Source organism: Columba livia, chromosome 6 (genome assembly GCF_036013475.1).
Source record: "Columba livia isolate bColLiv1 breed racing homer chromosome 6, bColLiv1.pat.W.v2, whole genome shotgun sequence".
NCBI lineage: Eukaryota > Metazoa > Chordata > Aves > Columbiformes > Columbidae > Columba > Columba livia.
Window position 1 is genome coordinate 4,270,968 of NC_088607.1, and position 137,645 is coordinate 4,408,612.

Here is a 137,645-nt window from a genome sequence, read left to right on the forward strand (position 1 = left end):
TTTTTCTCTTTAATTCTTGAACTGAAAGTTCTTCCATTTGAAGCCAGCAGTTTTCCAAAGTCTTGAAAGGCACCTGCAGGACCAGCAGGGAAAGGCCCCGCTGTTTTTGGGAGCACTTGGAAGCCGATGACATTAAAACCCCCACAATTATTAACCTCCTGCACATACAAGCTGTTGCTGTGCTGAGGCTCACACACCAGTTCCAAAGGCACTTACTTTTTTTTTAAGTTTTCTTATAGCTGCTCTTAAAATAGGAAAAATGGTTTTGTTTTGGTTTTTAATTTCAGATAAAACCCTTCTGTAACCTGCCCAGTGAGAGACAGGCAGCATCTGGCTCTCTTCAACACCACAGACTTTTCTGAAGGGGAATTGTGCTTGGCAAAGCGGGCCTGCAGGGTGCTAAAGCAAGCAGATTTTGCTCTGAGCACGCAAAGGAATAAGATGTGTTGAGTATAGAAAAATACAATCCCTTTTTATGTTTGCTTTTCTGGACATAATTATAATTACTGTACTAATTAGTGTTCACAGATGCAGAAGTACTGTGACTTCTTTTATTCTTTTTTTTTTTTTTTTTTAATAGTTTGGCTTGTCATTCAGCAGCTGCACAAGGAGATGGTTTATCAGCTGTGTTGGTCCAGGTTCTTTTTATCACTCTGGCACACATGGCGTGAGTATAGCCATGCCAGGATCTTTGCATAAATCCCAGGAAAAGTCCTGATCGTGGTCTGTCTCCTCTTGGTGATGCCAAGTGTAAGTGTTTAGAGAGTGGGTTCCCTCTGCCATGGGGACACTTATCTGCTAGGAGAGGGTGGGCATGATAAAACCACTGTACTTGGGCCATTAGAGCCAGTTGACAGAGTCTGGGGGAGGCTACAAAGATGATGAGGAGTCTGGAGCATCTTTCTTATGAGGAGAGACTGAGAGAGCTGGGGCTGTTCAGCTGGAGAAGCTGAGAGGGGATCTTATCAATGCTGATAAATATCTCCAGGGTGGTGTCAAGAGAATGGACGAAACTCTTTTCAGTGGTGCTCGGTGATGGGGGACAATGAGAACAGAGAACAGCACAGGAGGTTCCATCTGAGTACGAGGAGAAACTTCTTTCCTGTGAGGTGCCGGAGCCTGGCCCAGGCTGCCCAGAGAGGCTGTGGAGTCTCCTTCTCTGAGACATTCAAACCCACCTGGACAGACCCTGTGTGATCTGCTCTGGTGACCCTGCGTGAGCAGGTGGGTTGGACTGGATGATCTCCAGAGGTCACTTCAACCCCAACCAGTCTGGGATTCTGTTATCAGTCACTAACACAATGATCATTTTCTCTCTAACTGCAAAAGTGGAAAGGAATGGACAAGCTGGTAAATGAGAAGGGCAGTGATTTGTTTCATTGAGTTCTGCTTGCCCTCCATAGCCTGGAAATGTCCCCTCCCTGGCAAGTATGAGACACCCCAGTGTTGTGTAAGGACACCAACATGTCACACCAGATTTATCTGCAGCTGGGCTGAAAGGTGAGAAAATACTCGCCTTTCTCAGGTGAAGGCAGGATAGGTCCCACCTGGGCACTCCCATCCCCACCCCATGCCAGTCCCAGCACCCGTGGGACCCTGCGGCACCGCTGGGAAACACCTGCACCACCACAAATTCAAACAAAGGCACAGCATTGGCATAGCTGAGCTCAAAATGATGAACAATTGCAGTAACAACCAGCTTGAACAGTCAGCCCACGCTCAAGTTTCTTGTGCAACAAGGCACAAGTTAAAGCCTGAAGTCCTAATGTGAGTTAATCTCTTAAGTGTTGCTGTAATGTCTGCTGTACACATCTGTTTATGACAAACAGTTCTAGGCAACTAGACAAGCGAAATAACTTGTCAGCTCTGTTTTCCTCTGAGACAGTCTTTATTTAAGAGACATCATTTTTCCATAATTAAAGTTTTACAAAGAGTTTGAGAGTTGCATGCTCCAAGCTTGCCAGAATAGCAAAAAGTATGATGCTGCTCAGGATCACACAGGGCTTCCATTGATGTTCTGGCAGCAGGGGTGCTGCAGCCAACCATAGAAGGTAGCATGGAAGGAGTGCACAAGGCTGTGGAGGCTGATGGAGAACATTTATACGCCTGGAGATACCGAGAACCCATCAAGGAAGAAAAAGACAAACACCAGTGGTGCCTGTGTAATGTTTAGTTCACCAGAACAGGGACATCAACGCAGCTTTCTCCATCTGTTGCACCATATGAAAGTGCATTGTTGTGTTTGAGGCTGGTCACCTATGAGGAGGGGCAGCTAGATAGTCCGTGGTAAGATACCTGGCTTGACTGGTGCTGGGGCTGCTTCTCCAGCAACACCAGAGAGCCAGCGGTGATTTCACATTGTTGCTGGCTTTGGAAGTGGCTCCTCTTCCACAGCAAATGGAATGGATTAATCCTCCGGGGCCACAGGGACAGTATCTTAAAACCAACATATATAACTAAGGCTGCTATAAATAGCAGCATAACCAAAATGAGGGTTTCAGCTTGCAATGACATTATTTTTTTGCTAACCATGTCTGGGTGGGGAATCCCAGTCCTTGCTCTGAGCTCTCTTGATCTTTTCCCTCTTTCTCGTGCTCCATTTCAGCAGGTCCCATCTCCAAACCTACCCTACATGTACCTATGTCTGTGCTGGGCTTGGCTACCTGCTCCCGCAGCCACCAGAACCGGCTGGTGCTGCTATGGTTTGTACGCGGCTTTCCCCCATTTTTCTGGGCTGCAGAAGGGTAAAAACAAGAAGGCTGGAATGACTCGCAGAGAAAAGGATTGTGCATGGTCTTCACGCTCACTTTGTGTGACAGTCACTCACGTCTTCCAGCTGCCCCAAAGCAAACAGCCCAGAAAGAGGTGGGAGTCTCTGCAAGCCAGATGAGCCAACAGCGCGTTGTCTTGCAAAATAACAAGGAACCATGATTTATGTCATTTTTTTAATAGAAAGAAATATTCTAAGCTTGACATAAAATCTGTTCTTTTTAAAGACAGCATGCAATAACCTTTCAACATTTAAATTTTGTCTAAACCATAGAGAAGCTACAGTGTGACTTATATCTAAGTCTCCCAACTGATAAATTAGAGGTATTAAAATCAGGCAGAATAGAAAGGTTTCCAGCTTTACTTTACTGAAATGGATTTATCTGAAGAGGAAGGTTTTTCACCTCAGTTGAAAAATGAGATTATAGAAAAATCCACCACCAGAATGTGGAAGGTATCACAAAGTTAGCTTTCCGTCTTGAAATCGGTGTAGGCACCTTTTAAGCAGAGGAAGAAGCTCCTCGATCACCGACTCCTCACCCACACAGAGGCCCATCCAAATCTACTGCTTAAGGCAGTCCCAACTACATAAATAATCAGCAGCTCCTGCTTTGATCCTTTAAGTTATGATATCAAGTGCTGAAGTACTGGTGGTGAAGCTGCATCAACAATGGGGATGCTGCCCCTTTCACAAATGAATTATGAGAGTTGTTAATTCTGCAATCAGTCTTCCCCAAATAATAACAACCCACAAGCAGCTTTCTGGTGCCTTAAACCAAAATATCACAAGCTTTTGGGATTTCGTTTGCAAAGATACCCAGCAGCTTGCATCTCTGAGTATCAGCTCCCCACCCTGTGTATTGGGTACTAATTCCAGCAAAAAAGACACTGATAGAAATTAATGTCAGCAGAAAATCTGTAGCTCTGCAATATAAAACTTTGAAAAAAAAATACATTTGATACAGTGGGGGAAAGAGAGGAATCTGTCTGAATTTGAGCAAAACTCCAGACCTCAGCCAGAGGTTTTCAACCATTTTCTGCTGCTTCAAAGTGTCGTGGTCAGGAAGGTGCCTGATATTTAGTGTATATCCACAGGCAAATGCAGCCCACCGTGCTCTGCTTTGTGCACCTAGACAGATCTCCTTAAACCCAACAGAAGTAAAACTTCCAGGCTGTCTCAAACCACCGAAAGGTTGTACTTTAAATACCAGGGTATCCAAGGCTTCTGTTGATTTGACTGAGTAGGTTGGGTGTTTGCTGCCTGTATAAGAGTGGATGTGAGGACATTCACTGCTTGTCTGTATGGCTTGCTCACCCATAGGAAAATAATTCTGATCAAAAAGACAGGTTCATCGCTTGCTAATTTTCAGTCAAATTACCTACAGATTTGTTTGTTTGGAAACAAAGCTCAGCTGATTTCAAAACCAACAGAAATGTGTTGATGTTTTAGCAAAAATGCTTGTTGGGTTTTGTTCTGAAACAATTTTCTTTAAAAAAAAAAGGCTGCATTGTTATTGGAAATAAACAAGACAAATGTTTACAAATGGTTGAAGTCCATATGCAGTTTAGGTTTGGACAGAACATTTTCATTCCATCCAACAAACAGCTGCAGAATCCATTATTCTTCTACCCCTTCTTTTAATGATGGTAGAATCAAGTCTGCAGAATCTAGCCTGGTAACTATAAATTAACACACAGCATAAAATTACATCATCATGTACATAGACATAACAATACTCAACTCCATCAGCATCTTGGAGTGAATATGGTGATAGTGTTCACTGATGTATGAGGGCAAGCTTTTACACACTGCAGCAGTAGAGAAACATTTCAAATGCAGTTCACATATTTTATTTAACTCACAAGAACAATGTATTTAGAGAAGCAAGGTCAACAGCCCCATTGCTGCCAGCCCTGTTCATTGCAAACTGGGCATTTATGGCTGTTTTCTCAATGAGAAAAGCTCACTTCTGGTAAAGTGATGGCAGGGCAATTGCATAGCGATCACCCACAGCATTGCAGTGTTATCCTGCGCATCTGAGTGTGCTCGTGGAGTTAGTCCAAGCTGAGCAACAGAGTCGTGCTTTTCAAAAGGGGCCAGCAGAACCAAAGTAGAAATTAATGTCAGGTTTCCGAATGAGTTCACGGGTTCACAGCTCCAACCACAGCCCAAATTTTGCCCTTCTGATCTCCACCTCCACCGTTGGGTGTACACCATGTTTTGGGGTTGACTTGCTTTCCCTGGATGATGCACATTCATCTGCTGTTGGGTTTCTTAGATGGCACACATTCATCTGTGGTGGGACCTATGTGACCCTTTAAAACTCATCCTTTGCAATAGGTTAGCAGTTCCTGGAGCTGAGGAAGAAACCAGAGAGCGGTGATGAGAATGGTAACTCTTCCATCTCTACCCTTTGGCTGAACAGTGCAATGGGAGGCTCTGTTACCTTTTACATCTTTCCAATATTCCACTGCAGGCTAAGATACATTTATTTTTATGTCTAAGTTAAACATAGTGGAAGAAAAAAGATAAATGTTGCCAATGTTTGTTTAGCCTTACTGACTGATACCCTGAAACTATCGTACAGGGATTTGCCTTATGTGCCAAAACTTGATGAAAATGATATTTCAGGATCAACTCAGAGTGTGGGTGGATTCTGCCCCAAAATGTATTTTTTTTTTACTTGAACTAAAATGTGATTACTGGAGAGTCTAATTCCACTGCTTGTAAATTTTGTGCACTAATGACAAGGTTATGAGGACTAGAGGCATGTCTAGGCAATCAGTTTAGTGACAGTGACATTTCTGGGGCAACTTTGGACTAGATCACATCAGAACAGTAATTAGCCCCCTATTATTTATGATAAAGTCAAGTATGTGATGTGAGTGAAAGGCGTAGGAGAGTTGTGACTGACAGCCTTCCATTATCACAAGCTGCAGAAGCATTTTTAAAATTGTCAAGCATGAGATACCCAGCAGGTTGGATTTGTCATGCAGATGTTACCAGACACTACTAGTGTCTGTTCAGATAGCCAGGACTGTGTGACTTACAACTTAGGAGGATTTTCACCGTGCAGAAGCACTGGCAGCTCTTCTTCAGCCTTGAAGATGAGCTGTCACAAAGAGTGGTTCTTGGCTCCATGCCTGGATGGACCACAGCAGCTTGATGGCCTGGTGAGCTCTGGTCAGCAGCTGATCCCAAACAGAGGATGGAGTGGTGCAGGTAGGAGCTGAACTTTCTCCTTGAAAGGATCAGGGCTTTGCAAAATGAAACTCACTTTAAAATAATGATTCATGCTATGAATGTCCCAGTGACATTTTAATTAACTTGAGGGTGTCATAGAGTTGTAGAAAAGTGTGTGTTGGAAGGGACCTTCCAAGCTGATCCAGTGCCACCCCTGCCATGAGCAGGGACATCTTCACCAGCTCAGGTTGCTCAGAGCCCCGTCCAGCCTGGCCTGGGATGTCTCCAGGGATGGTTCATCCACCACCTCTCTGGCCAACCTGGGACAGGCTCTCACCACCCTCAGTGTAAAAAATTTCCTCCTCATGTCTGGCTTGAAATTATCCAGAGAGAAGAAAATAGTTTGCAAAACTCCCATCCTCCTGTCACATCTGTGATGAGTTTATTTCATGTGGTATATGTATCATACATTCTCTCACTGTTTAACCCACCATAGAGCGGCTTGCTTTTGGAGCTCATTTGAATCACCTCAAATATTTGCTGAGGAGCTGCCGTAACCCTGCTGTGTGGGTGAGCTCTGCATCTGCTCAACAATGTAAAGGGAGCACCTACAGCACGGGGAACCCCCAGCTCTCAGTCATCCTACTCTGCCTCTTCTAGGGTCAGTAAAAAGCCTCACATGACTTTCTTTTGGGGTAGAAAATAGACAGTTATTGCCCTAAGCATCCTTCTATTTTTTTTTCTGCACTTGACATGTATGGAGAAGAGCGATGGGAAAGTCGGAACCTTGATACACTATTGTTCAAGCATGACCGTAAATGATTGCTTTAAAAGCTGTTCACAATTAGTCTTTCCTTCTCAGGTAGTTCCCATGAGGTTATCTAGTGCAATATTTTTTGTTAATCTTGTGTCAGGGAGGAAGTTTGGAAGAAATAGTCACCAGTGACCTCAAACTCGTGTTTTCTTAAATAAGTTGGAGCAAATATATTTAAAATAAAATGTACTTCTTTTTCCATTCTCTTTAGAGCAACTCTGTTTCCCCAAGTTGGAAAGTAACATTTGAAAACTGCTAATGGAGATAAGAAATCTTGGAAATAGTTAGTTACAGATATCACATGGAAACTGAAAAAAACCCTTTAGGATATGTATGCTAAAGCATTTACATGGGAGGAGTACATAAACTGAACAAAGTGATGTTTTCCATGATGCCAGGACTGATAAATAAGCAAAGCCCAGTGCAGCACAATGCAGTATCTCCCTACTAGCATATGAGAAAAGCAGGCTAAAAATAAATGGTACGCAGATAAATACAGAGATGCCAAGTATAGGAGGCTGCTACTGGGACTTTCTAGCCGCTGGTTGGAACAGTAAAAGTCACAACACAGAGGGGATGTTTTAGCACCATGCTGTTTCAGCCCAAGTACTGGAATTATCAAGTATTTTTAGAAGGTATTTTGCACCACGAATAACCCATTAGAAATCAGGCATTTGAAATACGCCAGGAATGGCAGTTAAAAGAAACAGATTTAAGCCTGTTCTTAGAGGCACAAGTTATCAGGTTTGCATCCAAGGCTTCACCTGGATTTTGGGAATGGAAAGGGTGGACATGACTACCCTGGGTGAATTTTGGGGCATGCGGACACTGTGGCACTGGAGAGCTGCAGAGCTGTGGGTGTGTTAATGCAGCCCTAGACAAAGGCTAAAGGTAAAACCTTTATCACAGCCCACAGCTCTGTGCATCCCATTTTCCAAACAGGTTGTAGTGGTTTTAAAGGCCTAAAAATGTTGATGGAAAATGCTTTCTGTCATCTTTCTGGAGTTATATGCACTGTTTACCACAAAGCTCTTTGCAAGGAGCTCAGGAGAACATATAAAAGATATAGAAAAGACCTTCAAAGATTTTCTGTGTGTCAGAATTAACATGTTGTTGGCTTCTTTGTGGTCTACAGCTTCCTCACAAGGGGGGCAGGAGGCTGAGCTCTTCTCTTTAGTGACCAATGTCAGAACCCCAGGGAACAGCAGAACATGTGCCAGGGAGGTTCAGGTTGGACATGAGGAAAAGGTTCTTCACCCAGAGGTGCTGGACACTGAACAGGCTCCCCAGGGAGGTGTCGCGGCCCCAATCTGACAGTGTTCAAGAAGAGACTGGACACTGTCCTCAGACACACGGTGTGACCTGTGGGGTGTCCTGTGCAGGGGCAGAAGTTGGACTCGATGATCCTTGTGGGTCCCTTCCAGCTCAGGGTGTTCTATGATTCATAGTATTGGACTCAAACAGAAATGGATCTTTTGGGGCAGCCAGTATATCTGGGGAACAGGGAAAGGGACTGTGCATGTAGTAAAAGAGATTTGTTAGCTCCATGTATCTGGGGAGTGTGTGTGCATGAATCTGTATTAAACCTCTGTTGAAATGTCTCCCCAAAGTGCCTCTCTTGACCTGTAATCCTGTCCAATCTTAATACACAGAGTGGGAAGCTCTTCTGGTTCAGGCCTGGGTGAGGATGGATGTGGATGGGTGAGAGGTGAAGCACCTTCCCTGGCACGAGCATCGCTGCTCCCCCTTTACCCCCCACTTTTCTGGCCTCATCCTCTCCTTGTTTACAGCCTTTCTCGTTATTTAAAGGCTGATATCCAAATTCACCACCTTTTTGTAACAAATAATTCATGTAATTATGCAGAGACCACTGTAAAAATAGGACTGTGGGATAACAGTTTTTAAATTTCAATGCAATTAGACAAAATCTATCAGCTTGCTAAGATCTGCTGTAAACAGCAGGGGTGGGGCCCTCTTTACATGATGTGTTTTGGATTAAAATCAAAAAATCTCTAGAAAATATTCCATAAGAAACAGTACCTTGGTTACTACAGAGGCAAGGAAAACCCCATTACTTCTACCATTTCACAAAGATTTTCTGTTTGTTGCCAAAGAATTTTTAACCAGCCTGCCATGTTTACAGTCACAACTCCAAATAATGAAGACACATAATTATTCTCAGTTTTTGTCTGACAGCCCCAATTCTTCCAGTACCCAGAAGGTTATGGAGAGAGACCCAGAGCACTTTAAGCATTGAGAAAGCCATGGGGGAATATTGGAAATATTTGTTTTCCTCCATTGGTAACTGATGCCCTCAGAATTACCATTAAATAAAGCAATTTCAGACTTGAGGGTTTTGAATAGCACCTGGAACTGTAACAGTAGGTAATGTTATTTAATTGCAGAGCCGTAACAGTACCCAATATTTCAGCAGGCTTAAAACGTTAAGCCTTAGTTCAGTAACCTTTAAGATTTGTTATTCTTTGCTTTATCATCGAGTTGTAACATCGTCTAGGTGGTTATCTCTATGAGGTTTAAATTTGCAATCTATTAAAGTAATTTTAGCAATCTATTATTTCTAGGCCATTGAGGAAAGGTTAAAATGAAAATTATACTGGAGGGAATAAGTTCTGCTCCAAGTACAGGTTGAAAACATCTCAGTAGTAGAAAGCAGTAAGGTTTCAGGGGAAGAAGCACTTATCAAGGGGAAAGAAATGACAGACTATTGATTAAAGCAGCTTGAGCAAGGTTACGTGAAAGGATTTTTTTCCCTCACCAGTGTAAAGGAGAATTTGCAGTGCATGATTTAGACAGCTTCTACCTCCGAACTGCTTTTGTAAGACCGAGTTAGACTTTTAGCACTATATTACAGGAATGGAAAATTTCATTTTCAGGAGTAGACAAGAAGATCAGCATCCATCTTCACACAGCCATTCACCCCATTTAAATAGATCTACGTGGCGCAGGAGAAGCAGTGAATACAGGTATTTGAGAAGAGCAATTAACCCAGCTAAAGAGAGATTCTTTGACATAAAGACCTCATGGATCCCAGCTGGACAAATCACAACTAAAATCCACATAGATGTGATGTACAGAAGTGGCAATGCTGCACATTAGCCAAGATTAGCATAATTAGAAATTGTTGCCCCTGAGTGTGTTGAAACCCTGTCCCAGGTTTCCCAGAGAGGTGGTGGATGAACCATCCCTGGAGACATCCCAGGCCAGGCTGGACGGGGCTCTGAGCAACCTGAGCTGGTGAAGATGTCCCTGCTCATGGCAGGGGTGGCACTGGGGGGACTGGGAAGGTCCCTTCAATGCAAACTGTTCTGTGATTCTGTGATTCTATGAGTGATCAACACACATCTATTGTGGCACTGAGGTTTTGGTCATTCTTATGGCTTCGGTGTCTCCTCCTGCCCCACACCCCATGGCCATCCTTGCTGTTGGTCTTTGGAGGGAGCCAAGTACATCTGGGTTGTAGCCCCGTTTCTGTGACTGACAGTGATCCCAGGGAACAAAACCCATTTGTACCTGTTGGTACAGAAAAAACAGCAGCAACAAAACCTTGCAAAAAAATCCCAGCCCTTAATGCTAAGTCTGTTTATTTTTCAGTACAATAGCAGCAGTTGATTTTATTAAATTTTACAGCGCTATTGGGAAATTAAATAGTCCTATAAAAGCCAGTTTAAACCTCTCTAATTGTCTTATCTCTTCGAATAAATGCATACTCTGGGAATTTTAAAAATGGAGGCTATCAACTGGATAGACCCATTACTATGAATAATTTCCCTCTTACACAAATAGAGAGTCTTGACACAATAGACAATAGCCTCTCTGTTTTTTTCAGAGGTGAATATGCCCAGGCTCACTAAAAGGGGTGTTTTGTTCACTGACCCCCATCTGCTCAGGGCTCCTTCAGAGCTGCCACGTGTGCAGAGCACATTGCAGGGCACCGGGGGTTCTTGTCAAATGAGCAATTGCACAGCAACTTGTTTGAAAACAAATAATTCAGTCATTTAATGTATTTTCACGTAGTAAAACTGTTTAGCTGCTGGTTGGGATGAATGGCACGTTCAGTGAAAGGAACAACTAGTTTGGGGCCACTGGAGGTGAGTCTCGAGGAGGTGGAGGTGCGGTAAGTTTTATAGCAGGGCACAAGGTTTTAAAGCTGAGAGTCCCGTTTTGAGCAGAAGGAAGAGGAAAATGGATAATTCACGGCAGTGCAGGGCTGAGCAGTCTGCACCTCTGTGTACCCTGAGAAATTTCACTGTATGTTCTTACAAAGACCTGATACACTGTGATTTGAAAAAAAAATAGTATGTCACATGTGCACAGTATATTTATATTTATGATATCTCTAAATTAGGTGAGCGTGCCTCATTTCCAACATGACATACACAATGTATATACCCTAATTCAGGGTTGTTCTTTTTTTTCTAATTTTATTTAGCCCCAGAGCTATACTATAGAGATAACCACCACACAAAAATTACTGCCAGCTCTGTTTTGCTGCACTGCTATTTTTATGATGCTCTAATTGTTTCAAAAGACAGCCAGACCCTTCTGTCTTGCACCTTCCCATTGCTCTCAGCAGCCGGCGTGGCCCAGCTTCATCCCAGCATGGAGTCCCTGTATCCAGCTGGCCCCACCAGCCCATCACCCTGGCCTTGGGGCTTGCTGCCACCACAGGTACCCAACCTCCTGCAAATAGGGTTGGCCTTAAATCTCCTTCGGAAGTGTTTTTCTCGTAGGTCGCACTCCCATTAAATTATTCTTGCTTCTGCTAATTCTTTTCACAGCTGCAGTTTGGTTTTTTTTTGAGGCAAATGAAACTTTTGAGGCAGTGACTGTAATGAGGAGGTTTTGCCTTTGGGGATCATCTCTACTACTGGCAGAAGCTGTAAGATGGATACGTTTTGTGTTCTCCTGCATAAGGAAGAGAGAAAAAAAGAACCAGAGGAACAGATCTCGAATGATGTTGCCGTCTTTTGTCACGAGATCAAACAGCTCCTCACGCAACAAAGATGGTGAAGGGAGTGGAGCATCTCCCGTGTGAGGAAAGGCTGAGGGAGCTGGGGCTCTGGAGCTGGAGAAAAGGAGACTGAGGGGTGACCTCATTAATGTTTACAGATATATAAAGGGTGAGTGTCAGGAGGATGGAGCCAGGCTCTTCTCGGTGACAACCAATGATAGGACAAGGGGTAATGGGTTCAAACTGGAACACAAGAGGTTCCACTTAAATTTGAGAAGAAACTTCTTCTCAGTGAGGGTGGCAGAGCCTGGCCCAGGCTGCCCAGGGGGGTTGTGGAGTTTCCTACTATGGAGACATTCAAAACCCGCCTGGACACCTTCCTGTGTAACCTCATCTGGTTGTTCCTGCTCCATGGGGGGATTGCACTGGATGAGCTTTTGAGATCCCTTCCAATCCCTGACATTCTATGAATCTGTGATTCTCATGAAGTTCTGGTGCCAGGGCTGCTGTGCTGTGGGCTGGAGCTGGGAGGATGTGCAAGGACATGGGGCAGATAGATGACAAACCATATTTTGAAAGAGGACAACCCAGGCTCACTCTGTATCCTCCAAATGTTCTTCTGAAGCTCTTGCAAAACATCATCTCCGCATAGACCCCAAACCTAGACTGGATGGAATGGGTTGGTTTAGACCCAATTCTGAGAATAATGAGGGTGCTGTTCTTACTTCACCTTCCCCTTCCTCTGCATGTTGAGCATCCAACAGGCAGATATAAACTGCATTTTTATTTTATTTTATTTTAATTTAATTTTATTTTATTTTATTCTATTTTATTTTATTTATTTTTCAGAATGAAAGGTGCCATCTGTGGCATATCCTCCTGTTTATGTCTGTTGTGTGTGTCAATGCAGAGTCTCTCCAGTTGATGAACTTCTTTTTGTTTATTTTTTTACAGACATGACTCACATAATAGTGCAGAGAGAAAGTTATTTCCAATCGCAGGGCTATTTCTGAAAGTGTGCTTGGCACCCACCTTGAAATCTTGTCTAAAAGAGAAAGTGGTAGGTGGCGGTGGCATCCGCAATACCCAAAGGCAGATGTCCTGATTAATTCCTTGACAGAGAAGGCTGGGTAGTAATTCATCCAACAGCTTGAGGAGGACTCTGCACCTCTCTTCCAGATAATTGAACTTTAATTTATTTAAATTTAATGGAAAACCATATGGAGAGGAACAGAAAGCTAATTTAAAGCAGTGCTCAAAGCAATCAATATGTTAACAGATTCCTTCAACTTTTCACACTTGGTTGCTGAAAAATGTTTAAAGATGTATGCTTTTTTTTAACTGCTATTATGAAAACACAGGGCTTCTGGCATGTTGTGTTCAAAACTCAAGAGCCAAAATAAACCTCTGTTGTGAAAATGAAAATGTACTTTGAAAGCACAAATCCTTTTATTAGAAGCGAAAATGACAGCTATCTTATCAGCCATTGCGCATCTCTGAAGTCTTCTAGGAACACACATATAAATCCTAAAGGGTTCAGGTCACTGGCCTTCATATGGTCCAGAAAAAAGCAATAAAGTATTTATATGAATTGCATTAGCAGATTGAAATTGGCAGTAAGAGTACAAGAAGGAACCCTTGAATGTAAATGAAGTAAATACGGATTAAAGCAGGAGAATGCAAAATTACCAATTATGCACATACAAGATGAGAGACAAACTTTTATCAATTTTCATGTTTTCCTTAACCCTTTTGTGCACCTCAAGGTCAATTCTTTCCGTACTGAGTTTTGAAAACAGACTTTCAACAGATTTTCAATGGCAGGTATATAGTATAATGTTCCTACTCTTAAATGTTCATCTTCCAACACTGACCTTCTTCTGTCCCACTTTCAAATGCTTTCACTGTTTCGCTTGCAGCAAAGCACAATTTAACTTAGTTATATGTTAAACAAATAAACTGTAGGCAATTTAAGATCCTAGAAAATAATAAATGTTCTAATTATATTTTATCTTATTAAAATATACTAGTTAAGTGATGTCAGCGAGTTGTGGGCTTTATATATGCAGTTTGTAATTGACATTATGGTTTCATCTTTGTCAGGCTTGAAGAGTGCAAACTCTAAAAATAAGTAAAAGCCTGTTCTTTTCAAAAGTGTAATGACTTGAGATTGTGAAAAGGGCTGGGAGCTGAAAGGAGCAGTTACTCCCCGCAATGAACTTTGAGCAACCTGTACAGAGTCTTATGGAAATTCCGTAAATAGTCTTCAGTGTAACCTCACTGAGGGCAGGTCTGACTTCTCTGGAGCTTTTTGAAAAACAAATTATTCTGAGCAACTTTTTCTTTTATTTCCCTTAAGCAAATGATCCTGCAGCCTTTTTTCATTAGCTGAGGCCTGGAATTCATTTCAGATTTGCCAAGTCCTCTCCCAGAAACTTATTAACATGGTGGTACCGTTCTGCAGAATAAAATAATAATGGCTAAAGTATCTTCTCTCTCTTTTTTTTTTCTTTTTTTTTGGGGTAATGTAATGGTTCTTCTCTTTCTTTGTATCTTTTCCCTCTGGATTTGTTCTGTCTTGGGATAGTCTTGACTATAGAGCAGAAGATACTTAAAATTCTGAGGTCCTGCAAACAATGCTTATTTCTTGCAAGATCAATGTAATAGTAAAATCTGTGGAAGCCAAATGAAAATGAAGGACCCCTTTAAATAAAAGCCATCATAAAATTGATGTAATTAAAACACTTGTCTTTCAGTGGCCAGTCTGCTGCAAGTAATTTCACCTGCAGGAAAGAGCTGGAAGTTTCACTTTCTATGAGTGTTTTAAGGCCCTATGAAAGAAATCATTATGATTAGTACAAAACCAAAATTAAAGCCACTAGAATTCAAACATAGCAAAGGCCAATAGGAATGTCCCAGGATGCCTGCAATAACTGAGAAGTTGTGGTGTGAGATGTCCATTTCCTATTTGATGGCTTTGACCATCTGATTTGGAAGAAGGTGAGTAAACCCTCTCCAAGTCAAAAAGTCCTTGTGGTCTTTCTAGTAACCAGTGGTTAGAAGAACAGAATTAATTAATAGCCTAACTACAGTTCAATCAAAATCCAACCACCCTCCTTTCAGCTCCTTGTAGGGAAAACCATTTTTCAAAGCCTTTAATTTCTAACTTGAGGATTTCTTCTGTTCCATTACCAAATCCTACCCAGAAAGCTGCCAAGATCCATCTTAAAACAGTTTAGGTTCCTTCTTCCACCACTGTGTTTGATGGAGGGTTTCTGAAATTCAGCTCAGTGATTAGAGACTTTCTAATTCCACACTTAAATGTATTCAAGACCTACATATATATATATCTATATGTATTTATATATATCTCTCTATATATTTATCTTCATTTGATCTTGTACTACCCTTCCATTCAGATAATTCTATTTATACCCAGATGATTTTTACAGAAAATACTCATATCCTTCTTGGTCTTTAATCTCCTGGATTTCTTTGTGATACCTGAGAAGCCAAGTTTGTTAAGCCACTGACTTTGGCTGCAAGACATGAGCTCTTCTGCTAATTTTCCTTTGCACTCCTCCTGCAGTTCTGATAGACCAGTGTCCACTTGCACTACCCTCCTCAACTAACTGGGATCAGTGCTAAGGCATAATCAGTGAGAGGGCATTGCTTCATTTGTTAGGCAGAAAACCTATGACAATAATGACGATGACTTTATGAAATCAGTATTATAAGTGGTTGAAATTATGGAAGGCACAGGCAATAAGAGGATCTTAATTAATTCACATAGAATTTCAAGGGCTTACTCAAGGGCTAAATTGGCATTTGTATTTTTATATGGCGAGTAGTGAATTGTTTCTTTTATTGATTTGAGGCCTTCTGTTAGAGGACTATACCCAAATATTGAGCTGTCCTGTAACCCACCTCTGAAAATTGTTTTACAGCAGGAACCTCATTAAACATAATTTGGGATTGACACTGAAGTGTCCATTATTCTCAAGCCTCCTCTCGGCTTGGCTGTATGAACATGCACAGCAGAGTGCTGATGGCCATGGATGGTGTTTGGCATGGAGGAGGCACCATGGGAAAGTAAATGCAGAGCCAGCATAGAGTCCTGATAGCTAAACTCACCTGTGGAGCAGCAGCTGCTGGGGGACAGATGTGACTTGGCCAGAGATGGGCCCCTTGCTGCATCTCTGGTCTTCCTACCTCTTCTTGGAGCTCATGAATCCCTGCAGCTGGGCATTCAGTTTTCCTCATCCTTGTCTTCATTGTCATCCTCATCCTCTGCAGATGTGGTTTGCTCGCCATCATTCAGTTACCTTGTAGCTGAATTTTGTGAGGGGAGAGGTGGTCAGAGCCTGAAATTTGTGGAGAGAACACCATCAATATTGAACAGTGTAGGAAGTCAGAATACAATGATAGTCTGTTGCACAAGTCACCACTGACCTACTTATTGCAGGAGAGCTGGACTAGATGACCTTTGAAGGTCCCTTCCAACTCAAACTATCCTATGATTCTATGATTCCATGATTCTGATTCTATGATTCTGTGAGTAATGATCCAAATCCCCTATCATTTGCTGTGCCTTGAGACCTGTTGAACACAGCCTCTGTTTTAAAATTTGATTTATTAACTTGTCTTTAAAGATGACCCAAAAGTTCATTGAAAGGAAAAAAGAAAATCCCAACCTTCTTGCCCTAAGGATCATGGGTCAAATGAAAATGCCAAACATAGCGATGTGAAGTCACAAAGAAGAAAGATGGGATCTCCTCTTCCCAAAATCCTAACTAGAGCTGTGGTTAGCTCTTACAGGCAGGACTAGCTTGAGAACCGTGGATGTTGTACGTGTGATCATAAAGCTGTGATGTAAGCCCAAGGGAAGCATATTCGGGCCTGAAATGCCATGCTATACAAACAAGAGGATGCATACAGGGGTTGGAGGAGTGTGTTGGGGAGGGGAAGGGATAAAGGAGCTTTGAGTCCTTCTCACAGGTCGTGTGAGCAGCACCTGGGAGCTGTGCATCTTGACACATGGAGCTGTGGCGGTGCAACCTGACCTTGCCTTGGTGAATCCAGAGGGGCCCCAAAAATACTCTGAGTTTAGTAAAAACATTAAAGTCTCTCCTGAGTCACTCAGAAGGTATGTGTGACATCACATAACGCCGCTAGTGACTGCCTTAAACTGCACATGGGATTTTAAAAAGTTTATGCTTATGTGCTCCAGTGTCACCTATCAACACTAGAGCACATATGCAAATTCCATGCGCAAACTGCAGGCAGCACAATGTGTGATATGCTGGGTCCCACCAGGGCCATTTCCTTTTGTTATGCTTATGTCTGCATTCCTATAAAGTGCTTCTGACTCATCCTTTTTAATATCTTAAAGAGTGAAGATAAACGTTAGTAAAATAATGAAGATATAATAGTTTCTATCATAAGCCTGCATCTATGCTGTGGTGTCTGAGTGCATTTACGTAATTAAAACAAAGAATTCAGCATAAGAAGTAGTGCTAATGGACGTCTCCCCTCACCCTTTACAACCAAGTGCCATCTGTCATTTACAAAGAAAGCTGGCTTTTCAACTACCTTCATTTTTATTAGAATTTATTATTTTTTATTTCCATGGCAGAAAGCCTTTTCTGGTTCCCAGGCTACAATTTGGGTTATATAAATCAAGTAGCGCAGAAAAATGTCAGGTGTTTGTTGACTAGAATAATGAGTGTTGCTAGTATGTGCCTCTGCATGAGAAATACACTTATCACTGGAAAACCTCACTGAACTTGGGCAACCACTGCCCTGACTGACCCTTTACCTACCACATTATTTGGATTGTCCGCAGGGAGCAAATCGTTTCCTCCTTCAGGATTTCCTTCCCATCTTCTGAACCTTCACTCTCACCTGCTCCTCACCTTTATGTCTGCACTCCTGTTTGAAAACAGGAATAGCAGCAGTCTCTGCCTGGTCTTTTCCAAGATGTATGGAGCGATCAGTTGGTTCACTGTGATTCATTGTTGTTGTTTTCCTTTTTTCCTTCCTCGGCGTGGGTGCATGTGTTAGACACCACCTGGCAGAGAGAAAGGTGAGGGAAGGAGAAGAGGTTGGGGTGTGGGTCTGAAGCTGGAGCCGAGGGGACTTTCTGTACGTGATAAATGAACAGATTCTGTTCCTGGGTCTTGTCCTTCAGCACTTCTGCACCTTTTGGGGAAAAAGGGAGGAAAAAAACCATAAATCCTGGTCTCTCCAAAGCTGACACATTTTCAATCCATTCTCTTTGAGTTTTCTGGGGGCAATGCTGCCAAGCCGATCATCCGTCCTCAGAACAGACAGCCAAGGTGAGGCAGTGCTTTCCTGACAAAGATTATAGGAGTGATGGTATCATGAGCAGATGAAGCTGGAGACCACATTGTCCTCCCCCTAGTTTAATAACGAAATTTGTTTCTATGTCCTTTTGTGCTTCACCTTCTATCCATAGTTCTAACTGTGCTACCTCAGTGTCACAGGATCTTAATGTACTTGTCACGTAGCTCCTTGCCCTCATTTTATGGGCAGGGAGTGAATCATAGACAGGTCTTTCTTGTGGGATCTGTGGCCACTGCTTTACAGATCTGGACTTGAGTGACATAAATAAAGACAGTGAGAAGGGAATCAGGTCTGGGCTTCCCCAGCCCCCCTGACCACCACAGATGCAGCTGATCAGAAATACTCCATCCAGCACAGGACAGACCTTTGCAATAGAAACACTCAGCTCCTTTTTCTGCAGCACCAGGAGGTTCACATTCCTGGGTTCAATAGAATAATATGATCATAGAATAGTTTGCATTGGAAGGGACCTTCCAAGCTCATCCATTCCCACCCCTGTCATGAGCAGGGACATCTTCACCAGCTCAGGTTGCTCAGAGCCCCGTCCAGCCTGGCCTGGGATGTCTCCAGGGATGGTTCATCCACCACCTCTCTGGCCAACCTGGGCCAGGCTCTCACCACCCTCAGGGGCAACAATTTCTTCCTCATTTCTAGCCTATCCCTTGTCTGTGTGAATGGGCTCGATGGCAGAGTCTCCTCACAAACGCAGCTTTTCCGTCGCTGTTTGCAATACCCGACTGCTCCGTGGTCCCTGGTTTCTGCACAAAGCGGCCGGTTCTTGTAAAACACAGCAAGAAATTCCTGTGGTGATGTTTCAAAGTGCCAGCACATGTGGCCTGCTCTCTGGGTACATATTTTTACTGTTTCCATTTCAGCATGATTTAAGGCTGTGGGGAAAATAGTTACAAAGGGGGAGAAAAAAATATCCCAAACCCCAAACTCTCCAAGACTGCTGAGGTTGGGCAGTTTAATTTCATACTTAGCAATCACAATCTGCACTGAGATAATTAGACTCAAAAGTCACAAGAAAAGCGCCAGATGTTTCCAGACCTGTTCAGCAGAGATTCTGCCTTTGATTGTGACAGTTTAGCATATGAAATAAAACTGTCTATAGTTGGAACCGGAGTTTAATTTCTGAGGTGAAAAAAACATCTGCCTCATAAGAGGAAGCTGTCTCAGAAAGGAACAAATAGCTTGTGAAAACTAGCAAGATAAAAGGCACAGTTAAGTAAAAATTAATGAGTTTTGCCTTCTGTAGGGTTAAAGTCCTGGCTACAACTGAAAGGCCATTGGGGTATATGAGAAACTATTACTGCACACAAAGATAAAAATAAAAAACCCCTCTCCTTTTTTGTCTGTTACAGTAATAGCAATAATTCTGAGAAACAAAAGAGGCGTACGGATCATCCTTGCCCACCAAAGAATTTGAAAGAAAGACATATAGATAAATCATGGTACTTGCAGGTTTTCAGCTGGATTTTCAGAATTTTTCTATTTATTTCAGCACTGGACCAGAATGAAGTCAGCAATGACACCATGAATTATGCCTCATCTCCAGTTCTCAGGAACCAGCTGAAGAGGCTGTAGGATGACTGAGGAAGGAAAAAAAAAGCAATTATGAGAGAAGAAGCTAATTAAGTTTCTAGACTATTGGAAAATCCCAGTGCCACAGAATATGAAAGGTCAGGTAACTAAGAAACAGTCAAATTTAATTTACTTTCCCCTTTAGCTTTCCAAGAAAACCTCTGCAGCCAGAGAATATTTCAGACCCAAAGGAAAATTGCATGGAAATATTAGGTGCACTTTAGAGAAAGGGCTTATTTAAACGCTTTCTCAACAGCACTAGAATATCATTCTAAACTACGCAGTTATCTTTGAACTGCCAGAATATAAATCAGGAGAAAACCAGCAATTATCCTGGTTATCCATCCTTATGTGGACACACAAAACCAGAGTCCACTCTGGCTGAGTTTTCGTGCTGCAGGGCTGGAATCCAATAAATTCCAATAGTCGCTGTGAAACGCGTGGTCACGAATAAAATCTCTCCGGACTGGTGAGGAAAAGATACCACTGTGACTCTGCCAAAAGGAAAGAGTTGAGCATGTTCAGAAATCTTTATTATGTTATCTGAATGGTTGCTGGGAGAGCTGGTCACATTCTGCCCAGTGGCAGCTGGTATCAGAGCTCATCTCTAGGTCTGGGAGCTGCATTTATCACTTCCCAGCAGGAATCATTGACTGGGGTAACATAGTCCAATGGTTCACTGCAATATCACATCACAGAATCACAGACTGGTTGGTGTTGAAGGGACCTCTGGAGATCATCCAGACCAACCCACCTGCTCACGCAGGGTCACCAGAGCAGATCACACAGGTTGGTCCAGGTGGGTTTGAATGTCTCAGAGAAGGAGACTCCACAGCCTCTCTGGGCAGCCTGGGCCAGGCTCTGGCACCTCACAGAAGGAACCTTCTTCTCATATTCAGCTGGAACCTCCTGTGTTTCAGTCTGTGCCCGTTGCCCCTCATCCTATTGCTGGGCACCACTGAACAGAGTCTGCTCCATCTTCTTGTCACCCACCCTGGAGATATCAATCAGCTTTGATCAGATCCCTCTCAGCTTTTCTTCTCCAGGTTGAACAGCCCCAGCTCTCTCAGCCTTTCCTCATAAGAAAGATGCTCCAGACCCCTCATCATCTTCGTAGCCTGCTGCTGGACTTCCTTATCCTTCTTAAGGATAATCATATCATATTGTGATATGTTTTCCTTTCTAATAACATTTGTAATTCAGACACAATTCATACAGTTTTGTTTTTTTCTGATAAAATATCCTCCTGAGCAGTTTCCATATATGGTCAAAGTTACCTAGAAAGATTTTTGTAATCCCTACCTGTGTAATCAACTGCTGCACAATAACATAAAAACCTCTTGCAGCTACAATTAGCCTGGACGGATCCGAGTCCTCAAGTAATTTTTCCCACATTGTTCTTGTTCTCCAGCTTCCCTTTCATAAGACATGCATGACTGACTAGATTTTACAAACACACCAACAAAGTCCAACTGAAGTTCAAGTTGTTCTCTGAGCAAAACTGACCCAAATCTAAATTTAGCTGCTCCTGCATATGCAATAGTGTTATTTGACATTCTACATATGTTTGCAGCATCAAGCCATCTAGTCCCTCTTCCTCTCATCCTTTTCTTCTCTTCACCTTTGCCCATGGCTTCCTGCCACCCTCTCTCATGACTCTTCACTGCACCCAGGGTCTTCTTTTCAGTGCGTTGCTCAATCTTGTCATAGTTGATGCCTCTTCTCCATAGCAGTCCATCAGACACCTTTGCTCTAACGTCCACCAGTTTCTTCCCCTTAACAAGTGAGAAACATTTCTTCTTTCAAGTTTCTTTCCAGTGTGCTGGTGCTGCTGCAGTTCGGCTGGTCACTGTGCAACCATCATGTCACTCAGCCCAAAGGGTCAGTGTTTCATTAGGTGACACCAATGAGGATGGGTGAGGGGGCAATAGCCTTAGCCTTAAATACATTTAAAGTAATTTGCTAATATTATGTTGTCTAATGATAAAAACCCCAGATCCCTAGAAAAACTGAGCATCACTCCTACTACAGCAGAATATAAGCAGCACATCCCCTTGATCGCCATGGCTCCCAGATCAAAGATGGCCAAGAAAGACTGATGGATGCTCATTTTCTCTTCATGTATAGCTGAATGCAACCACGCAAGTAAAACCAAGTTGCTTTTCAATGCTAGGGAATAAGCCTTTAAAAATGTGACTAATGGAACAAAAAAACATCTGCAAAGGATGTTCTCTTTAGATCCCTGGAAAAAAGTCAATAGTGAAACTACATTGTGTACTGATGTGGATGCATTTCTCTGCTTTTGCAAATAGAAGTTTCCCTTCTGCATTTCTTGGAGACTGAGATCAATACTGAATTTTTCCAGAGTCTGAAGAAGGGAACTTGTTCTTTTATTGGTATTTCTCTGTTGTTCTTCATACTGATATCTACTCACCCTGCTTTGTTAAGGCTCATAACCTCCCTATGAGCTGGGGGAGAATTATTTTCATTTTTCAAGGAGGACACCTGAATTTCAGGAACTGACTTTTCTAAGGTCACACGGTGCAACAGAAGAAGGTACAGAAGCAGATACAGACCACCTGAAGTGCAGACCTGTGCTGAAACTATTAAACGTGTTTTCTGGGAGCAGGAGTTGGACTCATAGCTGAAGAATATCCTATTTTATTATGGACCAATCAGCACAGAAAAATCTTTTCAGGGAAAATTGATGTTTAATGAAATAGCAAAAAGAAAAACTGTTTTTAATATAGCTTCTGCCTCCAATTATAGAAGGAGAAGCTCTGTTTTCTTGTAGTTTGAACCACAACAGGATTCAGATCCTTCAGGAATACAGCAAGATATTAGGCATGTGTTATATATGTTATATTCTTTAAAGATACTTGATAAGACTTGTCTTCATAACCATCTGCTTCCAAACAGAATTCACATAGAATGCATCTACAGTTATTTGGACAAATGTATGTGCTTTCTAGCTTTCACTGGTCTTACAGACAAGAAAATAATGGAATGCCTCCCAATTTGATTAGTATGAAAATATAATCTATTTATATTCTGTTATTCAGAAGAACACACTGAAATATGTCTCACTGTCAGACACAGACGAGTGTCATTTCTGCTAGTCCAAGTCTTTTGGTGAAATAGAAATTTTTACATTTGTTTTTTGTAAGGATGTGTAGAAATCTTGTCAGTATGACTACTAGGATGCAATTCTGATATTCAAAACTCCAGGGAAGAAATTAATCTCTAATATAGATATTCTGAGGCTTTGGTGCATGGGGACAAAGCAAACACAATGGGTCACAGTCAGAGCACATCCTGTGAGAGCAACACATATCTTAGTTAACTTCAGGCATTTATGTATTTATCTGTATTTAAGCTCACTCTCTAAGCTCTCTATAGAGTCCAAAGAAAGAAACGTCCCTGCAGCCATTTTTGACATCCTTTTTTTCCCCATTGACTCTCAAAAAAAGCCTAAACCTAAAATCTTGGGTGGATGCTCGTCACCTGACATTGGATAGATCATCCCCCTTGCCGGGGCAAGAGATGAAAGTGCTGTGGCAGCTCCTTTCTCCTGAGCATCCAGAGAGATTGGACAGCTGGCACCAGGACCATCTGTCCTATTTTTCACTCTCCCAACCTTTGATGTCATGGGATAGTGACTGTGCTGTAGCAAGTGGCCTGGCTGTGATCATAAGGATTCACTAAGGATAAAATCTGGCCCATTGGGGCATGATGTATATTGCAAACCAGAAGAGCATCAGTGCTGACAGCCTTGTGGTCCCTTGTGCCTTCCTCTGTGGGGTCTGTGCAGACGCAGAGGTTGTAGGGATGCAGGGGGGTTGGACTAGGTGACCTTTGAAGGTCTCTTCCAACCCAAACTATTCTGTGAATCTATGATTCTGTGTCTTTGGGAGGTTTCCCACATCCCACCTTGAGCATGTCTTCACTTGATGGAGAAGATCCTGGTGGCTTGGACCACTGATCAGAGACAGGGGAGGAGGTCCATGAGTCTGGGGCAGTGGAAGTTGTGTGATCTGTGGGTTGTCACATTTCACATCTGTGACAGGAATAAACCAGCTGGACATGAACTGCTTTTCCGTTGGCTGGAAGATAGGGGCTGGATTGTGCAACTGGGGTCGGTGATGATGAGAATTGGGCTGTGACACAGGAAGGCACACGCAAGAGAGGACTCACCCCAGGAAGCTGTTGCGGTCACATGTGGGATCATCTGTCACTGAATGTTGTTATCAGGAGAGACAAAAAAAATCCACAAATCCAAACCAAAGCTGCTGTGCTGCCTGAGCAGAGGGAGCTGCTGGGGACTGCGATGGGCTCATCTGGTTGGAAAGCAGCAGGACCAACACTTTGTTCCTCTGGCACTCGCCACCCGGCAGGCAAACAGGAGATAAGGAGCCTCGCAAAATGTCAGCAGCCTTGTCCATCTGTGTCCTCTTCTTCTAACCTCGCAGGGTGTTTCCATTTTGCTGTTTGCAAGCACTGATGTCTTGATTTCCATGTCTCCATTCTCAATCATATCAACATTCAGTATCTCTGATTTTTCTCTCTGTATCTTATTCCCCAACCTAGGTTTGACAAGACAACAGTTTGTTCATAGAACATGTTCTTCCTAAGCCAGCTCCTTATTTGGGCAGCTGCCTTTCTCTTTTTTTGTCTGTTTCCCATGCTAAAAATAATGTCATAGACTTTGCGTGATGGCAGAAACCTTCACAGTTCTGCTTTGTACTTTCCAGTCTAGCAGTGCCTTCTCCAGCAGAAAGAGAAACTCCAGAGCCTCCCATCCCTGTGGGATCACCCAGTTTATCCAACCAATCTTTTCAGTCTTTTTATTTGGGGTAAAAATTGGACTCCTGTCCAGAGAAACATTGGTTCCTCTGCCTCAAAAATTGTACCCAAGTGGGTCCTCAGCTTTGGATCCTACATTGTAAAAGGCACCTCAGATCAGTGCTATGGAGCTATGATTTCATCATCAGGAGTTTGCAAGCAACACAACTGAGATGGGGTGACACTTCAGACAAGCAGGAAAGAGAAAAAAACCCAAACAGTTAAAAATAAAAAGTCAGTGGAAAACAGCTGAGATTTTTAAACATCCTGAATTTGATTCCTTAATCTCTTTTTCCAGCCTGAAAAATCCCCCAAGTGAGAACAAATGTATCTCAGACATTAAATACTTCCCCACAACTTGGAGAAAGCCAAACTCTGCAGAAACTGGAGCTTAGTGGGCCAGAAATTACATTTGGTCTCCTTCTGAATACCCTTTGCCACACTACAGACACCACAGCCCATGCAGACATTATGTATTTTGGCAAAAACAGTATAAATCCTCCAAAACAGATACTAGATATTCTTCTCAGCTAACAAAAGAGTGCTAACAGCACGTGTCAAAGCAATGAGGAGGGAAGACATAAGGAAATGGCACTGAGCTCCATGGCATTCTTCATGGTTAATTGGATAGACAGAGCCCAGGCTTGGGGCTGTATCTTTAACTTTTAAAGTGTTGCATGGAGAATTAAGCATTAAGAGGAATGGGAGTCATGATGAAACAAAACAGAAAGCCTGGTGTACCGCTATGAAAACGTACATTTAAGGACAGTGACTGCCAAGAGAGAGATAATTAGGTGAACTTCTGGCCTTATCTGTGAACTCTGCTGTACACCGTGTTGTTAAAAGCAATCTCCTGGTGAAAAAGAATGTCTGCCTCATGCTAAGCTGTTTAAACGGTGTACTGTAATTATGCGTACAGATGTTTTAAGAATACATATGTAGGAAAGCACAGGTCTTTAATTATAGGTAGGGCTGCATTCAGTGCACTTTGCTCCATTGCAAATGAGCCTGTGCTGACCCAGGAGCGACTTTCCAAGGTCTGTTTGGGGAAGGCACAAGCTGCTTTCTTTCTACCATCTGAAAGCAGTTGCAGTGGCAATGACCCTCTTTAAAAGCACTTCTTCAGTCCAGTGCAATAAGAAACTGCTGGCTTTCCGCACAAGAACTGATCTCCTCCTGGGAATGTCGCTCTGGTGGGATGGTGGCACATTTGGCTCTTGGTGCTTCTCACGGCACAGCCAAGCACTCACTCAATGGGCCTGACAACCCCTCACTCCAGACTGATCCCCAGGGAGAAGTAAAAAAATAAGGCTGAATTTTCCCATCCCAGTTTAGCCCCACAGCTCTCTGAAGATGCTGCCCCATATTTTTGCCATCTTGTTGGACATAGGTTAGGTAGAAGGTTTTTACACTGAGGGCAGCGAGACCCTGGCCCAGGTTGGCCAGAGAGGTGGTGGATGAACCATCTCTGGAGACATCCCTGGCCAGGCTGGACGGGGCTCTGAGCAACCTGAGCTGGTGAAGATGTCCCTGCTCATGGCAGGGGTGGCACTAGATGAGCTTTGAAGGTCCCTTGCAACCCAAACCATTCTATGATTCTAGGTGATGAGCGGCTGGCTGAGAAGATGTGCAGTTGGCAGACCATCTATGGCTCTTTCCTTCCCCACTTCTCTTTTCTACCTGCTGAACAAATCCAGCCCGCAGAGACAACAGTCACAAAGCAGGAACAGTGGTATGTGGCATTATTATTGTTTACTTGATTCTAAAAGGAAACCATGCGCCCGCTCCCATGCTCAGCTTGGCTTCTTGCGCCCTTTCCCAGTGAACAGTTCATCAGGGCAATGTCCCTGACTATGCATAAGCATGCAAAAACTTCAAGAGTGGAATTAAAATGCATTAACAGGACCAACAACATCCGCATGCTTAAAAAGTTGGTTAAGTAAGAGCAGGGGTAAAAGCGATGGCATCTTTCTTAAAAGTGATCTGCCTCTTGTGCATCCAGTTATGGCTCAGCACTCAAATATGGTGCTTTTGTTTCTGTTAGCCTTCCAAAGCACACTTACCCTATAAAGAAAATCAAGATTTATTCCATTTTCTGCCTTGTTTCCTGTGCTCAGACCAGTTACCAACTCAGATGGGGATGGAGATGGGAGAGAGCTGTGGTACCCAGTCACCAGGAGTGCAAGAAAGGACAAGACCAATTTGACTCCCCATTTTCTTCCAGTTTTCAAATTGTAAACCAAAGGACTCAGCATGTAATGAGTTCATTAAGGGGATTAAGCACTTTTTAAAAATTAAAAATTAATTATTTGGAGACAGCACATACCATACAAGTGTCAAGAAGATATTGTTCATATAAATATTTCTCTTTTTTTCACTTGGAAAGCACTCTGCAATGATATCTGAACAGGTTCAAGAAGGTGTTGGCTGGATGCACAGAGATGCGCAGCTGAAGTAACAGCATGGCAGCCATGGATTTGAGTTTTTTTTCATTTTTATTTTTATTAAAAGAAAGTAAACTAATAAACAGGAAGGAGGCGCCTGTGGAGAGACCACAGTAGATGGAAGGAGAAGGGAGAAAAGGTTAGAGGATGGTTAACAAACTTAAATGTGAGTGTTTCCAGACTCTCTTGGAACTGGATGAAAGGCGCTGATCTCCTCCAGGCTATTCTCAGTGTTTTTGGTTCAGCATTATTTAAAATATGCTTTCCTGCAACAGTTTCACCATTTCCTGGCCTTAAAAATCAGAATAATGGAACTATTTCAATGGATTGGCCATGGTGATGTCTACTGATAACTTGAAGCGATGGCCTTGTCCATGCTTAAAGTTTGTCAGCCTAGCTTTGCCCCTGAAATTATACTAGATTTTCCTAGCAAAGGCTTTCAATGGCAAAGAGATATGTAGAACATATAGCAGTACAGTGAAACATTTGGGTGAAGTATTATCTCAGGGTTTGGGGTTTTGCAGCAGAAGGTAGACTCATAAAGGACATTCCTCTCTACTGGCAAACTGTCCATGTCTCTGTTCCTCATACACTCAGAAAAACAAACAAACAAACAAACATCTGTCTAAGTATCTGTGGTTCAGGCCATATTTCTTCTTTTTTTTTTTTTTTTTGTGTTCATGTTGCCAATAATTTCAATCATTTTTTTATTTTTAAATACTTTGCTGTCTTGGATTATCCAGCCAGTAGCAATGACTCGAGAGAAAGAAGTCACTACTGCTAGGGTGGCTAAATCTTGGGATTACAAATTACAAATCATTTGCAACCCAAATGGAGTTTTGAAAAGGACCCTAAAAATAATACATAATCAGAGAAGCCATGTCTTTCATTAGATCGAGTTGTCTCCGGTGCCAGAATCCACTTCTCAATGAAACTTCTGCATTTTGTGTCACTTCTATCCATAGCGAGTGTTCGTCTTAACTGGTCAGTGATGGAGGAGATGTCCACAGCAGACAGTGAGGGGCAAATCTAAATAATGAAGCCACTGATGGGACACAGAAATGTTTAGATAGACAGAAAAATTGGATCTCACAATGGTGTTTTTATATTTGTATTAATATATATGCTGCATTTGTCCTAGTCTATTGTACATGGAGATGAACTTTTTAATTAGTAGGAAGACATTCTCTACACTTTGCTTTAACCTGAGAAAAGTTAACTTATTTAAATTGACAATTTTAGTTCTTTCATTTCCCTGAACTACAGCTGATGTGAAAAAGTTATACAAGTGAACCATGGAAGTGATTGAGAGATGGAGACCTGCATTTGCTCTCCTGCTTCTGCAGAAAATGACAGCTACTATGGAAAACCAGCCAAAGGACAACAGCGATGAAATCTTCTGTCTTCTTGGCAGGTGGGAAGTTATTCTTTGGAGTGTCACAGCACTCACAAGTGACATCAGGTTACATACAGAAACAAAGAAGTAATTGGGCATTTTAACTACTGTACCTTGTCTTTTAAAATAAGATTTTCTCTTTTAAGTTCAGATTTCACATGAATTTCCATCATAAATAGATCTCCCTCTCTCTTTCTCTGCCTGTTTTAGTTCTGACTACCAGAATTTGTAAATAACTACATTTTACATGCAACGTTACAATGAGCCATAACTAGATTTTTTCCTGTACCTGGACAATAATAGAGATTTGGAAAATACCCCTACGTCATGATATGCCCACAGTTTTTTCTATGTATGAAGATGCTGTAATGCCATCTCTGCTCATTAAAATGTGTATTGACTTATTTTACAGATATACTAAAAGCACTGGCTATGGCAGAGCAACTCAAAATTCTCTGGCAGACAGTGCTCCCCAGAATTTACCTTCCCTGGCACCAGAAGGCATGTTCAGAAACTTTCTCTGTTCTGTGTTCAAAGTTTTATGGCCACAAAATCATCTGCAGATATTTGTAAGAGTAATGAACCACTGGCATGCATCTGCTATGCAAAAATATCTTCTTTAAAGCAGTGGTGAGCTGGAGAATGGTCCAAGTCGTGGACTCAGGGGCAGAATTTAGAAGATTTTTATGCTTTATTGGAGGTTTCTCTTTAGCCTGCTTATGCATAAGAGGTGATTCTTCCATTCAGGAAATACTCAGTAGTTGTTCAGTAGTTAACCCTACGTGTGGCTTTCTGAATCTTAGGTTGGAATGTAAGCACTATCTTGGAATAAAAAGTCTAGTCTAGACACTTCATGAAAAATCAAGGATCATGTCCTTTGGAGTTTTTAAATTCAGTTCTGTCTGTAATTTTATCTCCAAATCTGCAAGCTCACAGGTTACGCAATGGCAGAATCATTAAACGCCCGCGGCTTTTCAAGCTTCAGCCTGTGTCTCTCTAAAAACATCCAATTTCTGTTTATTCTCACATCACTTTTTGTGCAGATTAATTGAACCCTCACTTGAAAAGTTTCCAAAGGTGCTGGGAAAAGCCTCATACCTAGGAGGGTTTGCTATCAAATGAGATACAGGAGTCAGAGATTCAACAGAAACTTTAGAGCTGAGGCTCATGCTACAGGTGACATCTGCGACTGGATTTGCCTGGAGTTTCTCTCCATTCCCCACTTGACCGCAGGCTGCAAACAACTTGAGAAGCTGAAATGGGGAATTATGCAATATTACATTTTTGTATAAAGTTATCCTTCTTTAGTTAAACAGATTCCCTTCTTGTCTCCGTCATCATCTTTGTATTTTAGCCATGATGGTCTAGGGTTTAAGTGAGGCGATGGCTTTTTGGGGGAGAGAGTTTATCTTTTATTGGATTCCTGTAAGAGAACAGATAAGCACTCAAGCATGCAAGTCCAAATGTTCAGAAGGGAATTGCTTATTTTAAAGCTTGCCCTTTGTCTCCATTTTTTCATCTTGCCTAATAAAAGTAATTTTTCCTTGCAAAACTTGCCATGGCCAGCCCCGAGATGCTACACAGAATTCTGTCAGGGAACAGCAGGCTGGATTCCAAGTAGGAAGGTGCTCATAGACAATTTTTGAAGAGCTGGAATGCCAGCCACAAACATGAATTACACGTCGGTCTCATGGAATCAGGTGGGAGCAGGTCTGGGGGTTTTGGCTGCAGACGCTCAAGCCCATTCCTTGGCAGTGTTACAGGAGTAATATTTGTACAAGGATAAAGCACAACTTTGTCAAAGCATTTGCACAAATTAAAAACTTTGTTTTCCTTTGCTATTATTTATAATAGCAGTCTGAAAATGAAATAAAATGAAACAAAACCAACCCAAAGTTGGTTTGCCTATGAAAGAATTTTAATTGGTGCTCATGGCAGGACCGAGTGGCACTGTGGGTCATTTCTCATGGACATGGGCCCTGGGTTTCCTCCTCAGGCACAAGGAAAGTGGCTTGTTATATGTCTTACCAGAGGAAAAGCATCACTGAAGAGTGGTCACTTCTGAGACCTGGCATATTTTACTCTCATTCTCTAACTAGTTAAACAATATCCTTGTCATCTCCAGGTTAGTGCAGTCTCTCACACATTTATTCAGACCCAGGACTGAAGATATTCCTTGGATACACAATAACCTGCTTGGCATCACCCTTCCAAGTAGGTGCATCAACATCCTGAAGATCTCATACAGAGAATTTGCCCCAGTATCCCAGTATAATTACGTAGAGTGGTTTCAGTCCAGCCCTTTTCACTACTATAGGAGCCTGCTGCTGTATCTATCCACTTAAGCTTTACTTTTCGAATATTGAAACACAAATGCTTTTAAATGCATAGGCTACAGCTCGTGTGAACTGTGAGAACGAGGAGGAAAAGTAAAGTGTTTTCTTCTTATTGGGAATTCTTTATTTGTAGCGAGAAATGGGCTTTAATACAACAGATTTACGCTGAGTGATCTGTCTTTGCTGAGCTGGAGAACAAGTCATTTTTGCACCCATAATATGAAGCAAATTTCTGATAATGTAGGTAAAGATTTCTTGAATTTAACTTCAGCTTTAAAAGAAAAAGGAAATGGCTGTATTTAAAACCTGTGGTCACATCGGGACCCTGGAAAGGTCTGCTGATGTTGAACACTTTGCTGGCAGCGGCTCAATACATGGGAGGTACACTCTATGCAGCAAAGAGCAGAAAAATAACAAGTCAACTCTCCTGATTGCTCCAGAAATGAACACAAGAGAAAGACATTACATAGCTTTCTGAAACAAATGATCCCATAAACCTCTCGCTCTGAGAAATAGATTTGTATACCTGCATAGGCTCATAATGGCTGAACACAGGACATTATTTTCAGATGTCTTGGTAGCTGATTAGAGCTATTTAGAAAGTGGCAGTTTCATTTTGTAGGCAAATGCTGGAATTCCTTCTTTTCTTCTCATTTTGCACTGGAATAACATGCAGACAGTTGCTGATAGAATAATCAAGAAACAATACTCTAGTATTATAGTAAAAAAAAAAGCGCTAATATCTTAGAGAAACAAAATCTTGACAGTTTCATTAGGAAACCAGAAAATGTAGTAAAAAATTGATATGTCATGTCAAACACTGCTACAAATCTGCACTTCTCCAGTTCCTGCTCCATGTCTGTCCTAGCAAGGGCTGGGACAGTGAGCATGGTCGTGGCTGCATCCTCCAGATTGCTTTTCTCTTGCACTGAGATATCAGAGAATTTCCCAAGGATGCTGTTGAACGTGCTGGTGCCTGAATCCCTCGTGCCGTGACACCCGGTGCAAGATCAGGCTGTTTGATGCAGCAGATGGTCCTTGTTTCTGTCCCAGCAGCGCCTTGGGGGGATGATACACAGGGAGATTTGTCCTGACAGGTTCTGGGGGTGAAAAAACATATTTTTTTTGGGATCTTTGATGTCTGTCTTTCTCATCCCAGCCTCATTTCCTCTGTTCAAAAGGCATCTTGGTCTGGATTTGATCCTGGCTCTTAAATTCTACCTCACCCTTACAATAAAGCAGTGGTGGAAATGGTGGGAAATGTTAGGGCATGAAGTCTGGTATAGACAAGAGTGAAACAGGTCCGAGAAAGTCCATTTTGCTCCAGAGCTCTTTAAAGCAAAAAGCTTCATACATTTATTCTTGATGACAGGGTTAGAAATGTATGAAGCTGTCAAAAACAAACTCAGATGCAATGCTGTGTCTGTCACCATGTTGGTGGAGTTTAGATACGATTGAGAAAAAGAATTTGTTTCCTTGGTAGCAGAAAATTGCTTATTTTACAAGGTGCCATGGAGAGTGTTATCTACGTGGGATTTATAGGGTAGAGGCTTTAATAATGCATTTCAGCAGGAAAGGAATATTTGTTTTATGACATACTTCCCAGAGTGGTGGTTGGCTTTTAAATGCACCGTGCCTTGAGAAATAATAATGCACATCTCAGAGAGCTGTGATATCACTTGCCCCAAGGGCAGGTTGGATTTGCAAAAGGGTTGGAGCTCAAACTGTTCCCAAGACATGGAGCATCTGGACTGTAGAGGCACCCCGGCTGCCAGGCATCCTGGTGGGACATCATCAGGAACACCCATGTATTAAACGTGCCCCATTATTTTGGACAGCACCTCTTTGTGTGGAAATGCCATTAGCACCAATAGTGGCGTTGAAACCATAAAAAGCTCTTGCTGTAGGATAATATTAATATCAGGATCCGGTCCTGTGAAATGCTGCTTGCTGACATCTGATAGCAACAGTGAGATAACGCGTAGTCTTTGAACTAAATTCAACCAGGATCAAAATGGTGCTGTTGCTTTTATATTAAAGGCAGAAAAGACAATACAAACGCGCAGATATTTGGCAAGTGGCAGCTCTGCCAGCTGAGTGGAACGGACAGAGCGGGCTGAGTGGGGAGCAAGGCACGTTACGTGACAAACAGCTAACGGGAGGACGGCATCAAGGAGGCGCAGAGGGTTATTCGTTGCTTAATGAAGAGCCTCTCCAGGTTGAAAATTTACAGTCCTTTCACAGTTCAATTTTGTCGGGGCACGGAATAAAAATAACCATTGAGAGGGGTGTAGCGGTGTTGCAGCTCACAGAGGAAGCAGCTCAGACCTTTCAGACCTCCAGCACAAAATCATATTGACAAGGGAAGGCAGACTGAGAACACCAGCCAGCAAAGGTCAGCTGGGGCAGAGCATGGGGGTGGTAATTAGGCTACTAATTAAATACTTAAGGGCAAGCTGGGGAAGGAAGAATGCTTTGCAGTAGAGAAAAAAGGAAGAAAAAATTCCCAGCACAGTGTCAGACGGGCATCACCGGTTCCCTTCAGACCCGTCTGCCTCATGATTGCTGAGACGAGCCAAGTCCTGGTTGAGATGAGAAGAGGTCAGAGCAGCTGGCAATGCACATTTTCTTCACCGCAGAAGACTTGAACTTCAGAGAATAACCTGCTGTGAGTGCTTCTCCACCATCCCCAAGGGAAAGCCCTTGGTCAAATAAGTGGGATTGAAGCTGGATTTTGGTGAATGAGGGGTGGGAACAGAGGTGTTCCAGACAAGGGATCATCCTTTGCAAACCAGGATGTGCTGCAGTCTCCACACAGCATGTAGGTAACCAGACTAAAGTAAATTTTAAAAGTTAGAAAATATTCCCTGGGGAAAACCAGGTCCCCAGTGAGTTCAAGAAGTTGAATTTACATCATATAAACAGTACAACTTGATTTTCTGAGGGAGCTGGAGTCCCTGCAGAATCACACACCTCATTGACTTGTGCTTGGCTTCATCCTGACGCCCTCCTCCTGGTCAGATTTAAAAAATCACACTCATTTAATCTTATTTTTCCTGGGCTGAGAGATCAATAGTCCAGTCACACACAAATATAATCCAAATCTTCTTTCTTTACTGTTTTAGTTGCTATCACAAAAAAGGCCTCAGACTGAAAAGAACTTTTACAAAACATTGTTGACTCTGCCAGGACGGATCAAAGCTAAATCTGTAATACGGTGAGAAGAGAGAATTCAAAGAGTGAGGGAAAAGTGAAGCCATTTGAGGCACAAAATAAATGGGTCACTTTAGCTGTGGTTCTTCCACCTCTATGTTTTATCAGGTTCATATTCTTATTATTTGAAGTAACGTCTCTGACGTAAATTAAGCATTTTACCTGCAGTAGGAAAAAGCTGCTCAGAACCTTAAGAGTAAAGTCAAGATTTTTTTTTTTTAGAAAATGTTTAGTGGAGCGGTTTTTTTCAAGGTACATATGAAAATGGTTTTGATGGAGGTGCTGGAACTGATGGAAACTATTATTTAAAGGGCAGAGTATCTCCCCTTGGGCTGATCCTGTCTCTGTATCTGACTGGGCCAGGATCTTGTCCCATCTCCAGAGGTTTGGGACATTAGATGCCCTTCTGCGATAAGAGCATTATAAAAGTGACTGAAAAGAAAGATTTACAGGTGTGTGGGATCAGCAGGTACTAAAGCAAATACTTGAACATGGGCCCAGTCTATCCATAAATAAAATCTGAACTGTGCTGGGCCAACCAGACAGGAGGAAAACTGAACGTAATTCACATTACACTCTACTGCAGTGGTATTTCATGTTTCTGTACACCTTGAAAATACAGCTTGGTGTCCATGTACACACTGTACAGCTCACATACATAATGGAAAATCTTACCCCACCGTCGATTATCCTGAACATCCGAGGCTGATGGGGAAAAATGGTTTTACTGATAGCCATTGGAAAGAGCACAATGCCTTCAATCCCACTGAAAAGAACTCCCTACAGAAAAATTACACTCTAAAAGAGAAAAAGACTTGACTGTGGAGCTTCTCCGGTTATATCGTCCCAAGAATTCAGCTACTTTGGTCAGAAATTGCATCCAATTCATTTAATACTGTATGTGTCACTAACACTTGGCCTCACAGTCTGTTTTTTATTTTCTTTTTCACTAGAATTGGGCTGAAAAAGGGAAGACTATGAATAAGGGAGAGGACTTCTGGAGCAGCTAATAACCTGTGCAGTGTGGGTAAGAGGGTGCTGGCCCAGAAAGTTTATCAGAGGTCACCTTTTCATCTCTCCAATAGCAGAAAGCACCAGGAGCCATCGCTCAGCTGGTGACCAGTTTAAAAAAACAAAACAAAACAACATAGATTGTAATTTTTCCTGCAGCAACACTTGCCAGACTCAGCTGTGGGACTCCTCGTTGCCTGAGGAAGTCTCCAGCCGAGCTGCAGGGAACACGGCGTACGGGCGGAAAGAAAGGATGGGTCTTTGTTTTCCTGTAATTTGGGACCGCTCTACGCTGGCCCTGGAGCCTGCGTGAATAGCTGAGCATAAAGCTAACTATTTCTGTTATTTATTTGTGTTATTTATTTCTATTGTTTATTATTTTCATTTAATTGTTTATTTATATTTATTATTTGGGGGGTGTCCTGCACAGGGAGGGGAGTTTGACTCGAGGATCCTTGTGGGTCCCTTCCAACTCAGGACATTCTATGATTCTATTCTATGATTCTGTGAGTTAGAAGGGACACACAAGGCTCATGGAGTCCAGCTCCTGTCCCTGCACAGGACACCCCACAGGTCACACCGTGTGTCTGAGGACGTTGTCCAGTCTCTTCTTGAACACTGTTAGGTTGGGGCTGTGACACCTCCCTGGGGAGCCTGTTCCAGTGCTCCAGTGCTTGTTCCAGTGCTCAGGACATTATATATAAATAAAAAATTCTATGTGAATTAAAAATTCTATAATTAAAAATGCATCTGCTTCTTCTCCTGGAAAACAAGAAAGAAATCAGGAATGAAACCTTGATCACAGAACTGGAAAGAGAAGGGCATGCCAGGAAAGAGAGGAAGAGGAAACTGGGTAAATCGCTGAGCATAAAGCTAACAATTTTCATTATTTATTTAATTATGTAGTTTATTTATTTATTTATTTTTATTATTTGGGGGTTGTCCTGTTCAGGGACAGGAGTTGGACTTGATGATCCTTGCGGGTCCTTTTCAACTCAGGGTGTTCTATATCAATTAAAAATTCTATAGAAATGAAAAGTTCTAAATTAAAAATTCAACTGCTTTTCCTCCTGGGGAAAATAAAAAAAAAAATAAAAAAAAAAAAACAACAAACAAAAAAAAAAACCCAGGAAGAAAACCTTGATTACAGAATTGGAAATAGAAGGACGCATCAGTAAAGAGAGGAAGAGGAGCCTGGTTAAATAGCTGAGCTTAAAGCTAACAATTTTTATTATTGATTTAATTCTCTATTTTAATTATTTATTTATTTTGATTTTTTAGGGCTTGTCCTATGCAGGGACAGGAGCTGGACTTGATGATCCTTGTGGATCCCTTCCAACTCAGGGCATTCTATATAAATGCCAGGGATGCAGAAGAGCCGAGCAGAGCAGGCTCTTCTCTGCACCCCCGGGAGGAAAACCCCACCAGGACAACAGGAAAGGCTCAACAAATACAAAGCATTTGGGACTAAATCAATATTGCAATCTGGGATGGAAATGCTGATGTTTTAATCAGTGTTGCCGCATCAACGGGAGATTATTTTTATTTTCTTGAAGGAAGCGGGGAATGGATGGAAATGGGGAATTTTATCTCGCAACAGACCTCCCACCTTCAATAAATGTGCAGGGAGTGCAAAGGGAGTTCAGAACGCCCTGGTGACTGTCGAATGCCTTCCCAAGTTCACCATTCAATACTTTCATGTTATTTGCAGGTAGTAATTGACAGCGGCAGTTTAATTAAACAGAAACAGCAAGACAGTTTCTTGCTAAAAGGGCAGGCAATAGTAATTTTCTAGAAATGGATCCCTCCAGCTCTCTTTGAGGATAAACACTCAGAGCACTTGCAAATTCTGATAAGCAGCTTCAAACCTGCATTGTTATCTTGCTTTTTTTATACTGTGAACTTGTTGGAAGGAATAAAAAGAGGCAGAAATCTTTATTATTCTTCCTAAGGGATTCATTGCGTTCTACTTTGCAATGCTTCATCATATTACAAATTTTCACTGTACATGCTTTTAATAAATACTTATTGTTATAAAGATAATAGCAGTCTTATCACATTAATGACTTTGCGGTAGTGTAAAGGAAAATAAATATTAATAAAGTTAACAGTAACCTTGGTACAGTAGAACACCGGTAAGTGAGAAATTTTCTCAGTGTTTTATAGTACAAGAAAGCTCTGCCAGCATTGGAAAGAAAAGTATATGAGATAGAAATGTAGATATTTTTGAAAAAAAGCTCAATGATTATTTCCTATTATAGATCACTGCTGTCTGTTTTATTAAGATTATTCTCTCAGCCCCAGTTCTGCCCTGAGGTATTTCTGCTGCCTACCAGCGCTGCAATGAATGAAGGAAGGCACCATCTGGGCACTTGTCTTCCAGTGTGTATATAGGTCTTCTGGGGTTCTGCGTGGATCCCAGCATATGGGTCAGACAGACATTTCTTTTGGATCCAGAATCAAAAAAAAAGAAGCAATGGCGCTACAGCAGTTTTTCTAGGCAGTTCTGCATTTTCTCATCAGAACATTTTCCTTTTCCATAGTTTTTCTCTGCGGTTTGTACACCAGCTGAGCCCATCGGTGCAAGGCAAGAGCAGTTGTCCTGGCATAGCCCAGAACGCTGGACTAGCTGTGAATGATCCATATGTTCGATGTCCATTGCTGTGGGAGACACATCCAGCTTTTCCAGAAGTCTGGCTGCTTCATGGAATCATAGAATGTCCTGAGCTGGAAGGGACCCACAGGGATCCAACTCCTTATATAACTCCATCATACACGTATGTAGCCGCACAGCCTGTTTTCCAGCCCATAATTACATGGGATGTCCTTCTCTGATGGATAAAGCAGGATGCCAACTACTACAATACCAAAAATATTGTTGGAAAAGACACCCTTCTTTTCTGAGCAGAGCTATCCCATCTGGGTTGCATACTCATATATAAACATGCATTGACACCCATCACTAACCTGCCTGAAAGTTGTGCCCCATCATTTTTAGATGTAGCTCTCAACCCATCAGATGAATCAGAAGAGATTAATACATTTTTTGACACTACAAGTCTTGCAAACAAAATCCAAGCGAAATAATAAATAACTTGGTCCCCAAACAAAAGATCCATTCCAAAATATGTTCAAGCAAATCATCACACACGTTTTGCCCTAAATCTCAGACTATCAAGAAAGGCTCAAGTTTACAGAGATTAACTCCAGAAAACTTCAAAGACATTCCAATGTATTTTAATTACATAAAAGAATATGGGCAGAAACTCTGTCCTCAGACTCTTGCTTGCTATGAACCACTGGAAATCCTGGGTGAGTGGACAAAATCCTGAAATTGCAGCCTATCAGAGAAGAACATTTTGTTGAAGTTAATACATTATAGAACTCATTTAATAAACGGTTCAACCACACAGAAGTTTGCTCCCTCTTAAAAAGAAGCGTCATCTCCAAGTAAATAATCAAATACAGGTATTCTTGCATCCCCGTATATTTCCCAAGCATTTTTCATTGTAGGCTGAATTTGAAAATGGGAGCACGTGAAACTGAGCACCAAAGCTTTTTGCATGATTTTACTACAGCATGTGTTTTGCTGGCCTAAAAACTCCTACAGGAGCAATTGAGACTGTTGTTCTGCAACAGAAAGAACAATCTATTCTGAATAAACAGCTCTCAAACATACGGTCCTTTGCTAGTCCAACATGAGAGGTAAGCCAGCTTGCTGAAAGTGCCATCAGAGGGAATAAGGATATTGCAAGACTTGAAATATGAGGCATAGAGATTTAAAATTTAAAAACCAAGGGTTTACATAAGGTTAAGCCTTGAATTTTTTAAGTCTTCAGAGTCTGATAATTTTAAAGTTATTGTCTTTACTACACTGACCCGTGTCACGTTGTTCATTTGCTTTTATAGTTTGTGGACATTTTTACACACTAAGGCATAAATTTAACAGAATAAACAGTGATTTAAAAAACTAGAGATGGCAACTGCAGAGCAGCCAAGCATTGGTTCTGATAGTGAATTTAACTTTAAGGTTTCCTGGTTTAGCAGATGGCAGATCTCAAGCCTGACATTGCATTAAAGTAACTTTCTTGAGTGCAGTTTTTTGGTAGAGCAAAGCATGTGGTCAAATTCACAGAAAAATCTGCATTAGCTGATGCTGTTACATTATCCATAACATTCAGGCATAATAATGTCTTGACAAAAAGGATGTATGTGTGGATATTTTACTCATCTCATCTCATCTCATCTCATCTCATCTCATCTCATCTCATCTCATCTCATCTATCTCATCTCATCTCAGATATTTGGGCTTGGCTTTCCAGTTTGGGGAAGGTAGCTGGGTTTTACAATTGGATGGAATACATTCACCTCTCTGCACTGGCATTGCTAATCTGTCTTTCTCCACCTCTCTGATTTACAACAGTCCTTAAAATGCAGACTAAGACCTCTCGGTAGTGTTTGTGTCACTGTCATGTTTCCATTTTTGTCTGGCTGTTATGCTTTCAAGCAGTCAGGAGCTGGCAGCCGCTGTCTTAAGCATAAAGGGAATTGAATACATCAATAATAGCCAAAGGATATTGTGGCAACCAGAGGTGCGAAGGAAGGTGGCCAGGTTTCCAAACGGCATCATTAAATATGGCAATATCACCTTGGCGAGTTAATACAGCACCAATTGCCCACGACTAACATGGTATTTTTACCACCCAGAAATACTCCAGGGAAATAAACATTTCTCATCATTGCCAGGAAAGCCGAATAATTAATGAACAAAATGATGATAAAATGCAGAAAGTCTTTGTTCTTGAGCAAAGCGTATTAGTTTCTGGGACATGAGGCTCATTTGTAATCGGGATCTAATTAATATAATCAACACAAAGACTAAACACTGAGGAGAAGATTTTTCTGAAATAAAGATTGATTTCTGTGCCAGTCCTTCGATGTGAAACACACTCACAATTGTATTTTTGCATCCAGGAGCAGATATTTAGATGCCTAAATATCCATTTATGCATACCAATGGGCAGTTTGCCTGTAAAACTAGAAGAAAAGCAGCAGAGAGATGGGTTTTCCAAATCCAAACTCCCTGGTGGTGCTTCTTGGCTCTCACTTTGAGGAGAGCTGGCTCGATGTGCTTCTATGTCCTCAGTAGTTCTGGGTAGAATTCACAAGCCATTGATGTGCTCCATGGCACCAGCATGAGTTCTTTGAATAGGGATGAGATTTTTGTCTTGCCTGCTCTATAGTAATGCCCGATGTTAATATTTCAGTTTTCACCAGGAGTTCTCAATGCTCTTTTCAAGCCTAATTAAGGTTCATAGCACACTTAAGAATGAGGCAGATATCCTAATGGCAGGAAAAATGAGGATGAGAGAAGGGATGTGACTTGCTCGATATCACATAGTTGCAGCCCCGAGACTGAAATGCAGAGATCTTGAGTCTCGGTAGCTTGCTCTAACCACTAATGAATAATAATGACCAACCATATTGATAATTAATAGCACTTTCACCAAGCTTAATACATGTAAAGTGCTGCTGAAATACTAATTCATTCTCCCTCACTGATCACCGCGGGTATGCGTGATCTTCATTCTGCAACCCGCTCCTCTTTGCATACTGGAAAACCACTGAGTTAATCAGATATTGCTCCACGGTGGAACGCTGAGCTTGGAAATGGTTTCAGGATGAGGTAGGAAAGAGGATGCTCAGTGTCTGGCTTTGATGTAGGGGTGCTTGAGCTGAGAACTTGGTCTCCCAGCAGCAGAATCAGGCTCCATTAGAAACCCATTCAAATCATCTGAATTAGAAGCTATTTCTCTCTGCTGAGCCTCTGGAGAGCCAAACATCAGAGGTCTCAAGCTAGACATGCGAATATTTTCCCTTAAGTGCTTATTATTATTCCCATTTTGCAGGTGGGTGAACTGGAAAGGACAGGACTATGCTAAATTAAGTGAGCTGCCTGCAATGGTTAGGCTCTGCTCCCCCCATAAAACTCCTGGAAATGTGTATGAGAAAAAGAATGCAAAGCTGAATAAATCTCAAGGGAATACGTTTAGGTTGTAAAAATACAGAGATAGTATCGTAATATCTCAAAGTGCTCTTGGAATATATGGTGAGTCATGAGCGCCGTATATTAAATGGTCAACGCTTATTCAACAAAAGCAATTTTTCATGCGAGACCACAGGAGTCACAGGAATTGGCTTTGCACCAAACTGCCTGATTCAGCAAGATATTCTCAATGTGCAGAAGCTTTGCTGTTATGTTTCAGCTTTTAGGTACTGGGAGAGAGGATGTAACCAGCACGATGAGAAACTAAGGGATTCCTTAGAGGTTCAAGTATGGTGGTGTTCTAACTATGGGAATAGAAAAAAGATACACATTAAGAATAGATAATATATGTATGAAATTCATCCCTCCCTTAACTATTTCTTCAGCGTGTATGATGGAGACTGGTATTCTTCCCAAAGCCAAAAATTCTGTAGTAACTACAATAGTCATTACAAATTATAATATAAAGAAGCATTTATCAGTGTTTATCATTGCAGGTGGACTGGAAGAATCATTGCAAATTCAAATGATTTTGTAACGAAGCCTGAGTGAGCAAAAAAAAAGGCAGAAAAAAAGGAATTTTCATTTTTTCTGAAATTAGCAGAAAGAATAACTCTTGGAGAAAACACTTTACGTCAGCAAAGAGGTATGTGATTTATCTTTGTAATAATGTTTTTCGTAACTTTGAAGGTAAAGACAGTTGATCTATCTTGATATTTTTCATACAACATCCAACAAGTTAAATGACTTTATTTGCATATCTAAACCAAAGGCTAATCTAGCATAAGTGTGCTTGGGAATTCATCTCTTTGCAGCTGTACAGGGTCAGGACCCATCCTCTGGTCCAGAGGGAAAGGAGCATGTCATGGCCATCTCTTATTTTAAAAGCAGGCTGACCTCATGCGTTGACCTCATCAGTGACATCCTACCTATGGGAACAGTCACGGACTGAGCCAAGTATCATCTGAGCCAAAACTGAGCGTGCAAAAGCGTGGCAGAGTGAGACCCCATAGCTGCACTCCAGATTTTGTCCCTCCTACCCCAACAGTGGCCAGGTAGCAACTTCTCATCAGGTTTGAGGGACACTCGTGTCCCCCTTGGGTGCCCTATCATATAGGGTTTGCTCTTTATACATGGATTTCTATTGCAACAAATGACAAGTCCATATGGTAAGCACTTATCCCATGAGCTCAACATTAACAAATCAGCCTTGATACTTGAAATATTTATACATTATAGCTAAAAAAGACAGTTATTTTTTTTGTTCAGCAATATGAGGTGTTTAACCAGAATGTAAATAATTCACAAGGAAAGATTCATATGTGAAGGCACATCCATGCACATATATTATATATATATTTGCTTCATGCCACAATCTGTGGTTTGTTTCAACTCTGAAGCCTCTGCTGAAGTCTGGGGTTTGCAAGGAACTTCAAGGTTAGGCACGAATGAGTAGCAACAGATGGGAAAGAGGAAAGATTAGAGTATGCAGGGGAAAGAGGTTATAAAATACAGTTAATCTGTTTTTTCTTGAGTTCAAAATTAGTTAAGGAAATAAGGCACACACGTAATCCAAGTTCTCATTAAAACACATCCCTGATCAAATTTTAAATGTTTCGTTTTGAATTCAGGAGCTGGAGGAAAGGCAATATATGACATGAAAGTTAAAACTCCGGGCAGTGGAGTGCACACAATATGGCCCACTGACCTACAATTCCCTACCAGTGGCTCAGTGACGATATATATTAACATGCATAATAGATCTGAAGAGTGACAGTTTAAATATGTGGCACAGAGGGGAAAAGGAAAAGATTATTCTACAGCAGAAATGCAATGGCTCCAAGGCTAACGCTCTTCCCTCTTAATTCACGACAGCAATAGGAAACAACGGAATTGTTCATTTGGGAGAGGAGAAGCCGGAAGCAAAGTTCCCATTGGCTTCAGACGCAACGACCCATATTTTTAATCAGGAGCCACATGCAATGGTGACAGAGAAGCCACCTGATCATTTTAGCAGAGACCTGAGAAATCTTAAAGCATCTTTGCCCATTTACTCTGCTTTTTAGCTATCACAAACCCTTTAATCAAAGCTCATGACGTGTTACAGATTTCTAAATACTTTAAAAAAAAAAATAAATAATTAAAGCAAATAATTTATATAAGAGCCTGAACCAACCTAATGTCAAGCTCCTTGGCTGCTGGCTTGCCTAGTTTTACTGTTGCTGTGATGAGCCCTTGGTTGGTGTCATAGAACCATGGAACAGTTTTGGTTGGAAAGGACCTACCAAGCTCATCCATTCCAACCCTTGCCATGAGCAGGGACATCTTCACCAGCTCAGGTTGCTCAGAGCCCCGTCCAGCCTGGCCTGGGATGTCTCCAGGGATGGTTCATCCACCACCTTTCTGGGCAACCTGGGCCAGGCTCTCACCACCCTCAGGGGCAGCAATTTCTTCCTCATGTCTAACCTGAATCTCCCCTCTTTTGGTTTAATACCAGCACCCCTTGTCCTGTCATAACATGCCCTTCTGTCCATCACCATCCTTCTTATAGGCTCCTTTTAAGTACGGAAAGGACACATATCTAAGAGTTACAGGAGGAGCAGCGTGAAACCCTCCAGCCATCGGCACATCTGAGCTATTTCTGGTACCAATTTGAACCCATCTCCATTTACCTTCTCTATCATAACTCCTTATGCATATTATAGAGAATCCCAGCGCTGTGCAGGCAGCAGGTTCAAAAGCTTTCCTTGCCCTTGAAGTCACTCACACGTATTTCCAAAAGCAGCAGGATTCACCCAGCTTCAAGCCTTCTTGTTGCATGTGGTGCCGCAAAAGCATTATGGTAATTCTGAGCGCTGAACCATTTAAAACCTATTTTAATTGATTCGCAGCTACTTCGTGATTCCAGCATATTGTTAAATCAGTGGCAGATAAAAGTAGCAGGAGGTAACTTCTTTTGTATTGCTGCAGGGAGAGCACACCTAAAATAAGGCGTTAAATTCTGGGTACCTCATTGCCAGAGAGATGCAGACAAATTGGAGGAAATTCGTAGAAGAGCAATAAAAATGATTAAGGGTCTGAAGAGACTGAGTTATGAGTGAAGATTAAAGGAACTTAATATGTATCGCTCGGCTAAATGATGACTAAGAGGGAAATTATACCCTTCAACAAGTACTTGGAGGGCATAAATATTACATATAAAAAGGAATTCTTTAGGGTGCTGAAGGACATACAGCTTGGGATAAAAGGATGGCATTAGGCAAAAGGAACCTGTCTCCGGACATATGTCGTTAAAATCTAACAGGCCATTTCTGGGAAACCAAATTGTGATACATTTATCTAATCTTTTCTCAGTAATAATTTTTGCCCATTCTAGGAAAAAAGGCATTGTCTTCAACTAAAGACTGAGCAAGAACTCCTAGATGCAGTCCAGGGATGTGTACACCAAGAAGAATAATTCCCAATCCAAGTTGGGAAAACAGCAAAAAAGAATTCTGAGTATTTGAAGGTTGATATACCCTTTACCGAGAGCCAAAGGATGTATAAGATATGAAATTAGCGATCTGTATTTTAGGACTGTGCCTTGTTGCCAGGATACCATGGGGAAAATAAAAGTAACAATGCATGTCTTTAAAACATAACATTCCATTAATTTCAGTGAGAATTGTACCAATATTTAAATGAGAGGACAGACCACTATGAAGAATAAATCTTTCTGCTGTTTCCTCATAGAACCAACTTACAGCTCAGAACCCAGTTGGAAGAAGAGACAAAATACTCTTCTCCATGGGAGCTGGGGAGCTGTGGCTGCATGTCCCAACCCCAGTTTGTGTTAGGAAGTAACTGAGTGTGCAACAGGTTGGAACGTCTGCGTGAAACTGGGCTTTGCTACACCTCTGCTCAGCAGAGCGGCTCAGCGGCAGAGCCGTGTAAGTCCTAAAACTGTGAAGTACAGCATATATATCACCTTGTGGTTTTTCAGACTTACTGCATGGAAACTCCATGGCTGAATTTAGAGGTCCCCACCCAGTAAATTATTTGCTTCCTGTTCCAGTTACCCCTTTGCTTTTCTGACCAAAGGGGGAATCCTGAAGCTTCTTGCTCAAGCAGCTCTCTTGGAGAACTCAGCACGTCCGTTTGCTCCTCGCAGCTTGTGGCAGAAGGGTGACAGAGACATTTTGGGGAAGTTTTTTGTCTTTTCCTGTCACAACCCACATCCGTTTCTGGGGAGATTACAATTTGACGTAAGGGTATCGTTTTCTGCTGGTGCCCTGTAGCAACATCCCTTGAGCAGAGCTTTGGGAAGCGGCGCCTGGTGATGGGAGGTCATGGGAAAAGGGCTCCCCAAAACCAGCAGGAGCGGGAAGCAAAAGTTTCCCGAGTGCTTGCGGGCAATGAACTTCCCCTGGTTTTTTGATTTGGGAGAGAAGCAGCAAAAAAGCAGAAACATCTGCCTTTCTGACCCCTCTTCATGAGAATAACCAAAAGATGCTGAAGCTGTAGCAGGCACACAGAGGAAGAGCAGGCTGTGACCCCGGATTAGCATCCCATTACAGTGGTGCTCTGAGGACACAATCTGACTTGTTTATCCCAGACTTAAATCTGGCTATAAATGCACAGTTCTGCTGCTGTCAAACCCAGCCACTGAACCTCTTTGTCGGGATTCTGCCCCAAACCACCGTCGGTAGCAATTCCCCTGCGTGAAATAAATCACCTTTAAAATTCACATGCTTGCACTATGAGTTATGTGCCTGCTTTCCAACACTACTAAAGGGCTCTCCCATCTTTTTTACCAGATAAGCAGAGCTAAGAAACGTGCACAAACTTGTTTTAAAAGGAAGATGATCCCCTACATATTGCAGAGTAAGTACGGCAATCAGCAGAAATTGTTTACAGAGGTGAAGGTCAGGAGCTTTCATTTTATGAAAACAAATCTAGTTTGAGACAGTTCTACTATAATTCCTATAATGAAATCCTTCATTTTTTCCCTCTCTGAACATCCTGAGTCATGAGAATTAAAGTCCGGTCTTAATTTTTAGATTTTTTAGATTATTTACTCTGACTGTTCTTTTTCTGACTATCCTTGTTCACGGTAACACAATCAGTTCTTGTGCCATAAAATATTGTATTTCTCTCCCCATCTTACCGGTTTATGTTGAAGATAGCTCCTAAGTGTCCGTGAGATGGGTAGACACAACGTTTATGGAGTGCCTGGAATTTGGTCTACTGTGTGTAGATACCACCAAGATACTCCAGATGATGGTTGGTGAGGAATAGCAAGAACAGAGACTTCCCCAGGGAATGAAGATCTTGTTTTCATGAGAGCTTCATCCATTTTCTTTTTTTTTTTTCAAAAATACATAAAAAGGAAGGGAGTATAATTATGAAGAAATCTGGCTGAACATAATTGCTATTCAGAGCATCCCAGGAGGCCTAAAAAGGCCTTGTAGTGCAGCATGTTTAACCCAGACCAGGAACACTGAATGTGCGTGGATATTTTATAAATCACAGGATTCAGCTAGTCAGGTGTTTTATTCTGTGAGTTTTTCTTAAACAAAGGATTAGGTGAGAAACAGATGTCACCTAAACAGAGGTACATTGTGCTGTAGGAAACTTGCATGTTTTTAAAGTTGGCCTCTTATTTATATAGTCTTACAGGTATATAATCACCCATTTGAAATCCTTAAGCTGTTTGGCTCCCAATCATAGCTGTGTAATCTGGAAGCTTTTGTTTTGCATTTTACTAAGTTACATATGGTTTTGCTTCAAAACAGATTCCCACAAATTTGTGTAAGTTTCAGATGCTTCTGAAAGTTACAACCAAAGGTGGACTTGATCACAAAAGGAAACACTAAAACGCAGTATTCCCTGTTCTTTTATATTTAGCTAATGCTTCATCACCCCAGCTTCTTAGAAATAATGTTGCTAAATATTAAGCATGCAGATTTAAGCCCAACAGTGGGCTCACTTAGTGTAAGGAGGGAAACAGGCTGAGCTTTCCTCCTCCAGCGTGCACACACAAACCTTGGCCAGCTGCAGGCACTCACAGCTGCACAACCACTGCTGATACCATTAGCTTTGCAAGCACTGCATTAAACTTTCATGTGAAACTGTGTGCGCTATGTCACAGGACATATGTGCATATATCACATGGCTGACTTAATAAGCAGACTATATGCTTACAAATACATTATATTTATGTGTACATGGTAGGTTTCTCTTGGTTAAGAATGAACTGATTGAGGCGAAGATTTTGGCTTCTTAGCCAATGTTTGTGCTGCTGCTGTTTCAAAACCGGACCACAGCAGCGTGTCTGCGAGCTACGCAGCACGAAAGTCTGACTGACTCAAGCGACGGAGACCTGGCAGCGTCTGAGCCATGTGTCTCCTCGGAGTGACCTCTGACTGCCCCCGCCACAATTTGGGATACTGGTTTTGGGATGCCGTTTACTTGGCACAGCTCGAATTCCTGCGGGATCGCTTAGGAAAGGCCCATCTCCACCCCAAAGCAACCCCAGCCCGCAGCTGGTGCTGCCGGGACCGGCGACCCGCGGGGGTGATATCCAGCGGGACCCCCGCATCCCTCCCCACCGGAGCCGCGGGGGGGCTCCACGCCCCTTCCCCCGCCGAACCGAGCCGAGCAGCCAAGCGGCTCTGCCAAATCCCCCCCCCCCCCCAAACCCTCCCGGGGGAGCCGCTGGGGACCCCCCGCCCCCGCGGAGCCGGCGGGGCTGAGCCGAACGGCAGCACGCCGCCTCCCGGGCTGCGCAGCGCGGCCGGGGAGCGGCGCGGGGCTGCTCCCTCCCTCTCTCCTCCTTCTTCCTCCTCCTCCTCCGCCCCCCCGCAGGGCAGAGCCGGCGGAGGCGGCGGGCGCGGATGGGCGGACGAGCGGGCGCGGAGCGGAGCGGAGCTGGCGGAGGTCGGTGCGGCGGGAGGGAGGGCGCCGCGGGGTTGGGGTCCCTAGGCTGCTGCTCCCCAAGTTTGTAGGCGGTGGGACTTTGCGGGAAGTTGGGCAGGCAGCCGGCACCAGCGGGCGGTGCGACTCGGCTCGGCACGGCGGAGCGGAGCGGAGCCCTGGGGGGCACGGTGCTCTAAACCCCACCGCCCAGAGCAGCCGGCTCTGGAGGTGCGGGGACACCTCCGGCTGCTCCCCAGCCTGAGTCCATTGTGAAGCCTGACGGTGCCTTCCCAGCAAAAGCGGGGTCGGCAGTGTCCCCTGCACCGCAGCGGGTCCCGGGGGTGCGGGCTGGGGCACCCCCCGGTACAGCATCCCCCGGTGCTTCGCAGCAGAGTGAGCGGGGGGGACACACTTGTTTAGAACGTGCCCCTGAACAGGTTAGTGCTCCGGGGAGGACGGAACGATGACAAAGATAATGCAATTTGCTGTCGTCTCGCCGGGCAGATCCTGCTGCCTGCCGGGGAACCGCTCGGTCCCTAATTTGCGCTGTTTTACGGTGGTTGGGGAGAGAAAACACTTGTGAAGCTGCTTTTTTTTTTTTTTTTTTTTCCCTGAAAGATTAATTTAATTCCGGCAGCGCATCCTACCTCGAATTAAGCCGTGGATGGATGTTGCCATTCACTGATGCATATTTTTAGGTGAAGAGGGGTATTTCTTGAATGCAAGCTGTGGGCTGTTAAAAATAGCTTTACGGCGTGCTTTTGCTGAGAATGCAGTCAAGGTTCAGGGATGGGTTATTATGGTTAGAGTCTGTTAAGCAGCGATTCACCAGCTGAACTTTGGTAGTGTCTTTTTTTCGTGCTGCTTCATTATAATACTACAGCCATACTCTGCAGTGAATTGACTTTCTCAGACACTACTAGATTTGTATGTTAATAGGACAGGATAGTATTGCTAGGATGGTGTATCTAAACACCTACCAAACTTTTAGATATGCACATGTATTTGTATTTTGTTGTATAGTTCTGTGGCCTAAAGGCATCTTCATATTGATTTGCTTGCATATGACATAAGAATGGTTTCACTTCTTGAATTGTTAGCCAGACAAAAAAAATCATTATCACGTCCCATAGAACAAACATGCGCCTTTTGTATTTTGCGTCTAAAAAAAGCAGCTTAGCCAGCTGAGCAGATTACAGCTTAAAATTCAAAAGTTTGCTGGAACTGTTGGTCAAGAGTCAATATTTTTAAGGTTTAACTGAAAATCATATGCGCTCGTTTGCGTAAACAAACACCCAATTGAACAGCACAGCACTTGATACTGACTGGGGACTACTTGATCTTTGGCAAAAAGGGAAATTTCCATCAATAAGAGGTCACAACATGTATATGAAGTATACATATGTTTTTACATCTATGCTATTTGTATACGTTGATATATGTATTTTATATACAGACAGACACTGTATATACACCCCATACTGATGGAGTAGTTGTCTTGAAGCTTTTTTTCTTTGCCAGTGATTAAAGTGTTTTCACACATCTCTTGCCCTGAGAGCTTCTCTGCTGCTGCTGGTGCCATTTCACTCTTGGGCATGGAGTCAAAGGATTCATCTGGCTCATCACATGCCAAAAGAAAGAAAATCAATTTGAATGCAGAAAAGAGGAAACCAGTTGTATGAAGATTTAGTAGTGAAACTACCTTTTTTTTTTTTAAAGAAAAAGGCACTTAGATCCTGAGTCTGTTAAGTGCAGTCATCACGCGGTTCTGAAATCAATAACAAAATAGATTTATGGTTCAGGTTTTGTAATAGGAGGACTAATCACAAATTCAGAGTGTTTTATTTGGTGGTTGGTAACAGGAACATGATGAAACAGTGGAGATTTAAATGACAAAACACTTAATTCCGCTAATGCAATGGAAGACAGTAATGGATTTTATCTTCTTTGCTAAACTAAAAGTAGATATCTGAAAACTGAATAAATGAGAAGGTTGAAGCAGACTTTTGTATGTGGATTATTATTTCATATGATTGAAGTGGAAGGATGAAGTTATATAATCCACTAGCAGCATCAGCAAGGAGGGGATTATGTTGGCATAATCATAGAGATGCAAATAAGATACTGCTTATATTTTAACGTTATTTTAAGCAACTTGTGGCAGGAGCTTTGTGAGAACCAGGCACTTCAGTGGGCAAAGATTGTTTGTAGCCCAGATGATTTCCATGTTAGCACATATGTTTTTAAAGATGGACTGTGTCTCAATACTAAAGTATCTCTCAAAAGTATTTTTTTAGTATTTAAGATCAAGTTATTAGGTGGGTGACAGCAAAATCTTCTGAAGTTCATGATGTATTGCTGACCTTGATACTATGAACTCCCCAATGAGGATTTCTTATCAAATTCCTCTGCTGACTAGAAAGAGAATCCTTTTTATTATTATTAACTCTTTTTCCTATGCTGAGTGCTTCCTCATATGTTCATAGAAGCAAATTTTAAGATGTCGTAACTCAGCGTTGTGTTACTATTATATTCTGTGTTTTTAACGTTGTTCTGATATACTGCTCTCTAGAGATAAGCCAGCAGCAGAGTCCTGATCTTGCCTAAATGATGTATTGATTTAGGAAGTTAGAGCATCCAACTGTGTTTCTCTTTTGGTGCAGATACATCACTTGGGTGAAGAGACCCATGACTTCAACAGGTGCCAGTTCACTCCCTCTCCCTCCTAGGTCTTAATTACACTTACAGTTACTGTATCCTTAAAGGCTGTAAACCCCACAATCTCAGTAAATCCCAGATTCTGAGGAAATGTGTGGTGACATCATTCAGTGCTGCTCTGGATACTCGAGCAATGTGAATCCCCCCATTTCTGACGTCCTCTAGAGTTTGCAGGAGCTGTACCCTGGTTTGAACTGGACGTCTTAATTGCTGTCGTCAGGCTTCAATTCTTCCCTTAACCCACCTATTTTCCTCTGTACCTCACACAGTGAGGGATAACTCTGAATTCCCACCACACTCCTTGGCTGGAGTGAAATTGCTCAGCTGGAAGAATCCAAAGTGCTGTGGAAAAACAAGGTAGATTTCCAATAAGAGAGCTTTTTTAAAATCAGTTTTTAAAATTTTTTTCTGCTTTCCCCCACAAATTAGTACTTCTTATTTATTTATGGTTTTCAGTGAAGTGCACTGTTTTTCTTACCGATGAAGTGCGGTGCCAGATTTGGAGTCTAAATACTGCTATTCACACGACGGGACAGGATCTGTAAGCTCCTACAAGTTCTTATCTAAAAGCAACCTGATTTACACTGAACTCTCCACTTATACTGCAATTTCATTACAATTAACTAAATACATATAGCCCTGTTGACCCATTCCCTTAAAAATATGTAGAGCCATCTATGTATTGAACAGAAAGTGTGTTGTACAGTCACACTGGCTGTTTGTCCCTGTGACCTTTTCATTTGTGTTTCCTGGGCTGAAAGATACAATTACAATTCCGTCCTGGTTGCTCAATTTGATTTTTACATGCGAGGGAGACACGAAAGCTACCGAGGAGCGGCAGGCGCGTTGCAATGGGAGCTCTGTAATCCTCTGATTACACAGCTGTGCCTGACACACCACTAAACAGCACTTTAGGGGCAAGCAGTTAATGCTGCTTTGCCATGGAATATTTATCAATTTATGTTACACCTGGTTTCCAGCAGCTGTTGAACGTGGCTTGTAAGCACTAGTCTTAAGGAGCGTGGCATCCTCTGTAACAGGAGATGACCAGGTGATGCACGTGATACTTTGTGAAGAAGAAAAATGATGTCCACGTGGGTGCCAGCGGCTGTTGGCAATGACAGGGCAGCTGTGGTGGTGATGAGAGACCAGATGTGATGGTGAATGTGAACAGGAATGGTCCATGCCAGGCTCTGTCCCAATGCTGTCCCTCTGTTCTGTTGCAGCAGTCATGGACCCACCAGCCCCAGCCCATCACCCTGCTTCTTCCCATTCCCAGATACAGCTTCTTGAAATTCCCACAATAACCTGAACAGGCTGAAACACGGGTTTTCAAAATCTCTAAAGTGGCAAGCCTGCTGCTTTCCTTATGAACTTGCCAAAAATGAGGTAGGACACATAAGCTAACCCAGCTCTTGAAATATTTTTGGAGCTCCTGATGCAACAAGCCTTCATCCTTTGGATTGCAGAAAGCAGCTGAAGCCCCTGAAGCAATGTGGATGGTGGAGAGCACTTGGCTGCCAAAGCACTTGCCTTCTGTGTAATGGGTTTCCTTTAAAATGAACTTATTCATGTAGAGAAATGTGGTGATGGAAAGGTAGGGAAGTGCCACAGGCCTTGGAAATTCATGCAAAGGTGGAAGTGAAAAGCAAGAAGGATTTCAGATCTGATATGGTGTCCACAGTCTGGAGAAGACAAGACACTAAAATTCCTTGGCAAAAACTCCTGGAAACATCTGGGCAGCCCCAGCCTTGGCTTTCAATATAAACTCTGAAAGCAATCTGAAATACAGGAGTCAGGGTAGATCCTAGGGCTGTAGAGCCCTAAACTGTGCACCTTTGGTATAATTCTGGTTTTTCCTTAAAGAGCAGCAAGTTCATTCAGTGTTCTTGCTTGGCAAGGTTGCAGAATAGGGATCTAATGGTTCACTACTTCCTAAAATTTACAGTTACTGTGTTATAAATATGCTTCTATATACCAAGGGCTACTAAATACATACCTTTTATTCTAAAATGTATTGTGCTGTCATTTGGACTCATGAAATATGCACATTTTAAAAATAAGCTTGGATTTTTTATGCTGACTGTCTAGGTTATTCCTCCCCATGAAGTGCACACCGTACAAGGTGCAAACCTGTACCTAAATAGCAAAATACTCAAACTGACATTTTTAATTTGCTTCATGCCTTACAGTGGGGAAAGAGATGTTTCACAAGGAGATATTTTTCCTGTAAAGAACCTTGATATTCAGTGTGGGTGAATGTACCCTGCTATCTTACCATCAAATTAGAAAAACTGATGAGATTGAAAAAGACTTTTTCACCATTATTTTTTGTTTAATGTATTGGTGCATGGTTTAAATCTGCCAAGTTTAAGTTATACCTAGGAACTCCTCAGAATTATGTGGAATAGAGGGAAGGACATTTCTTTCAAATAACAGCAGTTATTGTGTTACAGGTGAGTTTTAACCAGGAAGAACTCTGAGATCAAACAGAAAGAGTGAAGATAAAACGTGAGGTTCAAAGATGTAGCGAGAAAAGAAGATAAGACTGCTTTGAAAAAAATGCGAACTTCTGTAAGGCACATAGGAAAAATAATAGAGATTTATCTGCAACATGTGTACTTAGGAGATGGAAGAAGCCTGGTAAACGGTGGTGTTGAAAGAGTGCAATGAAAGTGGGCAGCACTTTAGATGTGAGTTTACAATATTGGATGATTTCAGATGACTGAAGATGATGATGTCCTTATATGTTCTTCATGCCTAGTTTAAGTTCAGGTCTTGGAGAACTGTGCGGGGAAAAAAACCCCACTTAATTGAAGTGCTTTAGATCTGGCATCAAATTAGTCGTGAGATACCAACAAATAGGAGAGAACTCAGGAAAAAGCGCAATAGAAATCAGGATTCTGGAAGGTTTTGCACATGGTTTGAAGAAGATTTGAGAACCTGGTGTTAACCTTGCTGTGCCTACACTAAGATATAATGGCCTATGAGTGCCAGAATTTATTAATCCGAAGAAGGAGAAGGATTCTGTTTGACTGGTGCAGACAGGAGGTTTGACTTTAGCTGGAGATTGGAGGAAATGGAGGAGGAAATTTAATAGATTATTAGGAGTGTATATCACCTAATTAGATGGGTTTGCCTGCAGGGCCAACTCTTCACAGGGGAGCTTCATCTACTGAAAAATCTTTAACGGGTCTTAAAAACAACACTTTTTTGGACATCTGTCAAATGCCTTATCTAATATTCCTTTCCAGCCTCTGCAATTTTGGCTACTTGGTAGTTGAGAAATTTGTCTTCCAACTGAGATACATAGATATTAAATAGATAATGTTAAGTAGATATCTTTAATGTTAATTAAGTTAAATGGAAAATTATTTGGAAATTTGTGGATTTTCAAGGAACACTCTGCAAGCTCAGCTTTTCATAGATGTATTTCACCATGTTAGGCTGGTGGTTGCGCTTCTCTTCCGGCTTCAGTCACTGGTCAGTGCATGTGTAGGGCTACTGCTGCACAATTCATAGAATCACAGGATGGTTTGCGTTAAAGGGACCTTCCCAGCTCCCCCATTCCCACCCCTGCCATGAGCAGGGACATCTTCACCAGCTCAGGTTGCTCAGAGCCCCGTCCAGCCTGGCCTGGGATGTCTCCAGGGATGATTCATCCACCACCTCTCTGGGCAACCTGGGCCAGGCTCTCACCACCCTCATGATACAAAATTTCCTCTGATGCTGCTGGCTGTTTCCTTCAAGACAGTGGCCTGAGGAAATTTCCTGGAGCCATTTCTGGAAGGGATTTTGAATGCTGCTTTGTGGAAGTGGGAGAGGAGCAGGCTGCGTGTGTACATTGGGTGTTGAGCCCCTGCAGAGCTGATGCCAGTTCAGGTCCCCGAAGGAACGTGGGTTCACTCTGTGAGGTTGTGCTTCAGGCTCAGGGACTCTTGGCTGCTTTTCTGGCTCCCTGGAGCTCTGACCTGGGGTAACACTGGGATATCTGGGTCATAACTACATCTCTTGCAAGCGCAGAGGTCAGAGAAAAAGGCTGAGTGATAACACTCCTGTTCAATAAAGGTTACCAGTAGCAATTAGAACACAAGATACATGGTTGTCTCTTCATTTAAAGAGACAAAAACACGTTCTTGAGCAATTCAGCATTGAATATTACAGCTTTATGCCCTGAGCAACTCATCGGAGCCATTCATAAACTAAATAATTTAGATGAAAAATTTCATAAATTATAGAGCTATGGAAACAGTTTCTCAGGTTGAGGATTAACTTGCCTGAGGAACAGATAAGGATAAATCAGAACGAAACCACTATCACTCTTGACATTTAGTATTAGAATTACTTTGCAAAGCTATTTATACCAGCTTTAAAACAGTTTCAACAAGAAATGAGATGTGAGAGGTGAACAGAAGGGAAGAGAGGAACCAAAGCTCATCCCTGTCATTATAGGAAGGAGGAAAAATTCATTTGTCTAACATCAGGCTATTTTAAATACTGAAGTGTTCAACTCTTCAGAGAAGATTTTTGAACATTGCCGAGGAGATCCGCAAAATTAAAAATACACAGCATAGTAAAATGAAACACATATTGGTATCCATGGAAATCCCACGTTGATTTCTCTTGCATTAGGGTACATCAAGTGTAATTCAGCTCTTGGTTTCCACTGGTTTAAGTGGGACCAGAATTGAAGACACTGAATATGTTTTGAGTTTGTTTTGGAGAAGTTCAGAGTCCTCTGCTTGATTAATCGTGTGGCTGTAGAGGTGAGGCTGGTAAAACTTAGCAGTGGTCTGCTGGAATGCAGTTCTACCTTAATTCCCCACTACATTTTTATTTATTTACTTATTTATTAAAAAAACCAACTAACCAAATGACCTCAAAAGCAACATGCCCAACTCCCCCAACAAAACCCAAACAAAAAACCCCACAACACTACATATCAGTAACTCCTCTTTGGGTAAAACATCCTTCTCTATACAGCTTCAAATCACCCACTGTTATTTTCTGCATACAGCTTTAAAAATTGAATATTCCTGTTGTTTGATATCAGAGTTACGATGTTGCAATAGCTCATTTTGGTGTAATACATGGGAATGCATAAAAAGCATCTGAGTTTTGACAGCTTTTTCTTTTAATGGTACTCATTAAGTGGGTGTAGTAATCTATCCAGTTTTCCAATTATTTATCTTGCTGTGGTAGTATATTGGACAATATAAAAGTGTACTATGTAATATAAAAGTGTACAATGAAAATACAGCGTGTAACAATGATTTTTGTTGGACTATTACAATTCCTAGAATTTCAGCCTTCTAAGTATTAGAAAGTGAATGGAAATTTGATGACAATATGTATTTGTGCATTAAAAATACTTGTCTGTTACTGAGACAAGAACATCCCAACCCTAATCATTAAAAATGCTACACAGCAGCATTTCGGCAGCTTTCTTTGTGCATTTTTAAAGACAACAACTAATTCTGAAATAGCAAATATAATTAAGTCGCATTTAACAAAAAAATGGAGGGTTTCAAATTAGGTAATATAAATGCTGTGTTCATTCCAAACAACAATTCTCAGGATGAACCTCTGGCTTCATTAAAGTCAGTGAAATGTCTTCCTGCTGACTTCAGCATGCCAGGATTTTAAAAAATAAATTGAAATGGGATCTTAAAAAGTTTTCTTCTTGATGAATTACCGGAGCTAAAGTCATTCAGCTGTACTTCTCTGTGCATATGTTCTTTAGTTCAGCCAGGAAGTCTTAAGGTGAAGATAATGTCTGGTGGGGACACGAGGGTATGCGAGAAGGAAACAATATTTCTCCTTGAAATAATATATCAGTAGTTGTGGTATCCCAGAGGTCCCCTTTTATTGAGATGCTGCAGACATGTGCTAAGGGAAGCTGGCCGTGCAGGTGGACATTCCTCTTGAGGATATTTAGGCCTTAAAAGTAATGAAAAGCTCCAAAGTCTAACTTTATTTAAAGTATTGCGTTACTGCATTGTGCGGATAGGAGTTTGACCAGACTTTTGCATCAAGTGCAGCATTCAGGCATGGGTTTAGCGTCATTTTTAGTTTTGTCCTTTTGGCATCAGGGATTTTTATGCAGCAATTGAATAGGAGGAAGGAATTAATTTGATTTAGCGATGTCAAACTGCAAATGAAGTTCCTCCTAGCACATCCTTCAAAGAATGCTCAATGGCACTGCATTTAGCCTGCCATCCGCTTTATTTTTGCAGGGATATTTTTGAACTTCCTCTGCTGATAAATATTTAGAGTTTGTTTATATTTCATTTGATTTCTGTTAGATAGTGCTTACAGATTTTTTTTTTTCCCCATAAATACTTATTACTGAAGAAATTGGTGTTGCAAGCCTTGAAATTGCAGTGGTAGCAATTTTGTAATTTCAGCTGTAGCTGACTGACAGTATATTTATTAATTGACCAAGAGAGGCTTATAGCTTTCTAAAAGAGAACTTTATTTTGGGCTATAGGAGTTAGAAGGGGAGCTGTAATTGCTTTATGTCTGGAGTGCAGATTTAGGTGCAGGAGGTCTGGATGGATTAGATGTGGCCATCGAGGATCAATAAGGTATGAACAGTGGAAAAGCTGTTTTCTGTTTGTAAAAGGACGCTGCAAAGCTCAGAATGGAAATCGCACCTATTTCTTTTTTTTTGCTTAATTAAAATCTAATGAAAAACAATTCGGAGAAAGATGAGTTGATATTAATTACATTGAGCACTTGAAGTATTTAATTTGCAAAATTCTGTGCAGTCTTTTCTTGCAACCTGGTTCTATATGATTCTAACCGGTGTTGCCCAGCTAAACCTCAGTGCAGTTTTGCTACGCCTTGCTAATTCCTTTTTGGAGTCATGTTTTTCCTGATGTGACTGTGGCAATCCCGCTTTAATTAGATAACAGGAGTTGTCACCATGCATAAGGATCACGATGTCTAGGAGTCTCGGAAGTATCTGTGTCAAAATAAATAAATAAAACATCTAAGAAGCTTTACCAAGAAGCAGAAAACTTAAAAATCGAATTGGTTAGCAGCACTGAAATCACAGAATCACAGAATGTCAGGGATTGGAAGGGACCTGGAAAGCTCATCCAGTGCAATCCCCCCATGGAGCAGGAACACCCAGATGAGGTTACACAGGAAGGTGTCCAGGCGGGTTGGAATGTCTGCAGAGAAGGAGACTCCACAACCTCCCTGGGCAGCCTGGGCCAGGCTCTGCCACCCTCACTGGGAAGAAGATTCTTCTCAAATGTAAGTGGAACCTTTTGTGTTCCAGTTTGTACCCATTACCCCTTGTCCTGTCATTGGTTGTCACCAAGAAGAGCCTGGCTCCATCCTCCTGACACTCACCCTTTTACATATTTATAACCATGAATGAGGTCACCCCTCAGTCTCCTCTTGTCCAGCTCCAGAGCCCCAGCTCCCTCAGCCTTTCCTCACACGGGAGATGCTCCACTCCCTTCAGCATCTTGGTGGCTGCGCTGGACTCTCTCCAGCAGTTCCCTGTCCTGCTGGAACTGAGGGGCCACAACTGGACACAATATTCCAGGTGTGGTCTCCCCAGGGCAGAGTAGAGGGGCAGGAGAACCTCTCTGACCTACCGACCACCCCCTTCTAATCGACCCCAGGTACCATTTGCCTTCCTGACCACAAGGGCACAGTGCTGGGTCATGGTCATCCTGCTGTCCACCAGCACCCCTAGGTCCCTTTCCCCTACACTGCAATGAGTTACCTTATTATATTGGAGCCTATAGCCACCAGATGTCACTCATTTGGTGCACAGCTGTGCTGGGGAGAAATACACCCTTGGTGTGTAAAAGATAAAAAAAGTAACAACTTGCTATAAGAGGCTTTGTTTCTGTTTGTGTTTAGAATTGGCAACTATCTTCCTTGATAAATATTTTCATCTTAAAACAGATTGTATATATTTGTTTCTCACAAATAAGCTAGACTTGCATTTTTTATGAGCCTTAAATGTCAGCAGTGACATTTTGAAATTCAGTCTTTAAGAAAATAATTAATAGGCTTACTAAATATTCAAAAAGATGAAGGTACATTTTATGAGAAGGACAGTTTTGTTATTATGAACTGCACTATCATTACAGACATTTTAACCAGTGGCTTAAATACATATTAATCTTCAGCTGAGTTAAAAGCAATGTGATGAGTCTTAAAGTCATGCAGGACTGAAAGCAAAGTGGAAGAATGTATAGAGAGGGGAAGGACCACTTCTAAAATTCAAAAAGAGTATACACTTATAGAATGATGCAGTTAATCCTCAGGTCTTCAAGGCTTCAAAGAAAAGTGTAAATAAAGATGGATGGATGGATGGATGGAAGGGGATATATCTCTAAAGTGGAAAGGAGCACGTGGTACCCAATGCAAAGCTATTTTTCCCAACCCAAATGAGCACGAACAGTGTCAGTGAGCAGGGTGAGATGACTAATTGCTCGTTTGCACTGGCTTGTGATCTGGGTCTTGGTGTTCAATGGTGTTTTTTCCTCCCATTACCAGAGATGCTAAACTGACAGGTGCAGATCCTCTTCATGCTCCATGGTCACCTCATGCTCAGTTATTTTTTGGTCTGTACCCAAAGGCAGCACTGTTAGAAAGGGGAAATTTCATTTTCTGGACTTGAAGCAGAAAGACTGAAAACTGAGTCATTTCTGGAAGGGTAACGATTAGTGGTTTTGTGTTTGTTTTTTCTTTTTTTTCCCCCTCTGGTACCTCTGTTGTTTGTTTTTACATTTTAAATGTGCCTTCTACCTCAGCTTTCAGTTTAGGATGGAGTCACACTCGCTCTATGGATCTCATGCAGGTTGGAAGACGTAAATCCATCGCTTTGAGTGAATGATGTGAGGGCTGCTCTCCAAACTGTTTTCCTTTTGAATCCTCAGGAGCAGCTGTTTTGAAAGACTACCTACCTTCATTTCTCATCTGTGGTGACAAATGTACTCTAGCGTGGCATTCACTAACTGCAGGCAAAGTCTATGGCACAGACTTTTTTTTCCCACCTTTTCTTCTATGCTTGAGCAAAAGTAGAGGTGAACAAACCACTCCTTAACTAATAGAAGTGGGGTGATTTAGTGTTTTAGCAGCTAGTATGAAACCAATTATATTAATGAGGGCTCCAGTTGTATATGAGACTGATGGTTTCACTTTCCTGCTATAGGTCTTGCACCCTTGGTCCTGAAAATGTCACCTGCCAGTGTTGGCCCTGGTAAGACCTGATACGGCTCTGGGATGGGGAGTGTGATAGCAGCTTAGGAGAGCCTGAAAAAATTACGTTCTGTATCTTTTGAGCTTATGGAAGGACTGATATTCACCCCATTTAATAGGGTTAACAGGGGAAATTCAAATCCAATGCTGTCTGCCTTAGATGATTTATTTAGAAATTGGATTGCCAGTGCTTTTCTATTGTATACAACACATACCTGAATTTTGTTCAAAGTCCCTCAATCCTCATGTAATGGGATTCTGGATGATGTTAGGAGATCTAGATTTTTCTTGGATGTCTACCTTTTTATGCCATATGGTAGTACAGGTAACACATGTCAGTACTCTGTCATTTTGTCATTCACAATTTGAAAAGCGCCTTTGAAAAGCACTCTGACACCTGCCATTGCTATTCACTCCAAGAAAGTGAGTTCAGTCCGTGCCCCAAGGGTCTGATGCACATGGACATTAAAATCTGAGATTACCCCGAGTCTGCTGTGTCTGGCACAAATGTTTGCAACTGAAACCAGTTTTTCAGGTTGGACAGAAGCTTCTATATAAGATTAATGAAATTATATATATATATAGTATTTAAAAGTTCATGTTTGGAGAGTACATTTTGTCTGTTCTAGATCAGCTTTGCTGGCATAGCTTAGCCCTGTAACCTTTAGGAGGAAAAGTAAGAATAACTTCAAAGTCAAGTGTTCACATGTAAAGGAAGAAAAAACATATAATTGTAAGGTTTTATTATGATTTGCTATTGTTATCAAAGTCTGATTTATAACGCTGAGCCATGCAATAAAGAAACTGAGGTCTATTATCAGCATGTAATTTATTTTTTCACTTAATGAGAACTGTGAAATTTTCTGAGTTTACAGATTGTGCTGAAATTCTGCAGTCACTATGATTATAAATGTTTTGAATACCGAGGGCATTTTTCAGGATTTAAACATGCAAGAAAGTTGTAAATTAAATCAAATGGTCCGTAGTGAGGACCTGGGATGAATGGTTTTCTAGCATGCCTAATTTCTCCACGTATTGGTAAAGTAAGCGCTATAAAAGCAGAAGGACTGACTCAGTTATTCACACAGTAGGTTTCATTTTTGTCCACTGGAAAGAGTTTGTCCATCAGGGCCAAAGAGCTGATGCCTTTTCACGTTCCTTGTTGGCTCTGTGTGGTCTGAAGCCCTATTCCAGCTGTGGGACCTGCTGTATTGAAGCACCTTGGAGATGCCGAAGGGGATTGTCCCAGTGGAGATGCCAACTCCCCCTTGAAAGCAAAGCAAAGTGAGGAACTCATGGAGCAATTGTGTTGCCAAAGGGTGGAGGGTTTCCATGGGGAGAGCACCACAGCAGTTCATTATTTAAAAAAGCAACGAAAATAACCAATTTGGCTGCCAACCTCATTGGCCAGACTCTCACATCTGGGTGATGAGGCTGTTGCATTGATGTTGCGGCTATTTCTGTTGAAGAAGGTGGGACTGGGGCAGCTTTGCTCTTCTGGTACCTCCACCGCAGAGGACACAATGCAGGGTGGAGGTGTCATGGTGTCCAAAACTGCTCCCACCAGCCGCTGAGTCATATTCCTGAAGCTTTGATGGAAGACGTGGCATTTTGTGGCACTTTATTGCATGTTTTTCTCTTTAGATGTGGACGTGGAGTAATCTTTGTAGAAGATGGTGATTGATATAGCTTTTTGTGCAAATGTTGTGTTTTGTTAACAGCATACTTGAGGGTGGAAGGCATTAAATGAAGCTGAGACACAACTTAATAAAAATTATTGATAGACCAGGTCAATATGGACCCATTTTTCACATTTCTCTGGATTTGAGTCACTAAAAGAACCATCTTTATTTTGGCATAGTCCCTGCTGCAGACATAGGTTAAGGAAATTGTAGTTTATTTCAGAAAAAGAATATCCCTTCCAAATGCATCTGTATGCTCTTGATGCCATCTTAGTCTCCTGCATGTCTGAGAGCTTAGACTGCATCAACAGCATAAACCAAGTTATTACATTAATCTCGTGAAATCAAAGATTCATGTCTCTGACTCAAGGTTGTGTAAACACTGTTGGCAACAGATAAATTTCAGAGGAAATTCATTTGAATATGTGGGAGGTATTTTTGCTGGAGATGGTTTTTGGTTAGATACGTTAATTCTGCTAAAGGTGGAGTTTATAGATCCTTGCAAAGTATTTTGTGAGGCATATTCTGGAGATATTTTGAGTTCTCTGCAAAGTTTTATAATGTTAATGCTCTATGAAATTTTTTTCTGCATCAGAAACTAAGCTTTTGGGGTTATTAACAGTCATGTATCTGTTCTTGAAAAGCTGGCTGCCAACTGTACTTGATGGAACTTGTGTCACTTCAGATTCCTTCTGTGAATTGCTTCAGTAAATGGTTTATTTCAAGGAGTGGAACCTGAGCTCCAGAACTAGTGTCGCTCTGATTTCAGCTGCAAAAAAGCCACTCCATGCCCTCCTCTATTTGTTGAGAACCAGCTATATCAATAAGCAGTGCTGTTTAAAAATACAACCTCACTTTACCTCTCTCTATTCACCTTTGAGTTGTGCCCTGCTGCCCCCAGGAACACGGGGATTTTTTGGCAGTGAGAGCTTTTTGGGCAGAGAAGAGCATTTGAGAACAGTTGCTCAACCTTCTTCCTTAAAACTGTGTCCTCTGGGGGCTCAGGAGACGGTCTGTCCCACAGAGCAAGTGAGAGGAGCATCCCAACCCCAGGCATAAAATGATAGAATCACAGAATAGTTTGGCTTGGAACAGTTCTTCAAAGGTCATCTAGTCCAAACCCCCTGCCATGAGCATCCCTGTAGAGCACCCAAGAGGTGTTCATGTAGGAGTCCATGAGGACTAACCTGTGACCTGTGAATAGGATATTTATGCCATCTGGGAGCTCCATCAAAAGTGGGCTTTCTTCTTTTTTTTTTTTTCCCCAAGTCTTATGAGGAGCAGCTGAGGGAACTGGGTCTGTTCAGCCTGGAGAACAGGAGCTGAGGGGAGACCTTCTGATCTCTGAACTGCCTGAAAGGAGCTTGGAGCATGGAGGGGGTTGGTCTCTTCTCCCAAGTAACAAGTGATAGGACAAGAGGAAATGGCCTCAAGTTGCACCAGGTGTCATGGTTGAGACGGACAAACGGCAACGAGGGGAGGTTTAGATTGGATATTAGGAAAAAGTTCTTCATGGAAAGGGTTGTTGGGCATTGGAACAGGCTGCTCAGGGCAGTGGTGGAGTCACCATCCTGGAGGGGTTTAAAAGGTGTTTAGATGAAGTTCTTAGGGACATGGTTTAGTGCCAGAGTTGGGTTGTGGTTGGACTCGATGATCCTGAGGGTCTCTTCCAACTGATATGATTCTATGATTCTATGAATTTCTCGGTGCAAAGCCTTAAAAAGTGAGTTTTGACCCCCCTGCAGTTTAAGCAGAGGAAAAGTGGAAGGTTGGTTTGGGACACTCTCCCTACAACAGAAGTTAACTAATTAACATCTCCATTGGAAAAAAAAAAAGAAATCTTTTCCAGAGCTTGCCTGGGATCGCCTCTGCACCACAAATAAAGACCATCTAGTTTGCTTTGCTAAATATTGCCTTTATGTTGCAGAAAATGCTGCAGAAGAGACAGAGTGTGAGGGAGCACAGACCAGATTTTTCTTGGGCCATTCATCATTATGCAGATTTTTTTTTTCCTGGTTTCTTTCCATGGAGCTTCAGTAAAGTTTGTTCTCTGATCTTTATCTTGTTTGTTTACAATCTGCAGTCCAGCTAAACGCAATGTAAAGCATGAAAAGGTATTTGTGGTTGTGTTCTTTCCAAGTGGAAAACAAATATACTGAGGCCAAACAGGGACAGAACCTGCAGGATACACAGTCAAGTGAAGGGAGTCAGCGACTCAGTGGCTGAGGATATTGCAGTATTTACTTACTATGTCCCATACACAGCATGGCTTTTTGTTCTTGTTGTTACTGTTGTAAATGGGGGTCTTTGCGCGGTTCCAGGATAACCAGGCTAGAGTTTACTACGTTATGAAAATTGTATTGAGAGCTGTGTTTTGTAGAGAGGCTGGTGAAAGGATGAAACATGTTCTCTTTCATGTAATAGTGGAAATCAGAATGAAGATATTGGAATTTCTTTGAAGCTTGCGATAGAAGTGGTATTCTTTAGCCGTAGTGATCTGAAAATAGGAGAGGGCAATAATGAGTGTTTAATCCATCATTAAATGGCATTCAGTTCCACATCACGTATGTGCTCTGCCTATAAAGATATATGTTGTTATCAACAGAAAACAGAGCATAGCCACACAGAAACTTCTTCAGAATGATGGTATCTTGTAAGCTGGTTAGTAAAATATATTGCACTTTTCTGCGGTTAAAGAGAATGTGATATAGATGAGCGATGGAGTTTAAGCCTTTGAGGAAACACTCATGAATAATGGTAGGAGACTTTGGAAGCAAATGTTGCTTGACTTATGCAGAATAAACACCTTCTTAAGATGCTGAAAGCAATATAATATACTCCATCAGAAAGCTTTTGCGTAATTACCTGTAGCCACAAGTTACCTGCAAGAATTGTATCTGGTGATACTGTGTTACTCTTGAGATAACTAATCTGCAATTTCTTGAGAATACTTAGACCTTTTTGGGTTCTCCACTGGACTTTGAACTCCGAACCTGCTTAACTTTGGTACAAGTGTGTTGTTCCTTGGTACTTTAATGGTCTGAGATTTATCTGCTGTGTTGTTGCATAAAGAATTAAAGTTGTTGAACAATTCTAAAAGTTACTACTAAGCTTGGAACACTTTTTTTTTAAGCAAAGACACAGTTGTGATTTGGCGTCAATGAATAGTTTTTGTTGACTAATTTGTGTTTGAATTGACAAGAAACTTTAATGACAGACTCAAATACTGAGTTTGTCTTTTCAGGATGCAGCTGTGTATTTTTCCTTTCACCCACTCAGCACTAGATGGAAGATGAAATGCCCTATTCATGAAAAAGTACTTACATGGTACTTATGTACAGATGAGACATGTTTTTCCATCCATTTTAATGCATGTCTCATGGAGAAGGTACCTTCTATGAGTCATCATAAAAAAATTCAGATGACTGTGTTAAGATACTGAAGTTTATGGAGAAAATTTGGTTTGGAGGTGGAGGAAAACCCCTTCTCAGTCACTAAAAATCAAATGAGCAGCTGTTAGCGTGTATGTCACCCTAGAATAGTCACCACAATATCGTGTTTAAAACAATGTTAAGTATCACATGGACCGATTGGCTTCAGAAAGACTGCTTATTTATGAAGCGTGAAGGTATATCAAATGAATCCTAGTAGATATCATTTGTTTGCATTATTGCATGCAAAAACATTTTACCATACCATGAGATAAACAGGCACTAAGGGCATTACACTACTCATATTCTATTTATTCCATATAATGTTATTCATCCCTCAAAAGCAGCATTAAATTAGCAGCTGATCCCTCACAACCCACAAGATTTAGCAGTTCACACTGTGTACCCCTTGCAAAGTGGCAATAAGTATTAGATTTCAGATGGTGGGAAAAATATGTTTCTCACTTTAAATCGACTTGAGGTAGCAGCTGCTAAAATCAAGTAAAATCAAATGTGTATAAAGAACAAGATGGTAATGAGAGTAACATAACTGTGAATGCCCACTATTTTGCTGTGTGCCGAGGCTTAAAATGCTTGGCAGGACTGTTGGAAATAGTCTCAGAACATTTTTCTCCCACGTGCCAGTTCTGGACCAGTAATCAATGCAAGAGACAAAGACCCTTGTTTAAAATAACTCTTCATCACTGAAGGATATTTTTTCCTGCAAATTCAACTGCACTGCACTAGCTCTCCATCTCTCCCTCAAATAAGAGTCAGCTGGCACTCTGAATGGCAAGATCTATTTTTCTTCAGCACAACGAGGCTCTGCTGTTCGTCTCACCCAGCCTTAGAGGTGTGGATGGCAGATGCCTAAATCTCAGGCAGTCACTCGAACTTTATGGTGCAGCCAACACAGAGAAATTTGCTGTCCAAGAGTGATTTCCCCATGTTCAGACAAGGTGATGAAAATGAGCATGCTGTCCTCACCAAACCAAGCTTTGCATGAAGGGAAACCCCCTATCTCTATCGAGCAAGTTGCTCCAGAAGAGCTATTTGAGTAAATTACAGCAATATCTGTCCAGAGGCTTCAACAATGAAGCCCGAAAATAAAGCAGGATGGGCAGCTGTCAGGAGGAAATGCATAATGAAAAATAGCCTGCATTTGATAAGCGAACCCTGTCAATACTAGACTGATTCTTTGCCTCTGGAGTTTTCTGAAGATAAGCACTTATTTATTTTTGATTGCAGCCTGACTGCAGGCCATATGGGAGCTGTCTTTAGATATGATATTTTTTCCCACCTGCCCACCTCCAAACCCCCTGGATTTGTTTGATAAAAATATCTGGAGTGGAAATGCTTCATAATGGATTCAGCCTTCATGCTTTGTGTTTCCCCGTTGTGTTAGTACTTAGAATAGGAATTTGGCTGATTCGTGGGATGATAGTGTGATTTATTCCTTGAAAGAACATATAGGTAAGAATTTCTATTATCGTGAAGTACTGTGACATTCTATGTTAGGAAAGAAACCTCAATAGCTGTTGGATCTTATTAAAAATGGAATAAAAACATTTGTGGCAAACCAGCCTTATCACATCCACTCTCTGCACCTGAAGTTCTATTTCAGGTGATCCCTTTACCTTTACACTGAGCTCTTTGGTTATTTTCTTTTTTTTCCATGTAACAAAATAAATATGGCAAATTCAACCTGAAGAATTCTCACTGAATAAGTGATTTATTGTTCTATGCACGTCTTTATCTTATTCTTGATATTATGTGTCTTTCTGCAGATCTAAGAAAATACACTTTTTCTTAGCAAGGAGTTAAAGTTAAATCCCATTAGCATCAGTATTTCCTGTGTTCTGGCTTGCAGTGATTCGATCATTTTAATGAGGGACTGACTGGGTTTTTTTTTTCTGTTACAGATGGGATTTCTGATTGTATTCTGAATACCAGAGCTTTTAAATCTAGCTCCAGATTTTTGGGATAGGAATCTGTGAGCCCCACAGGATGGATCCGTTGGTTTATCTCTGTTTTCATGGAAAGACCTCAAGGACTATGTACGATATATTGGGAGGTTGCTTGCAGCTACCATGAGAATTAAAGAAATAAAATTAATAAACTTTGACCATGTATAATGCTTTTTGAACCTGGCTTAAAATGGCTTTTCTGTGAGAAAATGTAAAGACAGTTTTTTCTATAGTGTGCAATTTTTTCGTGTTCAATATCAATCTGTCAGGGTTTCTGTAGCACAACGCTATGTGAGATGAACAGAAACCCAGTGAAGTGAAAAGATGAGTTGCTGGAGATGTTGCACATCATCGGAAGCAAGTTTTGATCAGGAGTTGAGAAGTGTGTCCTGTAGGCAAAACTCTGCTTTGAGAATCCTTCTAAATACATGAGAACAGAATTTTGATTCCCGTTTGGACAAGAGGAAGGGTTTAAATACATTGACATGAGCTCTGACCTGATGCAGGGTGAGGGATTCACAGTGCTTGGGACGTGTGAAGTTACAGGTCAGGCGGCTTTTTTATTTTATTTGTTTATTTTTTCCAGGGCTTTTGGACCCGTTTTTCAGGAGAAATCATCACAGTGCTGATGCCCCCAATCCCTACACTCTCTGAAAACCTTCAGTATAAATCTTGCACAGGAATAGCTTTTGGAAAAGAACCTTGTGTGGATCTGAGGCAGATGTTAGTGCAGAGGAATTGTTGGCACAGTCTCGCAGTCTCGTCCCTACCTTAAGTGTGGAAGAACCTGTTGGTTACCTTTGAAACCTGTATGGTAGTTTAGATCTAATTGGAAGACTATGACATAGTTTGGAGTTTATCAGTAGGCTGGCTGGCTTTGGTTCTGTTTTATTTTGCTGTCTAGACTTTTTATTCTGCAAGTCACCCAAAAATAAGTGATGGATCTGGTTCTAGAATGATTTAAATCAGTTGAAATACAAAGGAAAAACAAACAGAAGTGGTTAACATTTTTGATGATATTTTCCTCCCCAAAAATCAGTTTAAGTCAAAAATAGGTAATAGCAAGCTTAATTATTATTTTCACATTTTCAAGGCAAGTCAAATGATAACGCATCCAAGAATGTGGATGTAGCACCTCAGGAGCACAAGCAGCTGGACTTTGATAATTCCCAGGAACCTGCACAAAACATCAGAGGTAACAACAGGTTTCTGGGGAAAGGCAGGTCGATGCTGTGGCTGATCCAGGACACCCTCCTGCTCACCTTCCCACACCCCCTCTTCTTCCTCGCTTCCAATAATCTGTTTATTCAGGCAGTGTTTATACCCTACTTGAGTGGTGATTCAAGCTCAGTAACTATTTCCTGAGCATTGCAGCACAAATAATAAGCGTGGGTCCTTACTTGATTGAAATGACTGCTTTTATACACTGATTTTAGGGGAGTTTGCTGATTTTTTTTTTGCACATGGAGGGTGTCATTTGTTCTATTCTCACATTTTCTTTGGAAGTTTATTGATGAGGAAGAAGCAGAGAGTGTTTGGATTAGATCTTGAGAGAGAAACCAGCTGGGTTGTGGAATAAGCCTCAGTTGTTATTTAGGCGGGAATGCTGATTCAGTGGTGATTCAGGAGGTTTTCTTTGGCATTAAAAGGCTTTAGAACTGGGTCCTTTAAATAATATTTTACACTGGAACAAGTGTTCAGCAGTTGTTCAACAAGTTGAATGTATAATCATGGGTTATGACCATACAGTCTAGTTTTTAAAATGTGATTGCTTTTCAAATGATTGCATTAAAAATGTTTGTAGTGGGTTTACATAATTCTTGGGAGTTGTATTTGTTGATTTATTTTTCTTTAATTAGTTTTCTTAAGCAAATAGAGGAGCTTTACATAACTTTGGTCTGCAGGAGTTTGCTGAGCTTTGTAATGAGTCCTGTGGCTTTTCAAAACCACTGCAATAGCACCTTTTATTTCTATTTTTTAGTAGTTTCTGGGTTTTTTTTGCAAGGAGGTTGCAGAGGTCAGCGATTCATGGTGCTCATTTTATTGACATGTCTTCTTTCTGGGAGCTTGTTCCTTTCTCTGCTGTAAATAGATGTGAGTTCAGGCAAAGTTTACTTCCAAAAATGTTAACTTGAGGAGCCAAATGTGTGCGATGAGCAGGACAGAGAAAACCTATGATTATTATTCCTCTCCTTTCCTGAGCTTTATTTTTTAAGGTCAGGTTTTTACTACTTGTACTGTTTATTTATTAAAACAGTACAACCTGTCCACTATCAGGATGAACTTCCTCACACCCTACAAATACTTCACTACACTTGTACAAATACTTTAGCTTGTTCTGAAGAAACCATGTCTGGGAGCAAAGTCATTGTGCCCCTCAGCCTGATACAATCCTTATCCCTTCCAGTAAGGTCGGTAGCTAAAAAATATCTATAAAGGTGAAGTTTTGCAGGTTTTTATTTGTCCAGAGGTCATAAACATATCTTACACAGGCCGAGGAATTGCTTTGTGGAGGGAGAAAGCTGGTCCCCACTGCCATGGGCCATGTTGCAATAGGAGGAAAGGGAGAGGAATTATGTGGTTGCGCTGCACTGCTACTAAATATCGTTGGTTTTTTTGTTTGTTTTTTTTTCATATGAAAATATAATGAAGGTTTTACTCAGCTGGCCTTGCTCTGCCCTTTCATGTTTCCTTTTCTCTTTATGAGTCATGGAAAGTTCATTATGGGACAGCTGTAGGCAGCGTTTCACTTTGAGACCTGCATGTTTTTGTGGCTCATGTCACATCCCTGTTCTTCACAGGAACTCTTGAGGGTGAACTGTTACTAAAGGGAGGTTCATTCTGGAGTGTTTGTGGAGGGCGTGGGGTCAGCTCGGCTCTGAGATTTCCAAAAAACACCAGCAGTGCAAACTGAGAACTTGAATTAAACAAATCTCCCTGATTTGACTGGGAAGGATTTAGGCAGTGAGAATATCTCTCCAGATTAGAAACTATAGATAAAACAACATAGTTGTTGCTCAAAGAATGGCGTTAGATATCATCATTAAATTAGGAGCCATGTGCTCCTTCAGAAGTTACTAACCAGATCACATCCAGCAGTATTATCTTTTTTTTCTAAAGATGCTTATCCATATTTCTATAGCATCTGTAGCTTTAATTTAAGAAAGAAGGATAGCCTGCTGCAGAGGACATGTTCCACACGTCTGCTTTGGATGATGCTTCAGCAGAAGTACCTTCTTGTGGTGCAACTGCTTCCCATCACATATAGAAGTTACACACATCACAGCAGTTGAAAGTCTTCCCATAACAAGTAAGCAACAGAGCAAGAACCTCAAGTGCTCTTGTGTATCCACATGTTAACAGCTCTAGTTTTATACTTTTGCTGAAAAGCAATTAGATTCCTTGGAAAAAAGCCCATTTCTCTCAGCTCTAATAAGCACATCAACATACATATCCTTGGTGTGGTGCCTGACATGAGTAGCAATAGGAAAACAGACAGAAAGAAGAAAATGTGTTTTGTGAGACCCTTGTCCGTGGGAGCTGTAGCTGAGGGGCACAATTTGGCTGAGTTTCATCCCATCTCACCTGAGATTTGGTGATTTTCTACCTTGTCCTACAGATCCATATTTTCAGGCTGTGATCTGCCCAATGGGACAATCGTAGCTCAGATGTTCAACTGGCACAGATATATCTGTCCCTCTTTCCTGCCCCAGCCATGGCTGGTAATAAATGCTCAGTGAAAGAGCATAAGAACAGGTATTAATAGATTTCTCCCACTCCCAACCCTTTCTACCTCCTGGGAATTGAGGAGACCATTAATAGATTTATTTTCCATTAATTGTCTAATGCCTTTCAACTGCATTCATACTTTTGGCCCCAATGAGTTCCACATTTTAATTAAATTGCGTGAACAGAGGAAACCAAGTGCTGTAGTTCCACTGACATCAAACAGAGAAACAGCTACACATCAAGCTGAGAAATGTGTTACTGGGGGACTTGAAGTGTGTTTATAATAGGTTAACAGCTTGCCACTCTTTCATGTGCTGCTAGGAAAAGCTGGATATGATTAAAAGTAACAAGGCTAGTATAAAATTTAGCCTTAAGAATACTAGCAAAAGTTTGTTTTACCTTTATTTTAAAGAATTAAGAAAAAACAAAAGCACATTAAATATTAAGGCTGGTGACCTGAAAAATAGACAGTACACTTAGATGTCCAGAAGATGTGTGTGCATGTAAAATCTCTTCCATCTGTTTTATCTTATTCATAGAGGAGGAGAATTTTAGTTATATGACTGAGCATATGAAAATAATTTCTTTTTATAGCTATTTTGATTACAGTCTTCCCTTATAATCCTTTAAGAGAAAGGGGAGGAATTTTATGAAATATTTATTTAAAAGAAATAGAATTTCAAATATTTTCTATACCATGGACAAAAAATATGTGAATGATGAAAAATCTTGCATGATTTATTTTTGGAGGAATTTCTCTCTTTACCCTATTTAGCTTCCCATATGGCAATGAGAATGACATGGTAGATCCTGCATTTTCTGTGGTTTCTTGTAAGGCTCTAATAGGCAGCTGTTTGCTTTTCTGGTACCTCGGGTGTTACCTGCCATCCTGCAGCCTGTGCACCCAACAGGTCCTCTTCTAATATAAAGAAATATTTGTACAGGTAAATTAGCAGAAGAAAATTCTTGCCTGTTTGCTATTAAGTTCTCTGTTGCATATAAAAAAAATCGTTGGCTTGAATCTGCTTCGATTTGAAACAGTGGTGCAGGTCTCCTTGGGTTCCACAGGAGTATATTGAAATCAAAAGTAGCTATTCATTTTTTCCCCATTCCACTGTGTGTCATCTCTTATATCCATGTTTCCTACTTGTGAAGATCCACATTTTTGTGAGGAGGATTGCTTTTGGCCAAGGAGCTTGAAAAGGTTTGTGCTGATTTCTGTTTTATGGTTAGAGCTGGTCTACACTTATGTACAACAGACAAATACTGTATAGACGTGATAATAAATAATTCACCATTCATTTCAACAGGAGGCAATTACATGCTACATTATTCAACAATACACAAAGACATTGCTTGATGTGTAAAGAGAGTAATATTCTGCCAGTGAACTGACAGCAGCTTTACAGCTAAAATATAAAAAGTTATAAATGGTTTATTACCAACTCAAATCTCATAAACTTTATTCTGTCTGCAATTCACATCCTTCTGCCTTCTCTATTGAAGTACAGAAAAGGTGAAGTATATCTGTGGTTATGACTCCTGGAATTGTTGAATGGAAGAAACAAACAAACAAAAAGATATTGCAGATGTCTTTATTTTGAGGAAAATGAGAGCTGTGTATGCTGGGAGAGATCCCGGCCTTCTGGTGGGCATCCTTCATTGCCTGGTAAAAGGTTGGGGAACTAACTTTTATTGAAAATATCTTGGTAAAGAGAAAGGAGAGGCCATAGGGAACTATATCCTGACTTTTGTGTGTTTATTACAGCTGGGTTTTTTTATTTCATGAACATGACAGTGGAAAATCATGTAAAAAGGCATGTCTGCAACTAGCAGCTATTTAAAAAAAATCTACTTCTCTATTAGCTGAGTAGTATGTCACATTGCCCTGTGGTAGGTCATCAAACTGATAATCTAATTAAGCAGCCTGTTATAGTGCATACCCAGAGGTTGGCAGAGTTATGTCAAACCAAGACCAAAGTTTGACATAAATACTTTTAAACAACCCACAAGTTTTCTCGCTTCCACCCTTCTAATGCTCTTCATCATCCTACTGGGACAGGGGGGCAGTGAGTGAGTGGCTGTGTGGGTCTGAGCTGCTAGGCAAGGTTAAACCACAGAAATTCTGGTATTTTCGTGTTTAACAAGTACAGAACTGAATTATTTGTTACAGGACAGAAATAGGTATATCTGCCAGAAGTCCATACAATCAACATTGTTACAATTAAAAAACTACCTACTGTTTCTGAGATGTTTTGAAAAGAAATTATAATGTAACGTTATGAAAGTACTTATGTAGATATTTATTCTCAATTTCTGTGGTGCATTGTACCAGAACTGACTTAAAAAGCTAAATATTGTTCTGTGAAAGAATTATTAGCTTCAAAAATGTTTTAACTTCATTTTCAAATTAATGTTTTGAGTGAAAAATTCAACTCAGAAGACTATTTGGAACCTGCTTTCAACTGAGAACTTCGAGAAAGAATTTAAAGTCACTTTTTGGCTGTATAAATCATGGTGTTGAAGTTTTTAAAGGAGGGTGGCATATACCCTGTGCTTCAGCCCCTGGTTTCTGTGTAGATGTGTAGACCTTAATGGGACCCATGAGTGCTCAAGTCCATGCCCATGGTGGCTGCTTTGTAGCAAGGGGATATCTGCTCCCATGGGTTCTGCATGACTCTTCCATACCAAAGTGCATACCATGAAGAAGATCTGCTGGATCCAGGGTCTTGCCTAAAAGTTGCAGTGCTGATTGTACTTTTCATTTAAATAACACATCTTGCCATTTTTAGTGAGTATGAAGTTTTCAAAATGTATTTGGCTAATAGTGCTGAAAGCATCTTAGTGGCTTTGCAGTGTGTCACAGGTGGTTAATCTCATCCCAGAATCATTTGGTCCAGAAACCAGAGATACTGTAATGAGCCTTTGCTTGTGTCTATTATTTAATCCCTTCAATTTGCTGAATATTTTACTTTTGCCATTTGATTTTTTTTTTGGCTTTTCGTCTTATGCGCTTGAAAGGAACTTGTTATTGTCCTCTTAACTAGGGTTCTACCCACTTCAGGGCAGTTAATTTAAGCTTCCCATGCACAGATAGAGGGAGAACATTTAAACCTGTGTTACTGGACACTGTCCACAAATGCTTCCAGATTTAAAGAGCAGATTAAGATCTGTTAGGCTAGTGAGCAGTGGAGGAAAGTTGTGTAATGTTACCTGTGGTAGCAGCTGTTCATTGCTGTGAGCAGATGGGTGACTGACAGGAAAGGGCATCTCACTGTGAACTGGAAGCCAAATATTTCCTGGTTTTAATATTGTGAATGGCATAATTAATATACTGGGCAAATAGAAGGCATCCTTCAAACAGAGTTGCGAAATTATGTGTGGTACATTGTACTTTGATATGGCTTTGAATGAGGGTAAATGTATATATGATGTTCAATGTTCTGTGTGTTTCTATATATATGTTTTTGTTTCTTTAGGTTGTGCAATGAAATGCTTTGAAACCACCTCTGGGAAGATGAAGCTTCCAGTAGCCGTGGTCTGTTTTGGAATCCACGTGTTTTAAGAATACCTTGGAATTTCTACCCATATTTGCCTTTCCAGCGTAAATCGGTGGACAATGAGTTATTTTTATTTTTTGCATATTTTCATGCTACGTAACAATTTTTCGTTCTTCTCATTTTGTTCAATGGGAAAAACTTGAGCGAGTTCTCTAGCTGTTTCTTACTTCGCCACATTCCTCTTACTGAGCCAAATTCTTGGAAACCGCGTCCACAGTACATCTATTTTTGTGTGTATGTGTGTGTGTAGTTTTTTCTTTTTTCTTTATATGGCATATGTCACTTTTTGAGTGCTTTTAACTATTCTGGTTTGAACCTGTCATTTTGCATTCCTTAGTAGCCACAGAATCACTCAAGGAATTAAGTAACTTCAGATTTACAGAAGATGACTCATAAGCTTCAGGAACATTTTTATGGCTGTGCTTGGCTCACTAATGCAAGAGTATAACAGTAGTAATATGAGGTATTGCATTAACTGTTGCATACATCTATTGCCAAATGACTTGCACAGGCAGTGTTTCAGATGCCGTGGACCTCGCCATAATAACCAGAAGTGTCCTGTTTGCAAAGGAAAAAGTAAGATCCCTTTGTACACCGACAGCAAGCAGATGAAGTTGCTCGCGGTTCTGGAAGTGAGGACTGATCACAGTGAAAGCTGGAATGGATTTTTCTGCTTGAGGAAGGGGAAGCTATGCAGCTTAATATTTGGGTTGATTATAATGACTCTAGTGATGGCATCTTACATACTGACTGGAGCCAAGCATGGCTTGTTGTTAATACCATCTCCCTTCCATTACGGAGCTTTTACTAGCAATCCAAGCTTAATGGACAATGAAAGCCTTAGTGACATGAAAGACCATTACCAGCCTTCTAAAATGAATATTTCATACGTAAAGGATTATCCAAGCATTAAATTAATTATTGACACTATTACTTCGAAGATAGAGTTTATAACGAGACAACGCCCTGATTTAGAAGAGCTGAGGAAACAAGAGCCACATGTAAGTATGAATTAAAGTGTGTCTGAAACTGCTATGTGCTTGCTTATTTCAAGACTTTTGGGTCAATTTTTTACTGAGATAAAAAGATATGCAACTGCTCAGATGCTCATATGATGATTTACACCATCTAGAACCTGATTTACACCATCTGAAAAGCTGATATTGTAGATCATGCCCTTCTGAGTCATGGGTAAAACAGATGAGTTATATAAATGGTCTTGACACCCAAAACAAAAAAAAAAAATCAGCCAGTATTCTGATAGCTGTACAATCTCATTGAATTTTTACCTTGTCTCATGCAAAATTATTCTAACTTAGATTTGCCAGTCATCTTAAATGCTAAATAGGAAAGGAGCCTTTCTAATAACTGATTAGCAGTGTGCCTCCTTGAAAATCCAGTCATTGCAAACCTTGGATTTCAGAGTTAAGAACTGGAAATTAATTTGGTTTGAGTATTACATGTTTGACTTAAAAAATTGATCCTTGCAGGGGAGTTGGGGGTTTACTGAGGTCCTTCCTGGTCTTAAAATCAAAGAATTTCTAAATGCATTTCTCTTCCAGTCCAACTGTGTGTGCAGGATTTGGTTCCAGTGTCATCAGAAGAAATAAGTTAGGTCAGCTTCGTAGTTAAAAAAAAAAATAAAGGGTTAAAAATGGCCACATGGTGTTTCTGTTGTGTTCTCTTGCTGTGCTAAGCTAGAAAACTATAACTGTCAGTTTTTTGCTGCCTTGACTGAAATTGTTGTTCTTTATGTTGCAGATGTTTTCAGTAATTCCTAACAAATTCCTTCCAAATAGCAAGAATCCTTGTTGGTATGAAGAGTACAGAGGAAACACAACCACAGATCCTTATGCAACAAACTCCTATGCACTGTATTCAAAGCGCTTTCGAACCATATTTGATTACCTCAGGAAGGTATTTTGGAACCACTTGTACCATTATAAGGACAAACACTATCGCCTGCGCTGTCTCCCCCATTTCTACATCATTGGCCAACCCAAGTGTGGGACGACGGACCTGTATGACCGGCTCAGGCTACACCCCGACGTTCGGTTCTCAGCGATCAAAGAGCCACACTGGTGGACAAGAAAGCGATTTGGTGAGTTAACATGTTCAGACAAATTGTCCCTATTAAACTTTGACATTTCTTGTATATACGTGGGATGCTATTTATGGATTTGCTCCATATTAGATTATCTTGAAACTACTGGAGTGAATAGTTTCGAAGAACGCAGGTGATGGATACTCAATAGGTTTCAGCCTGCTTTTGTTTAACGGTGTTTTGGGTTGAACTTTTCAAGATGATGCACATTTCATTTGGTTTATTTGGAGTGGTTTGGAAAATCTAGGAAAAATAATAAAAACAGTAGATAAAACCAATCCTGTGAATTTGTAAAAGCAGGAAGAGGAACTACTAGGTTGTGATGGGTGATTTAAAGAATAGCAGTGATAGATTCGTATTGTAAATTCTGTAATGCCTTTCTTACATGAATAAATGATGGGTCAGGATTTGAAATGCAGGGTGCTTCAATTCGATAAATACAGCTGTGCTTTGTGGTGGGAGCTTCGTTAGTGTTACAGCTCCAGGCAAGCACTGAACAGCAGAGATGCTCTGCATGAGAAAGCGCTCTCAGGCTCAGGAACCTTCACGTATTTTCAATGCTTTATTCCGGGGTGACATCCGTATTTCATGAAGTGACCCTTTGCCTCTGAAGGCAGCCTTGAACAGCTGAGGTTATGGCCTGCTGGAGCAAGACGCATCCAGCCCTTGTGATTGCGCCTTCAAAGGGTGTCTGGGGGCCAAGCGCGTCGTTTTATCCAACTGAAGTGTTTATGTCCTCCTTGTTCTCTCTTCCCTGGGTGCCAAGGAAGGTCAGTCTTGTGGTTAGAGACTAGATGAGATGCAGAAGATCCAATTTCAATTTCTGACTCCACTGTGTACTCGGTGCTTTCTTCTTCAATGCAGATGTATGTGTATTCCACCCCAGTTCTGGATTTTCCAACTGCTGGGTCTAGCTGTTAAGTGCTGGTGTGCCTCCCTTTGTGTGACTTTGGTATCAAAGATCACAGGCTTTCCAGTGATATTTCTGTTTCCAAGAGGAAGATATGGGTTATTTTACAGTGACATTACCTTCACTTCTTCCAATTTGCTGTTGCTTTACTGCAGACACTGCCTTTGGAACAAGGGAAAATCTAGCACTGTAGGGTAAATTGTTTGATGAGGACTTTGCATCACTGCTTTTCTAAGCTTCCTTGAAATGGGAAACTATCTCTTCTAATGAACTGCCATGGCTACAGATGGGACAGACACTTTCTGAGGGACCGGGACACCTGCAGTGCTGCTTCTGTTCTTTATTTTAGGGTCATACCTTCAATTCTTTCTTTCTTCTCCATGTGGTATTACCGTTTCCATCTACCTTCCCCGTGCCCTGGAGCCCAGAAGAACCTCTGAATTCCTGCAGATGGGGGCTTTGATCCTCACTGCTCGGTGAGGAAGAAGGCTCAGCCACAGATCTGGGATTTCTTATTTCTCATGGAGAAATGCTTTTGTTGTGTTCTTAGAATTTGTATTTTCTTCCTTTGCAAATGCCTTAAGAAAGTGGGTAAAATTAGTATTTTAGATATTTTATAAATGTTTGTCATAATCTAAGGGTTAAAGCAATATGATTAAAATACAGTTTGGCTTTTGAGATAATTTGGTCCAGTTTAGGAGCACTCTTAGGAGGTACCAGTGTGAACGGGGGAGCTGAGCTGGTTACAAAGTCACACAAGAGAAGCATGGTGGTGCGCCCTGAAGCCCAACCAGAAGTCCCTCGTTCATCACAGTCAGCGGCTGACTGAAGACAAATGAGAAGAATTACCTCCTGACCTGAAGGTGAAAAGTCAGATCAGTGAAGAAAAGAGATTTTAGACTTGGACGCCTTCCAGTGTGAATGCCGTGCTGCTCGTGTCTGGGTGTGTAGATGCAAGGACTGTCTGCAAAACCATCTGTGGAAGATCGTGTCTTCCATGAGAATGCTGTCAGTAAAGGCTGAACCAAATGGATAGGTTAAACTAAAATCCTTTACACTGAATAGTTCTCTACACCTACTTTAGCCCCAACATAAATGTCTGGAATTAATGTTGGAGGAAGTAGTGTATCCAACCTCACCAAAGCAAGACCGGACTCACTAAAGCTCAGAACTGGACATACCAAACAGGCAGAAGAGTGTATGAAATCAGACCTGGGTGCATATAACTTGAGAACAAGGATGTATTTCTGTCTCTGTGCTGATATTCACAGACCCTCCACTGGCATGGTGTTGTGGGGACCAAGTGCAGATCCTTGAAGAGAACTTCCTTTGCATAATGAGAATTTTGGAAATTATTTTGTAAAGCTCAAAAATGAGGAAAGCTTGCTGAGTTTGGGATCTCATGGGAGGGAGAGATGGCCTTCCGATTGTCTTAGGCTGTCTGTCCTTGAGAGTGAAAGATTAAGTTTTTCTCCTGGTGGCTCAGTTCTTTAATTCTGCCTCAACAGTGCATTAGCTAACGGTTGCTGGTTTTTGTTTGTTTGTTAATTTTTTAAGAGAGAGAAAAAACCCTCATAAAACAAATATGGCAAATAGACTCAAATAGATTAACAAGTGAAACTGAAATAGCTCGCTTCATAAGCCAGCTACTTGGTATGTCTCTCATGCTCCTGGCTATTAACTTGGTTTAGTTTGTAGCACTTATCTGGAGAAGAAAGTCTCTTTATTCTATGGCATTCTCTGATTCAGTGGATTTTTATCAGACTGACTAATTTCAGCTGAAGCTAAACAGCCATCCTGGGGAGGCCCCATTTTGCAAATCACAGCTTTTCTATTCTGATGGGATGGTTGATGATCCACAGGACTTTGTCCCAGTTTGACTGTCTCTTTCCTGGCTCTTATCCACAATCTTCGTTCCCATGAATGAGGTGGAAACAAAGCAAGGTACCACCATGCTTGTACCTTTTTTGCACCTTAAAACAACTCAAAAATCACTGCTGAGCTCCTAAAGGGGAAAATCAGAGGGAATGGACAAAGGAACTCCCTTGCTGAGATTTCCTCTCACGTAATTAATAATTATTGGCCTTGCCAGAACAAGAAAGGGAGATCTGAGAGGTCCTGCTCTAATCTCTGAGCTTTGCTCCTACTCTGTTGTCTCCCCAATACTGTCCTTGACCTCTGCTCACATGAGAAAGTCTCTTGTGGTATGGTAAGGAGCAAGAAAGCAAAGACAGACATGAGGATCATGTGTAGAAAGTGGAGAACTGAGACTAGAGTAGGAAAGAAGAGTAGGAAAAGGAGGATAAAAATCACAGTTGTGGCTTAAGGTGCTGGGAAATGCAGGGAGAAGGCGATACTGAACACACCCTGGAGTGTAGGGAAGGAGAAGAGAAAAACAAGATGCTATCGTGCAGCTTAGTTTTCATTTTGCAAAATACAAAAACATGAATGATTTACCAGTTTTTTTGATTTTGTTAAGTGCATGTTGATTTGCATATTTGGCATCAGAGCCTGTTCTCAATCTCAATACAGTAAATCTAGTGGGAGTCCTGTCTCACTTCAGTTTATATTGGTGCAAGTGAAAGCAGTATCTGGTCTTTTGTATATTCATTCCAAAAGCTAAATTTAGAAGAAAATAAATGCAAGCTATACATGCAGGAACTGTAAATGGAACATATGAGATATTTCCTATCACTTTGAATTTATGGCTTAATTGTATAGTGTCTTGGACCTCAGCTACTTCATTATTGGCACTTTTATCTGAGCATTACACTTCATCGGTTCAATTTTGTGCTGACGTTGGCTGGCTCAGTGCCAGTCATCTCAATGAAGCCGTCTTGGTTTACACCAGAGTTCATCTTGCCCTGCTATTATTATTATTATTATTATTATTATTATTATTATTATTATTACTATTATTATTTTAACTTCTCTCTTTTCACTGTTTTCAGGAATCATTCGTCTGAGGGATGGATTTCATGATCGCTACCCAGTGGAAGATTACCTTGATCTGTTTGACTTAGCAGCACATCAGATTCAGGGAGTGTTGCAGAGCGAAGCAGCGAAAGAGCGTGGCAAGACCAACAACATCATAATTGGTACAGCAAATCCAACCTCTGATAAATGTCTCTGGGTTGTCAGATTTCATAGCTAGAGCATAAGAGGGATGTGTCCCCACATGTGAATGGTTCACAGCTCAGAGCCCCTGATGTTGGTTTTCTCTGGTGTGTGTGGAAATGCAGAAGTTCTTGCCTTTTCCTGGAAGGTGGTTACTTGCTTCATTAAAAAGTTGTGATCATCTTTAGAAAATGCATGACCAAGCAGTGAATGTCTGATGAACATCAGCGTTTAATTAAATCTTTTTTTAAAAGAGGAGTGAGAATGGCATCGGTAACTCCTTCCAACGTTGTTTTATTTCGTTTTCTTTACGAGGGGTTTGCCTGTAGTGATGAGATTCGAGCTTCAGGTTCAAGTGCTGTATCAGTGTGTCTGGGATAACATGCTAATTATGGTATTACAACATACAATGGGTGCTGTAGAAATCCTGTACCTGACCAGAGACAGTTTCCATGACAGTGACAGCTCCAAGCGGCTCTTCTGTAGCTCCAACATAAGATACATGTAGGAAGGACCACCAATTTTTGTGTCATCATCCCTGTGGTGGACTGAAATAAAAATGATTAAACCCCTGAGCTTCTTTGTTAAGAGCAAAGATAATCTCAGTTTCAAGAGCAGGAATATACAGAGACAAGTTAAAACTATTTTGCATATTATTTCTGTTCAGGGGTGGAACCTAGAAGAGCAGAACAGGATGCTATTTGAAGATAATCTTACAGTTTCAGTTGATACTAAAATACCTGGAGAGCATTAAAATGGTTTAGAAATGCTGTTCTATTGTACCTTCTGGAGGTCCATGGTTAAGACTGGGCTCTAGGGAGCCATCCCTGGATTTCTTTATATGACACACAGTGGTCAATCCACTGTGCTCATCCACTGTGGTCCATGGTGCCATTGGTTTACAGTGCCCATGAGGAACATTAGCAGAAGTTTCTAAGTTCTACTTTTGCTGTCTGCTGACACAAAGAAACTGAAGGGAAGAGAGTTTTATCCTGTCTTACTCTGTCACCTCAAAGTTTCCCAGGGAAATCAGACACATTCCATGGTAATACTAGTTGTGCAAGAGACAGTTCCCGGTTGAAAAGAGGCTTTTCAAGATGCCCTGAAGTTGTTATTCTAGTGACAAGATTTTTGCTGTCTGCCCTCAGAATAATTTTTTGCCTCATTCTAACAAAAAAATTGGACCTATTGTTGGCTTGATGAAATGTTGACGTTGTCTTACGGTGTTTAAACCAGACACTTGGCTATAGTCACATTTGTTCAGTACTTCCTCAGCCTCCATTTAAGCGTATCATTTGCTTTATTAAATATTCAACCTTGAGGAAAATTTGCAGGATGGGGCCTTAAGAAATGTTGCCATCAAGGACATCTGCAGATTTTCCTTCTACTTCCTGTCCTTTCATGAGTGAAGTGCTTATACTAATTAAATACACTAATCTAATTGGCAGTGTACATCTTTGATTACTTACCTCCTGTTACAGCCTTTTCTAGAGTTCACTTTGTGTTTCATTTTTCCTGTAGTCTCATTTCTTGTTTCATTAAGGTTCTGTTCGCTTTTATTATTAAGTTTACAGGAAAAGTCCTGAATGATTATACTCATGAAGTCAGTCTTTTATTATCTTGGTAAAAAAAAAAAAAAACAACAACAAAAAACCAAACTAAATCAAACAAAAAACCAAGCTAGCTTGTCTAAAATGAATCTGCATGAATATCAGGTTTGCCTAGAATCCTGCATTTTCTTATTTCAGATAACTAGAAAGAAAAATCAAATTAAAACAATAAACATTTCTTTACTTAATCATATTACATTATTTTGAAAAGCTAAGCTCATCTGGATATTGAATTTAGTGGGTAATAATTGCATTTTCCCCAAAAAAACCCAATATCTCCTTAGAGATGAACCAAAGAGAGAGGACAGCGCTGATTTAGCCTGAGGCATTCTGAGCGGGACTTGTATATTTGTGATCATTAATATGATAAATTCAGAGGAATGCCTTATGAAAACACAGTATGATGTTCATCCATTAATGACTGAATGAAGAGGTTATATATCCAATCTTTAGGCAATTTAGTAAATCATATGTTCTTTAAGTCTATAAGAAAAAAAAATATATTTTTGGTTGCGCTGCAACAATTTGACATAATTACTATAGCAATGATTAATTTATCTCATGTTTAGTATGGCTTGTTCTCTTTGCAGATACTAAATCTGTATTATAAATCAGAAAGGAACATTGTCAAATTGTCAGGAGTATTTTTGGCTGTTTCAGAAATTTAAAAGAGTCAGTAGAGAGGAGAATGTTTTTGTTTCTGTTTTTTGTGTCCCACCTGCCTGATTCTTGACAGTCACCCTGTTTTGAGAAGATTTGCTTTCTTAAGCCCAGCCTATCTTGGTCTGATTGCATTAGAGCAGCACCTTGAGTAACAGTTGATGCTCTAGCACAATCTGGTCGTGTGCCTGTGATCTTCCCTTGCTTATGCGCTACCAGCAGATTTTTGATGGTGGCAGCTGATTCAGCTAAAACAACTTACGTGATGTTAAGAGAATCTGCCCATTGATTTTACTTAGTTCAGATAGCACACGTGTCAGCAGATGCTCTTAGGTTTAGTCACTATATGTGAGCTAATTGGAATAAGTCCAACAGAGCATGAAGTATGATCAGAGGTCTACGGAGCAGAGAAATATGAAAAAAGATCAGAATATCTATTCTATGGAGGAGTAGATGGCTTGATGAAGTTATAAACTTTGGCATGATTTAGGCAAACATGTTTGAGGGAGTAGTTAAGCCTGGCTTTTCCTGTCCTGGAGATGTAGCAGTGACTTTCCAAGGTCGCTCACATCCCTGGAGTGCACGATTCTGTAAATCCGTGTGTGCAAAGTGCTCGCACCCATTTGCATTAAACTGTCTTCTGATAGCACAGGAATAGCTGAAGGATGCTTTTGTGGTCCAGCTCTCTCAGCTCTTGTCCTATATTTAGTCTTTTGTGTTTCTGCTTCACCCAGTGTGGGAGCTGGGCTAATTGAGTTTTAATTGACAAGTCAAAGCCCACTGATGATTAGGCAGAGCTTTGGCTAATTAATTTAGAATGGAAAAGCAGAGCTGTCATGAACACCCAGTTTTAGCCAATGGACCCCATCTCCTCCTTCTGAAAAGAGGCAAAATAAACATGACAGAAGATTAATGTGTTTTCTAACAACTCCCAGACTTTAATAATGAATCACATTATGTTAAGCTGAAGTTGGGAGCCAGTTCCTTTTTCATGTTGTGCTTTGGCCATCTTTTAAAATCTTTATTGGACTTTCCCAGGAGAGAAAAAAAAAAAAGGAAATGTGCAAGTCTATAAGCCTACAACATTATTACTTCTTCATCTCATTCTTCTTGATTTGAAAAACCTCATTATCAAGAATTAGCTCTCATTAGACTGTCAAAGAGTGGAAATTTCCAAAAAGCTGCTGTGTATGTTTTATTAAACAGTAGTGTGCCACATAAATGCCAGTATTACTTAAGAAGATGGGGAAGATTACACAATTCAAAACATTGTATCAGATCATTTATTTAGCAGCTGAAGCATCATATACCTCGTTCTGGCAGAGTCATTGCTGATTGTGTTTCTCCCTGTTGTGTTACATCCAGAGTAAGCTTCTTCAGGAACTAAGGATAACAGAATCTGGCATTTAACAAAATGTGTTATTTATTCTATAGACCTTTTGTCTACTCATTATTAAATAGTTATATTTCACTTAATCTGCATGAATAATTGCAGTTATATAAGAAAGCTCTGATAATGGATAATTCTCAAAATGGGATATTTCAAACAGCAGTGACACAAGTCAGCGCGTCAGTGCATAGTTTTAACATTGCACTTATTTAAAAATATTTCCTATTTCTATTTCCCATTTATATTTATATATTTCCAATTTATTTTTCCCATTTATATTCAAAGTTTCCCATTTTTAAAATATTTCCCATTTTCCGCTTTATGTTCTAAACACTATTGATCTGCCAGAGTGGTGCTTTCCACTCTTTTTCTTTAGTTTGTGTCAAGTTGTACAATTTGTTAACAAGTCACTTCTCTTAAGATCAGAAACATTAAACCCAACCCTTGGGAGCACAGTAGATCTTCGGCCGTGACCAGCTCCTGCCTCCTTGCTGGAGGGTGGAATAAAACCCCAAGCAGCCCATTCTAGCCCAGATCAAATATATTTGCATGTGTTAACCACTAAAAGGAAGCAGTGTGATTAGTGGACAGTAGTATTTCAGGTGGAATTACATAAAACCAGGCTGCATCTCTACATTCACAAAGGTACAAGGCGGTGCAACTGCTCTGGCTCTGGGAAGCATTAGACAGATCAATTTGCAAGAACCAAGCTATGCTGAAATTAATAGCGTCAATTTTTATCAGTCTACCAGGTTCAAAATTCAGCCAATGCAAAGAACGAAATGAGTTACTAGAAGAGATGTTTTTGATTTCCAGGAGAGGCCAGCGCCTCGACGATGTGGGACAACAACGCTTGGATTTTCTTTTATGACAACAGTACTGAAGGAGAACCTCCCTTCTTAATCCAGGATTTTATCCATGCCTTCCAACCGAATGCCAAACTTATCATCATGCTCAGAGACCCCGTTGAAAGGTAAGCAAGGATCACATTGCTAAAGTACACCAGAAAATATTCTTACTAGAATAATTTTTATTTGCTCGTGCTCTCTTGGATGCAGAAAAATGTGCACGTGGTATTTGACAGAGTTACTTGGTTTCTGATGAGAGCTGCCAACGGGTTTTATTCTGTGTATTTTGGCATAAGTCATTATGATAGTGTTTTAAAGAGGGGCATGTGAGCGTAAATGCCACAGTGAGTGCCATGCGTGAACACCTGAGCTACTCTGAAAAAAAGAATTTATACCTTGCCAAATGCAATATAACTTCATTACCTGAGCTGATATGCCCTGGTTCTCAGCAGGGCTCACTCGATGGAGTATGGCACTGCATTTACAGGTCTCAGCATAAGTGCTCCTGTGAAATGCTTCATTTCACATTGAATAGTAAGGTTTGCGTCTTCAAGAGGCACACTGTTCAAAATGATTAAAAGATTGCAACTAGCTCCAGAGACAGCAAGTGATACAAACTTTTTTTAAGCTTAAAAACATGCGGTTGCAACACTCATAGAAAGCCGCACTAGGCAATTTGAGCTTGCACAGCCGACAGCTGCTTGGGAGCTCATCCTTGGTCTTCCTGACTTTGTTTGCAATGAGAGGGCTGTTCTTGAATGGTTCTCTGTTGTGTTAGCCAGGAATACCCTTCTTTCTACTTGCATTTCATTTTTTCTCTCCAGTTTTCCTTCGGATTTCTAGGGCATTTGTTTCCACTGTGTCTTCTGAAGGTGGATGATGAGGAGGGTAATGGGGAGAGTGGAGGAGATGGAGGCAGAGTCCAAAAGGGCTGAGAGTGCTTCCATCTCCTGTGTCAGAAAATACAGCTCTCAACTTTTAACAGCATGTCCTGACCTCAGGATTTAACAGATGGTAATTTTATTCGAGAGAGATGGCTGAAGTGGCTTCCTCATGTAAATTAACTACAAATTCCCTGATTGCTTCAACCACCCTCTGTAACATGGGTGTAGCTCTTTGCCAGCTTTAGTAAGAGCAAGACAAAAAGTCAGCCTCATCTCCCTGACTGTATTTATGATAAATTGGTTTATTTTTGTTTACGTTTCCCTATGCCCTTGTTGCTGATCACTCATCTGAACTGCTGGAGCAAAAGCAGTAGGGGCAGCCAGGGTGGAACCATCAGTGATGCAGTTGCTGGGAAGATGTAGGTGCTGCACAGGGTCTTGGTCCATCCCCTAATGGGGAATATCTGGAGGACAGCAGGTTTGTGATGCTGGGTGTCAGGACAAGAGGAAATGGCCTCAAGTTGCACCAGTGGAGGTTTAGATTGGATATTGGGAAACATTTATTCACAGAAAGTGTTGTCGGGCATTGGAACAGGCTGCTCAGGACAGTGGTGGAGTCACCATCCCTGGAGGGGTTGAACAGATGCGTAGATGAGGCTCTTAGGGACATAGGTTACGCTAGATTTAGGTTATGGTTGGACTCTATGATTCTATGATTCATAACAGTGTCATTATTTCATTGTAATGGATGGTGATTGAGGGTAATGACTTCAAGTAGCCGGAACAGCTAAAATCCTGACTGGCAAAGGTTTTATTTCTGGGCAGATGTCCCCAGAATTAAAAACAGATGGAAAGAAATATAGAAAAATCTCGACTGCCCTGTGGAGTGAGAACTTGCCTTCGAGAACATGGTTTTCCTTAAGATGTCAGCATGTCTTTAAAATAATGGGTTTATTTTAATGGATGATTAGAAATACTAAGCAGTCATATTAAACTTTTAAATGAATCTGCAGATGGGCCTCTGCTGTCCATGATACCTGCTGGCTGATTTTTTTCCCCCAGCAAGAAGCTTTTTCACCTTCTCTGTCAGGAGTGTTGCCACCCATGGGACAAGCTGGGCAAACTTGAGTCCTGTTGATGTATTAATACACATTTTTCTGCACAGAGGAGATACTGTTGTATGCCTAACTTAGTTGAAGTTGGATGGATTTTTGTCCCTTAGCTTTTCCCAAGGTCATCCTCATACCCTGCACTGATGGGTTGGCTTTTTGGTGGGTCTTCATTGTTTCATAGGGGAATTAAAATCCTGTTCTTGCAGAGCACTAACATAAATAATGTGCAGAGGGGCTATTCCTGTGCTTAAGTGCTTTGCTGGATTAGGGCCTAAACTTCCTAAATTAAATGATGAATTTTTAAGTACCTGTGGAAATCTAGGGAAGTTGAAAAAATAAATAAAGTGCAATACAAAAGGTTACTGCAGCAATAAAATGAGACCCAAATAAATTTACTTTTTTTTTAGGGCATTTCTTAGAAACCTGTCTCTTTTTGAAAGAGGCTGAAAGGTAGCTAGAATTTCTGGAATGCTGTTGAGAAGTGGATGCTATGGAGGCATAACATTTGTGCTGCAAACACACCCAGGGATGTGACATCTCAGGTGTTAAAAAACTGCCTCCAAAATATGGCAGTTCTGGTCATAATTTGTAAACACAAATATGAAAGAAAGTTAAAATGTGTTCAGTGGATGATTTGCAATCTAATACTTATGCCATGTCAGAGCATTTCCTTTGTCTCTTTGGATCATGTTTATCTTCAAAAAGTTTAATCAAAGTTTCAGGGATTAAGGCTAAAATAGATATTTTATTGCCTGTGGGTTTTGGGTTGTTTTCACAGCATCACCCCTCAAAAGGACTTGAATTTAGATTTTTTTTTTTTTTTTAATTTTTTGGTTTTTAGTTATATTAAAACTTGTGCTAAAAAATGTGCAATGAGGGGATCCTCCTCTAACTTTGAGAAATTCCCATTGCTGGATTGTTTCTACCCATGGCAGTGTGGAGCACCAAATATAGAGGGGTACCAATGTCAGCTCAGACCAGTGCTACTGCTCATAGGTAACACAAATTTGAAGACTATAAATTTGAAAAACTTGCCTTCAGGAGAAAATATTGGCTCACACAATTACTAGGGTCAGGTTCTCAAGGGATGCTGACATTGAAAGTGGGGATGATGCCTAACAAATCCCTGGGGTGGATGTTACTCTGAGCCAAACCCCATCAAAATGAATATAAAATGTGTTGCTGTCAGTGGGGTGACGTTACACACATGTACCCTTTCTGATTGCCATTGTCATGTAAATACAGTTTTCATTTCCTCTGCCTTTTACTCACACGCATCCCATTTGCAGACTGTACTCTGATTACCTGTACTTTGCAAGTGCTAATAAATCCGTGGAAGATTTTCATGAAAAAGTGGCAGAATCCCTGCAGCTGTTCGAAAATTGCATGCTGGATTACTCCCTGAGAGCCTGTGTCTACAACAACACCCTGAACAACGCCATGCCCGTACGTATTTCCAAGAATATTTTGATTCCTTGCTTCTTTAATGGTACGTTGTGTCAAGGTTATTAAAATACCGAAGCACTGTGCCAAGCAGCATCGAGAAATAAAACTTTCTCCCTTTTCATTTGTGAAGCGGATGGCATAAATATATATGTAAGCATGTAAAAGCTGATGTACTGGCTCAGCTGTCTCCTCAGTCTGTTCCCTGATGAATGCCAACAGTAATAATACAGTTTTTCTATTGTGCAAGCATATGGAGAGCACATTTAGTGAAGATTACAGTTTAATGTGTAAGCTTTTTACAGACCTTTCCCAAAAAGTAGCTCTGGCAAGGATTGTTGTGGTACAAAATTGCTTCAGAATCAGAATAAATTATGTATTCTTTCGCAAGAAAAGGCTACCAGTAACTAGATAAAACCTTTTTTTAAAAAAAAAAGATAAGCATTACAGGCTCAGTATTCCAAAAATTCATATTTTAGTGTAGAACTGACTTCAAAATTTGCTTGGAGTGGGGGAGAAAAAAGCCTTTGCAAAATAATATGGAGGAGATTGACTTGAAGTATCATGTCTGACCTGTTTGCCATTCAATCCTATTTTATTTGCTCAGGCTGGGAAGGACTTAGAGGGAATACATCCCTCCTTTGTCTTGGGGGTGAAGTGCCTTCTCTGTTTGATAAAATAACCATAAAGGAGTGTATTGCACAGGCCTGAGCACCACAGCAGCAGGACAAACAGGACATTCCTCTTATGTTCCTTGGCAGGTAGGACTGGAGCTGCTGGTCTTTGGTGGTGGCCTCCAGGACCTCCACAGACACCAGTCATGGTACCTTCCAACCATCTGCTTGTATAAACACTTTTTTTTTCCAGTGTGGGGAGAGAAAAGCAGAGAGGGAACCAGAAGGAAATATTTTTCCTCTTATCTTCATCCTCAGGGTGCAGAACTGATCTTCCTTTGTTGTCTTAGGCAGCCCTCTGAAGAAGTTATTTTGGAAAGGAATGGAGGATGCCTCGTTCCAGGGAGCCACAAGCAGGTGTTCATAAATAAACACAAATGCTAACTGTGCTCCTCAATGGGCTTTTTTAGCTGCTTCTTCAACCAAGTTATGTCTGTTTTATGCATGGTTTGCTATATATATTGAAAAAGTAAGGAATCTTTCCCCTGGCAAGCTCATCAGATTGTTAATTGTGCAACTACGACAGATGAATTTTGTTTTGCTATTTGTTAATATATTCCTCAAATGAGAGACTTGTCATAGACATTGCCACTGCTGAGAGATGCTAACCTGTAAAGAAAGAGGCAGCTTATCCTCACTTAGAATTAGTGAAGAGCTTATTACCAAGAGTAAACCAAGCTAAGCCGGGGTGATCAAAGTGCAGATATGGATATTACAGAGCGGAGAATGACTTGGGAAACCCTACTGATGCCTTTGATGTACAACGGGAGGCACTAGAGCTTTGTGGAAGGAGACAATCTGGTTCAGAAGAACAAGGATGAAAAACAAGTCAGTACCACACACTATATAGGGAATAAAATCTTGCTGATCCCAGGAAAAATGAAAATTATGGGGATATAGTAGTTAAAATTCCTCTTTCTGGTGGAAAGCTTTAAAAAAGATTCTAAGCCTATGTGGGAAAGCATTGTCATCCCAAACTATACCATGTAGCTGATGTTTTCCTTTTGCTAATCCCCATCTCCCAGGAGCAAGAAAAGCAAAACCCATCACTGGGCCACCTGTTGCCCCAGTGTTCAGTGAAGTTAGGCTGATGTTTCAATCAAATAAGATGTTTAAAATCCTTGTGTAGCACATATATAAAGATGTCTGCTAAATATGGAGGCTTATTGTTATAAGACATACATCAGAATGATAATTCAGATAATAATGACTTAGCAATAATTTAAAATAGGCCTCTTTTTACTGGAAATTAGGTATTGAAGTGAAAGAGGCTATTGTTATCTGACTTCATTGTTCCTGCGGTAATGCGACTTGAAGATGTTAAGTCTCTTTTATGAAAGATGCTTATGACTTGGGATTCATGTTTCTCTCCTCTGAGCCTGAAGGGATTTAGAAAAATATTTATAAGCACAGTTGGAGGTTGGACTTTTAAGAACACCAGACTACTCTTTTTATGTTTCAACTTGTTATGTAAAATTGAGGAGGGAAGAAAAAGAGAGATTAGGTCAGGACAGGCTGAAAAACTGCCTTTTCACATCTTTGGTCTAACACAACCTGGCACGCTCGGTGCATACTCAGACATTGCACCATTAACACTGTCTAGCAGCCACTGCTACTGCAGCTTAGATCTAAACCTAATTATTGCAATCAGAGGATAAAGCAAATACACCCGAATCTAATTCTTGCCACTGAATCGGAATATTTGTACTACTCACAGCAGTGTGATCTGGTGCAGCTGATAATTAAGGTGAAATAAATAGATTAAGGGTCTGGTGAAGGACTAAGCATCTTTCCTTCCCCTGCTGTTCATTCAGGGGCTGGAAGCCCTCAGTGTCTCCATGAAGGATGGGTCATCCCAAGGACGGAGGACCATGGAGACAAGGTAGCTGAGCATCCTTCTGCATTTGGTTGTCTCTGTGCTTTTACACAGACCTGTGGCTAATGCAGCAAGTGCACAGCCAAGCCCTTAGTAAAGTGACATCTCTAACAAGTAGAAAAGCCATCTGCAAATATTCCCTTCAGCTGCACTGAAAACAAGAGGAAGATTAAAAAAAAGTTCAGATACTGCCTTTCTATGCTTCCTCAATAACATGTGTTTGGGATTTTTGCCAAGGAAATAGAGGTGAGTGTTGGTTTCTTACTGCTAGAAATGTTGCAAGGTGAATTAAATCCTTCTTTTTGTTGTTGTACTTACAGGTAAGGTTACAGGTTGGCCTCTATGTTGTGTATCTTTTGGACTGGCTGACAGTTTTTGACAAAGATCAGATACTCGTTCTTCGCTTGGAAGATCACGCATCAAATGTGAAATACACCATGCACATGGTGTTCCAGTTTCTGGATCTGGGTAGGTGCCTTCTGCCTGTTTTAAGAGAAGTGCAAAAAAATCATTGTTATCCCACTCCTAGGTAATTTTTTGCTTTATAAAGAGACAAAACAGAAGCATGGGAGTCTGTCTTGAAGGATGCATTGATCTTGTTGCCCAGATTCCCAAATTCCCATAGGAAGGCTGGTGTTAGAAGATCTTAATAAGACTATTCAGAATCTAGGGCTACATCCCAGCACAGGGAAGCCAGTCTTGCTTCTGAAGGCAGTCAGGGCTTGTTTGTCATGGGCTTACAGAGGCGCAAGACCTGTCCAGTGCAATTTAAACAACTTTCAGTGTTACCGCAGTGTGTGTGCTCTTGCCAACATGCACCAATCCAGTCTCTAAATCTGAGTATGATGAAAGATTGCAATTGTAGCTGGGGAGAAGGGGGAAACTGTTTTTGCTATGTTGATTAAGACATCTGTTGCTAATCCTTGGAGAAACGCTGGCAGACAAAATGTTGCCCAATGTTGATTTGACAGTAGCAAGAGGATAGAAATGTGGCTGCAAAATAGTCTGGCTGGTCCAAACACTGGTGTAGACGATGAGAAAGTTTGAATGCGGCAGATTGAGCAGATGAAGAGCTTGGCATCTTCTTCCTGGATATGGTTTACACTGGAAAAGTCTGTGGGTTTTTATCCTGCTGAAGCACATTGTCAAGGGCTGAGGCTTATTCTTGGCATAGGGGCATCACTATACCTGTGTTACCACTTTAATCCTGCTGATAAGCTCAAAAACAGACAAAAAAAGGGGCTCATGTGAATGAAGGTGTTAGGCAACTCATCATAAATGAAATAACAATCTAAAATAATTGCAACTACAAAATGGACAGGGAGTTGTATTCAATGTCATAGCTGTTTTCTGAAAACAATCTTTTTTCCTTTAGAAATGATTTATGCTGCTTGTTGTAGACATGATTAATTCATGCGAAAGGAAAAAGTATTATTTCCATATTTACTAACAGTGATTTATTTTACTAATCTAAGCTTGTATTCAACATTCTGAAACATCATCTCTGCTAACACAAATGCCATTTGTCTTCTCTTGGCAGACCTTGTGAGTTAGTAATTTGTCTTCTTTAGCATGGGCATTTTTTGTGACATATTTTAAGATAATATTCTATTTATCCATAGGACCTCTAAGTGAGAAGCAAGAAGCTCTGATTACAAAGAGTCCCGCATCAAACACTAGACGACCCGAAGACAGAAGTCTCGGACCTATGCTACCAACAACAAAGGCAATTTTAAGAGATTTCTATAGGCCTTTTAATACAAAACTGGCACAAGTTCTTTTTGATGATGCTTTTTTATGGAAGAGGACATAATATGTAAATTTAGTGCCACAAATAACAGTGCTTAAAGAAGTTTTTATTTTTTTAAATTCTATTTTTGTGCGTGGACATTTACATTTTTGCCATTCCAAAGAGAAGCCGATTGATGAGCTGAGACTCTCACCTTCAGTCAGCACACGTCATGACACTTATACCACATTTTCCTTGTGAGAATGTAAAGCATCTTGCTTGTCAGTTTATTGCAACTTCTTTTACCCCGGCAAAAGAGGAAAGTGGAAAAGCATCAGTATGAAGATGATATCTTACACTCTCCAAGGGGATATTGAAGTTTAGCCTTCTCTAAGATGCTACAACACAGAATTAGCATCAGTTTCTACAGTTATGCTTATAATCTCATTTTCAATATATGATATTCATTCATTTTTTCAAACTATCAATGTAATTTAGTCATTAAAGTTTTTAATTGAATTCAACCTAAAGTTTTGTTTCTTTTTGTCTGCATATTCACAAATAGCCTTCACTCACACTAAGGTTTTTATGTTTCCTTAATTCTGAAACAAAAATAAAGGATAATTGCATTTGCATAAATTTCCAAGTCTAATTTATATCTTCAAGATAAACGGACTTTCCTAGCCATGGTTTTGTAAAAGAAAACTTTATATTCCAGGTAAGAATGAATGCTGAAATCTAAATAACCGGCCACATTCAATGTTCAGCATAACAAATCCATTGTCTGTGGTATTATGTTCATATAAATAGAAATCATCTGTTCATATCACTCACATATTTTCCCCGGAAACCTTTAGTGGGCTTGGTGTAAAGTCCATTACTGGCAATGGAGAACTTTGATGGTGTTTTCTGTTTGGTCCTACACAATTACTCTCCTCCATTCCAAAGAAATACGCATTTAAAAAATATTATTAAATCATGTTATTAAATGTATATATGGACAGGGTGTACAGTAGATTGCATCCTCATAGAAAGTGTACATTAACTAATGAATCAGTCGCACATTATTTGTTGCCCTCTTCAGGAAATATGCCTACATCTAGTTTAAAAAGTTGAGATACGGAAACTCAAGGGAAAAAAAAATAGATATGAAGAAACATTGGACTATCTGAAAGTTTTTATTTGACTAAAATGGCCAGATTCCTATATAAATGTGCAATAATTCCTTCTTTGGTTGCAAACACACCTGGTTAGGGTTGCTGTCAGCCACAGCCTGCAGCCTTGGTGAGGGTGGAACTGGTCAGCAGAGTCTGCCTAAGCAAGAGAGGTTTTTAAGAGACAAATGCAGATGCTTCCTGTTGATAATTTCCTTTCAAAGGTTTTAAAGGATTTAGTCTCCTGTTTGGAAAGCCTAAAACAAGTAATTTAGGGAAGCAGTTCTAGACAACCAGAATGGATTAGTTCTAGTTCAGAAATGCTTACAGACCAAAAATAGAGACCTGAGAACAGACTATTTTACCAGTATATTGAAAAGCATCACAGCAGCATGAATCAGAAAATCAGAATGAATTCACTGCTTACAAACGTAGATTTTTTCAGTCAACAATTTAGTTACTCTTAAGATTTCTGCCAGTTGTGCCCTGAGTTAGACTCACCACTCTGTGATCAGGATAACTCTGTACAGAATATTTGCTAACCTGATCTGCCAAGGTCAAATATTAATATTTCCATTTAGTTGCCACCTACCACCGTGATCTGATGATATTACATTCATAGCTTTTAGGGCTGGTAAGATATCTGTCATTATTATTCAGCATGAATGCTAATTCCATTAACAAATCACATGCCTAGTTTGTACCACACTGATGTATGGAGCTGAACTCTTAATATCTGCCAGCAGACCTGTTGGGGAAATTCTTTCTGTTCTTTGCCTGTGTATATAAACTAAATCAAAATAATGTTTCATCATCAAAATTTTTGCTTTAGGTTGAATCGGACTAGAGTTGGACCAAGGGTTGGACTCGATGATCTCTGAGGTCTTTTCCAACCCAGTCGATTCTGTGATTCTGTGAATCCCCCCCACCACACTGCTAGATCAAGGTCTCTCCTAGTTCCACTTCACAGGAAAGAGAAAGGTTGAAGGCTTCCTATATCAAGGCGGACAGTGGTGACCAAGGTGCCCAAGTGTGGAGGAGCTCAACAGAAGCAGGTGTTAACTGAATGTTAGCATGTGTGTAGCTCAGTAACACATGGGAAAGGGGCTGTAGCAGCAGATGATCTGTTAGGAGCCTGTGGTCCTTCCAAAAGTGAAGTCTCCAATGAGGCTGCTTTCACGTCTTCATCTTTTTCATGAGCTCCATAATATGATCTCTTGATTTAACGCATTGCAACTCAATACTGTTGGGTTCGGGCATGACTAAATATCAAAAAGCAGCAAATTATCTGTCAAGAGGGCAACTTGGATGTAACGATGTTGCTCTCTAGTCCAGACTGTAAAAACAGTATTGATCTGGTGAGTCAGAATAAAATAAAATAGCATTGGTTTTCTTGAGGGATGTGATGATGCTGGGTGTCAGATCCCTCTTCGCCATCCACAGAGCAGACAGTGAACCACAACCATTTGGTGGCTTCACTGAAATGTCACAGCAAATCTCTACCCAGGATAAGGCTCCCCCAAATTCTTCCAGTTCCCTTTACCTTTCTCTTGAGAATTCTAGCCATGAAAGAATTCAATATTATTATCATCATCCACTGTAGCACTGAGCTGACCTACACCCCCAGAACAGTAACTTGCTAAGAAATTGAACTTAAAGACAATATATTTTCGAGTTTGGCAAAACGTAGCAGTAGCTCTTTGCAAAGACCTCAGAAAATGTGTCTCATACTGGTTTTTTTTTACTCTTATCTCTGCTGAACAAAAGTAATCAGGTAAAGATGCAATTTCCCTGAGCGCAAAGACACTGAGGAAATGGTCGTTTCCAAATGTTCTCTCTGCTACTGCAGAAGAATGTGAAATGTGTTTTCTGTAAGACCTCGCGTGTTTGGGCCAAGCATCCTGGAAGCAGCACAGTAAAAACAAAGGATCTACTGCTAAAAAAAACAGGCACTGGTTTACATGGAAAATGATACGCTGTTATCTGTTGAGCCCAGTGCACAGGCTTGTGTGCCTCAGCTTAATAAACTGAAGATAAACAGTGAAGTTGTCACAGTTCTCAATAGATCTTTCTGCCAAGAAATTAATCCATCTTCCAACTAAGCCAAATGCTCTTTTATTTAAGATAAGGCACAACAGTGTCACAAAAAAAAAAAAGTTACTCGTGCTAGATACCCATAACACAGGCATGTAAAATGATGCATTTCAGAAGCAGCTGTGTTTTCTAACAAAAATGCTTGTGTTGCAGTACCATCTTGTGGTCAACACGGGCAATACTGTGTGCTGTGGACAGGGATGCATTTTCGTTTTCTACACTGAAAAAAAGTAGAGGCAGGTGCAAAAAGAAAAAGTATTTTCCACTTCTTTTCAAATGGCTGGAGGAATAAAATTTCCAGTGGATCCCAGGAGCTGGGAGAAGTGCTGGCTCCGCACAGCCCAAGCATCATAGAATCATACAGGTTGGAAAAGACCTTTAAGACCTACAAGTCCAACCATAAACATAACACTGCGAGGTCCACCACTAAACCATGTCCCTAAGAACCTCATCTATGCATATTTTAAACCCCTCCAGGGATGGTGACTCCACCACTGCCCTGGGCAGCCTGTTCCAATGCCCAACAGTCCTTTGCAGGAAGAAATTTTTCCTGCTATCCAATCCAAACCTCTCCTGGTGCAACTTGAGGCCACTTCCTCCTGTCCTATCACTTGCTACCTGGAAAAAGACACTTGACACCCTCCTTGCTACAACCTCATCCTTGCAGTCCCTCCTGGGGAGCTGCTGCATGGTCCTGCATGTGCTTCAGTTTCCCCACAGGGATTTGCCAGCACCACTGCAGATCATCATGCAACACATGCCTCTGCGCTTCGGGAATTTTTGGGGTCAGGTTATTGTAGCAGTACTTCTAGTTATTAATAAGCAATCAGCTCAGAACAGCTTCCAAACTGTTGTCAGCCCTGCCAAGGGCTTTGATCCCACATCTGTCTGTACTGTCTCTCTGCTCACAGCAGGGGAAAGATGTCACAAGTGGTTGAGGCCAGGGAGGTGCTCACCTCCACCAATTCCACAAGTGTCCTGCTGGGGACCCCAGCTTTTGTCACAGCTTCTGTGAAAACTGTCAGCACTCTGCACTGCCTCAATCAATAGAAAGGCCCTTAAAATGATTGCCAGCATGGCAGGGGCTTAATGGATTGCCCAGCTGAAAGCTGACGTTGAAAATATTAAGCCTGCTGTGTATGTATTAAGCCACAATTAACAGAAAATAAGGTCTGGAAGAGACACAAATAGTAATCAATGTATCAGATTTCAGAGGAAGGACACGCTTTCCGTCCCTTGCCCTTGTAATTTCTGACTGTCAGTTTTCTCGGTGAAAAAGTTGCATATTCGAGCAGATGTAGATATGATGGAGTCTCTGGGCTGGCAGGGGCTGCTCACACCCCCAGCTGCGCCAGGGCAGGGGGGCACTGGGGATGCTGGGATCCATCTGCCTTCTCTGGTTATCATCACCCACCAAATGCACTTCTCTCTGATGATGGCTAAGGAAGAGGGGTAAGATTTGTGTGCACATCTGTATCACCATTTTGAGTCCTCTGGTCCTCACAGAGGTGAGAAGTCATAGAATCACAGAGGTGAGAATCATAGAATCATTTTGGTTGTAAGAGACCCGCAAGATCATTGAGTCCAACCATTAACCTAACTCTGACACAAAACCATGTTCCTGAGAACATCATCTCCATATCTGTTCACCCTCTCCAGGGATGGTGACTCCACCACTGCCCTGGGCAGCCTGTTCCAATGCCCAACAACTCTTTCCATGAAGAAATTTTTCCCAATATCCAATCTAAATCTCCGCTGGCACAACATGAGGCCGTTTCATCTCATCCTATTACTTGTTACTCAGGAGAAGAGACTGACACCCTCCATGCTCCATCCTCCTTTGAAGCAGTTCCAGAGAGTGAGAAGGTCTCCCTTCAGCTCCTGTTCTCCAGGCTAAACAACCCCAGTCCCAAGCTCATGATGTGACTGCTTTATTATCCTCAATCTCTGGAAAAACAAGCACTAACCTGGCTCCATAGGTCCAGAAGAGCTGTGTCCTTCATCTGCAGTTCAAATCTCTAGCCCAGCAACAGGATCCCACAAGCTGCAACGCTGCTTGTTCCCTGACTCCCCACCCACTCACTCACTCACTTTAAGTTACGAGTCACAGGTGTGGAAGATCTAGGGGAAAAATGCTGCAAATACAACTCTAACAGCTTTAAAATTCCTGTTTAATTACTGACATAGCTGCAGTAACAATTTACTGCCTGGTAGTGCACTGCAAAGCTGCTGCAGAGGATGTCTTCCCCAAGAAAAACATGGGCAAGCATTGTCATTTGCCATCAAAGCGGGGGCAGATTAATTAAGATTTATTTCCTCAGTCTGGGTATGTCTCACATACTTACGAAATGATCTTTTCCTCTACTAATGAATGGGAATGAGAAAAGCGAAGGGTTGTGCTGGTACTCAGAACATTGCAGTGGAAGAACAAACCCAGCCTGAGGGCAGCTCCCAAAACTTTATTGATTTCAGGCTACAGAGGCCTAAGCCACAGATTATTTACAATTAGCATAGGGTCTAGCTTTTGACGAAGATAAAACTAATGCATCCTCATTAAGGAATATTTTGGGTTTTCCAGAGACCAAAGATTTAGGACTATTTGCATCACACATATAGCAAGACATCCTTCACCAGTGGCTGCTCCCAGTTTAGCCAAACAAGCGGAGCCTATTTACCCAGTGAAGTTTTTGAAAAAAGAGATTGTTGAAAAAAGATAATTGCATTTAAAACTTCAATGTTTAATTTTCTTGGTTAATAGACTTGTTGAACACATCCGTAAGTCAGACAAGTGCACAATATAATGCAGATCATTACCAGCTTTTCTGTCTTCCCAGCTTGGCCACCATGGTGACACATGGCATGTCTATATTTATTTATTTTACTCTGGACCTGAATTGACTTCATTTAAGTGCCTGTTGCTTTCTTGGCTCTTCTATGAGAAGACCTATTACAGGCTACACACACACAGTTCTATTAAATGGCATTAATGCAGAAATACACTCAGATATCCAGCCATGCTACCTGAGGTCTGGAAGAAGCCAGACCTGGGTGGCCCCAATTACCTGGGTGGTTAATTGGGTATACACTTGCTAATTTCTCCTCTAAGATGTTGAAGTCAGAGATAGAAAGGAATAAAAACTGATGTCCTTGATACAAGCAGGGCCTCCGGGGCTGTGCAGCCTTACAGCTGAGCAAGGAGGCAAAGGCTGCAATACAACAGCTACAGAAAGGGATAGAGGAGGGGAAAAATAAAGAAAACCTGCAGTTGAGTCAAATGAAATCCTGGGGTGGTGAGACAAATCGATTGGGCAAAATTGCATGGAGGAAAGTAAACCCAAGCAAGGTAACAAAAAAAATAAATAGAAGAAATCAGACAGAGAGAGATGTACGGCTGTCAGATGAAAAGATGGATTATTTTTGACCACTTGAAAAGGTTACAAAAGGAAAATAATGATATAACCTGGGTAAGCTGTGTTGGCTTGTCTGGAAAGGTATCAGCTGAGCCCATTGCAGCCTTGGGTTTTGTTGTGTGTTGCACTGGGAAGGTCATCCTGAGAGTCAGGAGGGATGGGGACTGGATCTGCAGAACTGTGGGTTTGTCACCTCCCTCTGCCTGGGTCATAGAACAGAGTCCAATGCTTCATTTGCACTTGGGAAGGAGCAAACTCTGTTAAAGGGAATAGAAAAATTATTGAAGGAGATGGACTAAAATAAGAACAGGAGCGACTTGCCTGGATTAAGAGTTTAAAAAAGAGGTTAAATGCTCAATTTATAGCTAAGAGGAAAGGGCTGGCATTAGAGTTCTCAGGTGTCCCTGCCTGCGGGCTCTGTATGGGAGGACGCATCCGAGGGCAGGACTTCGGGCCAGAAGCTCTGTGACAGACAGCAAAACTATAATACGGCTTTTATTTTAGGCCCTGTTTGTTGGAAACCATGCTGACGATGTTGCTGACGGAGGCCATGTGGGGCAGGAGCAGAGAGGTGGGGAGCAGCACAGCGCTTGCCCAAACCCAGCTGCCTGCAGCATGTTTGCACTTTGTCACACCATCCCCTCCAGCTGCAGCTTTGAGGGATCACCGGGTATGTATTTTCCAGGGGTGTGAGACCAACAAGAAATGAGGTGTGATTAGGATGCCACAAGAGGGCAGGGCATCTCTGGAAATTCAGCTGCAGCCGGTCGGTCGATGTGCAATGGCCAGACCCAGCTCCGCTGCTCTGCAGCATTGCATTACCACGGAGAAGGACACTTGGGAGGTGGCAAGAGAAGGAGGGACATGTCTGTTGGTGACTGCAGCCAGGTGGGCAAAGCCTGCTGCCCTGGCTCGCAGCCTTACAAGAGGTCTGCTCACAAAAAGCTTTCATTAAAGATTTCCTCAGAATTGCAGAGTGGTGGAGTGAAAGCGGTTCTTGTGCTACATAACACAAACATGTATATAACTCAACGTAACTCAAACATAACTCAATATAAGCAACATATATAACTCCTAGAGGAGCCACAGAAATACTCAGAGGGCTGGAACAGCTCTGCTGTGAGGACAGGCTGAGTGAGTTGGGGTGTTCAGCCTGGAGAAGGGTCTGGGGAGACCTTATTGTGGCCTGTCTGTACTTAAAAGGGGCTGATAATAAAGATGGGGACAGACATTTTAGCAGGGCCTGTTGCGATAGGACAAGGGGTGATGGTTTTAAACTAAAGGAGGGAGATTCGGGCTGGACATGAGGAAGAAATTGTTGCCCCTGAGGGTGGTGAGAGCCTGGCCCAGGTTGGCCAGAGAGGTGGTGGATGAACCATCCCTGGAGACATCCCAGGCCAGGCTGGACGGGGCTCTGAGCACCCTGAGCTGCTGAAGATGTCCCTGCTCATGGCAGGGGTGGCACAGGATGAGCTGGAAAGGTCCTGCCAGCCCAAAGTATTCCATGATTCTATAACTAAATATAACTCAACATAACACAAAGAGCACCGAGAGAGTTATGCAAAAGGACCAAAACATGCTCAGCAATACAATTTACAAACAGCACAACATTGACACTATTCATAGAGTCATTGGCATCATGATCCCCTTTCTCTCTCCTTCATGAGCCTGCCAGGACTGGGGTAGACCCATACCTACAAATTCATTCTGATCTACGCTTCTGAATACAAATTCCTTCTCAATCCTCAACAGAAGTAATAAGGATTTTGAAGGTATCACATTAAAATCTCACTTCCTTGTTGTAATGGGCAAATATAAGCCCAACGGCTTTACATTTATTATTTCTGTACATTATTAAGTTATCCTGTAGCATTATATAGCAGGAAAATGATGTATGAACAATTCATCCCCACTGAAAAATCATTCTGGAGGGCTGTACACTAAGCAGTCAGTTAAGTGTATATTGAATCTTTAAGCAATATGTGTTAAGGTCTGTGTTGTCCCGCAGCGATATTACCAAACTGATTAATGTTGAAGCATCTTTTGCTTCTGTAGTACTATCAAAGCCTGAAAAAAATTCTTAAACTGAAAAAAAACCCTTATATTTAAATAACACCTTCCAAAATAGTGCATAGGAGTCACTCCTTGACAGGGTTGTGTCATATGGCCCAGGGTGAATCCTGCAACATTTTTTCCCAATCCAAAGCTAAATGTGTGTGATGTTTGGGCTGATTAAACAGTTAAATCTGTCTAACACTGGATTACAAAGTGCATTTCATTTCAGCAGGTGGAGCTGCAGAGCAACCCTGTCCTGACTGCGGCTGAGCTTTTGTAATACTGTATTTGAGAAGTACTGAACTGACATTTACATCGAGCTGATTTTCAGTAGTTTTCCTTTCTTCTATATGTGCTACAGAAGAGTATATTACTTAATGAACACCCCGGTAGGTACATGTTGCAGTGTAATTAAAGGCTGGAGGGCTGAAGGCAGCACAGCGTGAGCTAAGGCAGGTATTTGAAACAGAACAATTCAGCAAGAAATCAAAATCCTGAGCTTCCGAAGCCAGAAGGTTCAAAGCACTTGGACTACCATAAGCGTACTAGCATGAGAACGATAAAACCTCGGGAGGCAGGAGCTGTAGGTGCCCAGCACCACAGGAGGCAGGATTTGCTGAAGTTAACTGCTGGCACAGCCAGGAAATTGGGAATTTTAACACTGTGAAGTTCAGGAACTGAAGCGCTGGAGGACTGGAGAAGTTGGGACAGAGAGAGATGAAAGCAAGGGTGGGGGTAAGTTCATTTATTTAAGAGAAACTGTGGCTTGTGCCAGAGTGATTTGGTCCTCCAACTGTAAAAGGAACAAACCAACTGTTGTCTTGGCAGATACCTAAGAAATTTTAGACTGTAAATCTTCAAAATTCGAAGTGCCCTCAGCTGTGGGTGTTTAAAAATCTGTTGCTGCTCTCAGGACTACTTTTTTGAAGAGCTGCATATTCTAACTTGTTTACTTTGTCTTTACCGTTAAGAATGCTGCCTCAACGATTTGCCCCAGACAATAAAATAAGCAGCTTGTTTTAGTTATCAAACTGAAAGGAAAGGAAGATGATCTGGCAGATAATGCACATCTTTGGGACTCAGATTTTAATGAGTGTGTCTTCCCCAGACCCCCATCTGACCTCAAGGAAGCCTCTAACAGGACCTGGCTCACCTTGCCTGCACTCCAGGCTGGCAAACATCAGAAGGCAAATCAGCCACCTTGCCTTGGCATTATGCCTAAAATAATATTTTCCCCGAGAGGAAAAGTTCACCAAAAAGTTCCTTGTCTCATGAGGTAAACTGGCACTTGAAGAAAGATAGAAGTCTACGTAGGAAATGCAGCCTGTGGATGGGCAAGAGACCACATGGAGCTCCAGGTGGGAAGAGTGAAGGACAGTCTTAAGAGCTCTAAAGCCAAGAACCAAGAAAATAATGAGGTTTTGTCAATGTTTTTTTATACTTGGAAATGTGCACATTGTTCAAGAAGTGTAATATGCATGCATCTCCTCTATAGTCATCCCCTCTCCTCTTTTCCCTAATAAACAATTAAAGCAGATCCTCACTGCATTTAAAAAGTCAGATGTCTGTCATTTCACTGGGAGTACGGCCAAAAAAAGGAGGGGGTTGTTCTGTATTAGCAGTTCAGAAGACCAGAAATCTATAAATTACAGAAAACTTTGAAACAGTTTCCATTTCCACAGCAGATAACAATTCCAGGCTTTCAGATAGCACAGTTAGTGCTGTGATTAGCAGCATCAGTTACCAGCACAGCGCTTCGAGTTTTCTCTGTGACATCTTTGCAATATTAACAATAGATACTTTGCAACACTAGCATAGATACAGGAGCTTTCAGGATTATGACAGAATCACAGAATGTTAGGGGTTGGAAGGGACCTCAAAAGATTATGTTATGCAGTCTTTTAAATGGCTTTCCAATTGACATGATGTTACAATATCTACCATGTATTTTAAAAGAAAAAAAAACCTCTTCCTTTGCCAGTGGATTTTATAAAATATTGCCAGTTTTATAATGAAGAAATACCACATTTTTATTTAGCCCCATTCAGGCCTGGTTTTCCTTACATGTTTGTCCTACTTTTCCCCAGAGCGAGCAATTTCTAGACACATGTTGCAGATTTTCTGCTCACTCAAGCCCCCAGAATAAACTGAGGTGGTTTCTCATTATCTTTAAATTATATTCATACTAGCCCATTTTTAATGACCAGATATAACACAAATAACATGGGCGCAGGTTTGCAGGTTAGGGTGGCGCAAATACTTGGGCTATGCCCTTTTTTTGAAAATGCCACTCAAAGAAATCTTCATTATAATTAGTATCCTCTAAATAAAGTATAAATTGTCTTCAAACACAATATTGGGATTACTGAGCCCAAAAGGTGAACGTGAATGCTCCTGACAGTGCCAGCACAACTGCAAGAGAGGCAGGATGGATGCCTGGACTGGGACCTGGAGTTGCTGCCTCACAGCATGTTTTGATACCAAAGTCTTTTCCTGCACTTTGTAACACATCAGGAAGAATATTGAAGTATAAATATTTTTTTTCCCCTGAATTACAATCTTTCAAAGTTATTCCATGTTTAGACTGTGGAAAATGTATAGATTGATATGCAAACCCAGAGAATATTAACCAAGAAAAGCATCTTGGAGTGAGTCACAACAGGAAACTTAAATGCCTAAAATGAACATGTAGTTACATTCACTGCACTTTAAAAATCATTTCACATGCTTACAGTCAATTTGAATAGGCCTAAAAGGTGCAGCAACACTTATTTCCAGCATCTACTATCATGTTTTTATGATGTATCGGATATATTTGGGAAAAGAATTGTTTTCAGGTTGTTCCAGCATGAAAATTAGGCGAAACCCACCCCTGCATGGTGAAGCCCTGAACTCCTCTACATGTTGTGGTGATTTTTTTTGCATATGGGAACGCTTTGCCTTTATGAAGTGTACAAGGCAGCCCCAGGGATGCACAAAACCCCCTCGCATCCTTGGTGCACCACACTCGCCAGCAAGAGATGGGAACAAGAGAAGAAGCCTTACATCCAGGCTTCTACCCTAATCCAAACAGTCCCTTTGCTGCAAGATTATTCTCAGTGAAGGGAAAATCCATTTGGCTGGTGTCATTTCCCCAATGCGCCAGCTATTTGCCATGGTTTTATATTTGCTGGTGTTATGGCACTTGTGTGATGGGTGGTTGAGTTTCACGGCACTCTGATGAGAAGCAGTAGACACAGAACATAGAATCATAGGATGGTTTGGGTGGGAAAGGACCTTCAGAGCCCATCCAGTCCCATCCCTGCCATGAGCAGGGACATCTTCAGCAGCTCAGGTTGCTCAGAGCCCCGTCCAGCCTGGCCTGGGATGTCTCCAGGGATGGTTCACCCACCACCTCTCTGGCCAACCTGGGACAGGCTCTCACCACCCTCAGGGTAAAAAATTCCTTCCTCATGTCCAGCCTGAATCTCCCCTCTTTTAGTTTAAAACCAGCACTCCTTGTCCTATCAGGGACAGTGAGGGTTGAGTGGAGCTGAAGGGTTCCACATCAGCTGTCCCCTCTCTAGCCTACATGTGAGCTGGTTCTTGCTTTGGTGGTCCCAGCCTGGAGCTCTGCTGGAGAGGGGAGAGTAGCAGGAAGGTTTTCCACACTGGTGAGCTGTGGAAATGCTTTGGAGCAGGGTTCAGTGCAGGCAAAACACCAACCTGGCTGGTTGGCAGTCCCTGCAGTGAGGATTTTGTTGCTTGGCCTGAGGCCAGTATTAGTGGGGACTTAATGGAGCAAGGTCCTGACACTGTCACCCCTTTCTTGGACAAAACCTGAGCAGAGGATCCATCTGGAGCTGTCAAGGACCTAACAGCAAATCTAGCAGCAAATCTGTGATTTCTGCTCTTGTACATTCGCCTGCTATCCGTCTCTGATTATTGCCTGTCCAGATCAACCTGCAGAGGAGCATAGTTCTGTTACTTCAAAGGTTTTCTTACTGGCTAAGGATTAAACAAAAATTCAATCAAAATCACAAGACAGTATTTCAAGTGCAGCCACTTGAAGTTCCACTCTGAAAATCAAGGCTGCACAAAATAACATTGCAGACTTTACACTGAAAAATGAAAAGATGCAATACAGCCACAGTAAAACAAGGAAAAAGATTTCTTTATATGCTACCCCTGCAGATAGAAGCAATAGTGAAGAGCCTGGATCTGCAGGGTCTGTTTCTGCCCTCTGATAGATTTCTGAACACTGGGATGTGCTTTGTTGAAATATATCTTGGTCCTGTAATTATTGCTTAGGAAATAACACTACTGGTGATCCACTGAAAGGAATGAAATCCCTTCTGAGTGCAGGTGGGTAAAACCAGAGGGAGAACTGGGGGGCAGGTTTCCTGGGACTGGGAGCAGGAGCTACAGCGCTTCTTGGTGACCGCCAGCCTGGCAGTGACATACGCACAAGTCCTGTGTTGAGTGAGGATGAGGGGCAATGGGCATGGACTGAAGCATCGGCGGTTCCATCCAAACACGAGGAGAAACTTCTTTCCTGTGAGGTGCCAGAGCCTGGCCCAGGCTGCCCAGAGACCTTGTGGAGTCTCCTTCTCTGAGACATTCAAACCCGCCTGGACATGATCCTGTGTGATCTGCTCTGGTGACCCTGCGTGAGCAGGTGGGTCGGACTGGATGGTCTCCAGAGGTCCCTTCAACGCCAACCATTTTCTGATTCTGTGAAGGGACAGTGCCAGAGCTTTGCTTCCCATCAGCACACATATCCTTCTGGAGATGAACCCCACATGTACACCATGGGCCATGTGGGGACAGCAGAAGAAAGTGGGGCAGTGCCAAAGCCATCTGTGGAGAGAACAACAGAAGCTCCTGGGAAGCTCTCCAAAGGTCTGACCTGGACCTCCTCAGGGTATTTCTTTTGGTAAAAAGAGGCTTTCTTCTCTATTGATGTGTGAGGGTGGGATGGCACGAAGCCCAGTCCCTTGGTCTGTGAGGACCTGGCACTTTGCAGAAGAAGGTCCCAGCTGTGGGAGGTGTTTCCCTGGTGGTGGTCCCACCATGTCCTGGGGGAAGGTCACAGCTCAGCAAGTCCTGAGCAAACAGATGTGCACCCAACACATCTGCTGGGAGCTGTCTGGTGAGTGGGAAGACTCTTGGCCACTGCTGGAGGGACACTTCTCCCAGCCAGAAACTTGTTTTTACCAGCCAGCAAATCTAAACAGAAAGCGTGGGTTGCTGTCTTGGCCACGTGAGTCGATAGGCTGAAAGTGGCCTAGTTTTAATAAAAGAGGCACTTTCAGGTGAAATGTTGAATCTTCTCAATCCCGGGAGAACACGTCTTATCAAAATTTTATATGGCCTTGGGATCTTGGTATTTCATAAACAAGGCATTTCCAGATGCATAAATAAGACAAGACTGGAATATAACAAATTGCTTGCCCAGGAAAAAAATAAATGTAGAAAGAAAAGCTTAGGAACTTACTTAAAATATGTGGAAATTTATATACATGTTTTGGAGTTTTATCCAACAGCAATACTGTTGCTCTTGCAAGGAACTAGAGTAATCAAGAAATTACTACATTGTTCCTTCTCCCTGGAGAGAGCTGGGGTCCTGGCTGCATTGCTGGGATAGGTGTTGTAGTCTGTAGGGTGTAATTCACCTCATATGAGGTTTTATGGACCCTTCTGAACTAAACATCCACTTATATGGCTACCTTGCATATATGAGATGGGACCTGATGACCCAGGTGGTCCCTTCCAGCTTTCTAGTGAAATAAAAGTTTGTTGTTCTGGGGGTCTTTTTGATTTCCATGAGGAAGCTGTCATATAGTAAAGAAAAGGTTATTATTAGTCACGATACTGTAATGCTAAAAGAAGGTTTGATCTCTTTGTACTTACCATCCACCTCCTCAGTAAAAAATAACACAATTTTCCTTTACCTGAAAAATTAAACAAAGCAAAAATTACTATTTGTGCCGATTTTTTTCCAGTCTGTCTGTACAAAAAGTCATTTTCCAAATCCACAAGTCGTGTTTCAGGTCTTTAAGGAAACAATAAGAGATCTTTAGGCTGGTATTGCTGAAGTACTCTAGGGTCTTCAAAATGCTGCATTAATTCCTATGCAATCTTTTCGAACCTTTTTAGATATTGTAACAATTCAGGTTGTTTTCTCTATTGTATATTGCTATTATTCACACACACACACAGAGGCACTTCCTAACTTCTGAGACTTTTCAATGCTGTTTCAGTAAGGGTTTGGGCATCCAATAGCCATGTGATCCTTGGCATACCATTGTATATACAATGATCCTGATGAAAAGATCATTGCAAGTTTTGGAAAAAAATATCTTCATTTTAGAAGAACAATATCCTTGATTTTTTTGGATAACCGACTCCTGGCACCTACCAGTGAGAGGCTGCTTCCCTTTTTGCCTCAGTTCTCATGTTATTTAACGGGTACAGTTGCTCTTCTGGCAGTAATATTGCAGTTCCTGGCAATTTTCTGAGCCTCTTATCTACCGTACCCCACACAGCTACTTAGTGAACTTGGAAATTGTGCTGAAAATCAGGTGAATGTTTGGAAGCATTCTTGCTTGGAAAGCCTGAGCAAGGTTTCCTTCTCCTGCTGCCTCCAAATGCCACTTATCTGCAAAAAGTTCTGATCAGGTTGTTAAATCCCTCTGATGCTAATGTGCTCCAGGTGGTCCTGTGCTGCTGGGAGCTGACATGTGTTTCATCATGGGGAGACACAGCAGTAGGTGCTCAGGGAATGGAAAGGCTGCAAAGGCTGCCAGTTGTCATTCATTCGACAAGCAGAATGGCCAGCGCTGATTTGGATGCTCCACCACAGGTCCCATGCAACCTCTTAACATCCAACAACACCCTTGCAATAAACACAAATAAAGCTGAGAAATGCTGAGATGTAAATAAGTAAAATCATGTGCTAAAAATTGACCATGTTAAAAGTATTTGAAGCCAATATTTGTTTCCGTCACACTGGAGGTTAATTTTCCATCAATTGCTCTCTGCTTATTTCTTGCATCTACTAAATTTAAATTACATTTCTCAGACTCTTTGTCAGAAGCTCTTTTTTGGCTTCAAACTGTTACACTATCTAGCTACTATAACTAACTGCTATACAAACTATCGTACTAAAACTAAAAATGGACCATTTGTTCATGAAAGTGTCTTAAAAACTGGAGAAACTTTCAAGCCAAGGGACAATTTTGTATTGATATCTCACTGTTTAGAGAATTTTCTCACTATTTCTGTTTTCATAAATATTATAGATAGGTTTAAATTTTCCATTTCTAAGGAAGCACCTTTTTCAGGTCAGTATTGCCTCATTTAAATTGGGTCTTGTTTCTATTAACTCTGAATTCTCCTCAGGTTATTTGAGACCCACCATGTTTTTATTACAGCTTAATTGCGATTGAGTATTGTTTGATACCATTTGCAAATATCATTTTCATCATTATAATTATGCCTCTCATCTTCAATGTACTAGTCATTAGTAGGATGGGTTGAGATATAATTATTATGCCAAACAAGTATTTTTCAGATGTCAAGCTGCAAATCCATTCTGTGTGCAACCTGGATGCAACTTCTGGGTCTTCTGGGAGGGAAAAGGGAGAGCATTTCCACCACAACTGTACACATTTTGCTTCTTGATATTCATTGATTCAGCTTTGTGTTTTAATACTCCTGTTTTTCATCTACTGAATGCTGTGCCTTCTCAGCTGAGAAAGAGTCAAGTTCTGCATCTGTTTGCCTTTTTTTGGGTAGTATTATCATTAATAAGAGACCTACACTTTCATTTTCAAGGGCAATTTGTCATACTGTATCTCCATGTTAGATGATTGATAGGAAATCCAGTTTAATCCATTGCACGTGGAAGAAACTCCAACTAGAATTTTAACTAGATGAAGAAAATGTGAACTGTTTTGCTGTTTATAAGTGAACCGCACACAAGTCCAAATTAAAAAATGTCTTTGAAAGTTAAGTTAGGACTGCTGGTACTAGACTGATTCTACTCATCCATCCAAAATATTGGATTTTATTGACATTACCAAGTACAAGGCTATGGTCTTTTAGAAATCCTCCGCTCCTAACAGTCTTTACTATTTCACACCATCTCTGGGTTTGTGTGTGAAAATCCAGGAAAACATCTTAACTTTCATAGAGGATGCTTTTCATCCAGCGCATCAGTTGGACATGTCATTTGGTCAGGGTGCTGTTCAGATCTCTGACAGATGTCAGTTTACTGAGCACTCCTGGATAAGGTTGGAGATCCCCACTCTTGGACCATGACGTAGCTGCAAGAAAACAGAAAATTAACTGAAAGTATTGGATTTCTTACATGGCCAAATGTTTTTTAGAGCAAAAATATTATATATTGCATGCTCACTGCTGCTAATCCCATGTATTAAAAGATGGGAGTCCAGTCCCACAAAATGTGAGATTAATTAAAGTAAAACATTCAGGCTTTTTCTAAAGTTTGGATTTTCCTTTATCCATGGGTTTCTGATTTCATGTTCATGTTTGCCTTCCCAGCCATGTGGTCTAGAAATGAACTTCTTTTTAAAAGAAATTTGAGACTTCTACACATTAAATAAGTTCAGCTGATGGACCCCTAAAGAAAATATTAATTACCAGGCAACTCGTAATAAAATCTTTCATCAGAGGCATGGTGTGTGCAGTGTTGCTCTTCGTGGGCTGGCTTCTTCGAGGGTTTAGTGTGCGATGGTCTCTGGTGGCTGAATGACCTCCAGTCATCTTCCAAGATCAAGGCAAATGCTGGAGGCCAACACAAGTCCACGGATTGGCCTCGTTATCACTGCAGGTGGGTTGGATACAGGTAACATTCCTCAAAAGTCATTTATTTGCATTCAATTATTTTAACAAGAGATTCTATTTATATTTTTGACCTTAAAAAATCTTTCTATGCTTTTACTGTGACAAATGCCATATAAATAAAAATGCCTTGTTTTTTTTTTCCCTAACACCTGAGACTCTTAGGAAACATGAAATCTGTGCAGAGCTAAGGGAGGAGGAACTGCCAACACAAGAAAATAGAGAAGGCCTTGAAGCAATTAGCCCCACATGTTTTCATTTAATGTATTTATTATGATTTCTATTTAAAAGCCAGCGCTTGCCCAGTTACATAATGTTATCATTTTGTGGATGGCAGGACTGCAACTGTCTTTATAAAATATGATATTATTTTGGTTCATTATTCCAAGAAATTTTCATTTCTGTTAAGTTTAAGGAAGCAGAACGAGGTTGATCTTGACAGTTTAGAAGGAAACAGATAGAAGTTTTGTAAAATAGTAGTTGAGTACTAGTTGTACAAGTGAAGTGAAATGTTCAGGAGGACACTTAGTTATCTGTGTTGGCATTGTTGAGCTGATTATCAATGTACATCCATGACCTTTTGTCATCCAGACTTGGAGACGTTACCATGTCTTAAGAAAATAATGCAGCTCTTCATGCCCTTCTCTTCTTCTTTCCTCCCACTCTTCTTTATTTATCCCAACATTTTGTTGCATCTTCCTCTCCCCTTTTGACACTATTTTCCATACTCAATTACATTATCTTTATTAGTGGTTTTGTACTGGTACACATAAAATCATCACATACATTTCCATATGTGTTTCTATACAATATAACATAACATGTAAGTTTCCAAACCTTGACTTAAATGAAGAATAAAAGGAAAGAAGTCAGATACTTCATTAAAATTTCCAGTTTGATGTAAAAACTAAAGGAAGGGAGGAAGAGTACAAACGTTTTAAAAAGAGTAGAAGAAATATCATTTCAACACATCATTCTGAAACATCCTGCCTCTTTGCACTGATTCCTGGCTGAACCATTTGTTAAGACTCTTTTCAAAATTATCTTTTGAGAATCTACTGTCTTTGCGGAGTTGGCATTTTACATCTGAAAACAAGCACAGACATGGGAGTTTATGTTTCTGTTGAATACAGGACCAGTTCCACTGATGTCAGTGGTGTTATTCGAGCAATAAATGACTGTTTGACACTTTTTTGTTTTTAAAAGGAAGATTCAGATCAAAATCTGAAGTGAGACCTCTTTTCCTATGAAAAATACTTTCAATACCTGATCTCATTCTGATTAATGCCTGACAGTGCTATAGACTATAGTCCTTTTTACTGGCAGATAGTTCATTTAAATAACCAGAAATTCACAAATGTCAGGAAATGGAGTACTTGGGCTTTTCTATTGTTCAGGACAAGGCCTGTATCCAAAATGGCCAGAGTCTTGAATGTATGATTTCTTGGCTGTAGCATTCTAGTTTAGTTTAATAAAACAGTGGATTTTTGAGCATATTGTCTCTGGGAATTCCTGCTATTGTTACCACAGATTAGCACATCACATAATCACAGTCTTATAACTGTTAATTGTTGTAAAAAGCAGGATAAAAATTATATTCCTGACACACAGCCAACTAGAAAATTACCCTCTTATTAGTACTTTAACCTGAGAACAAAATAACCTGTGACTCAGGACTCAGTAGAACATTAAGAAATATAATAGGATCTTTTCTTCTTTTTATTCCCTCTTTCCTTCAATGGTAACAATAATAACAACAACACAGGCGCTACCATTTATAAAACGGAATATATTTTCCTGGTTGCAACACAATGAGATTGCTTAGCTTGCCTGGCATTTGTTTATGGAAATTTCTATTAGCATTTAAGGTTAATAATCTCTCTCTCTTCTTTTTTGCCTCCATAATCAGAAAACTGGAATAATTTTTCTTCTTTTAAATAGACATCTCTATCCAGATAAAGTCAATGGGATGCATGTCACTAGCTGCAGCTGTACCACCACCAAATTCAATACGTGTTACCCATGTCACATACCACACAGCACAGCAGTGGCACAAGGACCTGCTAACTTGAGAGCTGGGCCACCAGACTGTCCCAGGTCTCATGTTCTTGGTGACCCATGTCCCTGTCTCCAGCACAAGAAGGATGATGAGTAACTTTATGGACCCGTTTCTCCACAGATGGCAGCATCTTCTGCTGGGGAGCACAGGGTGATCATAGAATCATAGAATGCTAGGGATTGGAAGGGACCTGGAAAGCTCACCCAGTCCAATCCCCCCGCCAGAGCAGGAACACCCAGATGAGGTTACACGGGAAGGTGTCCAGGAGGGTTTTGAATGTCTCTAGACTAGGAGACTCCACAACCCCCGTGGGCAGCCTGGTCCAGTGTCTGTTACCCTCACTGAGAAGAAGTTTCTTCTCAAGTTCAAGTGGAACCTCTTATGTTCCAGTTTAAACCCATTACCCCTTGTCCTACCATTGTTTGTCACTGAGAAGAACCTGGCTCCATCCTTGTGACACTCACCCTTTGTATATTTATAAACATTAATGAGGTCACCCCTCAGTCTCCTCTTCTCCAAACTAAAGAGACCCAGCTCCCTCAGCCTTTCCTCATAAGGAAGATGCTCCACTCCCTTAATCATCTTGGTTGCAGGGGTGAAGCAGAGGAAGGTTTTGGGGTAGATCATCACCTTGGCTCCACAAAACCTGACCTCTGTGGGTACCACACTGACCTCTTCCCAAGAAACCTTTGCAAAGGCACAGAGTGTATTCCCTCCTCAATTTGAACAGCTTTGAATCCTGATCGTTGGTTTCTTTACTTCACTTAAAGAACATACTTATATGTTCTTTTGTTACTGGAACAACCTCTGGAAAGCATAAGGTGAGTGCAAGCAACACAACATATTTTATTAATATACTGTGGGTTACTACCAAGACAAATTTGGAAAAATCTGTTCTTTTTTAAATATAAAAAAACAAGCTGTGTTTGAGATTTGCAAAAACTGTTTAATAACATTCCTGTTTCTGAGTGTGCATTTGTTCACACTGATTGATATGAATAATAACTTTATAGAAGTTATGCTGGAGAAAAATGAGTGTAGGAGGAGAACTTAGGAAAGGAATCTGAAGCAGAAACCACAGCATCATGGTGTGGGGAAAAAAGGAAGTATCTGTTGTAACTTCTATGGGAAATTTATCTACTGCACTGACATTTTGAGGCTGTAGTTGGAAGTGCTGTGAGAGTAAATGTTATTATACAAAGAAAAAGAGATTGTAGGGCCCTGACAAAACTAGATGTCAGCAATTTGATTCATTGCCTCAAGTAATTCTGTGTGTAAACAGAAGCCCCCAAACTCACTCCTACATACTACTGGAAATGTTCTCTGTTTTGTTTTGTCAGCTGGATGAAAGTCGTGTCACAGTTTGTTTAAAGAAAAAGCTTTTTGTTTCAGAAAACATATTCCCCAGTAAGTCACAAGAGACCAGTCTGTACAGCAGAACATGCAACAAACTGAGATCTAGGGTAATCCTTACCCTGAGAATACAAAGGTAAACAAAATACATTTTCTAAGCTAAAGAAATCCCTGCCTTCCTTGGACATACTATGTGATGAAGCCACAATGGTTATACCTTCTAAAATAGGAACAAAGTTAAGAAAAGAAAGAAAGGTTTCCCTTAATGTTCTTTCTCTTAAGTCTGTCCCGGGGCTGTTATTTATTCCTTGTGTTTCTGCATCCACACCAACGGTGTTTGAATTCAGCAATATTTGCACACAAAATTTATCTGCCTTTTCTGAGAACTCTACATATCTTTCACGAATGTATTGGTGACATTTTCCTGGGTGCTTGCGATATTCTCTCCTTCCCAATATTTAAATTCACATGCTCTTTGGGATCTGCCATACACATTTCAGAGACATTCTTTACCACTTAGTGGTGACAGTAAAGAAGAAAACATAAATCAGCCGAAATAGTCCAGCTCCTCCAAGAGAACAGCAAATACGACAACTCAGCTTCAATTACCCTCTTGTATCTTGGGAACATTTTGAATACTTCTGGCTTGGTATTTTCCCAAAAAGTCAAAATTGTCCAGACACAGTAATAAAAAAATAGGGAACAATCCATCTCATTTCTAACTGAAGCAGATCAGAAAACACTCTTGCATTTATTTTTCTTGTCTGAGTCCCAAACAATGTCCCTCAAATCTGTGTTTTGTTTTTGTGAGACTGAAGTCAGACAAAGAATGAAAAGCAGCCAAGTATTGAATAAACATTTCTCAGGGAAGGTGACTGTGATAGTCAAGCCACAACAAGTCCCTGGCTTACTCTCTTCTTAAATTAAGGGAGAAACTTTTCAATACATAATAATTTTCTACAGACTTTTAAAAAAGTACTTTATAAAGCCCGTGAAAATCAGCCTTTTACAATTCTATCAAAATACTGCATTTTTTAAAGAGGTTTTAGATACTCTCTGATTAGCTGAAGATAGAGATGTTTGAATAATCCTTTTTTCAATTAAGGTTTGATATTTTTATTAAATACGGATGTTACCATTAGAATGTTTTCAGTTTTCTCTCTTTTTTTAAGATTGGCTCAATGACTGTAATGTCAAGTTTGTGCCTATGGGCTGCATGGGCTATTGGCAGGTGCACAGTTCTGCCAGTTTATTACTCCTGTAAAGCACTTCTATTACAATATCAGGTACAGACAGGCAAAAAGAACTTTATTTTGATGTTTCTGAAAAGAAAAAAATTGAGATGACAGGTTGCCCAGGCTAAAGAATAATGACCAGACTAAAGATACTAAAATTAGAGGTTTCTCACCTTCTCACCTGGCAAAAATTCTAAGTTGGCAAGGGTTTGCTTTAATAAATTTGTATCCAAAGCACACTCATTGTTTTTCTTTTTTCAAAGGAGACTGAATGGTTTGCAGATAGGAGATTGAAGCTGACATCTCTCTAAGCCTTTTTCAATAGTGGTCTTTTCCACCGTGTACCAAGAAGATGATGTTCGTTGCCAGAGAAAGCAGGAGGTTGCTGTTCAAACACAGCACTCTCTGAAAAGGCAGCTGCAACTCCTCACCCAACTATTTCTTCTTCTGTTTCTGACCCTGAGATTTGTCTCTCTTCCCTTTCACTTACCAGCTGACAAAATCTCCTGACTATTAAAGCATTTTAACCAGAGAGAGAAGAAAATGCAGGCAAAGGGGGAAAACTCAGACTCAAAGGGGGAAAACTCATAGTCTATGAGTTTTTGGTTGGAAGAGACCTCAGGATCATTGAGTCCAACCATAACCCAACATGGGCACTAAACCATATCCCTGAGAACCTCATCTCCAGGTCTGTTCAACCCCTCTAGGGATGGTGACTCCACCACTGCCTTGGACAGCCTGTTCCAATGCCCGACTGCCCTTTCCGGGAATAAATTTTTCCTCATTTTCAATATCTAAATCAATCAATATATCAATATATCAATATTCAAAATCTCCACTAGCCAACTTGAGGCCATTTCCTCTCATCCTATCACTTGCTACCTGTGAGAAGAAACACTTTGCTTAATACTTATTCATTAATTGAGATGGAGGGTAGTAATTGCTTCACATATTTCACACCTTCACGACACATGTTTCAGTAAGATCACCACCTTTCTCCCAACCCATGTCAAAGCATCAGCCAACAAAAATGATGTCAGCGCTCATGGCCTCCTCCTCCATCGTTACCATCTCCACAGAGCTCCCATGACTGGACAGGTGGTGAGACAACCTGCTTGGGGGTCAAAACTCAACACACTGAGTGTCTGAGAATTCCATCTAGTGCGTGTGGTGAAGGTGGTAGGACTCAGCTCAGCACCCTGGTCCCAACTGCAACAGCACAAGGTTGGCGGTAGATGTAAAGGAATATGTCCCGCACGTTGCAAAACCTGCACCCTTTTGACAAAAGTTTCTATTTTCTTTCGTGCTGGATGATGCTACAGAGTCCCTGGAGCCCAGCTGGGTCTCCAAGCTGGTGAGCTTATGATACTTTTAATAATCAGAATTTATTCCCATGTGGCTGGGTTGATAGACGTACTGACAGGATCTACCTTCAGGGTAGAAATTGCTCTGAAACTGTAACAGCAGCACTGAGGAACTGATGTGAAGAGGTGCTGGGTTTTCACATCTTCCCCAGAGTTTGCAGAGGAAGGATTTCTCTGCGCCAGTGCAGGATGAGAGTTGGGCAGAGAAACTGAGTTAGATGCAAACCCAGCATTTCTATTTTTCACCTTTTTTTTCAGGAAGCAAGCCCTCTCAGTTGGGGGCTTTTGCTGCAAGGCATTTAATGTAATGAGATTATTTAATTCCTTTCTTTTAGTTTATTTTGGATGCTCTAAGTCAACTGTTACAGACACGGCAATGCAGCTGCCACGACACGGCTCAGCAGTGACAGCCACCTTGGGGCTCACAGCAGTGTCCTCAGGGGATCTTCAAACTGTCATGGATTTCTAGGGGAACAGGGGAACCATCAGCCACTGGGCAGCGATTTCAGATGCCAGGGTGGCTCATGAACACAGATTAGAAGGTGGGAGGGACACTGTTCCCCATCTTCTTTGCTTTTCTGCCCAGCCCTGGCTGCTGGAAGCAGAAACTTCACTTTCTCGTTTGTTCCTCCTAATTTTCACCGTTTCCAGCATGTGGATTTTACAGTTAATTTTATTGCTTCTTCAGCTATGCTGTTTCCTTCTTATCCCCTGAATTCCCTAAGCTTTATGTGCTAGCAGGGTGGCTGTACACTTTGTTTATGCCGGTAAATCTGAATTACATTCCTTAACCCCATTTGTATGGAAGATTAGTAGCAAAACAGGGTAAAGAGAGGCAGTAAGTCAATCAGTGAATTAACCTCCTGGTTAAATGCCATTGCATGTGACAGGACAAATGCATCATGATCCCTCTTTGGTTTGGAAATGTAAATTTCAACAAGGCAGATTAGTGCAGTTTATAATGACCTAGAATGTTTGCCTTAAAAAATGATACCCCAGATGTTGGCCAACAGACAAGGATTCAGCCTCCAGAGTCTCAACAATATGCTTGTAACATGACAAATGGGCTCTTATCAAGGAGAGGAGACTCCAGGCTCAGTATTGATTTCAATTTATGAGCATATTTCAAAAGCAGCAGAGGGTTTATTTAGTGCAAATGACCACCTGAAAACAATATTTAGCTTGCTTCCCAGGGCTGAGCAAAGAGGTGTATGTGCAAAACTGTGCATGAAAAGCTGCTCCCACATTGTACAAGGGGGAAAATCCAAATCCATCCAAATGACAGATAAGACAGATCATAGAATTATAGGATATTTTGGGTTGGAAGGGTCCTTCACAGCTCCCCCAGTGTCACCCCTGCCATGAGCAGGGACATCTTCACCAGCTCAGGTTGCTCAGAGCCCCGTCCAGCCTGGCCTGGGATGTCTCCAGGGATGGTTCATCCACCACCTCTTTGGGCAACCTGGGCCAGGCTCTCACCACCCTCAGGGGCACCCTCAGTAAAACAGAACTGCCTCCTGGTCCCCTTGGGACAGAGAAAGTCAGGTGAGAAAGGTAAAGAAGGAGATGAAAGGCATGGAAGAGAGGCATTGAATGGAGAAATTGCAGTTTGGATGGCAATAAAAGAGGAATAAGGTGAAAGACATTAGTGGAAGTGTTTTGAAATGCTTGTGCCTCCTTCACTCTATGGAGCTTTTATATGTAGCTCTGCACTTCTCACAGTCATTAATAGTCTCAGGCTCAGGAAAAAGGCCTCGTATGTCTTTTCATAGGCTTGCCAGCTAAAGAGGGCAGAAAGATCACTTATCACCTTTCTAAACATAGAATAGAGAGAACTTGATTATCTCTGCAACTTGCAAAGATGTTTTCAATGCAAACAAGTGACTCTCAATCTTCACTTTGTTAAGCAGAACAAATGTGAAGTTTCTCATTATATGGCATTTCTTCTAGGCTTTGGATTTTATATTACTTCTAAAAAGTCCTGCTTCTTTTCCTTTTCTTTGTAGAACACACATTTTGCAATGGAACAGCTCACTCCCAATTCCCATTTAAAATTAGGGCATCATACTAGTTTTGAAGATCCTGTTTAAGGGCTTAAAGGTTTCACCAGTGACTATTACTTTCTTCTTGATTCATCTTTCTCTTCCGACACCTTGAATTTGATAATACCCAGCTACCTCAACCACATGGTCTGAGATTCACTGCATTATGACTGTTTAGCTTATTAAAAGATACAACAGACACTGTTATGGCAATTGCTTAATGATAGGTTATTATGGGATTTCTGTTCCATTCTGTCAATAGTTTTGCTTTTTATTAAAACACTGTAAGTTGTGATGTGTAGAAGGCAAAGAGCCTTTTATAAACACCATCAGAAATGCAAAATAGCAGCATTCTTTTGTTCTGGAAGAGTTCAGTAAATTTCCATAAAAGTCTAACTTAGCATCCTCATATTTATAAAGATGAATAGATTTTACTGTTCATTATCAGAGAAGCAAATACTGACTCAGTACTGACCCACAGATAACAAAAAGCCACAAAAGGACAATTCAAATCCTTGGCATTACGGGGAGATTCAGACATAGAAACTCTAGCATTACTATTGCACAAATGATGAATATTGATGAATATCAGTTTTAACAAGCACAAGACAGGCAGGACTGTATCTCCAACCTGAGTAGGCTGCATATCGAAATACTGAAATTGAGCTCAGCTCAGCAATGGCAGTTTATCTCACCTGCCAGACATAGCAGATCCTTAGACCTGGGCTCATCTGATGCCTTTTCTTCCTGGATGAATCTAAGACCCAAGGGAATGTGTTACACTATGTCACTTGGACCACGGATCACGAATCAAGAGAATAGCTCATCCCTGAGCTTTTAGTAAAAGATTTTTTTTCATACATCATATTGCCAAGTTATTTTGCATGAAGCCCTTTGTCATTTTCTTAAGTATTAATTTAGCCTCAAGGAAAGAAAAAGAAAACAGTTTGGAGATTTTATCATCATTATTTCAAGACTTAATTTTGATGTTAGTATCCGGAACTGAGCAAAACCATTTCCCTTGATTATAACTCCATGAAAAGATATTTCATCATCCTGTAGACAAGCTGAGACAGAGCCAAAGACTCTCTACCTCTGCATGTCTCTCCTGTTTTCTGCTTTTCTGATGAGAACATAATGAGGCAGGGCACTAAGAGATACAAATACCCACAGGTGGTCTCTGAAAATCCATGCAGAGGTGATCTAAATGGTTATTTCTTTATCTGCCCATTGTGCCCTTTGCTGTAAGGACTTTCCACGGCACACTATGAGGCTCTCGCCAGCTCTGCTACAGTGACAATGACCTGCGGTGGCTGTGAATCCAGCATTTGTTGGCTCCTGTGGAGTCTGTGGGGTGGAAATCTCTGGGAATCACCCTGTCCCAGGCACCTGCATAAATATGGAGACACCAGCAGCAAAAACTGGGTGTGAGGATTCCCTAGTGCAGAGCATCAAACCTGTTCAAATCCAAAAAAATGAGCACTTCCCCTTACTGAACTCCTGACTTGGATTTGATCCACTTCTGCATCCAAAATTAAAACCAGAAATCCTTGTTACAGGCTTAGGATTAACTATAGTAGTAATGAAAATAGGAACACATTGCTAATTTGAAATACATTATGATTTCGCTTCCAGAGACAGACTCTGCTAGCTGATGGCGATAGACATGAGTGAAGCCGGTAGGTGGCTAAAAGCAGCGTTTGTGGGGTGAGCATTACCCAGGCCTTATGCCCATATTGCTGCTTATGTTGAAAAACATGCTGGTATAGCTGGGGGCCTTATAGAAAGTTGAATCTTATATGCCTATTGTGAAAATAATAAATAAATAATTTTCTGTTTCAACAGCTGTAGGAACTGCTTAGATGTACCCTTTAATTTCCCATATCAATCAGTTCAGATTGTTTTTAAATGGGGATCACAGGGGAGCCATATGCTCAGAGATATTCTTAACACATTGTTCAGCCAAACAGAACTGAACTTGCTCCTTAGGAGGCTAATTTTTCACTGTGATGCTGTATTCTGGTTGAATCTCCTAGCAGTTGGTGGTCCATTACATTGTATGACAAGGGCCATCCCAATGAACTCCTAAATAAAGTGGCAGAACAGCCCTTGTCTTGCTTTCTTCTAATTGCTTAAAACATCTCCATATGTGAATAGCAGCATAGAGATTTTTGCAGCCAGCAGAGATAAAGGTAGCTGATCAGATCAAAGCAGCACATTGTTCTGAAATACTGTATTTGTTATTTGAAGAAAGTCTTTCCTTTGTCACAAAGACTCAGAAATGCGGCTTGATCTGCCTTTTGCTCTTGGAGGGACAATAAATCCTTTTTAGGCAGGTTCTCACCCCTCTGAGCACTCAGCAAAGTCAGTGAGTTCATCCCTCCCTTTAATCTGTAAGCCCCTCTTCTGCGAGGTTCAAGTTCTACATTAGTAATTTGAAGGATGTTACTGTATGTTACATGCAGATCCTGCCCCGGATCCCTTTGTGTGTGAAAAATGATGTGTTTCCAAACGGCGCAGTCAGCTCTGAAAACCTTCTGGTATTGAAATGCCCACAGTTGTTTGAGAGAGAAATATTCACAATTGTCTATATTGTTTCAGACTTGCATTACTTATGAATGAGGCCCTCAGAAACAGAAGGGGAAGAATCTTTCAAGTTAATTGCAAAGTCTCCAGCTCTGTTCCCTAAAGCTGCCCCTCCATCCTGGGAAAGTTGAAGAATAAAACAGATCTTCATCTGCCACCCGACTCAGCAGCTCAGCTGGGACACAGACATCAGCTCTGTGACACATCAGGAAGGTGCAAAGCATAGTGTCACATTGTCTGCAATAAAATGCTCTGGAATGCAAAATTTTTACATTTCCTGATATTATTTCTTTGTGTGAAAGTAGAGAAAGTGAGTCCAAGAAAATATACTAAAAGAAACGGCAACAAAGGCAAAGCTTATATTCCATCTTCAGGCCAATAACTTGCTAATTTTTGGAGATGAGCATTAGCGCCCTGTTGCCTGGACAGGGTATCCCAGGAGGGAAGGACAGCCCTTCACTTGCTCTTGCAAGGGAACTGATTTGTGCATAAGATAAAAGGCCAAATTACCTCGAAGGAACGAGCTGTTTTCAGGGCTAATGGAAATGCTGGCACTGGGCATTGCATAAACATAGCCTGCTCCTTGTTTCAGAAACATGTAAATGAAGACTGAATCCATTCTGAGCAAGAGAAAAACCATTATAAACTGCTGTACATAAAAGGGAAAAAAGGCAAGAACACTGTTTCTTTTGCTAACGGCGTGTGCTCTTTGCAGCCTCAAGTAACAGGTCTCAGCATGGGAGATATTTTATACAACAACATCTGGTTACATAGTGCAAACAGAACAACAATTTACACGAGGGCATGTGAAAAGATTTGACATATGGTATTTATGAATTTCAAAGAGCTGGCTGTATTTAGTTTTCATTCAAATATTCCCTATGTCCCATGAAGAGACTGCATGTATAGGCTGCATAAATGACTGGATTGTTTTGGTGTATTTACGCATGATGCTGAGCTAAGGTAACCTCCAATCGGCAGACTTGGATTACACAGAGATTAATCACAACTTCCACATACTACAGAGAGATACAGCCACGTTCTTCAAAAATAAATATCAGTAACAAGTTCAGAACTGAGAAGAAATTATCCCAATTCATAGAAAAGGATTACGCACCAGATGCATGCTATTTACTTTATTATTTACTTCTTGATATGACCTTCAGCATCAAACATTAATACTAAGTTTTGATCTAGAAGTGGTGCAGAGTCTCCCATTAAGCAGGACCATTTCTTGTTCAGATGGAAAAATATATCAGAGCACTTTCCTGAGAGAAGCTGAGAGAAGATGAAATTTGCCTAATAAAATAGAAATCAGTTCTATGTCAGTCATTTGGTTGAGATCATGATCAGCTACTGCAAGAGTATAAACTTCAGGCATCTACATGCACATCTGCTCATTTGTCCTCTTGTCTCACAAGGTCCTGAGTGCACAAAGTGGCCTCAGGAATACAAGCTGCATGACAAGGCAACTTTGTTGTTGCTAAATTACAGATCTATAATGTCCACTTCACACTCGTATGGGAAAAAACTATCATTTTCCAGTGACCAAGAACCCTGAGTTGGCTGATTTCAACTACTTTACCTTGATTGCTCTCAAATCTTGAATTCAAGCCTCAGATGGTATTTCCAAACACTTCGTAAATGTATCAGCTTGTGAACTTGTGTAACTAAAACCAAACCAAATATGAAAATTCTGTGGACAACATTTCTATCAAAACAAATTTCTAGAATACCAACATATAAAACCTAAAAATTCAAATAAAGTTAAACCCCCATCCTTAGCTGATGACATTTTCCATAGAGGAATAAGAAGCTGCAAATTTGGGAAGTATTTTATGGTTATCCATTTTGATCTAATACACAATACAGGCTTGAAAGGGAGTTTTATTAGGTTATTTCTACACTAAAATTCATAACTTTTAAGGACGTTCTCACTTCCCTATCACATCTGTCAACAGTTAAGTTGTTCCAATGAAGTTTAGCCTTGCCATTAAAAATTTGTCTGTTCTGCTTGTTATTTGTTTCATCAGTCGATTTCAGCTACCAGAGCTGATAATTCTGTCATCTGCTGAGCCAAAAGAACCCTCTGCTGCCAAAAACCTACTTGTACCCAGGGGGCTTATAACCCACAGTCAAGTGTTTGGTTGCACAGTGCAAAAAAGCAGAGGTTATTTTAGTTTTTGGAGGGTGATATTTCCTATGCTGGCATCCTTCCTATAGCTCTGTTCTGAAACGTTTCTAAAACTGCCAACAGTTGTGTGGGTTGGCATTGCAAACACTGGCATTTCGATTGTGGTGGAATTAAAAAAATACTTTTTCTCCTGTCTCTCCCTATCTCAAGTTTTTTAAGTCTCAAGTTTCGCCTCAAAATAGTTATTCTTCAAAGAATTGAGAAAAATGGCTCAAGTGGAGATGTTGTCTTTAGTGTGCACCAGAAGCCACAAGACATGTATTGACAGTGTTCGCTCTTATAGACAAGGTATCTTTCTGTGGTATGGCTTGTATTGTTTTGGACTATATTTCATAGCATAACCCCTTCATCCAGAGTAGAAGAAAGACATGACATTTTAAAAATGTAAGATGATAGTGTCTGCAAATGCTATCAAGGCTAGGAACAGTCCAAATGCTCAAGCTTTCCAATTTATTTTCATGCGTCTCATAAAAATATGTTTCTCAGTAAAAGTGTGGAAACGGACCTTTAACAAAAGCTCTGCTTCTGCAAAGTGAAAGCAATTTCACAGAATCCCAGAATGTCAGGGGTTGGAAGGGCCCTGGAAAGCTCACCCAGTGCAATCCCCCCATGGAGCAGGAACACCCAGATGAGGTTACACAGGAAGGTGTCCAGGCGGGTTGGAATGTCTGCAGAGAAGGAGACTCCACAACCTCCCTGGGCAGCCTGGGCCAGGCTCTGCCACCCTCACTGAGAAGAAGATTCTTCTCAAATTTAAGTGGAACCTTTTGTGTTCCAGTTTATATCCATTACCCCTTGTCCTGTCATTGATTGTCACCGAGAAGAGCCTGGCTCCATCCTCCTGACACTCACCCTTTATATATCTGTAAACATTAATGAGGTCATCCCTCAGTCTCCTCTTCTCCAAACTCCAGTTTTATGTTAGTTGAACTTAATCTGTGGGAGTTATTTCTATTTTGGCTGCTGGTCCCCTCACCCTGATGGCTGGGCCCGGCTCCCCTTGGGCTTTTCCTCGTGTCACCCAGCTGAATGCTCCCTCCTCTCAGGGGGCTTCCAGGGGATCAGTTGTGCAGAGCAACCCATGATGAGGCTCCAAGGAGGAAACGCAGTCCCTTTCTGACAGGCAGGAGTGTCCCACACTGTTACAACCCCCTGCCCACCACAAGAGTTAAGGAGCACATCAAGGAACAGAAAGGAGGAGCAGACAGGGCAACTTGGCTGCCACATCATTGAGGACAATCTTTCTTCCCTCTGACAGCTCAGAGAGTAAATCCACTCCGTGGAAGCCAGGAATGGGTTGTCTATCCCAGAAAACCTGGGCAACCAGGATGAAATGCCGATTGTCTCTGACTACATGTGCTTCAGTCTTGTTTGACCAGTTCAAACCAGCATGCCCAGTGTATGCAGCTGGGGCAGCCCTGATGGGTCTCAGCATGAGCCATGCTAGAGATGGGTAAATGGACATGTACACTCATTGCAGCTGCTTTCATTATTAATTATAATGGGCATTTATGTACAATCTCATTTAAATGGATCCATCACATGTGAGATAATTTCAAGGAAATATTCACGCAGCTGAAAGTAAATGGACTCCTTTGAACCATATAATCTGACCTTGGTTCAGTCGCTGTCACTGATGGTACTGCAGAAATTTCTGTGGATCTTACTTTATAGTGCCTCCTGCATTAACTGATGCCCAACAGTCCATCTGAACAACAGCCTTGTCACAAGATCTTCCTCACCTTTTCCTGACATTCAAGGAGACTCCAAAGTTCTAATCTATTAGTCTAAATCTTCACATCATGTTAATTGTGCACATGTGATTAACTTTGTTGGTACTCTGGGTGTTGTTACCAAATCCCAGTTTGATTTTCTAATTAGCCTGTCTTGTTAATTAAATAGGTTTTTATATCAATGTTTTCTCTAATAACTTTTGTTCAAAATTCCCTGGCTCATTGCATTTTGAAAGAGAACTGGAGATATTTGAAGTTACTACTGATTTTCTTTTCTACATTCTTATTTTTATGAAATACAGATTACTGATGCTCTGAGTAAGAAACAGCCATACCTTGAACTGACTTATTAACAGGCAACAGAGAATTTATGTAGGGAAGATACATTCTAAGTAGCTCGATCACAATAAAACATGATTTATCATAATTTTTATTGCAATGGGTTATTATGTAAACTGTCACAGTTTCTGTTCTGATTTTGAGACAGATATTTGGCCAGATCTTGGAACGCAGCTACTTCTTGGTGTTTGCCTACACACAGCACTGCTCAGCATGGCCCATGGACTCCAGGGAAAATCAGCAAGACTAATGCACCTGGGGACTTCCAAAACCCCCATGTCCATGTGGTGAACCCCCAGAGAGCTGTACAAAATAAGATACTAATAGAAGAAGGAAGAATAAAAAGGACAAAGTATATCACGACTCACCATTCCGACAACACGAGGCAAATGATGGAAACTCAGTGATTAGCAACACGAAAGCTGCCACATTAATTGCTCTTGGAAACGGTCAGGAGTAGTGAAGTGGTCTGAAATAAATGACAGTGACTGTCCCCGGCACATCTGCCCCACAGTGAGCGCTGAGGTCCTGGTGACAGTTTGACATCATGATGGACAGACAGGAGGCTCGGGGAGGCCACCGAAAGCAGAGAGGATTTCACACTCCTGCAGCTGTTCTCACATGAAGATGGTTGTTCACAGGGCTGATTCACTGCCCGCCTGGGGAAAACAGTAGTGTCTTCCAGGCATGTTCTAAAAATTCAATTTACAGTTTAAATTAATCCATCAGCCCCAGGCTTGTCATAGGATACATGCTGGGAGAATCCAGGGACTCAAACGGGTCTGGACAGGAGGGATTGTTTTTGGAACAAGTATCAATATAATCAAGAAGCAAGAAACACCCTGAAATAGCATCTACCCCTACGGAAAGGGACACACACCCTCTCACTAATGATCTAGGATCATCATTTGCATCAAGCACATTTGCATGTTGTACTTAAAGGCTGGCTTGGCCGTTGCTGCTGTTCATTTCATACTACAATCTGCATTTCCTTAGAGATTTAACAGTAGCAATTTGAGCTAATCCGTTCTGACTGCTATCATGTGATAGAAGTGTTAATCATTAACTATCCAGAGCCACACAGAAAGAAGAGTTAATTAATCCTGTAGGCACCCACATATTTCACCCTTTTAATAAGAAAAAGCTGCATGATGACATCAGCCTCTGAGAATGTCAACAGACATTTTTAAGAGTTTCTGCTGCTTTTGTCCAAGAGCATTCAGCTTCTCCCAGCTTCTGTAAAGGGAGTTAAATATCCAATTATAACAATTTTTACCAGCCAGATTATGAGCCTATTCTTCAGAATTAGCCTGAATGAGTGATAGGTGTGGGGAAAGGAGAAAGTTACACATCATTATCAGCTGCATGTTTTTCTGGGCAGAAACAAATCCCTGACCTCATTTTTAAAGCCTCATTAGCAGCACCTGTAAAGGAGGTAGGTCAGCCCCACATCCAGCCCTGTCCCTGCACACTCGCCATCCATCAGGCTCTGGCTGTAACACCTCGTCCTGATGCTGGGCAAAGGCTCAGCAATCTATTTTACATCTAAACCGACAGCAATTCACAGCCAGTACCTCTGAGAAATCAGCACTGACAAAGCCAACTACCTGTGAGAAGTCCAGTTAATACAAATGTGGTCTTCTTGCAATGGGAACCCTAAATTCAGGAACTGTGAAGCTTTCAGAAAACTAACTTTTCCTTTGCCTTTATTTTCTTATCTCCACCCCTTCCCTCGCTTGATGTCTGTCACAGAGCCTTTCAACAACAGCCTTTATAATGTGGTTTGATGGCAAACACAGTCCACCTGTGAAGCTTCATCCATACTATTTAATACAGATGTGTTTCCTAATAGTCAGTATTGTTATGTTATTTTATATAGGCCATACAATTTACAATTATAAATTTACATATATACATATAAAACACAGCCACCATCATAAAACTAAACATTTAAGAACATTGCACTTCAGTAACCTTACCGTAACCTTATAAAACTACCAAGTAATCCTATACCTTTCTATAAAAACATACGCACATAACACACTTGCTATATGCAGAAAGTTATATTTTGATTATAACTCAAAAATTTTCATGCTAAGTTTCTCCTTTAGGGAAATATTCTAATTTCAGTGAAAAGTATAAATATTCAGTTTTCCTTCATTTCCTTTGAAAAGTACCACTTATATGAATCAACTGTTAATATAGATGGCATCTTACCTTTCTTTTTTTACTTTTGTAGCAAAGCAAAAGCATGATTATGCTTTATCACCATTTTAGCCAGGAAATTTGCACTGAGACAAGACCTCAAAGGAGGAGGGAGACACTTTAAATCCCTTTTATAAAGAGGATATCTGTAAAGCCGGTTGGTAGTTTATAATTTGTAGGTCCTTCAAGAAATATTTTGGAGAAGGGACTGCAACCAGGTGACACTATTTGAACAGATGCTGATTTTTCCTGCCTTCTTGTTAGGATGGCACCATTCCTTGTCAACTTATTAATGATTATTCCTAATATAAATTTTCAAACCCAAAATTATCTAGTAATATCAAGCATGTTTCTCAGCTTTCCATGCTTGTGGTTGCACCATGTGTTGTTGCTGGTGCAAAGAACATGGTCAAAAGAAAAATATGCAAGGAGCACTCCTGTGCCTGGAGGAAAGGGAGAAATTCAGAGAAAAAACAAGTTTTCCTCTCTCTCTCATCGTAAACCTAATTTTGAAAGAGTGCGGTATCACTGCTTATCTGTTTAAAGATGGATATGCAATTCTTATTCTCCAGAAGTAATAGCTCTCTACATTTGATTTATAGAAGCACAATTACAGTCCACTCCGAAGAGACCAGAATCACAGCTATCCCATTTTAAACCTTTCTATATAGCACAGACATTTATTTTCTGACAAGGAAATGAAAGGGACTGACAGACAAAGCAGGAAGGTCTGTCTGTAAAGGCAGAGTTACCTCAATAGATTGCTGTTGGGAAGGTAATAAAAACTTCTGGTTTCATCTTATTTTCTTTGCAAAAACAGCTATTGGAAAAAAATGTGATGTGGAGAACACCAACACTGTATTAAATTAAGGAGCCATGTGAAATCAGAATAACTGACTTGCCTGAAGGGGAACTGAGATAGAAATTTGGGGGATCATTAACTGATGTAGGCTGAAGAAAGTCTTTTTGGCCTGATGGAGCCCGGCGCTGGCTGCACCACTGGCCACGGGCTCCCCAGCACCATGGACACACACAAGCAGGGCTCTGTAAACACCATCTCATTAGAGCTTTTTGAAAGGGAAAGTCGTTGTAAATTAGAGCCGGGGGTGATGTTTGCACAACGTTTGCAGCCAGAGGACTTGGCATTCCCGGCGGGTCACCGGCAGGATGCAGTTTTGCAGCTGAACCCTCGCACGTGGTTCACCTGTGGGAGACGAGCAATGGCGATGCTGTTTATGTAGGAGTAAGTATTTAAATACTAGAAAGTTTAAATCAACAGCAACACCCGCTTCCAATAATCGTAGAAATTACAAGGATTATTTTTCCAGATTAATGATTATCAGTAGAATTTGGCTGGCTGGCTGGAAGCGACCGTGTCTTACTTTGCCCTTCTCTACCCTGCTGATTTGTTTTAAGTTTCTGGTGTTTTCCACAGCATTTTCAACATAGCCTTTTAAGTATTTATTTCTTTTCTGACAGTCTTAGACAAGTAGGCAGGAGGTATTTACACATGATGGGATGAAATATCTAGAAACAAATATTTTCCATTGCAATTACGAGGTTGGCCTCCTCGTATAAATTATTTATGGAAAAATACACTTAATATCATTACCCAGATTTTCCAAGATAAAGGAAGATGAAGCTAAAGTTGCTGCACTGTAATCCATTAGTCTGGTATGTATGATGGATCACAGTTAGAAGCAAACCATGTAGAAAGTAGCTGTAAGTGATCGTTCAGATGACCTGACCTTTTAAAGTTAATTTTCCACTACCAAGGTGAAGATCTGCTACAGCAGAAGAAAACTTTCTAGGCACACCACATCCTTCTTCCCTGCTGCGCTGGCCCTCAGGTTGCTTATCACAGAATCATAGTTTATGTTGAAGGGACCTTCCCAGCTCCCCCAGTGCCCCCCCTGCCATGAGCAGGGACATCTTCAGCAGCTCAGGTTGCTCAGAGCCCCGTCCAGCCTGGCCTGGGATGTCTCCAGGGATGGTTCATCCACCACCTCTCTGGCCAACCTGGGCCAGGCTCTCACCACCCTCAGAGGCAAAAATTCCTTCCTCATGTCCAGCCTGCATATCCCCTCTTTTAGTTTAAAACCATCATCCCTTGTCCTGTCGCAACAGACCCTGCTTTAAAGTGTGTCCCCATCTTTCTTATCCTTTTAAGTACGGAAATGCTGCAGTGAGGTTTCCATGGAGCCTTCTCTTCGCCAGGATGAACTCCCCAACTCTCTCAGCCTGTGCTCATAGGAGAGGTGTTCCAGCCCTCTCATCATTCTGGAGACAGTAGATGTGTGTGGATATGGGAAGGCTCACGAAATGGAACATTTCACACAAAAAATATGACACTGGAAAACCTTTAATTTGTCTGAGCAGGTCCTTGAGTGTCTTGAATAACTGACGTTGCCCTGCAATGAATTGCTGCGACATGCAAGAAGGTGTATGGGCATGTAACAGAGATGACCACTCATGAGCCTCATGTCTACCTGAGCATTCTCCTCACGGCTCAGAGCCCTTCACAGGTGTCCACAGACCATGGCTTAGGACAGGGAAGGACTTTCCCACCCTGCTCAAATGGTCCTCACCAAGGTCTCGAAGCAAAGCGCCTACTGAATCAAGAACCAAAATAAATGCAATCCTGGGATTAAACAAAGAAGTGGCTGACAGCTTGTCTCATTGTAAAAATTCAGGGAAGATGATCTGCTGCCAAAGGCTGTGTTTGTATTAGTTTATGAAACCAATCACAATGCATACTCACAGCTGTTAAAAAGCCCAGAAGTTCTTAGCTCCAACGTGAATTCCACATACAGCAACTTCATTGGTAGGACAAGTATTGTGAGTGAAATTTCCTTTTCCCCCTGCACTTAGGACAAATATATGTGATTTCAATCAAATGTTCCTATAAAATTCCCTTCCGTTTGACGATGTGCTGCCTACATGTCTGGAACCTCACTCAGAAGAGCTTTTGGCACTCTGCCCTCCTCCACTGCCTGTTCGGTTTGCAAAGGATGTGGAAATCATGTTCCCTTGGTGCAGAAATGGCAGCTTTGGACCATTGTTGGCTCTTGCATGAAAACAGCAGCAATACCTCCCCTCTACAGATGGAGCATTTTCCCCTAGAGGACACCTGTGACAGGAGTTTGGCCAGGAACAGAGGGACTAAAAGACCATTGCAGCCTTTGGGAAAAGGAAGTCTGAGGCAGAAATGAGAAAAAATATCCTAAGCTTGCAGCGAGTATACTGGGGGGAATTGAGGCATGGGAAGCATGTACAGGCATAAAGGACACCGAGCATAATTCCTCCTGCATCTCCATCCTATGTCCCCTATATGGAAATCCTCTTTAATGACTTGATGTCTATGGCTACTCATCACAGTGAGTTCAGTTTTCCTTCCTATCTCCTGCTCTCCTGTCCTGAGTTGCGGCTTCCTTTCACACTCCCAAATTGCTATCTTGGCAAGAGGATTCGTGTGCTTGGGTTGGCCTGAAGCTGTCTGCATGTTGAGAAATTAGGTAGCTAAACTGAACAGAAAATCATTAAATTCACCGTGCAGTTTTCCATCTCTGGGGTTAATAATTCAGCCAATTTTCATACTATGTAAAGGGAATTTATTTGCCGCCTTGATTTTTCTGTTCATTCCAAATGAAATCCAGCAGGGATTCCAGCACCACTAGCAACAAGCGAACTGCGGATGGACAGACATCTGTGGAGATGAGCAGCTTGGTGACAGAGCACTACAATTGCTGGGCATTTCCAAAGATCCCACTGAAGAAATTATCTTCCATGGGGTTTCAGGGAGTAAGGATCCAAAAATGATGCTTCTGTAACATGCTGGGCAGTTTGAACTGGTTGGGAGATAACCCAGGTGTACAGGAAGGGTATGACATCTTTTATACAATCACAGTTTTCAGATGAATGTTTACAAGCGACTTCTACAATTTATAAAACATCATTACCTCATATGACTGCAATCTCATTTAAAATACATGTAAAGTACCCTTAAAAACTTAAGCTGTCCCACATCATTAATTAATCAAAATATCTGAGTGCATGATGGAGTTCTCCGGAGAGTGAGGAGCTAAGTTTTCATTTTTCCTTATTTTCTTGCAAAGAGGCCTTCGGTAATGTTCCCTGCAAATGATCTGGAGCCTCTTGTGAGTTTCTGTGGGATTTTTTCTGTAGTGAATGAAATAGGGGTGATGAACACATTGAAAAACGTTTCTTTATATTCATAAAAAAAAAGCAGCATATTTAATTTGGCTTTGAAGCACCTGTGAAACTCAATGGGGAAGATAATCATGGTGTGGTGTTACTCCTCTATAAATATCAGGCCAACCTCAAGGCTCAGATCTGCAGGTGTCCCATTCCTTGGGTTGCCAGCCTTGCTGCTGGCTCAGACAGGAGATCTGCTGATCTCATTCCAAAACCACTTCAAATCTGCTGAGATTTCCCATGAAATGGAGCCCTGGGACTGTGGCCACGGAGCAGCAGGAAGGAGCAATGAAGCAGAACAGAGTGACAAGCATGAAGGCAGGACTCAGTAGCAATATTTGTATTAAAATCTAGGAGAGTGACACTGAAGAATCGAGGAGTGTGATGACTGTATAACATCTCATCATTTGGAGAAGCAACCTGGCCCTTGATCTGCCAGCCCTTTGGGTTCAGCTTCTCCACCTGTGGTCAGTGTCACACAACATCATGGCCAAAGAAGAGGAGGCCCATCCCAAGGCAGATGCGTAGGGACCATGGGCAGGAGAAGATGAGACAATAACAGCACATAACAGCATCCTTAAAAATGCTAGTTTTGTTATCAATCCAGTGGCTGTAGCTAAAAAGAAGTAAGAAAATCACTTGCCTGGATGCTGTTGCAAAGGAGACGGCAGTTCTTCTTACTATTAGTCACAAGTGATTTCCTTTAAAAAATATTATTGTTATTACCATTATTTCTGAGATAAGCTGTTTAAGTCCTGATGGATGCTCCTGAAAATTGCTCTCTGCTCAGCTGACAAGGTTATCTGGCCTTAAGCAAAACGTGATTTTATGTTTTACTTGGACTGTGTTTGTCAGAACCAGTATAAAGCAAGCAAAACCAATGTGAACTGCACTATGGGGTGTATTTAGCTAAGTTTCAACATTTCCAAAAGTCAAATTCAGTAAGACAAATGTTGATGAGACTCTTAATGATACAAGCCAGTTGAAATCAATAATATCTCTAATAGTGTTGATCCTATTAATTAGTGGGATATACAACCACATCGTGAGAAATAAACTATGTCTTGGAGTTCTTGTAGTTTAAATATACAAAGGAGATTAAAAAGGGAGATGTTGGCCTCCCAAAGTTCCCTTTCAACTCAAGCTATTCTAAACTAAGTACTTAAAATAGATGTAAAAATGAAAAGCAATTTTCACCATCCTGTTTTCTTGGCAGAATTAGTGCCGAAGACCTATGCAAATAAAAATGTTAGTGCAGTTAGAACAGTTGGGCATTTCTGATATGAAATGGCAAAAATATCTGGAACTTTATTATTCATGCTATGCCACATATTAGTAAACATCTACATAGCCCTAAAGCTTGACTGCATCTTTAGAGCCTATGAATTCACCTTTCAAACAGCTTTATGCAACATGCTGGCACAAGCCCTTTTTTAATGACTCTAAGTCAGGTTCAAACAAGCTTATTACACAGCTGTGAAATTATACTGTCATATCCGGTAATGTAAGTCTGACATGAATCTTTGCTGCCTTCTGTATGACAATGGAAAACCCATTTCAGCGCTTTTCTTTCCCATAAATTCTTGCATGTTCACTGTTTCAATAACTGAGTGCATTATGGAAGGTATTTATGTTGACAAAATATGTAATTATGAAGTTAAACAAAATCAGCTCTTCCCGCCTTCTAACAAATACATCAGCTATAAATAATGAAACTTTACTAAATTTTTTGTTACATTGAATCTGTTTGTATTTGAACATAAGCAGAGACATAATTATTATATGGAAGTATTACATAATGTATTTTTTACCCCAAATTAATCACAGCCATGAATACTGCTTGTAGCTGAAAAGAATAATTCCTCGCTATTCTGTCTTTTAAAAGCAATCCTTAAATACAGAAATCTTAAGGACTACTCCTGATGAGGTTGCATTTCCCAGTTCTATTGCTTATATAATAACATGACAAAGACAACTTGTATGTGTCATCTTCAGTTCCAATGAAATTTTGTCCGTGACTTCTCAAGCTGTTGATGTTGAAGAAATTCCAGGAAAAATGGCCTTTGAGTAGGTTTCAGGCCAATTCCGCATTGCATTTCCCTGCTCCTGCCTGGGATGTGTTAACCGCGCTGCTCATGCTCTGCATGGTACACGTACAGCAACTTTAGTCCAGGAAATACCAGACTGAAATGTGAGAGTCATTACTTTTTGGAAATCCAAATGTTGGCAGGTAGGCGATGTCCATGGGAATTTGCTGGAAGTGGCTGTTTTCCTACAAGTAAACCGAAAAGGACATCCCAGCCGCGCATCACCCGCAGCCTGGCTGTGTGCACAGCGGGGGCATTTCGTCCCATTTATCTCCAACCGTTCCATAAAACTACTGTCATCCAGTTGTGTCTGTCGTCTTAATGCTGCCTCAGTCTCACAGTTAAAAAGAAATGCACATAAAATTTGCCCATTTTTGAACAATGCAAAAAACTCAAAACCATTGACTAATGCAGACCTACAGTCTTTCAAATGCTAATAAATCAAAATAAAAAGTGTTAGAGAAATTATATTATTAGTCCTCCTTTTTGCACTGCAAGCATTACAGATTTTTTAATCACAAGGCAGCGTCTTCAGTCCCTGTTTGAGTGATAATCCTGGTGGCTTTGATCCAACAGTGGCTGCCAAATGCCAGGGCAATGTGTTGTCAACATAAAATCTACAGCATTCTGGGGCATGAAGAAATGTAGTTCCCATCATAAGAAAAAAAAGGCAAAAAAATGAAGGAAAAAAAAAGCACTACTGCATTCTTTACGAAAATGCCAGAAATTCTTTTTGGCTTTGTTTATGTCACTGGTTAATCTTGTCTTTCTTAAAATGCTGTTTCTTCTCATCTGTTCAGCACCAAAGGAAAAAGTAAAGAAAACTCTGGAAAGGAGTACATAGAGATTTTTCATTTCTCCAGCAGAAATGGATTGATGCAGATGTATCTAACAGAAATATCCCTAAAATAATGACATTGGTGCAGTCTCTGCCCCATATTCCAAGTATTTCTGCCACGAACTGAGCCGTCACCTGGGATGATGCTCAAAACATGAAAATCGCATGACTGCATTTCTTACTAAGAAAAGGATTCATATAGTGAAAATGATATCATAGCACAGGGAAGTATAAGAGAACAAGGAACTTTTGTTTCCATGGCAATCCGAGCTCCTTCTTCAGACAGAAGCACAAAGGCAACACTCTGAATGATCATCCGAAGGTTGTGTTGATCTTACGAGGAAAGTTCGAGAGAATACACTGGGCTAATTTCCTTGGTCAGGCTGCAGGCTGCATTTCCAAATAGTTAAAACAAGCAATTGCTAAACAAAATAATTGCCTTCATTAATGTCATGTGTTTATTCTAAACTCTGTTTTACTGAAGGAAACAGCAGCCTGCTCGTGAGGGACAGAGCACAACTGGCCGTTCTTTAGGCTCACTCATATTTTGCATCATTTGATCCACTCAAAGAGAAGAGTTAAGATCCCACCTATTTTTGGCATCCCTCATCTGGTAAAATAATGAAATTCTCTTTAATGTCAAATGCCTCTTAAAAATTAGTAAAATGTCTCCATATGAGAGCTTGTTTTTGTTTCCAGTCCTTTTTTCTTTTTGCCATAAGAGACACTCTTTCAAGGATCTGCCTTACCAACAAGTGCAAATAGGCTTTTAAACACCTGGAAACCCCAGGGACACATTCAACGTACACAGGTAAGCAGGACAGCCAGCTGCTATCTGTCTCTGCTACATATGTAAGAAACAGGCAGCTAAGAGACGTATAAATGTTAAAGGCACTTTTCTTTGTACTTCCCAATGTCAGTTTTACGTTTCCATTTCCTCCGAGATGGTTTGACCTTGTTGACAGGAGGGGTAAATGCTTTATGCGGGAAAGAAAATGACTGTTCAAAAAGCGTAATCCTATTTTCTTGCTCCGTCCTTTGCTCTGTGATTGACTACAGATCTGAAGTACAAAGGAACAGAAACTTTCCTGGTGTTTGGGAGGAAAGTTATTTTTAGTGTTGTTTTGTTGCCAAGGCATATAGAAACCTTATGTGCTACCTCAGAAAGTTACCATGGAATGGCAGTGAAAGAGGGATGCTTATCTCTTCATCTTTTCTTTCCAAACACAAAGCTGTTCTCCAATTAAAGAATGATGCCCATACTCCAAAGGAGAAGTTGCACAAGTCACCAAGCAGTTTGTGGTTGAATTAAACATAAACGTGTGACCATTGACTCTGGAGTATAAACACAAATTAAGATCTTGAACCAGGGTAGTTCTTACACATACAAATTTGCCTCTCTTTTGTAAAAATGCATTAGTGAATCTGAACTTCATGAAGTGATGGTTGCCAACAACCAAACAGGGAGAAACAAGGCTGCAAAGGTGAGGGGGAAGAACGCAACATGTAAAGCCTGGTTTTCCCAAACTCAACCACTAGTTCCAGTAAAGCCATCTATTTGCAAAATGGTATATGTGACATAAGAGCTGGGAAATACCATTTTGAGGCATAAGGAGGGCAGGAAAGGGTGGTTCCTATGTCCACTCTCTCTGCTGGGACCAGCTTGGGGTGACGTGAGGACTGGCCAAGCTAAGCCTGAGACTAATGGCGAGGGGGAGCTGGGAGTGCCTCTTTTTTCCAGGGGTTTTGTTGAAATGGGCTCAAAACACACAGCTTGAGATGCATTAACCATCATCTTTCAAATAAATCTTTCTTGTGAACAGAGGGGGAAAGCCCCATTAGTTTGCAGATAACAGCACATTGTGTTTCACTTCAGCAGGACAAAGATTAAAAGCAAAGTGTAGAATGACTTACTGGTGTCGTCCAGAAGGGGAGGATAATGCTAGTTGCAGTTGTTCTACAAAAACATTAGTTTGCTTTATCTCCTTCCACATCAACTGCAAGTGTTTAAAAGCTCTTGTGATGCTTCACAGGCAAAAATAAGGAACAGCCCCTAGGCAAAAAACATCTGAGCCTTCAGTGAACTTAAAGACTCTTGTGCCACTTTCTTGTAAGTTGTATGTTGCTAGGATGCTGACGGAGAGAAATAAAATGGTAAACACATCTTACGGTGAGAAAGAAGACCAAAATTCTGCCTTGAAACAAACTTTTGTGTGGTTCCAGCTGGCTGGATGCATGGACACCCCAGAACCAGAGGTGGGTCTGGAAGGAGCAGCAGTGCATCCATACCCATAGCCACAGAATGTGTTAAAATTCAAGAGAAAGAAATATACAGGAACAGGTTATTGGCACAGGTCAAGACCTAGCAATAGATATTGATGGATATGTTTGATGAATAAATCTTTCTTAAGGTAAGTACACACAGAGTGAAAGGAGAGAGTTATTTGTGGTGCCTGGAGGAGGTGAAGGAGTGGTACAGCACCACTTGAATCCACCAGGAAACTCAGAAATTATTACATTATATATGAAATGAAACACTGCTGGCATATGATCTGCGCCCTAATTTTACACCAACACCTCACTTAAATAACATGAACATACAGCAATGAGTTGTTGCATACGTGAATAACAACGTATTGTGATGGGTGATCTGGGTAACACCTGGATGGATATTTGTGTCACTTAAATGCATTTTTTTACATGTATTAAATAAGTAAAGGTCTTATATTGTCATGACAAAAATTTTGCTGCTATACCATGCACAGCTGTAGTCATGCATCTACATATATACAGCTATTATGCATACTCACCTATTAAAATGTCCAAATCCAATATGACAGATATATTCAATATATAGGATAAACTAAAAAAAAAGTCCACACAGTTGCCTCCTTATAGAAAAGGTATTGTGTGGGAGAGAAAATACGTGATGTCTACACACATACGTTATTGAAATGTAAACATGTAAAGTCGCCAAAAGCAAACAATTTACAATTCCCACAAATCACATTCCTCAGGTCTTTATTAATGTACATTGGACTCTATATTTTATGAAAATACTTCTTGTTATGCTTGGAAATGTAAACCCTCTTCTGTTTCCAGGTATCCTTCTTCGACCACTGCAATGAGTTAAATAACAATTTGCAGCTAAAGCTCGTTAAAAAAATAGGTCATTAAGGATGTCATGGAAAAGTCCATTTATCTGTTACTTCTCTAGGTATGTGAATGTCTGCAATGTATGCAAAAGAGAGACTGTGCTGCAAGCGGTACCAAATCACACACATTT

General features: G+C 41.1%; 1 protein-coding gene and 1 long non-coding RNA gene across 5 annotated transcripts; both read left to right on the top strand.

Moving 5' to 3' along the window:
• Positions 1-19,615: 19,615 nt before the first annotated feature.
• Positions 19,616-46,267, top strand: LOC110361037 (uncharacterized). 2 transcript variants are annotated; one of them, XR_010473374.1, is made up of 6 exons: positions 19,616-19,787; positions 26,134-26,263; positions 28,242-28,389; positions 28,784-34,947; positions 36,213-37,708; positions 41,475-46,267. It is a non-coding gene; the product is annotated as an uncharacterized LOC110361037 (long non-coding RNA). The 2 variants fall into 2 exon arrangements; XR_010473375.1 differs by having other exon boundaries at positions 34,874-34,947.
• A 1,478-nt stretch (positions 46,268-47,745) lies between these two features.
• Positions 47,746-93,073, top strand: CHST15 (carbohydrate sulfotransferase 15). Of its 3 annotated transcripts, XM_065066775.1 has the most exons (9): positions 47,828-47,895; positions 59,777-59,824; positions 74,112-75,193; positions 75,954-76,293; positions 80,158-80,304; positions 84,800-84,956; positions 88,117-88,273; positions 91,141-91,288; positions 92,443-93,073. In XM_065066775.1, the coding sequence occupies exons 3-9, from the start codon at positions 74,606-74,608 to the stop codon at positions 92,631-92,633; spliced, it is 1,728 nt and encodes a 575-aa protein (XP_064922847.1). In that variant the 5' UTR covers positions 47,828-47,895; positions 59,777-59,824; positions 74,112-74,605; the 3' UTR covers positions 92,634-93,073. The 3 variants fall into 3 exon arrangements, with proteins under 3 accessions (XP_064922846.1, XP_064922847.1, XP_064922848.1); XM_065066774.1 differs by lacking the exon at positions 59,777-59,824 and having other exon boundaries at positions 47,746-47,895; XM_065066776.1 differs by lacking the exons at positions 47,828-47,895; positions 59,777-59,824 and adding an exon at positions 47,909-48,311.
• The last annotated feature ends 44,572 nt before the right edge of the window (positions 93,074-137,645 follow it).

Coding starts and splice junctions, on each gene's coding strand:
- CHST15 (XM_065066774.1), top strand. CDS start 74,606: ATGGCTGTGCTTGGCTCACTAATGCAAGAGTATAACAGTAGTAATATG. Junction 76,294..80,157: donor GTGGACAAGAAAGCGATTTG/GTGAGTTAACAT, acceptor CACTGTTTTCAG/GAATCATTCGTCTGAGGGAT. Junction 80,305..84,799: donor GACCAACAACATCATAATTG/GTACAGCAAATC, acceptor TTTGATTTCCAG/GAGAGGCCAGCGCCTCGACG.